The 144,179-nt window shown below is 41.8% G+C and overlaps 1 protein-coding gene across 1 annotated transcript; it reads left to right on the top strand.

Annotated features, from left to right (window-relative positions):
- Nucleotides 1-49,126: 49,126 nt before the first annotated feature.
- On the top strand, nt 49,127-143,160 carry MYOCD (myocardin). The gene is made up of 14 exons (XM_004433048.3): nt 49,127-49,784; nt 87,094-87,159; nt 96,882-96,937; nt 98,373-98,448; nt 101,399-101,560; nt 115,782-115,957; nt 118,781-118,906; nt 123,560-123,816; nt 125,436-125,589; nt 131,989-132,927; nt 135,103-135,246; nt 136,281-136,409; nt 138,559-138,616; nt 140,706-143,160. The coding sequence occupies exons 1-14, from the start codon at nt 49,730-49,732 to the stop codon at nt 141,275-141,277; spliced, it is 2,970 nt and encodes a 989-aa protein (XP_004433105.1). The 5' UTR covers nt 49,127-49,729; the 3' UTR covers nt 141,278-143,160.
- The last annotated feature ends 1,019 nt before the right edge of the window (nt 143,161-144,179 follow it).

The raw sequence follows: 144,179 nt of genomic DNA, 5'->3' as shown, positions 1-144,179 counted from the left end.
GTATCCACATAATACAATCTTTTCATATGCTTGTCTTACATTTCTATTCATAAATGAATTTGCTGGATGGTTTTTAAGCTGTAATTTGGATCTGTAAGAACGTAAATACCACATTATAATTGAGTTCTCAGCAGCTTTTAAGCTTATGGAGATTAGGCAAAGGCAGATGAAAGCAACTTCAGAAGCCCTAGAGACACACTTCACTTCCCCCCATGGGCCTCCCATTCTCATGGGCGGTATTTCAAAATTTATTTCTGCGATTCTCAGAGACTTCATGGTTGTCAAGGGCCTTCCTCACAAACACAAAGACTTATGCCCCCTGAGGATTACCGAAAAGTCAACTGGTAATTATAAAACAGTGCTTCAAGTACTGTAATTGGTGAAAATATAAATTTTCACAGGAAATCAAAAGAAAGGCACCTTGGGCTGGCCCCGTGGCTTAGCGGTTAGGTGTGCGCACTCCGCTACTGGCGGCCCGGGTTCGGATCCCGGGCACGCACAGACGCACCACTTCTTCGGCCATGCTGAGGCCGAGTCCCATATACAGCAACTAGAAGGATGTGCAGCTATGACGTACAACTATCTACTGGGGCTTTGCGGGGAAAAAATAAAAAAAAGAGTTAAAAAAAAAAAGAAAGGCACCTTGCAACATCAATATCTGGGCACTCAAAGGCTTGCCAAGGTAAGTGGAACATCTAATGTTAGGCTTGAAGGATGAGTAGTCAATTCTCAGGTGAACAGGAGATCAGAAAGAAGGAACCATGTTCCAGGCAGAGGCAATTGCATTTGAAAGGCCAGGCAGGAGATGGGACAGAGCCAGAAGGAACTGGACAGAGCAACAGATAGAGAGTGCCAGGGGGAGGGGTGAGAGCTGGGCCAAATGGGGAGGAGCAGCCCCATCATGAAGGGCCTTGACAGCCGTATTAAGGAGGTAGGATTTTATCCCAAGGGTATTATGAGCTGAACTCCTCCCAAAAGTCATAGATTGAAGCCTCGACCCCCAGTAGCTCAGAATGTGACTGTATTTGGAGAAAGCGTACTTAAAAAGGTAATTAAGTTAAAATGACATCATTAGACTAGGCCCTAATCCAATACGACTAATGTCCTTGTGAGAAGAGGAAGAGACACCAGGGCTGGGCACACAGGGGAAAGACCATGTGCAGATGCAAAGAAAAGACAGACGTCTACAAGCCCAGGACAGTGGCCTCAGGATGAAGCCAACCCAATCTTGATCTCAGATTTCCAGCCTCGGAACTGTGAGAAATAAACGTCTGTTGTTTAAGCCACCCAGTCTGTGGTACTGTTACAGCAGCCCAAGCAGACTCATACTAAGGGCAAACAAGTGTTTTAAGCAGGTGGGAGGAAACTAGTTAGATTTATTGTTCTGAAAAATCACTCTGGCTGAAGGACAGAAGGAATAAATGACAGTTGCACCTGCTACGGAGGTCGTGCAGGCTGCACTCGGCACACCCATGAGGGGCGCCTTCTAAATAGATGACAATACGAATTGTGTGCCCGCAGGTTGGATATAAGACACACTTTGCAAGTGCACACCTGTGTGAGGTAGCCCTGATGACAGTAGATAGGTAAAGAAATCAGGAAGAATGAATAGATTTGAGGAAGACTCAATGATGTCTGAAAATTGGTTGGATACTGCTAGTAAGGGAGAACAAGAAGTAAAGGATGAAGCTGTTTTCAGTCTTGGGCAACTGGGTGGGTGGGGACACCTGCCAAAGACGTAAGAAACTGAGGAGGAAGAGCTGGTTTGGATACGATGATTGGGTCCTTTTTGCTTTTGAGTTTAAGGAACCAAATGGAGGTTGTCCAAGTGGAGATTTTCAATAGGAAACTGGAGACATGAAGATACAGACTTTTATATGCATCACGATTTAAAGAGCCCACTATTTTAAACCACAGGGGTTGATAAGAACAGAAGGAATAATGTGTAAAATAAGAAAACAGCATAAAAGAAATAAAAATAGGCCCTGCTGGCATCCAAACTCTTAAGTCAGAGGCTCATTGTGGAAATGTGGTGACAAAATAAGAAATATGGTGTCACCCATTCCCTTTCCCTCTTTTACTCACCCACTGGATTCAGGAACAGTCAGCTCCTCGTATCTAAACACTTGAGCCTTGGCAGTGCCTTGAATACATAGATAGAGCATGCATGGGGTTATTCCCTCATTTGTCTAGCAAATACTAGGTGCCTACAGTGTGTCAGATACTGTGCTAAGCTTCTGTTGGTCAATAAAAACTGTCCTGTTGCTCCTATTCTCAGAACAACCCAGATGCTTGGTCTGTTGCAGGGCCCCTGGAATTGTCATTCTCAGAGACAGCATGGAGGAGTGAGGCTAGGTCTTTGCTGAATGTGTAGCTGAGATTGCTTCAAGAATATATACAGATTTGGAAAATGTAGAAACAAAGCCACTGTCCCTCCCTTTTCACTGACACACATAATCAAGTGTCGACCATAATGTAGCTGAAGGTGGTACTTTGCTGAAGTTCAGATAATGCTAGTTATCACCTGTTCCCCAAGTATCTTTTTTTATTCATTAATATACCTGAGTGCTTTTGTCTAATTATTGGGGAGGATGGATTTCGGAATGATGATTTGCAACAGGACAAGCTAGGACAGAAGAGGCTGCCTGGAAACCACAGCTGACTGCCTGGCTTGTGCATACCTGGGAGGAACCCCTTTGAGACCACCTGAAAGGAATTGATGGGCAAGAGGAGAGGAGGCTTTATTCTTGTTTGAGCTCAAAGTATTATAATTTGGGTACAGATATAAATGTAATCTCATTACCAGCCCAGAAACATTTGGGCAATATGAGATAAGTAAGTTTCTGGTGAGGCCCAGAAACATTTGGGCAATATGAGATAAGTAAATCTATATTCAAATCCTTCTGGGAACCTGGGATAAGATCATCTGGCTTTTTTTTTTTTTTTTTTAAGAATACTTACAACATGAAATAACCATTAACGTTGATATTTGACTTAAGATGGCAGTTTATTCAGCTTAGTAACTCCATCAAGAGAAGAAAATTCATATGCAGGAGATTATAGGAAAGCAGGAAGCTTTAGCCTTTTGGCAGAAGAAAAGGGAAACAGTCAGCCATGACCAAGAAGTCAACAATCCTTAAGCAAGTTGTAAAATCCAGTCTGGAAGCAACGAGGAAAACCATTATTAGCCATCCAACCATGTCCCTGTGAGAGGATGCTGACACCAACAGAGGAACTGGACTTAAATGAGAGAAAGGTTTAAATTTCTCCCAATTCTGGGTAAAATTTGATTCTACAGCATTCCAAGAGGCCATTCCAAGTGCTTTTATTGTTTCATTCTTGTTCAATACAGTTTCAGCCCAAATGAGAGATCAGCCGTGGCTAGGAAGTCTTTTGTTATAGAGATATGAGAAATGTAACAAAATTCTATCCAGTCTATAGGGAGATGAGAAATCTGCAAGTGGAAACTAATTCTAGGAAACATACTCTTCATAGATGGATGTGTCTCCACCCAATGTTCACTTAGTTTTGTTTTCTCTTCATGCTTTAACATAGGCAGGCTGCCTAAAAAACAGCCAGGTGACTTTGAGTGTACTGAGATTCTGCATGCAGTTCCTACAAATCAGTTATGGAGAGGGCAAAGCTGACTGTCAAAGCCCATTGACAGCAGACAAATTCTTCTGCAACCCTGTGAGCAGTGCTTCTCAACTGTAGTGGACATACAGACAGTCCAGGGGTGTTGTTAAAATGCAGATTCTGATTCAGAAGGTCTGAGGTGGAGCCTGAGATATTATATTTCCAGATGACACTGATGCTATTGGTCCAGGTCACACTTCAGCAAGTTGACTTTAGGTTCCTATAACATCTCATAGAGGGAGAAAAATCTCATTGCCCTTTCCATCTAGAACTGCTGGAGAAAACTAGCAGCTACACAGCAGTGATTTTCCTCGTGTCAGGCAAGGGTTTAATTCTAGGCTGCCTTCACGTGATGGATGAGCCTTACAGATAATTACCAATTTAAAGTAGAGAGAGATCAATGTCAACTTTCATAATCCCTGTTATCTGTCGCGGTTATAAAACAAAATGTTGTGCAATACTGAATTTACTCAACTCTGCAATTCCTGGCAAACTGTCCATGATAAATGTCTAATTTAAAATCTGCTTAGCTGAAAAGCATGGAAATTGTACTACATCACTTCATGGAGGAGAGAGCACTGCTCTGGGATTCAGAAGACTTCAAATCAAGTCCTAGCTCTGTCATTCACCTGCTGTGTGACTTTGACTAATGCCTTCCCCCCCTCTGAAGCTCACATGTGAAGCGAACAGGACTGACTAGACGCTCTCTAGGAACACTTTCAGCTCTAGGGTTCTGTATGCTACATGACATATTGGAACGTAATTTAAGTTCTCACCTATTATTAGGAAGGAGCCTGGAGGGCGGGGTTATTCATTAGTATTGATACCCATGGTTTCACATCAGTGAGAACAAAGAGGTGAGAGTGTAGTAGTTGGGGCACTGGCTTTGAAGTCAGACAGAGATGGGTTCAAATCCTGCCTCCCCATGTTACCAGGCTCATGGCATTACAAAAATGACTTAACTTTTCTGAATTTCAGTTAGATCATCTACAAAGTCTGATCTGTAAAATGAATAAGAAAGTAGACAGGTTCATTAGAATATTCTGGGTGGAGTGACCAACTGTTCTGGTTTGCCTGGAACTGTCATGTTTCCCAGGAGGTGGGAGTTTTAGTGCTAAAACAAGGACAGTCCCAGGCAAACCGGGATGGCTGGCCATTCTAAATTCCCAAGCGCCAACTGTGATAAGCCTGTCAAAAGCACATAGAAAATGTTCAATGGGTGTTAGCCATGGTTATTAATAGGACAGAGATAAAGGGAGTTCAGGGTGAATTTGTATTCAAACAGAAATGATCCAAAGTTGCCTTTTTGATTCCTGATATCAAGCTCTTAAAGGTTATATGGGCCTCTTTCCTGAAAAAGGGAGAGGATTTGAAATTACGTCCCTGCTCTGTCATTCACTTGCTTTGTGACTTTGCCTTTTTTTTTTTTAATTTTTTGTTTATTGCAGTAACATTGGTTTATAACATTGTATAAATTTCAGGTGTACATCATTATACTTCTATTTCTGCATAGATTACATCATGTTCACCACCCAAATAATAATTACAACCCATCACCACACACATGTGCTTTGAATAACGTTGCCCAGCCTCCTGAGGCTCAGATGTGGAATGAATAGTTGCTGTGTAACTGTGACGGATAAAGCAACCCAAAATGACTGCCTTTCTGCAAAGTTAAGCTTTGAATCAAAGGACAACATAGGCTCTCGATGAAGAGACCTTCACAAGCCTGGATTGGGGACTCTGACGTGGCTGCAGACAGACAAAGGCAGTGCTCAACAGTGCTGGACACAGCAGCAGCTAGGAACAGAGCAGCTGTCCTTTCTAACTCCCATGTCGCATACTGAGATGATGCCAACATCCTTCTCTTCCATCAAAACACTCCAGAGCTCATCCTTGTCAGGATGTAAACGAACATGTGTCCTAGGATTATTAGCAGAAGGCCTGTCTCTCGCCATTGGCTCAGGGATTTGAGACTTCTCCTGCTAGAAAGTCTGGTGTATACTGTTCTGCATAGACAATTGAAGCGAACGAGGTGATCAAATTCTCTTCTTACGGCCACTTCTACTCTCTAACTAGTGCTGCTTTTGGAGCTTTTCTCCTCTTCCTTCCTTTTCTACTCTCTGCCCACCAGGCCTACCCACTTCTATGGGTTCTTGGTTCCAATCAGCCAGTCTCAAAGCTCATTGTTCTGGTTGCAATCTGCCAGTCACACTGGTCCTCAAACTCCCTGTCTTTACTCTTGGTATTTGTACTTCAGACTTTCTCCTGTGGTTTCCGTGTTAAAGCACATTGCTCTGTCCAACTGAAACTTCTTCAACTTAGTTCCAGATCTAGGGTGACCTATACACCCTGGTTTGTGCAGGACAGTCCTGGATTACACCTGGTTAATAGTTAGTTGAACCCCCTTTTACTCTCAAAAATGTCCTGCTTTGGAAGATAAACTATATAATCATGGTACCTAGAGCGACTCTCCAAAGATGAGGAGGATTTTCATCCCCCCAGGGTGAAAAAGTCAATCACGCCAGAAAGCGTGAAACCTTCATAAAAATAGTCAATATTAGATATGGTTTGAGGAGGAAATTCACCAAAAGAAACACAGGCGGAAGTCTAGCATCATGCTGAGGAATATGTGCTCCTGCGCCAGACTTCATTGCTTAGGTGCAAGAAAACAAACGTGTCCTTTACGAGTGAAACTGGGAGTTGTACTTATGAAGAAAAAGAAAATACTATAAACAGGTTTATCACCAAGTAAATGGATCATCAACATGAACATTCACAATTCTACATTAGTAGAAGCTGTTGGAGATGAGGCTCTAATAGTGCAAGGCGGGCAGCATGCATGGCTCTTGGAAGGACCTGGGGCTTTGGAATAAATCAGACTGGAATTAGGGTTCTGACTTCTCTTCTAACAGTGTGACCTTAGGCAAATGGCTTAATGCGTCTGAACCTTAGTTTCATCACTTATGAAAGGAGAGAGAGTTCAATTAGGCATTGGTTTTCCAACTATGTTCTGCAGAGCCCAAGGGTGTTAGCAGGGTTGCCTTGTAGACACTTGAGGGGAAAGGGGAAGCTCAAGATTTCCAACCACTGCTCAAATGGAGTTCCACTTTTATCTGTTTTATATCAAGCAGTGAGCTCTTTTAAGATTTTTTAAATTTGATTTTAAGATTTTGATTTGTTTGAAGAAAAGATTTTGGTGCTAAAATAAAATGTGAACACTTATGGATTATATGGTCTCAAAGATCCCTTCCCAACTCTGGTATGCATGAATTGAAGGCCTTAGGAAATGTCAGTAGTTAGAGAACTTACAAATGGAGATGGACAAAAGATTCCTCTGATGCCTGCAAAGTAACGTGCTGTTAAGTGCAGACTACGTGGGCCTGAGGTTGTGTGCACTGGTTTATTACGGAGGCTGCTGAAGACCAGGTTGTGCATGAGGAATGTGTAGTTACAGACACATGGATGTGTGGCTGGGAGGTGTCTTAGCTGGAAAGGAACAAAGGCCTCTGAAAAGTGTTCCTAGAGGTGTCCCCCATTACTCATAAAGACCTAGAGATTCCAAACTGGTCCTAGGCTGCTGATTCTAGGTTTTTAGCGAAAAGCCTGGTATCTGAAAAGTATTACCAAGGTGTCCAAAATTCTTAATAATAATAATTAATAATAAAGTCTGGTGTGTTTTTGCACTTTGGGGCATTGGGAAGCATGTATAAATTTCCTTTCTTCTGGAATGAAAATCAGAAGTCTGAACATTTAGATAAGACGCCTTAATGAGGACAAAGGTGGATGAGGGAACAATGATCTTTTTCCTACATGCTACGTATTCTAGGAACTAAAAGAAAAAAAACGAAAAGATAATGGTGAGTGTCTGGCAGAAGTGCTCGCCTTCACTGACCTGAAAGAAAATTCAGATGTTGAATCAGAAGGAAAGTGTTAGCACCACTGAGGGGATTTGTGTCCTGGCTACTTGTGAAGTCAGACATACTCTTGGGAATCAAAATATGAACTTGGGAGACTTGTTTCCTTTGCTCTATAAAGAGCACCAGATAAGAAGTTAGGCTCAGGACTGAACTTGAATGAAAATCGTTTGTGCTATCATTTTTATCTTAATCAAAAAATGGGATTTCCTACATTTTATGTACTGTTAGTCTCATATCTGAAACACTTTTAAATTTTGGAATTTGTTTGTATCTGGTCTTTAGTCTTTTCTTGATTATTCAAGAATGATCCAGTTGGTTGCTGTTTCTTATTTCATTGAACTTCTAATCATGTTGCAATACCATTTTTAAGAATATCCATGGATTTCTACTGCCTAAGAGATAGAGCCCAAAGTCTTCACATCAAAGGCGTTCTTTCTCACACGTCAGCTTTCTTCTCAGTCTTGCATCTTTATGATCCAGAAGCACCAGACTACCCATTTGTTATCAAGCACGTCTTTTACCTTCTTCCACTGCCCGTTCATTTACCCTCAACACTACCTTCTCCATGAAGCTTTCCAAACACCAGAGCCCCAGGTACAATGAATCACCTTTCTCGGCTCCCAGAATCCTCTACTCTCACAATCTTCTACTCCCAGAATCCTCTGCTCCCACTGTTGCGTAGTATGAATCCTGCTATCCCTTGTAAGCCATGTGTGTTGACTCTCTCGCTATGTAGGCTGTGAGAAGCGTGAGGACAGGGACTGTGCCTATTCCTTTTTATGCTTCTGACATCCAACACAGAGCCTGGCACATGGTAGCTACTCAGCAAATCTTTGGAGAAAAACACTTTTTTAATTAGTGAATTCTCAATTGCATCTAGAAACTAGGGGACTGAGCAATCCTTTAAATGGTGAATGCTTCTTTTGTCTGTTTTAAATTTAGAAGCTCATTTAACTGGTTGTAAAATGAAGAGTACTGTAAGTCTTTTAAAACTAAATTTTTTCAGTTTAGGATGGCTTGCTAAGCACATGTTTTTAATCCCCCTCCTCTTCCGAATGTCCATTGAACTGCCGTTCCCCAACAAAGAAAAACTAGCAAAAAAGCTGCATCAGCTTTGCAAAATAAGGAAGGGCACTATGCACAGTAAAACAACTGCAGGAATTTCGGTTAAATATAGCGCAGATGCGAGAAGTTAGATGGAACCCACCCACAGTTTAGGACATGAAATGCAGCCCCAACCTGAGCAGTAAATGGAACCACACCCCTGAGATGAGCCCTCCGAAGCTCCCTGGCTCGAGGCGTTGGTGAACCAATCTATAAAGGATGCTAAAATATTGCTAGAATAAATGGGATAGTTGAGGCCTGTTGACAAAGTTGAGGCCAGTTAACAAAGTTGATAAAATCTTTAAAAGGCGATTCAAATAAACAAACTGTACATGAACAAAAAGTTCTGAGATGGGGAAATTTGAACACAGACTGGATATTTAATGATTTTAAGTAATTACTGTTAGATTTTTTTAGATGTAATAATGGGACATGGGACTTTGGTTGTGCTTTTTAGAAAGAGTTTTTATTTTTCATATACTGAAATACAGTTGATCCTCATTATTCATGGATGCAATCTTCATGAATTTGCCTCCTGACTAAAGTTCCTTTGTAATCTCAAAATCAGTACTTACACTGCTTTCACAGTCATTCAAGTACATGAGCAGAGTGACAAACAATTTTAGTCACACGTGTTCCTACCTGAGGTTGAACAAGGATTCTGCCTTCCTGTTTCAGCTCTCATATTGTAAGCAAGTGTTCTTTTCACAGTCTATTTAGTGCCACATTTTTTGCATTTTCAAGCCTTTTGCTGGTGACTTTAGTTTAAAATGGCCCCCAAGCATAGTGCTGAAGTGCTCTCTAGTGTTCCTGAGGACAGGAAGGCTGTGATGTGCCTAAGGGAAAAAATGCTTGTGTTAGATAAGCTTCATTCAGGCATGAGTTATAGTGCTGTTGGCCGTGAGTTCAATGTTAATGAATCAACAACATATGTATATTAAATAAGGAGTTTTTAAACAGAAGCACACATAAAACAAGGCTATGTGTTAACTGGTTGACCAAAATGTTATGACCAGAGGCTTGCAGGAACCTAACCCTGTATTTCCCCAAGAGCAATAATTCAGTATTTGCTATTTCAGTGTTTGCGAGACTTTAAAGAACATAACTATCACGAAAAACAAGAATCAGCTATAATCACGCATGAAATGATATATGTCTGACATTTGCTTCAAAATAATCTGGAGGGCTGGATATGGGAATATAACTGAAATACATTGGCCATGAGTAAATTGTTGAAGGTGTGTGATGGAGATATGAGTGTTCATTATACTATTCTCTCAACTTCTGTATATATTTGAAATTTCCCATAACAAAAAGATTTTATTTTTAAAAGAGAGAGAATAGCATAGCAGAAACATCAGTTTGACTTTTCTTCAGGCATTAGTGTATTATATAAAGAAATATAATTATTTAGAAGTACAGTGAATTAAATTTCACGTTAAGTATAAATGATCCAGTGCCAGGTAAAGTCAGTATATACAAATCCACAAAAGCGAAAGAGAGTGAGCGAGTGTTGGCTTTATAAATTGTAAGGTAATATAGAAACTTACATGTCATTTTTAGAAAGTGAAAAGAGAGAGGCAAGAGACATCTAAATAAAAGACTCCATTCTGCCATTTAACTACAATAAAGCTGAGTTTCTAACCTTCACTCTTGTTTATCCCATTAATAAACCTGCTTCAGGCCCCTGGGACAGTCGTGCCCCCTCTGCCCCAGCCCCCAGGTCCCCGGGAGTTCACAACGGGTCAAGTACAAGGGCTGATGCCCGACCTCTTCACTACCTGTTCCCCCACAATGCCTCCACCTGCTCTCAAGCTCTCTGACATTGATTCAACAGTTACTTTTGCCAAGCCAAAGCTTCTATATCATTCTATTCTCCCTCGTCTCCTACAACAGTGTTTTCCAAATATATTCTGAGGGGTGCTAGGGCTCCAGAGAGATTTCCCAGAAGTGCAAAGGGCAGGGTAATCGAAGGACCCAGAGCTGCCTCGGTGCCACTTTCATAGTTTGGGTTTGGCAAAAGATCTTGCAAGAGGAGAAGAAATACTTTGCTTCTTAGGGAAAAAATTGAAGAAGGCGAGCTTCTGGGACAGATTTTATGATGGGGGCACATGAGAGCTTGATGTGTACATATCACAGCTGTTCCTGCTGAACCCACCTCGCTTCAGGTGAAAGATACACTTGGCTCGTGTCTTTCTGTTCTCTTAGAGAAACCAGGCTCTTTTGCAGCCCATATCAACATAGCTTCCTCTGAAATGCTTAGCACTGGCCAGATTTTTTTTTTGCATAGAGCTGTGTGTTGCTTTAGGGTCTTTAGCTTGAGAAAAATCTAGAGAACCCTGATAGGGTTCTGATACATTTTTGAGTCATCATCCTCATCACCATTTTTCAAGAGCCTTTCGTACGCCAGTCTTTGCACTAGTTACTTTGCATTTATTTTGTTTACTCCTCTCAATAAACTTGCAGAATAGGTGGCAGCACCCTCATGTATTAGTCAGCACTCTTTTACAGGCAAGTGACAGACACTTAGATCGAATTAGCTTAAGCCACAGAAACCATTTTCGGGAAATGGCGGGTGGAGCCTATCTCCGGAGGCACTGAAACCCAGGGTTCCAACGTTGACAGGACGCCCATTGCCTTCTCTCCTCTTGGCTTCTATTTTCACCTTGGCTTGTACCCTGCAGAGGTGGTCACTTTACACGCTCCCCATGAAAGCAGGGACCTTGCTTTTTCCTTACAATATTCCCAGCAGACAGAACGATGCCATGCACATGGAAGGCACTCAAAATACATCTGTTGAATGAACAGATGGGATAAAAGTATGGTATGGATTTTTCTAAGTCCCATAATTCTCTGCTCATGCCAAAGACGTTGTGGCGTACAATGTATCATTGTGATCACCGAGCAAGTAGATCTCCACACCCTGGCCTCTATCCAGCTAGCTTTCAGAATAGCCTCCTTTAACAAATTATTACATCTTCTGTCTCACTTTTAACTAAGTCATCACTCCAAATAGTTTTTTTTTAACAGGGTATGTGTGAACACAGAGGTAAAACAAGATCAGAACGCTATCTTCCCATGAAATATATGAGCGGGTGTACACATAGAGCTGCCCTTGACTTTGGGTTACTACAGAGGCCATCACAATTTATTCAGGAGCAATCCCTCTTAGTTACAGTCTACCAGTTTCACAGTGCTTCTACAATTTCAATTTGAAAAAGAAGCAAGCTCCCATGGGTTGGGTCCTGAAGAAAGTCAAGTACTCAACCTCAGACCTCCACCATAAAGTGAAAGTTTAGACAAAAGGAAGTCAAGGAATCTTCTGGTTCATTCTAAAATTCCTGTGACCTATTGCTCACCCACGCTTATGCCTAGCTACTGTCAGTATTTGTTCACTACTTGGGACCAAATCCAGTGTATTTTCCTCCATTTGAGATTCTAAGAAGATGTTTCATTTTTTCTATATCAGTCTTAGGAAGGTGTTCCAGTATTGGTACTTAAGAAAATCTTAAGAAAATATAAGACCCTAGTAGGCCTTCTAGAAAAGGAAACAGAAAATAAGCAAGTAATACCTAATATCTGTATTATATAATACAGAATTTATAAAAATATATAATGTCAGGTAGTAAAAAGGTAAAGGCATAGAGCAATACTGTCCAGTAGTTTTTAATTTCTAGTAGTCACATTTAAAAAGCAAAAAGAAAGTGGTGAAATTAATTTTAATAATATGTTTTATGGATTATAAAACAAAATATATCCAAAATATGGTCAACACGTAATGAATATAAACATTGAGATATTTTACATTTTTTTTTATGCTAAGTCTTCAAAATCCGTTTAAAAAAATCTATGAAACCCAAGTGTATATTATACTTAGAGCATATTTCAGTTTGGATGCTAAATTTTCGATGGTTAAAGTGAGATGTAGTCCCATAAACAATAAGTTGTTTAACAGAAAAATCTTTTATACTCCTTCAGTTTTTAAAATTAAATTAAAGTTGGGCCAGCCCGGTGGCTTAGTGGTTAAGTGCACACGCTCCGCTGCTGGCGGCCCGGGTTCGGATCCCGGCATACTGCTTCTCCGGCCATGCTGGGGCCGCGTCCCACGTGCAGCAACTAGAAGGATGTGCAACTACGGCATACAGCTGTCTACTGGGGCTTTGGGGGAAAAAATAAATAAATAAATAAAATTATAAAATTAAATTAAAGTTAAAGACAATTTAAAAATTCAGTGGCACTAGTTACATATCAAGTGCTCAATAGCCACACAAAGCTGGTGGCAACCACACTGGATGGAAAAGCAGAGGGAATCAAGGGGCGGGGGGGAGGCTGTTTTAGACAGAGTCAGGAAGATCTTGTGTGAAGATGACACTCAAGCAGAGACATGAATGGAATGAGAGAGGGAGTCTGCCAAGACGTGAGGGAACAGCATTCCAGGAAAAGAGAAATAAAAACTGCAAAGGTCTGGAAATGGGATCATAAATATCCAAACACATGTATAACCTTCCAAGTTGTGACCTTGGGAGTCTATCTGCTTGTCCTAAGGATGCCATCACAGTACAATATCTTTTTGGTGTTTGGGGCACAAAGTTCCTGAAGTATGCATGGCTTTCCCTTTCTGTGGTTCATTAGAACAAACATGAGATTTATCTCTGTTATGAGAAATAAGTAAAAAGAGTTTAAGGCTCTGAGTGTGGTCTCAGGACTTAGCCAGTCGTCTCCCCATGGCTTTGTGGTGTGCACCACTAAAGAGAAATTAAAAGAAGAAAATTTCTGGGTAACACCTGGCTGTGAGGTGCTGCTTGCTCTCACCCACCTCTGCCCTTGAGGAGAGTTCACGGTGGCCATCTGCATTTAGCTAATCTCAGTGTTATTTTCTCCCGGCAGGTTTCTCGACAGCTGACACCTTTGACAGCGATATCAGAAGTAGGTTCCCAAACAGTGCTGTCCAGAATCCACTCAGAGAATCTGAGCAAATGGATTAAAGTCTTTCTTATCTTTGCTTTTTCTTAGGCAAGTTAGACAGAGGTGTGCAAGTTGCTGAATAATCTCAACCAGGGACAAAAAGTCTAGAGGAACCAAATGACCAAGAGCTGAGAGGCCTCTCAAGTGGGCCCTGAGCTCCCGGGCAGGGAGCACACAGAACATATGAGACAAGTCAGAGGACAAATTACCCCAACATCGTGCATATGGAAGGCCCTTCTGAACCCACAAAATATCTAACTAGGCACAGTATGTCTGAAATGAATAAAGATTGAAGGGTTTAAGATAACAAAAATAGATTTTGTTAGCATATTGATTGTAAGCTTTTTTCTTTTATCAAAATTGTCTTTAATAATTAGTATTAGTTATAGTTTCTAAAACAATGAAAACATGCTTTACATCACTAATCATCAGGGAAATGCAAATCAAAACCACAATGAGATATCACCTCACACCTGTTAGAATGGCTATTATCAAAATGAGAAGAGATAACAAGTGCTGGTGAGGATGTAGAGAAGATGGAACCCTCCTGCACCATTAGTAGGAATGTAAATTGGTGCAGCCACTATGGAAAACAGTATGGAGGTTCCTCAAAAAATTAAAAATAGAACTACTGTATGATCCAGCAATTACACTTCTGGGTATAAATCTGAAGGAGATGAAATCACTATCTTGAAGAGATATCAGCACCCCCATGTTCACTGCAGCATTATTTACAATAGCCAAGACGTGGAAACAACCTAAGTGTCCACTGATGAATGAATGGATAAAGGAAATATATATAATGAAATACTTATTCAGTTATTAAAAAAAAAAGGAAATCCTGCCATTTGTGACAACATGGATGGACCTTGAGGGCATTATGCTAAGTGAAATAAGTCAGACATAGAAAGATAAATACTGCATGATCTCACTTATATGTGGAATTGGAAAAAGCTGAACTCATAGAAAGAGAGAATAAAGTAGTTCCCAGGGGCTGGGTGTGGGAGAAATGAGGAGATATTGAACAAAATGTACAAACTTCCAGTTATAAGATGAATAAATTCTGAGGATCTAATGAACAGCATGGTGACTATAGTTAAGAATGCTGTATTGTATACTTGAAAGTTGCTAAGAGAGTAGATCTTAAGTGTTCTCACCACAAAAAAGAAATGGCAATTATGTGACGTGATGGGAGGTGTTAGCTAATGCTACAGTGGTAATCATTTCGCAATACATAAGCATAACAAATCAATACATTATACACCTTAAATTTACACAATGTTACATGTCAATTATATCTCAACAAAGTTGGGAAAAAAAGTTGTAAAACAAAAAAGCTTCCAATTTTTTGTTTAAGATTAGTTCTGCCCTGTCTTTCAGCTCTGTCAGCCTTGATGAAGATGGATTCAGAGATGGTTTGCCCAGGCTTGACCCCAACTCCTCCCCTGAATTAAAGCCCCATGAGGATGAAAGTGTGCCTGTCTTGTTCACCAGGTAGCCCCAAAACCTCACATAGTAGGGACCCTCAGAAAGATCTGTTGAGCAGTGAAGGGCCAATGTCATGTAGGAAGGCATTGCCCAAACCACAGGACAGGAGTAGAAATGCGGAGAACGGGAACTGTGTGCCTTAGGGGGGAGCAAGAGGTTGTGGAAAACGAGACTTGAAGGCATTTCTGGAGTCAGCTGAGGAAGGAGGTTCCAGGCAGTGTAGAAAACTGCCTTGAAGTTCCTCAAAGGACCCCGAATTTTTTTTTTTTGTGAGGAAGACTAGCCCTGAGCTAACATCTGTTGCCAATCCTCCTCTTTTTGCCGAGGAAGACTGGCCCTGGGCTAACATCTGTGCCCATCTTCCTCTCCTTTATATGTGAGACACCTGCGGCAGCATGGCTTGATAAGCGGTGCATAGGTGCCCGCCCGGGATCCAGGCCTGCGAACCCCGGGCTGCCCAAGCGGAGCGCCCGAACTTGACCACTACGCTACCAAGGGGGCCCTAGGACCCTGAATTTTTAAGTCCAGGGACGCAAGGGACTGGCGGTACAACAGCACCAGCCCTCAGAGGTTCAAGATGCTTTAACTAGCAGATGTGTTTGTCCTGAGGCTTGACGAATCAGGTGCTGGACTCAGCCCCGTGCCCTCGTTGACTATTTAATGCTAAAGGCAAGCACCGGACACCGTGCCCAGACAAGCAGCTGCTGGTGATGGAGGGACTCTGAGCCATGCAGCCTCTCTGCCCTCACAGGAGAACCAGGAAGTGAGAAGCAAATGATTTCTCCTGACCCTCCAGTCCAGGAGCATCTTTCCACCTTCTGACAGCTCATAATAATATCCAAAGTGTTGTCGGAAGGAGGGCAAGCAGACTTCCTGTGCCCCTCCAGGGGGATGGTTTTAGCTCAGTCTGAGGAAGGACATCCTCACCATCAGAGCTACGTGTAGAAGAGGCTGCCTCCCAAAGCGAGGTCCCTTGCCACGCCTGAGGGACTGCATCAGTGGCATCATAGAGGGAAATCTCCCTTTGGAGGCAGCTTGAACTCGAGGACCTACCTCTCTAATAAGAGCACACCTTTATGAGGGGGTCCAGCATCCACGGCTGATGCCGGCTGGCCTGGGCAGGTGCGTCATGCTCCACTCCAACCTCTGGGCTCAGTCAGGACCGCAAAGCCAGGTGGCCCTTTTATCCCCTGCAAGTAGGTTGTTCATATAGTTTATCATGCAAACCAGAACACTTTTACAATTGAAAGGGGACAATAACAATAATAATGTGGCACAACACGGCAGATAGGGAGCTATGGTCCCCTAACCAGACTTCACCCTTAGCAAAAATGCTCCGCCTTTTCGCGGGATCTATGACCCTAAACCACAACCTTTATTAGTGGGCTAAAAATCTGCCTGGTGCTGTTCAAGACTGAGCGTCTTCGATGAAGCTAGCAAGAAATATAGCAATGTGCTGTCATATAAAGATCCTTGGTCTGGGAACTCTAGTGGATATGGAATAATTTGGGGGGTTATGGTTTAAGGGGAGTCCTCAGGTTTGAAGAGCAGAGGTGAAGTACCGAGGACGTGAGGAGACATGTTTCAAAACTACGTTTCCCTGGGTACTTTTAAACAGCCTTAAATGAAACTAAGAAAGTCTCAACTGTCCACATCGAAGTCTATGATTTTCTTTTATTTGGAGTGTTTTGGGGGATGTCTGGAATAAATGTATTGCCCCGCCACCGCAGCACCATCACCAAGCCACACCTCCGTGCTGGCACTGCCTGGATTTACAAACAGCCGAACCCCAGGTCCTCATCTGTAAAGCTGAGCACAGAGGCCTTTGCTCCTGGGTTTCCATCCAGCTTGGCCTCTGTGACTTCACTCTCCTATTGACCTACAGCAAAACAGCTGACGTCATGCCCAGCCCTGCAGACCTACCAGGGTGATTCATTTAATAATATTTGTAATCTTTGAAATATGAGATTGCTCCATAAAAGAGTTAGAAAATAACCATGACTTTAGTAATGTGTTAGCATGCATACCTAGGAGTCTCTGCTGTCCAAACAAGTTTATAATCTTCTCTTTCTTACTTTATTCTACTGGCTTCCTATTTTTTCCCCCCTCTGAGGCTCCTAAAGTCAGACTCACACTGGAATAGTTTGCAAACTCCCATCTTTTCTGCTGGGTCCCTCTGAATGGAGCCGTCACCAGTGTCTTCACAAATGGTATTTCCATTAACATTTCTATTTCTGTCCTTTCGGGGCACCTAAAGATTTCCCACCAAGCTTTACATCGACTATTTTAAGAAAGTGCTTTTAAAAAGCCAACGCGTTGGCTAAGTTTAAATCTGACTTTCTCAAGGGATGCTTAAAAGAAATATACAAAGTTTTTTTAAAAGAACCTTTGTAAGTTCAAAATAACATTCCAAAAGGAGTCACTAGAAAAACATTCGGGATTAGAGAAAAAAAAAATTTTTTTTGCATTTGTGGCAGACCTGGCTTCATCGTTGTATGTTTGTTTTTTGACACAGAAAAGTCAAATAGCCATAAGAGTCAGATAATAACTGAAGGAAAAATGGGTTATGCTTCTCATATCTAGAATATTTACCACAGAGGGAGGAGTCAAGCTGTCTAGATTCATTATTCAATAGGTCAGGTAGAAACAGAAGATTTTGACAAATGGTGGATCAAAAGCAGAGCTTTGGAGATTCTCTTAGATCTTACAGGAGCAGCGTCAGAGACATTCCTAAGCTATGCCAACTGGAACTTTCCATCAGGGATGACCCTTGACCTTCTGATGCCATAGCCTGACTGGAATGCCTGATATGCTTGGACAGCTGCCAATCAGGAAGATAAGCCATGGATGATTACTTCGACAAAAACTTAGAGTCAAAGTGATGTTTCCTAGGCGTGGAGACAGACTTCTACTGGCAGAGCAAGAGGAATGGTGTATCAGTTAGTATTAGGTTTTGCTACTCAAACTAAAAAACTCTCATAATAGTGGCCTAATCATAAAAAGAGACCAGAGGGAGACTTAGGGCTGGTATGGTGGGACCACAATGTCATCAGGGACTCAGGCTCTTAACTGTTTCCTCTGCCACCTTGAGTGTGTGCTTCCATTCTCCAGGTTACCTCATGGTCCTAGGTAGCTGCCAGGCTAGTATCCATCATGACTGCATTCTAAGTAAAGGAAAGAGGAAAGAGGGGAAAGTGTGGTCCTTTCTCTTTTAGGAGATTTCCCAGGAGTCTGACACGTCATTTCCATTATATCTCATTGGCCAGAATTTGGCCATATGGCAATTACCAGCCACAAAGGAGGCTCAGAGTTGCTAGTTTAGAAGGGTCGGCAGCAGTATCTTTCACAAACAGAGACTGTAGTGAGCCTTTTCACATCTTCCCGAGGCATCAACTTGCCTAAACTTGGCGTTTTAGACTGCAAAAGAATTTGTGAATGTTTGCTCACCATTAGACATAAAAAAATAACCTGGAAGTTTGAAAAGAATGCCATTTTCCATGAACTATAACAAAGGGGTAAGTGTTTAATGCTTGAAATAGCAGGTAAGAGTATCTCCCATGCTTTCTTCAGATGAATAAGAAAGCCCATGTTTTAGTCTAATAATGATGTGGTGTCCTAAATTCATTTTTGAAGGAATATGTGAAAACCATTAGCCTCTGGAGAACCTATCCCCAGTGCTTGCAGCATTCAAACCCAGGGATCCCAAGGTCTCCATAATTCTATTCAGAATGGCTGAAGGGGTGCCAGACTGGCTGGAAGGGTAGAAGTCAAGGGGTAAGTGGAGGTGGCAAATTTGTCTCAAAGGTGCATTTCCATAGTAAGCGTGATACCCAAGATATGTTTAAAATCACTCAAAAGTTTAGTAATCCCCGATCCCATGATGAGGCAACTTTGCCACACGAGGCAGTCCTGTGTTGGAAGCGTTTTCAATGTTCCTATACAACAAATGTTTCCAGAACAGGTGTCCGCAACAGGATCAGGCTGTATTCAGACCCCATTCTACATGGGAGCTGCCTCCCTGGCTGCCTGCTCTAGGTTCTGAGATCTTGACTGAAAACATTGTTAGTTTTTCAGCTTTAAGTGTCTCTTTCCATTTTGATACATGATACTTAAAGGGGTTCTTTCACACTAAAATATATAATGATGAAAATAAAGGACTTATTTGAGAATGACTGTGTCCATTATTTATACACTATGGAAGGAAATACACGTGGGCCATGAAACCATAAACTGAAACCATTATCTACAACAAATTTCAATAATGCGGCACTGCGTTGCGGGGGAGGGTTCAAATTTTTTTCCATCTTTATTGAAGTATAATTGACAGATAAAATTGTAAGATATTTAAAATGCACAATGTGATAATTTGATATATGTATACGTTGTGAAGGGATTCCCCCATCCAGTTATTTAACACATCCATCATCTCATTTTCTCTTTTTTTTGATGAGAACATTTCAGTTCTATTCTCTTAGCAGATTTCATTATACAGCACAGTTATCAACTCTAGTCTCCATGTTATACATTAGATCTCAGACCTTATTCATCCTATGACTGAAAGTTTGTACTCTCTTTCCAACCTCTCCCTATTCCCCCGACCCCCCAGCCCCTGGCAACTACTTTTCTCCTCTCTGTTTCCGAATTCAACTTTTTTGTTTTTAGATTCCACATATTCCACGCTCTCTTCAATAGGCAGATGATTGATATAATTAACAGGAAATTGTCTCCATCTTGTTCTTTTCTGCCTCCTCCTCACCCCTAAGCCTAGAGGCACACAATCTGATGCACATGAATAGATTTAGAAACCTCCTGAAATTGTGTATCAAGTTGTGTGTATTTGTGGACTTGCACTGGGAGCAGGACACTCATCAGATTCTCAAAGAGGTCTGTGGTCCTTCAAACTGCTGCCCTGACATTTTATACTTCCCCAATGCAGATCCCCCAAGGCCAAGCACACAAGGTTGTCTCCTGCCTCCGTATCTGCTAGGGGACAAGAAGAGGAGGCCTTCCAGGTAAAGACAGCAGCGTTGTCTACCTGGTAAACTGCTTGGCCTTAATATTCCAGAACAAGACCTGTCTCCTCTGTAAAACTTTCTGACTCTTCTAAGCAGATATAGGCTTTCTTTGGCTAGGATGTGCTGCCTGCACTTTATTTCATCATATCGTGTTGTAATTATTTGCTTGTATGTTTTTCTTTCCACTTGTCTGTGAATTCTCTGAGGCTCGAACTGACTTTTCACGTACGTATCACCTAGTACCCCAACTAGCACATTCCAGTGAGTTCCCAGAGGATGTGTGGATAGGTGGACAGACGGACGGATGGAGCCTCTCCTTTCATTGCCAATTTTGCATTATCCACAGATCCACTTCTGTTCCCTGTGCAATTAGTCATTTCCTTAACTCAGGGCTAATATTGATTGCAATGCCTGAAATGGCTGAATGTTTAGGCTTTAAAATAAACAATCCTGATTCATTGAATTTTGATCCACCCATTTCAGTTTTCTCTGGACAAATTCTAAAGCTGCAACTATATTCTGTAAATGTGCCTCATTCGGCTCCTGAGTAACAAACAGTGTCCTCCGTTTGATGGAGGCTGTTTCATGCTTCGGCCGTCTCGTAGAAAGACAACAACTTCCAGTCTCAGGCTTACCTGAATCTCACACCACTTTTCACGCGTTGTTTTTGCTTCTGCTTCTTTACATGGCTCTCCACCGATCGCAGATCCCCACCCTCAACAGCAACCAGATTCTAAAAACTATCCGCTGAATTCCTTCCCGGGGTTTTACTCCGTCTTAATTTTGCAATGCTGACCGGCATGTTTTACATTTGCATATCTCTGAGCTTACTCTCAGGAACTGATAAAGTTTCTCCTCCATGTTGATAAGCCCCAAAAAGAGTGAAGAAGTGGGAGAGGAAAGAGTTACTGTCTCGCAGGCTGTGAGCTCGCCTGCATAGAGCGGCGTTTGGATGAGGCTCATTATTTGTGGAAATGGTGTGTTCCACAGGCAAAAATAACTTTTTAAAAAAAGAACATCTCTGTACCCTCCTGAAGTCATCTCAGAATGAATTCAAGATTTCTCATGAAATGGAGAAACCTTTATTATGGTCCGAGAGGGTCCTGGTGTACTTGGCCACGCCACATTAGGTCTAATCTAGGCAACTTTAGGGTCCAGAAAAAGCTAATAGAGGCTTAATGATGAGGTAATGAAAACGAGGTCAAGGGTGGGAAACAGGTTTTCTATTTGGAGCCATGGGCCCTGGGAAAATCTCACTTGGACCATAAACTACCAAAAAGAAACAATTGAAAGAGAAGAATATGGGCCTTTCCCTTACCTGACTTTAAATTAAGCACAAAGGACACCACATTTTAAATAATAAAATATGTCTGTCAGAATCACATGAGAATCAGCTAAGGGAAAGGGAAAGAGGAGAGAAAGAAAGAAAAGGAAGGGGGTAAAAGAGAAGAGGAGAGGAAAAGGGAGAGAGGGTCAGATGTCTGGAAAAATACCAGCACTTCCTTTGTGGCAAGAACTGTTCTAAGTTCTTCACACATATCAATTGTTTTAATCATTACAATGATCCATACGGCCCACATATTACCCTCTCTGAAGAAGTGAAGCCTAGAGTGTTAGGGAACTTGCCCAAAGTGAACACAGCTAGCTGGTAGAGAAACTGGGATTCAAACCCAGCAGCCAGGCTCCAGCGTCTGTACCTTAACAACAAGGTGATGACAGGTGCAGCTGAGGAATTGGGAAAGCTGACCTCTCCTGACCACATGCTCTATGTAGACTGACTGTATCCCCTCAAAATTCATGTGTTGAAACTTAAGCCCCAATGTGATGCTATTCGGAGGTAAGGCCTTTGGGAGGTGATTAGGTCATGATGGTGGAGCCCTTATCAATGGGATTAGCACCCTTATAAAAGAGACCCCACAGAGCTCCCTCACCCCATCCCTCATGTGAGGACACAGTGAGAAGACTCAGTCCATGAACCAGGGAGCGGGCTCTCACCAGGCACTGAATCTGCCGGTGCCTCCATCTCGGACTTCCAGCCTCCAGAAGAAATTCAAGTGAGAAATAAATTCCTGCTGTTTATAATCCATCCAGTCTATGATATTCTATTATAGCAGCCCAAACAGACTAAGACAGCATGAAACTCCTGTCCCAAATCCCATTCAGAGCCCACTGTTGGGGGAAAAGGGAGAATCCCCACCCCCCTTTGTTTCCCTTAAGGTTCTTATGGCTGGTCAAATAATTAAAAGGGCAGGTTAGCAGGAGAAAATCAAATAATAACTTGTACACATGGGAGAAACTCAGGAAAAACTGAGCAACTCGGCCATCTGATTAAGCTGCTAGAGTAAGTCTCTTCAGCTAAAGACAAGGAGGATGTTGCAAGTAGTGGTTTGGGATTTCAGAGGGGAGGAAGAGAATTTACATGGAGATGGAAACGCAAATGTTTGTTAGACGACTATTTACTGGGCCACGTATAGAGAATGTGGCCCAGCCCAAGAGACAGAATTTCCATAAGATGGGTTTGTGGGTGCCTTTCTTATCACACCTATTTTAACATTATACTACAGCTATCATATGGTACTGGTTCCTTCCTGGAACAGGCCTTCCAAATTCTTTTAGGCAGTTTAGGGGAAGGTCGAAAGTTCTTCCTGAGTCTTCTGAGCATTTATTGTCTTCAGCTCAAAATAATCTGCATACCAGAGTGGTACATCTTGGGGCAGCCTGCCCTGAACCCCATCACCAGCCACCCACATCCGTGCTCTGTACTTTCCACCCCTCTGCTCACACCATGGGCTCTTGATAAAGCATTTCTGAATGCCCAGCTCAGCCAGTCACCCCTCACCCAAGTATGACCCCTACCTAAATCTCCTGACCTATGTGACCTGGTATCCTGTCTCCATGGGATCCGACACTTCTGGAGAGGCAATCTCCAATGACCCAGCCAAGGACTTCTCCATTCCACTGGCCACACCTCCTGCTGAGAGCATACTTGGCCTGTTTCTGACCAGTTCAACTCCACGTTTTTGTTCTAAGCTGGTGGAGTCCCAGGCAGGACATAGCAAGATGAGCATGTCTGAACTTGGAAACCTACTCTGAGAGAACATGGAGAAAATCAAGTGAAATAGAGTGAGTTATCAGTGAGGATGTGCATGGTGGGGTTGGAGGTAGATGCTGAATGGATTCAGACACTTCTGATCTCATTGCCATCCAAAACTAGAAGTTTTAGCTAAGCCAATAAACTCTGTGGGGTAGATATTCTAGCATTAGTAGTGGTGATTTTTGCAGAGGGAAATAGCAGCATTCAATATCTTCTTGAATAGATGTAGAAATATTTCCAACTCTAAACAACTAACTTGACAAAATCATACTGTATTGGAAAATTTTGGGGACAATATACTCTAAATAACGTTCCTTCCCTAAGAGTTCTAATCTAATCACGAGCTTTGCCTCTAGTTCGGAGGACACAATAGGAAAAGCCCTGGATTTGAGGTCAGTTGCCTTGCAGAGTATAGTGGATACAGTAATGTGACACCCAGAGCCCCAGCTGCTGGGAGTGTTGGGGGCTGGTAGCTCTCAGCTGAATCCCACTCAGAGATTTGCTCTCAGCCAAAGAGTATTAGCCAGGATGATATCTTCTCCCCAGCGACACAGATACCTAATAACTGGTCCTCAGGGATAGGGGATAAAAAGGCCCAGCCTCATTGCCTCAAGGCAGGACAACTCTGAAGGACAATCCCAGCTCCAGATTCCCTGGGATTCAGGGCCAGGACTAGGGTGAGCAGAGAGAGGTGCTTGTCTGTCTCAGGTACAACATTTAAGGGGGCACCAAAGATCTCAGTCATCAAGATGGATAAAATTTTAATGCAATTTTTTTAACAATGCAAAAAAAAATCCATGATACAGCATCAAAATTTAAAGACTGTCTTCCACAGGGCCAGGATTAGGGTAAGGAGAGTGAGGTAAGTCATGCAGGATTGGATTTTGACTTTATTTAAAATTTTAATAATTTGTTCATCATAGATTTTTTTACATTATTTAAAAATTCTTTAAATATTGCATTAAACTATTATGTATCTTGAGTGCAGAGTTTTCTGGTGTCCCTTAAATTTTGCCCCAAGCAAGGCTTGCCTCACTCTCTGCCCGGTTTGGCTGGGATCTGCTGAGGCTTCTATCCAATCACATCACAGTTTAACTTCTCCCCTTGTTCAGTGGTGCCTGCTTTCCTCACTCTCTTGTAGGAATTATTCCCAGGCCGTTGCCAGTAACTCCTACACCCAAACCTAACAGTGTCAGAGTCTGCCTCCCGAGGAGCCCGAGCGAGGACAGGGAGACAATGGGTAGTACAGAAAGCTGATATGGTAGGTAAACCAGAGTTTGCAGCTCAGTCCCACAACTTACTCAAAGTGTGATCCTGGGCAAGGTATGCAGCTTTTGCAGCTCAGTTTTCCTCCAACGTAAAGTGAGAACAACAATGTCCATCATCCATTTAATCCAGGGTCGCTGTGGGGAGCAAATGAGCTAATCTGGGTAAAGAACTTAGTTTAGTGCCTAGCAAATGACAGGTGTTTGGGAAATGTTATTCTTCGTCCCTCTGTTTCATCTTCACCTTCACTTAAGCCCCTAAACAGGCTGAAGTGATTAGCATCGTGACTTGTCACGACAAGGCTGGAAGTCTCTGGAAAGGGATGAGACCCTGTTTCACTGGTTTGGCCAAATCAGCCTGGGTCCATCCTCCTACAGCTAAATTGACACTTTTTATCTTTCAGCTGCTGATAATCCAACCCACTGCTTCCTGGTAAGATCTGTAACGTGTGAGGTCTTCCTTCTTGGTTGTCTCTAAGCATCTGTGATTAGGGACAATTAGGGACTGGTATGCCTGCCATTTTTCTCCTTTCAGCTGAGGAGGAAGTCCTGACACGCCATTATCAGGAGCGAGACATCATCTGTCAGCCAGGGTCCCAGAAGCCCACAGGCTCATTCAGACCCAACACCAATCTCACTAACTTTATCTGTGTTCCCCAGACGCCTCAGACTGTTTGCTTCTCACTGACAGAGGAATCTGGCCTCTCATTTTCTCAATGACCAGAAAAAGATTCTTAAATAGCAAGAAACAAAGATAGGCATTATGGAATGTCAAGGAAACAGGAAAACCAGAGGATACAGTCTCCACCTCCAAGGAGCTTCAAGAGAGAATAAACACACATGAGAGACAAGCAGAGTCCGTGACCGAGGACTTATGGTGGGATGAACCCATCTCCCTGCGTGCCGCCTGTCAAAATCCCTTAGGGCTCTTATGACACCTCCACCGTTAAGCATTCCTGTCTCCTGCGCCAGCCCCCTCCCCATAATCCCAGTCAGAAGCCATTTCTTTACTCTATATCTCCATGGCTTGAAACGCTATTCTCATTTCTGGATGCTTTGCTTTAAATTTGGATGGCTGCATCCACTCTGGTATATTTTTTATTTCTGTCTCTCCCACAATGTTTTGTGCAAAACAGGTGCTCAGCAAGTGCTTGTGATGGATGGCTGTGCTAGAAAAGGCCAGGAGGCATGAGTAAAGAAAGGAAGAACAGCTTTCCAGGGGAGGGGGTTTGTCGTGAGGCAGCTTTTGAAGGAATGGAGCAACATGTTCCTCGGCAGTAGGATTTACAAACTGGAGCTCCAAGCCGCATTCAGCCTCCCCACATGGATGCTGGGCTGGCACGTCGCTGTGAAATTTTAAACTCTGAATGCCTGTGGCTCCCCCATGCATTCCCACTGAGCTGCATTTCCCATCACTTCCTGTCTGCTCGCTCCATCTATGGTATATGCCTGGCCCCAGGGCCATTTGAATTTGTCTCCTGCTTTAGAGCCTGTCCGTAGCTGCTTCCCTCTCTGGAGTTAGGTCTTTCTGGCCAAAACACACGGAGGATTAAGGTAAATGTGTGCATTTTCCCCTAATTTCTCAGTCATCTCCTTAAGCGTAGATTAAGACATCTTCTTTCACAGCCAAATACAGATCTGGGAAGAGAAGGGACAGGGCAGTCATTGAGCACCCAGCATACAACAAGGCATTATTCTGGTTAATCTCCACAACCACCTTGAAATTAGGTGTTACTTATCCCCACTTTACATATGAGCAAACTGAGGCTCAGAGAGGTTAAACAACTTGCTCAAAGCTACAGAGCTGGGAAGTAGTGGAGCCAGATTTCAGACCCAGATCTGCCTGCGTCCCACACCCTTAATCTTATCACAACTTGGAGCTGCCAGGGAGGAGCAGCCGAACAGAACCTCCGTTTCCAGGGGCGGAATGGTGGGAGGGGGAGCGTGCCGCGTGTTCTGAGCAGCACAGAGGTTTGCATGCAAGTCATTCCTGTTTATCTGCAGTAAGGCAGGCGAGTCATGTGCAGATAATCCAAAAATAGTTTCTAATTTTTCTTGGGATAAATATAAATTTTTGGCAACAGGCACCCCTTTCAAAGTGTGTTTTGATTAGAGTTACACGAAAAGGCGTTTTTATTCTCTGAGGAGTTGCCAACAAACGGGCGAAAGGGAACTACGAAGTGTGCCAGCCCGATCTCCCTCTTGCCCACCAGCAGACAGGCTGTGTACAATCCACACAGCTGTGAGTGAAAGCACGCTGGGTGGAAATAGGACACCTGGGCTCTGGCTGAGTCTCCGTCATTCTCGGACATGAAACCCAACTCAACCTTCCTCATTTCAGACACATGTCTTAGGAAACTAAGATCTGGTTGTGAAGTGTCCTAGCCAAGGTCACAAGGCCAATTAGTAGAGAAGTGGGATTCAGAATCTAGAGCCCTTAACTTCATCTCTTTTCAATATTAACCCTCCTCCCTGATCCTAGTGTTGGACTGCTCCAGATCAAGAATATCCAGGCATTGAGATAGAGATGTTTGCATATGATTCATAGTATGGACTCCAAATACAAGGGGCAGGAAATGGTGGGTGGGCAATGCTCTGTTCTAGGCCCAGAAACTGGGTTTCCATGAATACCCTACTTCTGAAAATTAGTGAGGAGCTTGGATTCAACAATAAGGCAATTTGGGTCGAGTGAACGGAGCTGAAGCTTGGAGTCAGGCAGACCCAAGTGATTTTGGACACATTATTTAACCTCTCTTGGCTTTTGCTCAACTGCAAAATTCAATTACTGTGAGAACTCACAGAAATACCCGGCATATAGAAAAGATTCGATGAATGCAAATGAGTGGTCTTGTTGAGAGTGAAGGGACCCTCCTCTTCCAGTCCTTGTGGGTGAAGCTGGCTTCTGTTGGGTGATTTATTGATTAAATTTATTGACTTAGTGATTTACCAATGGGTCTCTTTTCTTTATTCCAAACATCTGCGGTAGATGGAAGAGAAATCAATAAATTGTCATGCAAAGAAATACAAGATATACCCTCCCTGCCCCTCAGACTCAAAACCCATGCTCTTCTGTCCCACAATTAGATGCCAATGACAGAAGCTGTGACACAGCTGGGCAGGGAATGTGAGGAGAAGAGGAAGCAGGAAGTGAAGCAACCCTAGAACATCCTTCTCCGAGTGCACAGGCTGCACTCGGACCAAGGCTGACCAAAACTGTCCACTGCAAACAGGAGGATCATTCTGGCCGGAAGAGCCAAACCAACGAGCACTCATGTTTCTGTGTTTAAGATGAGATCTGAGAAGACTAGAGTTTAGCATTAACAAAGTCCTTAACTCTCACTTACTTGATCTTATTTGATAATAAGGAATAACTCAGGATAAGAAAATTGAGACTCAGGGAAGTTAAATGACTTCTCCAAGCTTGGAGTTACACAGCTTGGAGTTACTATTGATAGAGTTGCTATCAGAACCTGCTATGTTGTAAGAGATTGTTACTATTGGAGTTACTGTTGGAACCTGCTATATTGTAAGAGATTGTTTCTATGCCTTGTAACTGCTTGAGGACAGAGACTGTATCTCATTCATCTTTGTGTCCTCAGTGCCTAGCAGACAATAGGGCTTCTTTGGTAAGCATTTGTTAAAGGAATACATTTCCTATATATTATTCTACCATGCATGTATTTGAAGGAGTCCAGTATTATGAATCACCCTGCCTTCTCATCTCAGACAGCATGTGACTTCAGAAAATCTCCATGATTACGAACTAAACCAAGTATAAGTTGGTGAGACAAATATTTATTTAGTCATATTAAAGAGTCTTTTAGTACAAATGTTTTTATATAATCAAAATTCATCAGTCATTTAAAAATCAATTGTTTGCCCACTGTCTAAACATAATCAAGAGGCCTGAATTATAGTTCTTGATGAGAAAATGAAGTAGCATCACTCAACGGTCTTTTTTGCTTAGTGACATAAATGTGATGTAATTAGGAAGGAATAGGAGGAGAAGCTGAGTCAGTTGGGCATGTCTTTGGAATTAAAGATGGTTTTACACTATAAAAGAGGACTGACCTGACCCTTTACCCTAGAATCGTTAACACCACCTAGAATCTTTAAACATGTAAGCTGACAAGTAGGAAGCAGCTTCGTTTCATGATTCTATGCTATTCTATAAGGAATTAGAAAAGGCCTTGATTGACATTCTGGTAGAGAAAAGGAAAGATGGAATGTGAGACGGTACACGATCACCAGAGGAAGTATATTAGTTTCTCTGGCTGTCATAACACAATGCCATAGGCTGGGTGGCTTAAACAACAGAAATTTATTTTCTCACAGTTCTAGAGGCTAGAAATCCAAAGATCAAGGTGTCGACAGGGTTGGTTTCTTCTGAGGCCTCTCTCCTTGGCTTGTAGATGGCCATCCTCTCCTTGTGTCTTCACACGGTCTTCCCTTTGTGTGTGTGCATTCCTGGTGTCTCTCTGTGTGTCCTAGCCTCCTATTCTCATAAGGACTCCGGTCAGATTGGATTAGGGCCCACTATAACAACCCCATTTTAACTTAATCACCTCTTCGAAGACCCTCTCTCCAAAGACAATCACATTCTGAAGTACCGAGGGCTAAGGCTTCAACATATGAATTTTGAGAGGATACAATTCAGCCCATAACAGGGAGATGTGTAAAACCATCAAAATCAAGATTTATTTTCAGCACAAATTTTCTCAAGGCAGATTTAGACATTGGACTCAGAAAAATGAAAAACTAGTGTGTTTTCTAAGAGCAGTTATATGCTGGTAAATTTTTAACAACCATCTGTCAGGGAGGGGGAAGCCATGATTTATGGTGTTTGCCAATTTCTACGGTGTAAATATTCCCACCACCATCTATTTCAAGTTAGCACTGTGGTGTCACTGGACACGGAGTTTGGAAGAGATTCAAACAATCAAATCTCACTAGCTAGTGTGAGTTGGCTCCAGCACACCTGTAAATAATGGGAAGGCATAGTGATGCTGTGTGGTCCTGGCCAGATTCCTTCTTGTCATAGTTGCCTCTGGTTTGTAGTCCCTCCTTACTCCCTACAAGCTACTGAATCTCTAATCTAGCAAAATAAATATAGATATTTATAAATATCTATAAATCAAAAACTTTCCCTTTTCCCTTCATCTGGACCTGAAATATTTTAGTACCAATGCACAAAATCCTTGATAGAACCCATCTCAACTCTCAGTACTGGACAAATCATCTGTACAAATGATCATGAGGGGAGGGAAGTAGCTATATGAAAATGTCGGGGTTGGCCCTGTGGTGCAAGCAGTTAAGTGCGCGTGCTGCGGCGGCCCAGGGTTCGCAGGTTTGGATCCCTGGCGCGCACCAACGCATCGCTTGTCGAGCCATGCTGTGGCGGCGTCCCATATAAAGTAGAGGAATATGGCCACGGTTGTTAGCTCAGGGCCAATCTTCCTCAAGAAAAAAGGGGAGGATTGGCATCAGATGTTAGCTCAGGGTTAGTCCTCCTCACAAAAAAAAAAAAACTAGGCTATATGAAAATGTCCAACAATCTCCAAAAAAAACTAGGCTATATGAAAATGTCCAACAATCTCCAAAAAGGGAATTGATTTGATGAATCAAAGGAAACACCCATCCATTTCAATAACAATTATTGAAATCGTCAGAAGCAACCTAATCTCTAAGATGTATTTTCAATGCTTCTCAGGAGGATTTTACATTTATGAAGCTGGTCTTGAAAAGGAAGCAATCTGACATCAGAAAATATTTATTAGCAATTAAAAAATGACAGATACATTTAAAAATGCAATAAATGTAGTACATAGCACATTGATTCTATATAAAACCTAAGTAATTTAATTACAGTACAAGTTCAAAAGTTTCCCCATAACTTGGAGTATAAGAGATAAACATGATAAAGTATTAAAAAGATGAAAAACGTGGGAGGAATCATCCAGAATGTCTAGTATTTATATGGAACAAGAATTCCAGAAAGAGAAATCAGAGTATTCAAAGAATTAATACTCAAAGAATTAAACAAAAATCATTCCTGAACTAAAAAATTACATGAGTCTTTTCACCAAGTATCACAACTAATGAGTGAGCTGAGACTCACATTAAGACATATCTTGTCTGTGTTTTTTTTTAATTCAGATATTTGGGGGGGGGCGGGTAATCTCATATGCATCCAGGCACTTTTTAAAAATTACCCACAAAAGTAAAAAGTTAATTCTACATCAAACTTCCCCTTTGCAACATTAAAGCCAGAAGAAGTCAAGTCCATAGATTTTAGATGAGAAAATATTGTGACAAAGGGAAATGTTCTTCAGCAGGCAGACTTTAAAACTACACCAGTACACCCATTCTTGCAAGATAGATCAGAGAAAGTGATTTCACAAAAACAAATAAGTAAATAAAATCAAAAGACATAATGTAACATTGAAGAAGGCAAAGTAGAAATAAATGCTGGTGAGTAATGAGAACAGTAATAGTTAGACTAGAGTTAAATGCTGGTGAGTAATGAGAACAGTAATAGTTAGACTAGAGTTAAGTTTCATATTTTTTTGTTAAAATGATTTTGAAACTGAGCACAAATGTAAAAATAATTCTTGCCAAAGATACTATATGATGAAAAAATAAATTATTTGTCTGATTATTTTCTTCAGGATTTAATATTCTTGATCATTTCAACAAAAACTAGAAGGGGGAGAATGGCAGAAGGTAAATTATACTCTAGTTTGAAAGAATCAGAGAGGAGTTCCCAGAAGAAGTGCTGCTTAACTAAGTTCTGGAGAATGCCTAGGTGATGAGAAGGGGAAGATTGTTCCTAACAGAGGAAACATGTAAGTGAAAGCCAAGGGTATTAATAGAAAAATACATGTTCAGCTCTCTTTTAAAGAGATAAGGTAATGATAAAAGACTAAGATATAGAATTTGAAAATGACTATAGGAAAGAAAAGTAGAGAAAATTAAAAACTATGATGGAAGCATAGAAAAGTAGAAAGCAAAACAAGATGAGAGAAGTAATGCTAACAAATAATTTATCACAATAAATGTTAATGGATTAAACTTCCCCCATTAAAAGACAAAGACTCTGGAATTGAATCAGATTGAAAATCTAGATTGTGTTTTTTATTAGATAAATACCTAAAACAAAACAACATTAAAATTTTTTTAAAGTGATATACAAAAATGTAACTTGCAGAAGAAAACAAAAAAATACAGGGATAGTAATACTAACATACTGTTTCTTCAGCTATAAAATGGAGAAAATAATAAGAGATAATAAGAAAATAATGGAGAAAATAATAAGAGTCAGTCTTTTTTGAATACAAAGTGAGACGATGCTTAAAGTATTTAGTACAATGCTGTCTGGCACATAGAAAGAGTTAAATAAATGATGGTTATGTAAAACCTAAGAGACATCATTGACCAATTCCTTTGAAATCTCTCTCATATCTCACTTTTGCTCTCCATTATCATTTCTACAACCCCAGTACAGTCTCTCACTGCATTTCTGCTGGATTACAAAACTAATCCCCTAACTGCTCTCCCTGTCTCTAGTTTTACACACTTCGATCCACCCTGCACAGGTTAATCCTCTCAGAACTCTATTTTTAGTATCTCACTCTTTGGCTCAAAATTGATATACAAGATGAAATCCAAACTTTCCAGTTTGCTATTCAAAGCCCTCTGAAGTCTGCCATGATCTCACCTTTATTTACAGGTTTATGCTGTACCCTCTCAGTATGAACTCTCCGTTCCAGGAAGATCTACCTTTTCAATGGCACTGAAACATATTTTAATCACTTCTGTCTCTGTGTCTCCTTCCACCTATTTCCATGCCGGCCTTCCCTGTTTCCATCCCCAGCCCCAACGATACCTTACTTTCCTCTCTTCAAATGTAATCTAGTTTGGTCCACAAAAATCTTTCCTCTTCTGATGCCCAAGGAATTAGGTGCTGTGTTCTAATACTTAAATAAATCCTCTCGTGTATCATTATTTACCATATATCATCAAATTTAAGTGTTGATTATAAGATAAAGCATTATTTTACATACTTCTAAGAAAGAAAAAACCTGCCAGTTACAGTGTGGCATTCCATTGATTTTTTTTTTTTAATTTTTTGTTTATTGTTTATTGCAGTAACATGATTTTTAAGAGGCATTATTTTTTCGGTGATAGTAAAAGATGGAAAAATGTGCATCTTAGGATCAATAAAATACAGTAGGTGTTTCATACGTTCATTCATTCAATAAATATTTCCTATTACCTACGATATGCTCAGCACTGTACAGATTGTATCAACAAACAATACCAACAGGGTGCCTACATTCAAATTTATACTACGTTGCACACATGCCTTTCACCTCCCCCACCCCCAAAAAGGATGGTAAGGACTTTAAAGGTAGGAATTAATGTCTTGCACTTTACCTCCCACAGTAGGTAGCATGTCTCCTATTTTGCACATAGTAGGCACTCTGAATATTTACCGAGTGAGGTAGTGGAGGAAAAAAGGGTTAACAGAGCATGATAAACTCAGTTCTGAATTCAGACCAAGAGAATATATGAACTGTTAAAACTAGTTAGATACAGGCCTCTCAACATGAACGGCTTTATACTACTGCATAAAACAAGGGGAAAAAGTTCAAACAATGGGGGATGAAGGAACCCTGTCCTGAAGACGTAGCTGAGGGCTGTCTCCAGGATTCTCTGGGCCAAGCAAACGAACATGGTGGGTTATAATTAATGCATTACTAGCACCACTTTATGAAATTACTTTCTTCTCAATTATTTAAAATAACAAGTCGGCAGATCTTTGTCATTTGTTGATTTAAGGTATCTGATGGTTACTGTTTCTGAGCCACTCCAGAGCTTGTGATGTCTAGAAATTAGCCTTTTTCCTGGGAATTTGATCACCTGGGAAGTTGACATGGAGAAGAGAGTTGCCAGGCCAGGAGTGGGTGCAGAATGCCACCCGGCATTCCAGCCTCTCGGTACAGCTTTACTCTTCTTCTCTGCAACACTATTCAGGAATTTGAGGATTCTTGAGATTGCAGGATGTGTCCCTTGAAAACACCAAGGGCCTGTGCGGTCATGATCAGCTGGGGCTCCTCACTCTTGGAAGTTCATACTCTGACTGAGTGCACTTCTTGTAGAACAGAATGAGGAGAGGACCACTTAGGCTGCCAACAATGCTCATTCATTCAATCAACAAACTTGTAAGTAGATTTAAAATGTGTTCGGTTCAGTGTTAGATGGTGGAGCACACACAAAGAGAGGCACGCTCTGAAATGAATGCAATGCTCCCTTAAATTAGGACAGTCCTTTAGACGGCTTCTATACTTTTAATTGTTCTATCTCGTTTTTGGTTTTGATCCTCATAACCACCCAGTATAACAGCCAGGGAACCTCTTATTAGTCCCATTTTATAGATCATGAAAGTGAGGACCAGAGAGATCCAGAGAACTGCCCAAATTCAAGTGGCTAAAAAGGTCTCCCAAATTCAGGCCTCTTGACTGTAAATCCCACACTCTTTGCCAGATTATACATGTAGAGAGTCAGGGATATCAGTGGGGTGGATGGAATTTCAGAGTAATTCCACATTAGTCCTGATGGTATTCCAGAAACATCGCCCTCCTCCTCTACCACCAAACACAAAAAGCAAGGCATCATGCCAAAGAGTACTGACTGAATTGAACATTTGAATGTCCAAATATAAATAATATGTAGAAGCTTCTGTGCAAATCAAATTAGCAATGGAAAGTGACAGGTAAATCGTAAATGTCCCCGAGTGCTCCATTTAACCCTCTGCTCTTGTCTGTGGCTTGGTCCTGACCAAAGAGCTCCACACGGAATGGATAGGAACCCTGGGGCCAGCCTCAGGGTTGTGTTGTGACTGCAAGTTGGCATCTCTCCAGCTTGGGCCTTCACTCTTTCCTCCCCCATGACCCTGACCCACTTTGGCTGGCTGAATTATTTAAATATTGTACATTACTAGTTAATAGACACAACATATTGAAAGTTTTACAATCAAATATTTATGCTGCTAGAAAACATTTTACATTATCTTTAAACAGCCATGTCATCTATTTATTTTCATTCTCTGATCTTTCCGTTTTGTATCAGAATCGGAGAATTTAGCCTATTTACCCAGAAGTAAATATTATGATGAAAACATTGGGCGGCTCAAAAGTAGACTTAGTAAAGTGCAGAAGTATTTTTTGTTAGTGTCAATTGCATAACAGCCCCTGCATGGCAATAAATTAAGAAATTTCTTTGGGGTGCTTGAAGCATGGAAATTAATATTTCATGGCTAGATGCTACCTCTACCTGCCTTTGGCCCCCTTCATGGAGCAGCCTAACCATTCTTTCTGGCCTCATTCCTTTTCTGAAATGGAGAGAAACTCTTCTGGGGCAGAGAGTAGGCATTTACAGGTGACTCCCATCAAGGAAATACATTTAATATTGAACCTTGGGCTGCAAGTAAGAGTTTACACTTGATGGTCTAAAGTCTCCTGTTTGGCAATCAAAGGCCACCCAAGCCCTCAGCTTGGCCTTTTCCTTTTTTGCCAGATACTCCTAACTTCCGAATGCTTCTCCCTAACTCTGTCCTGTCTTGCTGCTTTATTAGGCCTCAAAAGCTAGTCATTATGTTTCAGGGGCAACTTATCTCTGCCTTAGAGAGGGTCCAGCCAGTATCTCCTCTTATCACTGAGTCAAAGAGAAGGAAGGGAGGGAGGGACAAAAGGAGGGAGGGAGGGAGGGAGGGAGAGAGAGAAAGAGAGAGAGAAAGAAAGAAAGAAAGAGAGAAAGAAAGAGAGAGAGAGAGAAAAGGAAGGAAGGAAGGAAGGAAGGAAGAAAGGAAGAAAGAAAGAAAGAAAGAAAGAGAAAGAAAAAGACCTTCCTTGAATATCAGGTGGTTTTTTTCCATGTCATTTCCAAAGAACACTCTTAAAGGCACAGGGAAGGTGCCAGAATGTCACAGGGCCAGAAAGTACCATCTTTATGATAAGCCTTGACCCTAGTCTCTGACTTTGGTGCCCAAGATCTAATTTCTGCCCCTTAGCCTTAAATTGGCTCTTTTGTGCTGTCTATTCCTTGAGCTTCATTCCTCCAGCCATATGTGATTTTTCCAGCTCTAGTTGAACCCCAATCAGGGTCTTACTTCCGTCCCACACTGGAGGCTGGGTGACCTACAGCTCCCTGCCCTGACTTACCAGGAGCCTCATTAGATTTGAAGAAGGTAGTGTGCTGGGTTTAGGGTGAGCGAGACCCGTGTCAGAATCTATGCCACCTTCCCAGTAGCCTTAGGCAGCCTCCTAACCTTCCTGAATTTCAGCTCTTTCCCCTAAAATAAGAGGAAGGTATATAGAGCGCAGGATTGCCATGAGGAATATGTAAGAATTCACGTGGATTATATGTAAAGTGCCCATACTATGTTTGGCCCAGAGTGAGCACTCATCAATTAAGTAGCAATAACTATTATTACTATTATTTGTGGTACCGATGCTCTGACTTCCTCAAAGATCTCCCAAGCCTGGATTTCCCCAATTGCTCTCCATGGATTTTTTCAAGCCATTATCTAAACATTAACTTTTTGTCATTGGTTCGTAGCTACAGAAAGGCATGGGAGGTAGGATGTATGAAAGAAAACAGAGTGAATAGAGAAAGATTGGGGAAATGCAGGTTAGAAAATCCATGCTTTAGAAGAAATTACTTATTGTATTAAAAATACATATCCAGTAAATAGAAAGTAAAGAAGAGAGGTCCCCTTCTACAAAAAAGATAGAATACAAACGAGATAGAAACTCAGAAACTGGGAAAGGCAGCCTGGGGTCACAGAAACCCTGGTTCAGGTCTCTGTGTGATGACCTGGACAAGGTCCATTTCCACAGATCTTAGCTTCCTCATCTGTAAAATGAGACAGTCCAACCAGATTTATTCAATAAACACTTAGCAGCCATTTATTGAGCACCTACTATGTGCAAGGTGCAGTTCTAGGCTCTTGGGTTACAGAGTGGCACAGAAGAGACAAGATTCCTGCTCACATTCCAGTAGTGGAGACAAAAAAAATCCAAGTAGACAACTAAATAAGATAATTTCAGTTAATTATAAGGGACTTGAAGAAAACAAAACAGAGAAATTAATAGAAAGCCTTTGGGAAGAGTGGGCTACTTAAGGTAAGAAGGTCAGAGAAGGCCTTTCTTTCTGCAAAACTGATATGTATGTGAATGGGGCTCATGCACGCTAAGACCTGGGGGAGGATATTCCAGGCAGAGGACAGAGAATGAGACTGGGGTACGAGCATCGAACGAGAAAGGAGACGGGGCCAGCGTGAGGGGAGGACAGTAAAGGAGAGGAGCCTGGACGGAGGTTGTGGGGTATGCAGGTGCCAGACTTGCGGAACTTTATGGCCAGCAAGGAGCAGATGGCACAGGAAAACTGGGCAAATTGAGATTTTAATAAAAGGAATATTTACAAAGATGTGGGTGGGGTAGGAAATCCACAAAGCGTAGTCAAATACTCCCAGGGCTAGGAATAGCGGGACTCCTTGACCACTCCCAGTGCTGAAGAGAGAGGAGGGAGTGGTCACCAGCACCCACTGGGAGGGAGCTGAATGGAGAAGATCTGGAAAGAGCTGTGGCCTTCAGTCCAAGAAACAATGCCCTGACCTCACCCTCACACCTCCCTCCAACCCATCCCAGAGCTTCCTGTGAGCCAAATACACTCAGAAGTCAGAGGACAAAGGAGCCTCTCAATGCAGGCCATATTGGTCAACCCCCTGCTCCGGCATCCCCCGAGAGTGAGGGGTAGAACAGAGGAAGAAGGAGAAAGATCAGAGGACAAAAGAGAAGCTACCAGAAGATATCCAGAATAGCCACCATAAGGTGTTTGGTTTAATTCCAAGGGCCTTGGGAATCCACTGGAGAGTTTTAAGCAAGGGAGTACTTTAAATTGATTTATGTTAAAAAGGTCCTTCTGGCTTCTACGTAGAGAATGGACTTTAGAGGGGCAAGAACAGAAGTTGGGAGAATATTTAGGTGGTTACTACATTGTCTAAGTAAGAAACACATGTTGGTGTGATTAGCATGGTGGCTAAAGATAAAAAATAAATGGATTTAGGATATACATTGATAAAAATTTTTAAAAACATGTTCTACCATTGCCATGAGCTAAAGGAGATGCTTCTCCAAACCTAATGAAAAATAAGAACGTATGTATACAGTCAATGCTGCAAACTCTGGAACCTCAGCACCAATGCCAACTAATGTTGCTTTTACATACAAAGTGCATTAAGATAAATTTATCAGCTCTATGCTCTTATGTTCTATGTTCTTATTTATAAGAAGGAGAGAGAAAGTAAAGAATTTTCCAAGCCTGGCATGTAGAAAAATGATTTGCCCGGTCAACCCGATAAATAACAAATAGTAAAGTCTCCTAGTTTTATTGTTGGCATTATCATAAAGAACATGCTGTGCCTATTATCTGGTTAAAGAGGTTTCATTCTGTGTGATGTTGAAGTGAGTTATAATCTTTAATAAACAAATAACGTCAGTAATTTCTAAATTCCACAGTCGTGAATGTTTGTAGGATTTTTTTCTCTCTCTCTCTTTGGTGATCCTTTTGTCACACATCAGAAATGCTTTTGCTGTATTCCCAGATGTGATATCATTTCCAACTAAAGAATTGTAAGGCTATTTCTAAAATCCATCAACGTCTCTTCAAGCATCAGGCTACACTAATGATGAGCAGCCCAAAGGCTGGTGGTGTAATACTAATCCCAAGCCATTAATTCACTTCTGGGAAGTTCAAATACCTCATAAATAAATCTGGGTAGACTATTAAAATTCATATTCATAGGTGAGGTAGGCCTAGCATGGATGGTGATCACAGACCAAAGAAAATTCTGGGAGGGTTGTTTGATCATTCTGCACATAAAAGACAACAAATATTGCTGAGAGAATTGATCATTTTCACAAAATTGACATATAAGGATCAAACTCCTAGTATCTTAAAGATAAAGAGCAAATATGTGAGTACTTCTGACACACCTGAGGTCAAATAATAGTCCTACCACCGACCAGCTGGATGATTTTGGTTAAATTGCTTCATCTCTCTAACAGGGCTGCCCCTAGTAGGTGCAGGGGCTTTGGGAAAATATTTTTTGCAGGGCTCCTGTCAACATAAACAATTTGAGTAACTCGAAATCAGCACATCAGCACCATCCTGGCAGCCTAAGAACACGTCAGTCAGGCGAAGTCCTCAGCTCAGCAGGCTGCCCTCCTGGAACCAGGGCTGGTCATGAGGCCCCAGGACAACCCATTAGGCTTTAGTGCTGGAGCTCATTTGGGCATCTGGTCAACCCCACCACAGACTAAAGGGTTAAACAACACCCCAATGGGAGAAATAGAGACCCGGGAGCGGGGCCCACCCTCTCTGACTTGGGCTCAGAGCACCTGTCAGCACAGATAGCACTGCTGGCCTCCACAGTTGCCAGGCACCACAAGAAGACTCAGAAAATTTCAAAAGAGGCACTCCAAAGTGCAGGAGGTCCCCGAGATGTGGCATCTACACTAGAGGCCCTGCTTGCCCTTGTCTAAGGATGGTACTCTCTCTGAACCTCAGTTTTCCTATCTGTAAAATGGGAATAAATTTGTACCTACTTCCCAAAGCAATTGTGAGGATTAAATGAGATAATAAAACCATTCGGATCCCTAGCACAGAGGAATCATTCACTCAGTGTCAGCTAATGTTCTTGCACACTTGTTGGCATATAGAAATACAGACACATAGATATGTCTGTCGCAGTCCAGATTCAGAAAACTTTTTGATGATAGATGCATCTATCAGCTTTTAACACTTGGCTCTATTCTCTGGCAGGTGTGGTGGTGTGTCTATCTTCAAAACTGCCAATCAGCAAACCCAAATACAGCGAAAAAAAGGACACAAAACCTTTAGAATTATTAATTCTAGCTTCACAAAGCTCTACCCAAGCAGGTATTAGTCTGCCAGGTTTTTTCCTTTTCAAGTGGCTCAAAAAACAGACTTCCAAAGTCCAAGCATGTCAAAATTGACTATCATGGTTTCCATTATTATAATTAACTTAAGCATGGATCATTCTACATTTCTATTTCCAGTGGAATCTTTAGAAAAAATTCAGAGGCCAGCCAATCCAAACCCGCAATGCAGGGGTCTGTCGGCAGCATCCGGGCAACTGCTCCCCCATCTGCAGTACCACATCCAGGCACTGATCGCAGGCAAGGATGGCTGGTCTGATGCAACTAGAAGTTGTTTAAAGGATGCTAACTTTCCCACTGCTTTGGAATTGCTCTGGCCATTTCCGCTACAGAAAATAGTTATCAAAGGATCACCATTCACAGACCCTAATATGTTGCATTTGTAGAGCACTTTAAAACTGATGAGGTGCTTCTCTGCCCTTTAGCTTTGCCTGTAAATGGGTTGGTTGATGCATATGTATGATCATCATCATTGTCATCACCACCACTGTCATAGTTATCATCACGATTCTCCTTTTTTGGGAACTTCCCTTGTGCCAATCTCTGTCCTGAGTGCTTTATATGTACTTATTTACCTGTTGAATCCTCTCCATAACTTTATGAGCTAGATATCCTAGTCTTACAGATGAGGAAAACAAGGCACACAGAACAGAGAGGTCAAGGTAACTTGCCCAAGGTCACACAGGTAATAAAAGTTAGAGCCAAGGACTTACACTCAGGCATGTGGCTCCAGAACCCATATCCTTTGCCATAACTATCCATTGTGCTGCTACTGCCCCTGTACACAAGACGAAGAATTACACCACCAACAGCTTCACGTTTCAATAACCCTTCTTTCTAAACTTAACCCATCTGCAAACATGTAAATTTTATTGGATCTTCTAGTATTCTCCTTTGGTCATTTTAAATAAATTTTCTGTCAAACACACTGGAAGATACTCCAGTTTCATGTCTCAAAAGCTTCAGGCACACAGTTACCATTCTTTAGCTTTAAATGATAATGTAATAAAATCCTGGTTTTTGTATTTTCTTTTTTTTATGGAATGGGTAAGGACCAAGGTCAGTTCATAATAAAGAATTTTCCAGAAGAAAAATAGAAATTGGCAATGTACAGTAAGAAAATCTTGCCTGAGCCAGGAAGCAACGTAGAGATGTTTAAATTTTCCCTGACATGAATACTGACCACCCAGGGGAATAAAAAAATCACCTGTCGAAGGCAGGGCATGTCTACCCCCAGAGAGGGAAACCCGAGCAGGCTTCTGAGTCACCTGCCAAATTAGAGGCTGCATGAGCTCATGAAAAGAGTGGTCACACAGGAGCCTTGAGTCCCAAGACTCTTAGCTGTGGTCTTAGCTGTGCCTCTGCCTAGAGGGACAACTTCCAACAAATCAGGATCCTCTCCTATGTCAAATACTTCAGCTGTCAAAGTGTCTCAAATACCTCACACAATTGCTGTGAGGATCACAGAGAAAAAACACACAAAAGGGCTTTAAAAAGTTAAAAGTACGTATGACATTGGGGAAAAGAAGCGTGAAAACAGGAAAATCTTAAGTGGGGAGGGACAGGCAGGCCGAGCACAGAGGAGTTTTAGGGCAGTGAAACTAATCTGTATGACACTATAATGGTGGATCCATCTCATTATACATTTGTCCAACCCATAGAATGCACAACACCAAGACTGAACCCTAATGTAAACTATGGACTTTGGGTGATAATGATGTGTCAACGTAGGTTCATCTTGGTAACAAATGTACCCCATGGTAGGAGGTTGATATGGGGTAGGCAACGCACGTGTAGGGGTAGGGGGTATATGGGAAATCAGTACCTTCACCTCAATTTTGCTGTGAACCTAAAACTGCTCTAAAAAAATAAAGTCAATCAAAAAAAATCTTATCAGAAGAGGCATACTAAGGCTTGCAACCACTATCTGAGCATCATATAAGTTTAAGTCTGAGAGATGCTCGAGTAATTTCTGTAAAACTGGCATATCTGTTCAAACCATACTTGCAAAAAAGGAATTTTCCTGTAGGGGCATTCAGTGGATCTGAACATCCCTTGGTCATTTGCTAAACTGAAAGATTTTTTTTAGAAAAAGTCTCCTTTTACTGAACACTAGGTTCCTGAGACAGCTGAGGGTATTGTTGGTTAACAAGGCTCCCACCATGAATTTTCTTTACTGTTATCATAGCTGGTTTTAATAGCATTTGGAATTTTCCCTTTTCCAACATTCTAACTTGGAATGTGCCAATTTCAATAGTCAGATGTCAGTTTTAACCTGTTCTAACTCCTTGAGTGGGCCACGTTGTTTTCAGAGGGAGAGAAATAACCTTCCTAGACCTTATCCCCTAGAACTGAAAGTTCTCCTCCCTGACTCACGGCCCTGGGAACACGGGGTGAGGTAAAGACAAAGTCTGGAAAGCTCCTGAGTGATTGTGGTCCACTAAGTAGTGCCGCTGGCCCTGCCCCATCCCTCCCCATTCCTGCTGCCCACTGGGGTAGTGCCTCACCATTCCTTAGCCATAATAGGCGTCTCGGGTTAATGAGACTAGGCACGCATGATTTGTAAGGTCACCTGCAGCAGGTCAGGGATTTATAGGCTTCCATTCTGTTTTCTGGGGAGCGGGGGAGATGGCAGGCATGCTGAGCAAAGGGAGGAGTTAGGAGACAGAATGTGACTAGTTGCGAAAAAAAAAAAAAAGGTTTGGAAGAGAAAGCAAACTCCCAGATCAGATCACACTTTATGAACCAGAAGTGGTTTCATCATCTCTGGAGAGTGTGCATAATGTTGTACTGGGTCCTGAATGGAGTGAATCAGAACAAAACAGTCCCTACTACCTGGCATCATCCAACCAACCGTGTTGCAACTGCTCTTTGGAAGCCGCCATGTAAGATGCCTTGGTAGCTATAAAGACTATAAGATGTAGCCAAAGCCCTCAAAAAGTGTCCAATCTATTTGCAGAGGAAAAGATCACAAACAAGAAACACTATTCTATACATAATAATTCAAACACAAAGTATGCCAAAGGTCAGTTTATTATGAGTAATACAGATAATTAGCAAAACAGAATTAACAGGAAAAATAGATAATGGGTTATAGATAAATGAAAATAATATTTCTGTCCCTCAGTAGCCTATAAACTGGTAGAAGGATGTTCATGTTAAAAAGTAATTGATAGTACTCCTTGATAAATGCAATAACAGAAGGACATACAAGATATGAAAGTAGCAAAACAATAGGGTGTGATGAGCTCGGCCGCGGGCTGTCCAGGAAGGTTTTCTGAATAAGGTGAAGTCTGACTTGGGTTTCGAGGTAAAAGTAGGATGTCTCTAGACAGAGAAAGCAAGAAGGCATTCTAAGTAAAAGAAACATCTTAGGAGAAAAAGAAAGAGAGAGAAAAGCCTCACTGTTTTTTAAACTATTTGTTATTGCTAGTATGTAGAGAATGAAGTGGGAAGAAGGAGCAGGAAATAAAGTAGGAGTTGACGGGCCAAACGACATGGGGCTGTCTGTGTCATACTTAGGGCTGTGGACTTTATCCTTCAGCACTAGGGAGCCAAAGAAGGATTTAGGCAGCAAGAAATGTGATTCTGCTTATGATTTAGAAATATCACTTTGATGACAACATGGAAGACGGATTGGAGCAGGGAAAGACTAGGAGGAGACACTTGTAATAAACCAGGGAAAAACCGAGGAGGGCTTGAAGTAAGGAAGAGGCATTAGGAGTAAATTAAAGGGGTAGATTCAAGAGGTATTTAGGAGGCCAATGGACACAAATTGATGATGGAAAGAATGCGGGAGTGTGGACTGTGGGCCATCTCCCAAGGCAGAAACTAGGTGGGTACTTCTCCCATTCCTTCAACAAGAAGAGCAGGAAAAGGAGTAGGTTTGTAGGGAAACTTGGTGAGAGCAAGTGGTAAGTTAGGTTTTCTAACTACTGTTTTCAAAGAGCTTTCGGGAAACTCCAGAGGAGAAGGCATTTGGATATATGGGTTTAGAGCACAAGAGAAAAATTTCATAGAGACATACAGATTTGGAAGGAATTTTGAGAGAAAGGAAAGGATCAACAGTGTGTAATCCTCGAGAGAATCTAGGAATACAAAGACTAATAAGTATATATTGGGCGATTAGGTAATTATTCATCATCCTGGTTCCCTCGAAGTGTAGAAAAAACAGAGGGGAGTTGAAGAATTTGCTCGGTGCAAATTGCACCTATCCAATATCGAATGACAACTGTGAGTCCAGCTCTGTCAACGCCCACCTCTATCTGCCATATTCTCTACGGGCGAGCAAGTCACAGCAGTGTGAGAAGCCTCTTGGATATACCCCAGACTCCGAGGATACTATCACTGCATAAATTCAATGCAAACTAGCTTAAGCAATACTTATGTGTCATGTAACCTAAAGTCAAGAACAGAGCTGGGACAACTGGTCTGATTGACTCCAACACTGTCGGGAGGCACATTCTTTGTTTCTGATCTACGCCCCTCCCCACCCTCTTAAAGTAACAGCAGCAAGGAAGAAGTTGAAGAAGAGGCAACACACAGACACATGACTTTTTAACACAGTGATCCTGCCCTCTAGTAAATGTTGCCCAACCCAATGGCTTTAAATCAGAATTATCAAATGGTATTCCCTTTTCTTGGGCAGGAGCTAGGATACAGGAGCACAAAGAGAGAGGGAAAGGGTGAGAAGCATTGCTGGCAGGCAGGGAAAGAGGGAGCTGTGGCAGACACTCTCAATTGAAACTACTTTCTTTACGTTTGTTTAACTTAAAGTCTCTGTTTATAAATTAGGCAAAAGGCCTTTTATATTCACTTTCATGAAAGGAAACAGGTTATATTAATAGGGTGGCTCACATGAGTTCCATCTGAGACATCATTACATTACCAGTGTAATAATGACATGGGATTTCTGGTTTGTTGGGAGTTTGGATGCCCTGCCACTCTATTCTTAGCACCTAGAGGTCCAGGATCATATCTGCTGTATCTTTATAATCTCTACAGTGCTAGAACACAGTTCGTGCTTAATAAATATCTCTGGAATTGAAACAAATTGATAGGCTGAGTCTGTATTCCTAAATAGGTAATTCCTTAAGTAGGTAACTTGGTAGTACATATTTCACCCTCCCTCCTGGAGTCTGGATGGAACCCCTTGGAGATCAGAGTACAGATTTCGTAGCAGAGGTCGCGAAGCAGTGCCGAATGAGTCTCACAAAGCTTGCAGACGTTTTATTGGCTCCAGATCTGGATTTACCATTAAGTTAATGAAGCTTAAGCTTCAGGGCTCCCTACTTATACCAGCCTTGTGGGTGCTGGGAGTAGCTGAAAGTTCCAGGGAGTTCCAGGTGGGAAGACCAAGCCAGGATGCAATATTTCAGAAGCATTTTTGCATTACCGTTTCTGGTCAGTTGACTGAAGGATCTTAACGATAAAGAAACTGAATCTTCCACACTCCAGTCAGTTGTGATTTCATTTCTCATTCTAATTCAATAGTCACCCTTGCACTAACCATCATATTTCTAATTTTGCATTTGTTTTTTACAGGATCCACAAATTGCATAAGGCTCAGGTCCCACAACCTGGATCTGCCTTTCATTGACTCACACTGTGTTTTAAAACTTTTTTAAAAATTACTAATAGTTGCTCACATCTTTAAACATCCAATAGTTGAAAATTACAATCTGGATTTGCAGTTTGTTTGAACAACGTGTCTGTATTCCCTCCCAAATGGCTAAGTCAACTAGGTCTAGGTCGTGGCTGCCCCATTTGGACAAGCCGTGTGCTGTCCGGTTTGCTACATACAACCCCCTCCCCACCACATTCTCTCTTATCCTGGTGCTAACATTTGAGTTTGCAAACCTGTCTCTATACTGTATGTCTACTACGGGACTTCCACAGATTCCAAAATGCATTTTCAATGAATGGATGCAAGGGGAACAAATGCTTCCCTGAAGTTGCTTATCAGATATGTGAAAGAAAAAAGATAAAACAGACAAGAGGTGGTACCAGGAACAGGCACTGAGGAGAAGAAGACGCTGAGACCCAAGAAGACAGTGATGACCTTGGGTGGGGCGAGGGGATTGTGCTAAGAAGAGGAGAACTGGCGGTCCTGAGGTCAACACAGGTGAGCTCTTCCTTTGCTCACCACCTCGTGCCCTGTGACCCAGCAGCTGACTTCATGCTGCCCATCAGGAGGTCCATAAAGGGTCAGAGTTCAAGGTGACTGCCCTGAGCTGAGCCCTGGATTCATGCGACAGACACAATCACTCCCACCCTGGCTGAAGGCCGAGGACCACAGTTATGGATGGCAGAATTCTAAAGCGACCCTCACTGAGTTATACCCTTGTATAATCCTCTCCCTTTCAGCATGGGAGGGGCCAGTGAATGTGACAGATGACACTGCCATGATGAGGTTATGTTATATGGCAAAAGTAAAGGGGTTTTGCAGATATAATTAAGTTTCCTAATTAGTACGACTTTGTGTTAATCAAAAGAGAGATTATTCTGGGTGGGTCTGACCTAGTCAGGTGAGCCCTTTAAAAGAGTCTTCCCTGAAAGAGATTCTCCTGCTGGCCTTGAAGAAGCAAGCCATAATGAGTTTTAGAGCTGCCAGGAACTTAATTCTACCAACGACCAGTGAGCTTGGAGGAGGACGCCGAGCCTCTGAAGAGACCGCAGTCCCAGCCAACAACTTGATTGCAGCCTTGTGAGATCTGGAGCAAAGGACCTGCCAAACCATGCCCAGAATCCTGACCCATGGAAACTGTGAGATAATAAATGTGTGTGTTGTTGTCAGCTGCTAAATTTGTGGTAACTTGTTACACAGCCATAGATAATTCATGGCAATGTAAGGGAAAGCCATAACAAAGGAGAAGGATCCAAGATTGCTCAAGAATAGTTGGTGGTGGGGGGAGGGTAAAGAGAGGGACCTACAACACACCAGGAAGAATTGTTCTGGGAACTCCAAATGTATTATTTCATCTAAACTTCCCAAGCCTTCTGGGAAGTAAGTATTTCTAACTCCGTGTTACATGAAGATGATGAATGTCTCAGAGGACTTGAATAACTCACTCCAGGTCACAGGGGTAGCTTAGACTCAAATGAAGAACTTTCTGATGCTGGAAGCTCATGTCTCTCCTCTACATCATATCACAGGCTCACTCTAGGGCTCAGGAGAGAAGGTCCTGGGGTAGAAGGCATGGGAGAAGTGCTGCCGAGGTGGGCAAATCATAGGACAGAGCTTGGTGGATGCCACTGCTACATTAGCCTGATGTTCCCAAAACATAGCAGCCCGGGAGACCTGTTCCCCTTGGGAACATCCTCTCCAAATCCCACCAACACTTCTTTTCACACAAAAAGCCTTGCATAGAGGGAAGAAGGATGAGCTTCTATATGAGCATATTTATATCCATAGATATTCCACTCCTTAGGGGGTATAAATCCCAGAGGGCACATGTCAGCAGCTCCACACTATGATGGGAAAATTGAGGAGGGCTGTGGTTACCAGCATTTCCCAAACTCACTCAAAAAAGAAACTACGCTCCCCTACACACACACACACACACACACACACACACACTCTCAGGCCTGCAGAGGAAAAACAATTTACTCCTGTCCGACTCATCTAGGTCATGCAGACCCTTACATTCAATGTTGGCTCCAGCTGTTTTCATCACAACTTTCACCGAAAAAACAATTCTCTGCCAAGTTGCCATGTATCTCTTCTCAGCTCCACAGCCCTCAGGATAAAAATCTGTTTGGTTCTTTTTTTATTTTTTAATGTTACTCAAAATAGTTTTTTCTCTACTCAGATAATTTAGCAACATTCCTTATCCCACCAATCTCTTCACTCAGAGTACCTCCCTGCTACAGGCATCTCAAAGCTTGTCAGGGTTCCTCCAGGCTCCTGTGTTTCCCCATTCCCAAATCTTCCTCCACTTGACATGTTTTCATTGACGATGAGGAGCCTGGGGCTCAACTGGGGGCAAGAACATGCTGGTAGAAAGGGGGGTCGCTCTTCGTCGCAGGCAGAATAATGCTCCCTCTTCCCACGTTCGCATCTTCATCCCAGAAATCTGTGAATATGTTACATTACACGGCAAAGGGACTGTGGTTGATAATCAGCTGACCATACACTAGGGTTTATCCAGGTGGGCCCAACATAATCACTAGGGTCCTTTAACGTGGAAGAGGAAGGCAGAAGGGGAGAGAGCAGAGCCATATCACACGATAAGAACTTGACCTGTCATTGCTGGCTTGGAAGATGGAGGAAGGGGCCACGAAACAAAAATCATGGGCGCCCTCTAGAAGCCGGAAAGGGCAAGGAAACAACTCTCCCCTAGATCTTCCAGAAAGGAAGGTAGCCCTGATAACACCTTGATGTCAGCCCAGGGAGACCCATTTTGGATTTCTGACCTCCATAACTGCAAGATATTACATTTATGTTGTTTTAAGCTGCTAACCGTGTGGTAATTTGTTACATCAGGGCTAGGAAAGTAATACACTCTGTATGGGAATGTTACATAATCACTGAGACGCTGGTGCACATCTCATCAGCCTGAAAACAGGCCTCTGAGGCCGGGACACTATTCCCTAGAGGACCGGGGGTGGGATTGCTCTGCCTCCTTTCTGACACACGAGGAATTAAACAGTCTATCCCAGAAGACCTTATTTATACAAACAACTGGTCAGATCCAAAGAGTGAACTCAAGGATCAGAGAATTCATGCAGAGGTCAAACTCAGGGTATTAGTAGTTGTCCCATGAGCTATTGTCACATCAGGTCTTCGCCTGTCACCGACTGACCTTTTAAAGGTTCAGAGGTCTCCTGAGACATAAGCAGGCCTGCATATAAGAGATCATACCTGGGGGCCCATGTGTGTACAAGGTCGCAAATAAATTCAACCCAAAGTTATGTACATCTATAGTTTGGTTTCTATTTTCTGTGCGGCTAACTATTAAGCAAGCTTCTTGAGAGCAGGATCTTTGTTTTATTCATCAATGAGCCTAGAACACCTGGCACATTCTAGACGCAGGGTAACTCCGTGTTGGGTTCCAAATGGATTTTCCCGTAAGGAGGGACTCACTAGTAGGAAAAGCCTTTTAGCCTTTCCAAGCTAAGCCCAACCCCAGTTCTGACATCCCCCTGCTCCAGAGACCCTCCCTCCTCGAATCCCACCCTATTCAGAGCCCCAAAGGGCGTTCAACTCATGTATCTTCCCCCGGAGGGACAGCACTGTGTCTCGGCTGAATCTGCAGACGCACTGTCAGGTTTGTCCCATAAAAAGCACACCCTAGAAAAATGAAAGGCGTTTCATTTTCTCCGCGGACGGGTATCCAAGTCTGATACCGGAGCTGCGAGATGTATACTCGTCTCTGCCGGTGCCCGGAGCCCCTCAAGCGGAGAGAATGCGGGGACTCCGGTCCGTGGGAAGCCTGGTGTATGTCCGAGGGGTCCGGCTTATCTGCAAAGCACCGTGCGCAGCGGTCCCGCAGGCGCGCCCGGCCCTGCCCGGGGGTAGGAGATCCCCGCCGCGTCCCGCCTCCCAGGCAGCAGCCCGGCGGCCGGGGAAGCCCCGGCGGCTCCCACCCGCCCGGGCCCGGGCCCGCCGCCCGCAGCGCCGCGCGCCACCTGCGAGCCCCGGCGCTCCGCAGCCGCCCTGTCCTTCCTCCCGGCTCCGTCACTGCCCCTCGCCGGGGCCCGACCCGGCCCTGCCTCCCGCCCCCTGCGCTCCGCGTCCGCTCAGCCCGCTGCAAAGAGTTAAGACCCCGCTCCCCAGACTCCCCTGGCCGCTCCAAGTCCCCGGTCCCCGCTCGCCGCTCCTGATTGGCTGGGCTCCTGTCAGTAGTAAAAAAGTATCAGATAGCAAACTTGGGACCTTCATAAAGGCGTGGTGGTGATACTCCGCAATCGCTGGCAGCCGATGACATCAGCCAAGAACGCCTGGGATGCCGCTGCTCCTGGCCAAACTCAGAGGAGGAGGAGGAGGGTCCTGCTGGCTAAGAGTTAATTAGCCCCGCACAGCGAGGGGGGAGCCGCCAGTTTTCTGGGGACACTGGTTTCGGTCACTGGCTGCCACTGTACTCCTGCCCAGGGGAGCTCCCGGAGAGTTGGATGAATTCTGGGTTGTTAGCTGCGGTCAGCTGGGCTCCCGGGAGCCTGTTCCTGGTGGAAAACAGGGGGCGTCTGGCAAAGGGACCAGCGGCTCGTGAGGCTCAACATGACACTCCTGGGGTCTGAGCACTCTTTGCTGATTAGGAGCAAGTTCAGATCAGGTAGGGCTAAGGCATTTAGCATTCCTTCTTAAACTTTCCTCTTCTGCACTTCTCAACTCTAGACTGGCTTTCCAATAAATGTTTCAAAGCCTGCCGTGGCTACTCTAGCGTTGTTCCCCAAAAGCACATTTTGGAAGTGAAAAATTATTTGACTTGGGGGGGCCTTTAATGTCTTCCGTTTGAAATACTTTGAGTTGCTGAGTGTGGTTTTTGTTTGTGAAAAGGCCAATCTTTTTATTTTAGTTTTTTTCTCTGTAGCTGTGAATAGACATTTTAGAGGGGTACATCCAAAAGGAACAAGTTTGAAAATGAACAAATAAGGGATTTCAAGTTTGAGAACTGCCTGATATCAGTTATAATTGCTGAGAAGATGAACCTGAGGCTGTGTATTAGATACTGGGGTCATTTAAAATGTAGCTAATCCAAACAAATGTATTTCCCAAAAAAGTCACTTGGGGGAAGTAAAAATAGCAAATTTGGAGCACACCAAGTATTTAAAATGACATCACTGTAGGAGAAAAAAAAAAGTCCAGTGCCACAAATATTTTTTCCCAAACCATCTGATATTTATAAATGGAGAATTTTCCCCCAAATATCTGTTTTAGTAGCGCATAGAGAAACTTCTCAAAGGACGCTGAGTGAAGGTGAGTGGAAGGGAGAGATGGGAATTCTCACTGCTCCTTGCCAAGGGTTGGTGTAGGCGCCCAAGGAAGGTAGCAATGTGTGAGTCTCCACATGCAGACAGGGAGACACTTGCCTTCTTAAGTTCTTCCTCAATAGCTCTGTGTACAATATTCGTTTTATAAAAGCAGTAACAAACTGCTCAATAAATGACAGAACTCCTACTTAGCAGATGGATTAGCATTCCACGTGACAGGTGTTAGAAGGATGCTGGCATTGTTTGCTTGGTTTTCCTCAGCCCTTCTAAATGGGACCACTCAGTGTTTCATTTGGGATGGATGTTTCAAAAATGAGACGAGTGGATGCTGGAAAGTAAGGATGGTCTGTGACTCCCTTCGATGCTCCTGGCTTTGAGATGTCTGCGGGATCAATTGGAGATGTTCTTAGGCTCTGTACTGTTGAAACAAGATGAAAACTCGAGAGCTTAGGCGGCCACAAGACTCAGTGCCCTGAAGCTCTGAGGGGGCGAGTCTGCCAGGCACCAGTTTGGCAGTGGATTAAGTCCTTCTTCTCCTTTCCATGGTGAGGTGAGGTGGTTGGTCTGTGAATCTGCTGGAGACATTGCCACTGCTTTGTAATTTGGTCAAAACCGCAAGGCAACACTGCCACCTTTCTGAAGAAGAGAGGATGCGGATCTGTTTTGCAAGAAGCCACGTTCATTTCAAATGCACCCTTGTCAGTTTTGTGTGCGGGGCAGAGGAGGGGCTGGTTTGTCTCTAAAAGGATTTGGTGAGGTACTTGATAGTAGAATTGCAAAACACACTTATCAAATGAATCCTTCCTTCAACTGAAGTGCAGAGGAGAGGGAAGACGATGTTTGCACTGCTCTTAATTCCTGTCTTAGTGAACTGGCAGAGTCCTGGGGTCTCCCAGGTAGACTCTAGAGCTTCTGAGAATTCCAGTCGCCACGTCGTTTTTTGTTTTTTTTTTAAGTTTGGACAAGCTTTTGTGTCACTGGAAGGGTGGCCTCAGGAAAACGATCTCAAAGCAGACACAGGATTGCTTAATCCTCCAGGTCTGATAAACAGGGAAGCTGGGGTCTGGAAATGGACAAAGTGGTTTGGTCACCTGAGATGCAAAGGATTGGTAATCTCCTGAAAGAGAAGAAAAACAAGCAGAATGTAAAACTACGTAAATGTCATGTTAAGTACAGTGATTATTCTTCCTAGATATAATTATAGTATAGCTGCAACAGCACAGAAGTCTGGCTGGCAGCATGCTAACGAGAGGCCGGCCTCTTCCTAAGAGAACTTGGTTTATTTTGTGGCTAACAATGGATAAGGAAGGCTTCTTCTCTGTTTTGATTTCTCTCTCTTACTCCGTTTTTTTTTTCTTCTTTTCTTTCACGAGCTACTAAAACGTAAACTCATACAACTCTTTCCATCTCACTGCTAATGTTTGCTTCGATAGTAGACTTGGTGCTACGTATTTCTTTAAAAATATTTCAAAAAATAAATGAAACTGAATTACTCTCTGATCACAGTGAGACTCCCGGTGTTGTAGGGCTTGTTTAGAGTTGGGCAGATAACTGCCCCGACTCTGAAATTGACATGTATGGCAGCATTCTCCGGCAGGCTTTCTATAAGCTATATTCGAGTCACCTTGTTATTAAGTACAAAATCATGCTACAGGAGCAGTAAACTATGAAAGTTTACATGTATGAACATGTTTAGTGATATAAATTCATCTTATTTGGGAGGCTGCAGGGTTTCATGGCTGAGTGTGTGGGTCCATCGCCAAACTCACTGGGTTGTTAGCAGGGGCCTCTGCTTACTAGCTGTATAACCTTGAACCTTGGATAAACTACACAATTCTGTCTGCCTCCTTTTGCCTCATTTGAATAATGAGGGTGATCATAGGGTTGTTGTGAGGATTAAATGTGATTGTGTAAATAGAGCACTTAGAAAATTGCCTGGCACTTAGTAAGCCCTCAAAAAATGTTGTTCTATTATTAATATTATTAGGCAGCGGGAGCCTGCGTGGGTCACTTGCTTTCTGAGTCCTGGTTACTTAATCTGTAAATGTCAAGGTTGGCCTAGGTGATTTCTCAGACTCTAGTAACATTTTATGGATCTCTGGAAACACGGAAAGATTGGGAACAAGCAAAATTGTGATTGGGCTGTGTGGCAGTTGGGCATAAATGGCAGGCAGTTTACGTAAATGCAGTAATTAGCGTTACTTTTAAACTAACCACATTTTTACCGTTTTTAATCTTCTCACTGTCGTTTGTCAATATCTGTAATCAGTATCACTGTCAACAATTTTCCTCAATATCATGATCCTTCTGTCAACAAAACACGAGGGTTCATATGTATGTGTACACACACGCGTGTGCACGCACATGCACCATGCACAAAGGATCAAAAGGGGAAAGAGAGGTCCATTAATGGATTTTGCTTCTAAAGAACTGTTGTGTTTCTTTTATTTCTTTCTCTTTTTCTCCTCTTCACATTCAAACAGCCCACAAAGGCAGACTCTGGTACCTACCAGGACCTTGCCTCCATCCCTTACAAATTTAGGGTTGTCAAATTTAACAAATAAAAATACAGGATGCCCAGTTATGAACAATGATTAATTTCTTAGCGTACTGCAATATTGGGGACATACTTTTATCTGGAATCCAAATTGAACTAGGCATTCTGTATTCTATCTGGCAACCCTACTTACAATCTGAGCAGTCTTTGATCAACACTCTCTGCTGCCTGTCCGATATCCCATCAAGCTCTCAAGATCTGGGTGCCCAAAGACTCCTCAAAATGCAAATTTTGCACGTTAGTCATGAAAGCAGAAGACTCAGAGTGAGGAGGGGGTGCTGTGAGCATGAACTGTGGGTCCTCTGTGGTAGAGCCGGCATATGGATTTAGGAAGAACATGGGACTTCCCTTCTGGCTTTCTGGGGGGAGAAGGATGGGCTCAGGAGGTGGACTGGTGCTCAGGTGCAGGGGCTCTAGGACTTGAGGCCACAGCTGAAAGAAGCCAAGGAACATGCAAAGCAGGCGTGAGAGAAGCAGTGGCTGAACTCAGCTAAACGTTTGGTAGTGGAACACACCAACACCACATTCTTCTACCCCAAGAACATCCAGGCACAGGCCTCCAGAGTCTGCGATTGCTGTTTGTCCTTCCAGAGAAAGCAAAGGACATCTCAGGACTCTGAAGGTCATCCTCTCTGTGCTTTCTCTGTCCTCCATCCTTCAGATAACCTAAAAGGACTACTGATTTCCACTTTAAGCTAGATCTTTAACATCTCTGGGACTGAATTTTCTCTCCTGTGAATCGGACGAAGAGATTGGTCCTGAAGATTTTTACCATAATGGACACTGTTGAAGAAATTTCCACCATGATCTCAAGAGAAGCCCAGGCTCTGGGCCTACTGTCACCATTAGTTACTTTTATAACCTAGGACAAATCATCTAAACTAGAAGAGCACCTTATTACACATTATGGGAAAGGTATTCTTCTAGGTTAAATTATTTGTCCTAGGCTATAAAAACAAATTTTATATATATGTATATACGAGGTCAATTTAATTGACCTCTTCAGATCTCATTTTTGTCACCTATGAAATAGAGGATTTTGGCTGATTCATCTCTGAAGTTGCTTCCAGCCCTAAGATTTGATATTTTTCCAAGTTAATGGCCCTGAGTATTTTTGTAAAGTTTTGAAGACTGTACGTTTCCTAAAAGCATTACTATGACATTTTGAACTGTTGTATTCTCGGGGGACTGGACGTATAGTAGATGCTTAATAAATACTTTTTGATTGGATGAATCAATAATTCACACTTGCCTTGATAATTAACATAGTATTCTAAGAAAATTATTTCAATTGCTTCATATGCTTAGTCTTCTTTTCAAAATTTCATTGACAACCTTTGGGTGTGAAGCCTACTGGAGCACAAATATCTTAACCATTCCCCAATTCCATCTTGCAATTGAAATGATCAGTAGAATATTTTAAGTTTGAGAAAACTCGTTTCATCAAAATCTTTCAGGAAGTTCTACTAGATGTAGTCAGAATAGGAGGAAGTGGAGGGCTAAGCATCACTCTGGGCTTCTGTACAAACCATTCATCACTGAACTTCTTCCTTCCTTTGCTGACAACCACTAATTCCTTTCTCAGCAATGGCATAAGCTTCCTATTGCTACTGTAGCAAATTACCACAAACTTAGTGGCTTAAAACAGCACAAATTTATTATCTAATAGTTATGGAGATCAGAAGTCTTAAAAGGGCCTCAGTGGGCTAAAATCAAGGTGTTGGCAGGGCTGCGTTCCTTTCGGAGACTTTACAGGAGAATCTGTTTCCTTGTCCTTTCTAGATTCTAGAGGTACCTGCGTCCCTTGGCTTGTGGCCCCTTCCACCGTCAGCAGAGGCAGCAGTGTAGCATCTTCAAATCTCTCTCTGACTTCCACTTGTCTGCTTCTGTCTTCCATATTTAAAGAATCTTGTGATTCCTTTGGTCTCATCCAGGATAATCTCCCTATTTAAGGTCAGCTGATCAGCAACTGAATTCCTTCTACAGCCTTACTTCCCCTATGCGTTGTGTCTTAGTCAGCATGGGCTGCTATAACAACATATCATAAACTGGGTTGCAAAACAACAGAAATTTATTTTCTCACAGTTCTGGAGGCTGGAAGGCCAAGATCAGGGTGCCAGCATGGTTAGGTTCTCTTGAGAGCTCTCCTCCTGGCTTGGCAATGGCTGCCTTCTTGCTGTGTCCTCACATGGTGTAGAGAGAGGGAGAGAGGGAGAGAGAGAGAAGAGAAAGAAAAAGAGAGGAGAGACAGAGAGCTCTCTCCAGCATTTCTTCTCATAAGGACACTAATCTCATCATGAGGGCCCCACCCACATGACCTCATCTAAACCTAATTGTTTCCCAAAGGCCTAATCGCCAAATACCATCACACTGGGGGTTAATCCTTCAATATATGAATTTAGTGGGGAGCATAATTCAGTCCATAGGACCATGAAGGTAACATATTCACAGGTCCCAGGGATTGGGACGTGGACATCTTCGGGGGGCCATTATTCTTCCTGTGACGGCAACTTCCATTATGGCATTCCCAACTTTCACAACTCCACAAGGCCTCTGTCCTGCAGACTTTGTTCTGCAGAATTTTTCCCTTAATATGGGTATCTAGCCATAATCCCAATGATTTCCCCATGATGGTCCACAGAAGACTAATTCCACAGGATGTTAACAATTGTTCAACAGGAAATTGAAAAAAGAGGGAGGCAGAGGATACTAAAAAATTAAATTGGATTTTTTAACTGCAGAATATCTCAAAGACCTTAGTATTTCTAATGTATATTATGAACTTCTAAAAGGCAGTGATTCCCAAACGTGTTTCACATTTATTCACATAGCATCCCATAGGGTAGGTTTAATGGGACAAACTCATTGTGGAAAATTTTGCTGTGAACAGAGAAGCTCATAGTTTCAACAGTGGTTTATTTAATGGGGTTAATCTCTGTATGCAGGTTGCTGGCAAGCCCTCTGCACCCACCCAGGTAAGAACTCGGATGGTTTTCCTTCCTGGCTGCTTACTTCCATGCTGGCTAACCTTTCACTCCTCAAACCTCTGTTATTTATTGGTGTCAGGCACCAGCGCCCCACCCCAGGATACCCATCGTAGGGCTATAATCCCTGTCCTCAAGGAGCTCACAGGCAACCTGAAAAACACTGGAAAATGCTGTATGAGAGTTACCTATTTATTAATTGATTCTTTCAGCAATTATCTCTTCCATGTTTCCGTTATAATGGAGACTGCCAGGAGCTGGGGACACAATTAGGGAGCAGAAAAGACACATTCAGTGTCCTCACATGGAATATTAGAGCTGACCTTCTGACACTGTGTGCATGGTTCCAGCAAACTGTGCCTTCAGAAGTCCACATGAGAACCCAGTTAGCTGGACCTTAAAAGATGAGTGTATTTTACTTCCTAAATGGGGATTAAAAATCTTTTTTAAAAGCCAAAGGAACATTGAGGGTCTGGCTCAGGCCAGCTGCTTGAGACCACTGCTCTGGCCTCAGGTCCAACTGGCCTTCCAGTCAGAAGGCCTTCCTGCACCTCTTAATAACTATACAAGAGCCCCATCCTCCCCCCGCAACCCCGCACCCTCTCGCCTTATTTTTATTCATAGCTCTTATTACTACCAGGCATATAAACATGTTACTTGGTTTTTCGTTTATTTTGTCCGTGAGGGCAGGAATTTTTGTTTGTTTGTTTTCCCTGCTTTATTCTCCAGCACCTAGAACAGTGAGTGGCATAGAGAAGCCACCATTAAATATGTGTTGTAAATGCATTTTATTCTTCCCTCAAAGAATACTCAAAAACAATAAAAGTAAATAATATAAGTTTTTACATATTTTTAGGCATATGAATGTGTGCATTAAAACTAGAACAAAAAGGGGATGAGTGAATAGAAGTGCAAAATTCAGAAATGTAGTTACCTCTGGAATGGGAGAGGCAAGATGAGGAGATAGGGGCGTAGCCCAAGGTCAGAAAAAGGTTATTGGTGGTGTTCTTAAGTTAGGCAGTGGTTAGGCAGTGGTTGCATGCATGTTAAGTATTAAGCAAATTAATTAAACAGTGTTCACTCATGGGTCAATGATGATAGTGTGACAGTGCGACATGGACCAAGGATTAGGTTAATCCAATTTTGTGTACCTGAGGCCCTTTAAAAAAAAAAATTTTTAAGACCAGAAAGAGTAGCATTCATCTTTTATCTGCTCCAGTATATGACAGTCAGTAAGATTTTGTCAAATTGGATTGAACCAAATTGAATGGATCCTAATCTAATTGGATTAAGTTGGAGAATAACAGACATGCATGGCAGAAGCAGAAGTGCTCAACCCCAGGGTTAGAATTTTGCATACTTCAAAAAAGCCAAACCTGAGTAGGAGATGCTAGAGCACCAAGTAGCCTTTCATCTCCTTTATCTCCATCTCATTAGCAAGAAATCACTGGTCATCTAGCAGATGGTGACCAGCTGTCTTGAAGCTCTGCCCAGATCGGGAAGGAGGAGCGAGCAGGTGCATTTCACAGGTAGCGCCTTCTCAGGCTCACTCCTGCTCTCTTGTGAGCAGAGTGAAGGTGGGAGCCCATCACACCTGTTCTCTGATTCCATGACCTTAAATAGCCTTAGGGAATATCCCCATTTCACAGATAAGGTGAAAGTCAACTTAGAAAGTCAACTCAGCTCCCTGGGCCTTTGTTTCCATGCTGATAAAATGATTCCTGCCATTTGTGAGGGAAAGACCTTCGTGGAATTATTGAGGGTTTTACAGAAAGAAGCCTCTATTCCTCATGTGGGAAGGGATTACTTGAACTGGTGGCATGTCAATTGCACGAGAGAAGCGTGGACTAGTTAAAAGGTTTGTTTATTTTGTGTGTGTGAGGAAGACCAGCCCTGAGCTAACGTTCAATGCCAATCCTCCTCTTTTTTGCTGAGGAAGACTGGCCCTGGGCTAACATCTGTGCCCATCTTCCTCTACTTTATATGGGACGCTGCTGCAGTATGGCTTAACAAGCGGTGCATCAGTGCACACCCCGGATCTGAGCTGGCGAACCCCAGGCCGCCACAGCAGAGTGTGCGCACCTAACCACTTGCGCCACCCGGCTGGCCCCCCTAGTTAAAAGGTTTTGATGAACATAAGTAAGATTTAAAAAAAAAAAAAAAACAACCATTAGCCAAATAATAGTTTTGCAGTCTTATGATTTTAGTACTTGGATTTTCAATGTTATTAAGCAGATAGTGTGTGTTTTTTTGTCAGTAATTTGCACTAACTTCTATTCTGATATCATCCAGATCAGCTAGTAAATCAAGCTTTACTTAACTAGATTTGGATCATCATTCTTAGATAAAATACAAAAGTCTCCAAATTTTGTTTTAATAAAATGTATCGTTTATTCCCAGAAATTTAGAGTAAATAAGACTGATTCCTGACTTTTATTTTTATGGAGCACAGCAAAGTGCCCTCCGGAGCCACTGCAGGAAGAACAATTTCTTTCTTTTCTCCTATTAGTTGAGGGAAGATGAATTCTCCCATGTCCCTATAGACACTCTTGGAGTACTTCTCTCACATTTCAATCACTCCAGTTGACACTTGCTGTATTCAGCCACCTTAGATCATTAGAGAAGCAGTAGGAACAGTGCATTAAGCCACTGTAGTGTTGTCAAATGTATTTGTTGGGTTCCCTCATGTATAGGCACTTAGCCATCACTTGGTATGTGTAGCAACGATGAGCGACTATACAACCTCTCAAATACTCCGTATGTCTTGCCTAGCACCTCTTATCTGGCACCCAGGTTTGAACTACCACCCCTCAATCTGCATCTCTTTTTCCTCAGCCTCTTAAGTCATACAAAGTCATCAGTTCTTTCTCATAAAATATAGTTAAATAGCCTTAGGGAATATCCCCATTTCACAGATAAGGTGAAATGAGAGGAAAATACCCTGTGAACTGTTCTGCCTTTCCTGTTTCCAGAAACACTCTCCCTTCAGGAAGTCATTCAACTTTGTTCTCCTCACGACTGGTTGGGCTGGTTTCTCAGTCTGAGGTAAAGTTTTTGATACTTTTGATACCCGGAACTTTTTGATACTCAAGCTCTGGGTAGGGCAATAAGGCTCCAAAACAGGCTAAATCCAGAAAATACTTTTCAACATTAATTGAACAGTAATCTCCTCCATACTTGAAGTGTCTTTGCTATTTTGTGTTCCCTTCCTGTCCTTGTTCAGATGTGTAAAGAATTTTACAAAGTTATAGTCAGAACATATGTGTAAGTTATATTTGGACTTTTTATCAGTCAGCATAATATCATAAGTAGTTTTTCAAGCTGCTACATAGCAGCATAATTCTAGCTTTAACGACTGTCTCATATTCCACCAAGTGAGTATATAATAATTTACTAAACCTTCCCTACTTTTATTGGAAAATTAAGCCAGTTATAATTTTTATATTATTTAACACTACTATGAAAATCTTTATGCACATAACCTTTTTCTTCCTCTGGGTTGTTTTATAGGATACTCGTTGTTTAGAGTAAATATCCAAGTGTGGGAATAATGAATATGAATCTTTGTGATCCACTATCTTAGCTGGTATTTTTGAAGCACTTAACAATGTACTAGGCTTAACCCTAGTCCTATTTTCACATGGCAATGAACGCTTGGCCCTATAATAGAACTAACTCAGAGTCATCTTGGGTACTTATCGATTGGTGACTGATATTCACTGAGCTTTTCACACCTTTTCAGTCAAGAATAAAAAGGAAAAGGAGCCACAATTACCTGATACCTTTGGAAACTTCTATGTGACCTGCTATTTGAGAACCATCTGTTACCATATATGACTGGTGCTTCATGAAAGGAGAAGAGAAGAGGACTGGGAGTTACTGGGAACCTATTATCTGTGACACTTTTATTATCTCATTTAATTCTTACCAAAATGCTATGAGACAGATGTGATTATCCTCATTTTATAGATGAAGAAGTTGAGGCTTAAAGATGTTAAACGACTTGGTCAGAGTAACATAACCAATAAATGGCAGACGCCAGATCTGATCCCATTTGTTCCACTGTGCCATGATGACCATCTCTATTACAACCTAAACCTCCCTACCCCCAGCCCCTACCCCCACCACACAGACACACACCTGGACCAACGGATGTAATATACCTCATTCCGGACTAGAAATCCAGGCATATACCCAATTGCCATTATTGTCCTTGATTTCCTAAATAGTGATTTATTCAGCTACTTGTTTCTAGTACTAATTAGCCTATAAATTATATATGCCATCTCCCTCAAATCCCAGGACTTTTACTGAAACTTGGCTATTTAAATCTCAGTTTATTTGAGGAAAAAAATTCAAGATATTTTTGAAAACTAATAACAATAAGAATAGATTTGTCCTAAGACACTAAGCATAGCTAAAAAAGAAGTATCTAGTAACAGAGTAGAACTGTGGTTACAGAGGCGGGAGGATGGGGAAAATAGGGAGAGGTTGGTAAAGTGTGCAAACTTTCAGTTATAAGATGATCTGAGGATCTAATGTATAATGTGGAGACTATAGGTGATAACACTGTGTTGTGTAATCGAAACTTGTTAAGAGAGTAGAACTTAAATGTTCCCACAAAAAAAAAAAAACGATAAATACGTGAGGTGATGGGTGTGTTAATTAACTCAACGGGGGAATCCTTTCACAATGTATACACGTATCAAATCATCACGTTGTACACTTTAAATATATTATAAGTTTATTTGTCAATTATACCTCAATAAAGCTGAAAAAAATAAAAGAAATATCTAGTAATTAGTATTAAGAGTAAAACAGACAAATATTATCAGTGGATCAGAATTGTGTATGTGTGTGTATACATGCACATATACATTTATGTGCATATGTATGACTTTAATCTCTAGTTAATTATTAGTTATTAATCTCTATTAATAATGGTGGCTGTTCAAATCAGCAATAAAATATGTGATTAAAGTTTGTTGGGAAAATCAATTATCCATTTGGAAATAAATGATTTCAGCTATTTCATAGTATATTTTAAAATAAATTTCATATGGATTAAAGAGCTAAGGAAATCTTTAAAATATTAGAAGAAAACAGAGGAGAGCAATTTTATAATCTTGGAGTGGGACGAACCTTTCCAAGCATGTCGCCAAGGTCCGAGTAGAAAAAAATTGACATATTTGGCCACTTAAAAAGTTTAAAATGCTACGTGGAAAAAAAAGTGACCAAAAGAAATTTAAAAGTCAACCAGTAGATTGAAAGAAAATACTTGAAATGTGTATGCCAGACAAAGTTATTAAAAGGACTTCTAGAAATAAGACTAAAAGCACATAAACTAATAGAAAGATAATTCAAGGGGGAAAAATAGTCAATAAGTACATGCAATAAACTCACTAACATTCAAGAAAATGAAAATTGAATGAGCAAGATACCATTTTTTTCAAACATCAGATTAGCAAAAATTTAAAATATTGATAGCATTAAGTATTGGACAAGTATGCAGAAATAGGCATGTATATCCTGTTGATGAGCATATCTGTAAAGCCTTAAGGGATGCAATTTGACAGTCTCTATTGAATTTTAAATGAGCCTCACCATCAACCAAGAAACTTCAGGGCATCTAATCTAAAGAAGTACTTGTATGTACAAGGATTTTCATTGCATCATACTTTATAATGCAAAAAAGAGATGGAAACAACATAGACATCCATCAATGGGGCATAGTTAATTAAATTATGGTACACTCATACTATGAAATACAATAAAATACAATGCAAAGCAAAATAGAAATGATAAATTTCTATATAAACTGACATGGAAAGATCTCCAAGACATATAATTAATTTTTTAAAAAAGCAGATTATGAAACAATCAGGAAATATATTTGCATTTATGTTTTAAAAAAATTACTTAGACGTAAATACACAGAAAAAAACCTTCAAGAATATAAGTCAAACTGTTCACAGTAACACCCAAGGGTGGGAGGAGGGCGTGACCTTGTCTTCTCTTTACCATTTGAATCTTTTAAAGTCGGAATGTTTTGGTATCTATGTAATTTTAAAATACGTCTAAAGTAAAAGGAGAAGTTGACAACATCATATTGGTAGGAGAAAATAACACGTTTCTATAAATCTAATCAAGCAGACAAAAATTCCAACGAGGATTTATAGGATATGAATACTAAAGATCAATTATCTATTTTAAACATATTACATGACATAAAATATTAGAAGACAATTTTCAATTTAGCGCCCTCCCCAAACACACACACACAGAGAAATGTCAATAAATTCTAAATATCAGGCTCATTTCTTGACCATAAGACAGTAAAAAAAGGAAAATACTTTTAAAGTGAAATATTTTAAATTCAAAGTTAAGGATCAAAACACACCACAAACATACCAAAAGTGTAATGCACAGAAAAAAGCATGGAAAGACCCATACCCAAAGGGATTATCTCTGGGTGTGAGACTATGAGTAATTTTTAATTTTTCTTATATTCCTGTATTCTTTATTTTGATTATCTATTCAGTGTCTCTTATATCTTCTATAATAAACAAGAAAAACTTTGGTAATAAATTAGTTAGCAGTGAACGTTGTTTGCTAATTTATTTTTAAGTCATGGTGCAATGGGGGATAAAGATACCTTATCTGAGGGACAACTAAATCGGGAGTTGGCTGAACACCTGGGAGGTGTTATTTAAGTTGTTATTAAATTTCTGCCGATCCTAGAGCATGCTCACATTCAAACTACAACCGAGTGAACTTGCTTCTCAGCTGAGACTGAAAACCTGCAACCCCTAATATTAATTTATGTGGGAAAATTTGACCGTGTACGTTGTGGCATAGGCCCTGCAGTCTCGCTGACCTGGCTTCAAATCCTGGCTCCAGCCTTCCTGGCTGTATGAACTCCAGTGTGTCCTTCAAGCTCTCGAACCTCCACTTCTCCATTTGTAAATGTGGGAACAAAAATGCCTCCCCCATGGAAATCCTGTGGGGCTTTAGTGCATATAAAAAGTGTTTGACATAGTACAGGAATGTGCGTATGAACTCTATAAATGGTAGCAATTTTATTCAGAGATTAATATTAATTATTATATTAATATGCTCTAGTATGTTGATTTACAATATTTTAAATAATTTAAATGATATTATAAAATATCATATTGTTTCTAAATTAACGACAACCAGCCTCTCGTGATTCTCTCTTAAGATTTGCTGTTAGCTATTCTCATTTCTTTTTACCCTAGGTTGTGTTTAAGAGTGATACAGATGATTATTATCATTATAGAATTTACACTGTATTCTATAAAGTGATTTATACACATATTATCGCTTTTTCTCTCCTTTGCAAAAAATTTTGCCAGGAAGGCATTATTACCATTTTCATTCTCCAGAGAGGGGTGGTGGTCGTCCAGCTCAGGTCTTTATGTGTTTCCAAAGAAAACCTAGGCCTTGTCTGGGACCCTTGTGAGGTTTCCAGAGGCTGTAAGGATCAGCAAAGGCTCATGGCTGCTTTGCAGGCTCCTCTGAGAGCGCAGATCCCACACCCTTATAATTGAAAATGTTACCCAACCAAGTGGGCTCACGTCCTGATGAGTTAAATAAGACTCCACACCAGTGGAAGTTGTCTAACAAAGTAAAGTGTATTTGCAGCAGATAGGAGGCCATGAGGAATCATTTCCAAAGTCATGGCGTCCCAAGCAAAGGGAAGCAGGAACTTGTATTTTGGTTGCAGAATGAATATTCAAAAGGTAGAGGCAGCTGTTCACTTGTGCAGGCTCAGTTGGATAACACACTTCCACATACTGAAGCCTAAGCTCCTCCTGGAGAGATCTTTGCACTAAAAATGAGGCAAAGGTCATGGGCGTAGCTCTGGTGGTGAGGCTTGGTCAGTTTCAGGATGGCTGGTGGTTACATCTCCTTAACACACAAAAGGAAAAGAAACAACTTGGAAAAACAGTTAATTGCTTCCAAACCCACCTTTGAGTTTCTTGAGGCACTTAGTCCCTGACAAAAATAATGTTCTGTCTAAAGCTGAAACCCAGGGGAAGAGCTCTCTCCAGAGGGAACAAAGTTTGGGGCTCAGACAGCCCGTGGAGCAGTCTGCTAGATTGTGACACCTTATGTTTTTATAGCGCATTAAACTCTCCCCAGGTCACATCAGTTAATATGCTTTTATTTTTAAATTTTAAAATTTTATTTATTTATTTTTTCCCCCAAAGCCCCAGTAGATAGTTGTATGTCATAGTTGCACATCCTTCTAGTTGCTGTATGTGGGACGCGGCCTCAGCATGGCCGGAGAAGCGGTGAGTCGGTGCGCGCCCGGGATCTGAACCCGGGCCACCAGCAGTGGAACGCGCGCATTTAACCGCTAAGCCACGAGGCCAGCCCGGCCCAATATGCTTTTATTTTTATACCAACTCTGTGAGATTGCAAAGCTGGCCATACAGATGAGGAGACTGAGGGTCAGGGACATTAAGAAATTTGCCCAAGGTCATCCAGTAGATTTAGAACCGGAATTCTGGTTTCTGGGCTCCCAGAACCAGGTTCACTATGTGACCCCCCCCAGGAATGTGCAGCCAGAGAAACACAAATGGTGCTGAGATAGGCAGATGCCTGGCTCTGAAACCAGTGGCTCCCGCAACAAAATGGTGCCTCTGCTTAAAGCTTTCTTAGCACATGGCAGCCATCTACACTGGCTTCAAGATTGAAAGAACTAGATTAGAAGGAGAGGTAAAAATCCAGCAAGTCGAGCACAGTTTCGGCTGGGAGAGGAGAACAGGATGAGACATAGAGATTGCAAAGGAACCTTTGGCTTAGTAGAATGCCAGCCTTTGAAGAGGTTCTGGTCTTAACATACAGATTAGAACCCAATGCCATGGAATATCCCAGAGACAGAGAATGTTCTAAATGTTATGTCTGGTTGCTTCACAACCTGTGTCTAACAGTGGGGACAAGACTGTTTTCTATCATTTAAAAAAATTTAATACACCTACATTTACTATTTTCCCAAACTGTCAAGGTAGGGTACAAGTATACTAACGAAAGACAAGTATACATGTATACTTATACATGTATATATGTGTGTGTGTGTATATATATATATATATATATATATATATATATATGTAGTCATGTGCCACATAGCTACATTCCAGTCAACAATGGATAGCATGCACAACAGTAGTCTCATGAGTTTAGTACCATACAGCTTAGGTGTGTAGTAGGCTATCTCATCTAGGTTTGTGTAAGTGCACCCTATGATGTTCACACAAGGACCAAATCAGCTAATGATGCATTTCTCAGAACATGTCCCTGTTGTTAAGCTATGCATGATTGTATATATATACTCACACTATTATATATATACATATATGTCTTTATTAGTACTCACAATAATATATATACTATATACTAATAGATATACTGATATATATAGAGACATATATATTGTATATACTCACCCTAATATATATATCACTATAATAGTGAGTGTATAATGTATAATATATGCACATAAATGTTGATTGTGTATGTATGTATATACTATATATCATATGAGAGGCAAAGATTTATGTTCCTTGTAGTGTTATATATGCTACAGAAAAACTGAAGGAAAAACTTGAAATGTTCAACAAAGAATGTTTGGATACATTGAAGTGGGATATGACATACATGTTACATCTGGTATTTTCAAAGAATATTTAATGAGATAGAAAGAAGGAGGTTTCAATATTGCTTATATAATACTATCCCAGTTGTTGAGAAATTGTAGAGGAGATATTTTTCATATCCATGTACGTATATGTGAGTTGGAAGAAAGAAGGCAAAGTATTAGCAGGCATTGCTTATTACAGACTTGAATTACCATTAATTTCACTTTCCATCTTGAAACTTTTGTACATTTTCCAAATTTTCTATAATGAACATGCATTTGTTTTACCATCAGAAAAGGCAATATATGCTTTAAATGCTGGCATTTAGAGCACACCACAGTCTTCAAAAGAACTTACGGCTATGTTCAAGAACTACAGTAACATGGAATGAACATTTTCCTCTTCATTTAGAGGGAATTCCTTTTCCCTCCCCTCATAAAACACACCCTCTTTCCAAGTCCTAACTCCCCTTTATTACCAATTCTCATCCAGTTATTCACTGGGTGCCTACGTAAACCTCATTAATGTTTATGCAGTAATTTATCACTGCTAACAGAGTCTTAGTTTGATCACCTCAGTTACTCTATTAAGTGGGTATAATATCTTCCTTATAGGGATGGGAAGCCGAGGTTCAGAGCTGGTTAATGACCTCCTCAAATTCACACACACACAAAAATGGCAGAGCAGAACTGGAATCTGGATGTCCTGGCACCAGATCTCGTGACCTCCCTCAGTGAGCGAGTGGACACAAGGAAGCATAAATTAGAGTCCCTTTTCTCAGGGACCTCCCCCAGCAATAGCTTTCAAGGAAAGCAGGTCAAACGGCAGGTTCTTTTCCCCCACAGGCCCCTCCTGCCGTCCTGGGGCGTGTGCACGCTGTCTGCTTAATTCACTCATGGCCCTACGCCATGGAATACATAAACAAGTGGGGAAAGCCTCTGAGAGGAATCTTGATGCCCAAATGAAGCAATTTGTCTTCTGGAATTATTGTTTGAAATTGTTTATGTCAGTTGCTGAGTTTCTGTACTTCAGGGACCTGTTTGTGATGGAAGAAAAAATTCCCTGCAGCTGAACAGCTATCCTGGCTGGGCCGTTCTGCTGCTTGCCTGCCCTCCTGACACAGGGAGGCGTGTGGGGAGATTCACTACCCAATGGAGCACCCTAAGAATTATCTGATGCTTGTTATTTGCTGGGCACGGCTCTAAGCATGTAACGTGCTAACTAATTGAATCCCCACAACAATCCTATAGGGAGGTGCTGTTGTCCCTCGCCCTCCCCCCAAATTTGTAGATGAAGGAACTGAAGCCACCAGCCCTTAAGGAAATTTCATAAGATTCCACAACTAGTAAATGGAAAAGATGGAACTTGAATTCACGCGTCTCCGGCTCCAGAGCCCATGTTTTCAGCTACGACCCTGTACTGCTTCTCACAGGCACCTAAATTAGTCAGAGCTGGTTGAGCCATCTGACTGTATCATCCTGTCCTCCCAGAGAGCATGCAAATTGTGAATTCTGCCCCCTTAGTGACATCGTAAGCCCCAAGGCATTTCCACTTGAGGCTCACGTTCTTCATCTCTCCAGTATCTTGAGATGTTATAACATGAAAGCCTTCAGCTCACAAACCTGGCAGCTCTGTGAGTGAGAGAGAATTCCTTTTGAGGCATGAATTAGTCTTCTTCAAATGTTTTGACAAACTGAGAGTGTGGTGCTTAGGGAAAGAATATCTTCGCAGTGTTTGTGTGAACAGACATCTTTCTAAAACAACTTTGGACCATGCATGAGGCTTGACCATTGAAATAACTGCGTGGTAATTCTGAGTTCAGGCTCTTTGGATTTGAATATTCTCCTGGTTTTTACCCTCCAAATGCCCAATGCTAGAAGCTGGCCTGAATGAATGTCTCTCAATCTCCTTAAAGGAAGCAGAGTCAGATATCTCTTAGGATTAAAAAAGAACAATGTGTGCCTGGTCCCAGTTCCTTCTGTGCATGCCTGCTCATTTGTGGGGGCAACTAAGGCCGGTCCAGCACACCCCAGGCTCACCATCTCCCGTCAGACCACAAAGGACAACATCAGTGATCTGATCATCGTTTTCACCTCCTCTTCTCTGGCTGCTCCCAGCAATAGATGGGTAGACAGTTAGGCCTGTCTTTCTTGGTCACTGGTACCACTTGACCATGCATCAGCATGCAGGCCAGTGTTTGGCCAGGGAACAGTTATTATTGGTACCTGGACTCAGAAGGCGAGGAGCAGAGTGTGCTCAGGCAACAGGACTACAAGCAAAAATAATTCCTGGCTCTCAGCCTTGTTTAGGAAACATGGCCAGGACTGGGGCAGGAACAGCATAGACAACCTGACCTATCAGGCCATGTGCTTCCAGCTTTACATCAGTGGCAGCCCTGTTTCCTCTTTACCAGGGGGTTTGATGCCTGCATATCCCAAGAAAAAACATGTCAGACCCACAGGTGACTCAGGCTGCTTATGTGAAGAGTGGCTTTGTCCCAGAGTCAGATAATGGTAGAGGGAAGAATTTTGTGGGTGGGCCACCAGTTGGGCAGGAAGAGGAGAGTTATATCTATAATATGTGTCCCACCATATCAGCTTTCAGCTCTGTAAGGGCCCTGCAACCTCCAACGGTGGTCCTGCTTGTTACTTTCCGGGAAATCATCCACTGGTCAACAGCTTTCCAATGGCCTGTCCCTGACAGTGTCCTTGAAGGTAATAATGTCAAAGTGAGGGGTCGTACGTGAAAGTCAATCCAGCTAAACCTGGGGTAGGATTCAACAAAAAGGGGAAGGCCAAGGACTAAATTATGGACAGGGACTACTGCTCTTTCTGAGGGAAGAGCCTTCAGCTGGCTGATGCTCTGTTGTGTCCAGGGCTTGTGGTCTTTACCTGGCACTGTGTAGAGAGGACACAACATAAACAGCCATCCAAGATGCTTTCTGTGACATACTTAACTTGGGGTGCTGGGTCTGCCAATGTCATGCACTGACATTGTATGTACGTTTTGGTCTCCTTTACAAACTCTAGGTCCACACACCTAAGAGTTTTGACTGGTAGAACAGGATTTAAAAATAGATCTCAAAGCTTTGCTTGGTTGTGCTGATAGCTTTCTACCACTGCTGGATGCCCCTCTTCAACACTAATCAGTAGAGAGCCTCTTTCTTTGCAAACAATAGAGAATCAAATAATAGAAATCTTGAACAGGCTTAAGCAAAAAAGGGCACTTATCAACAGACTGAGGTGTCCCTTGGAAGTCAGAGAGAAGAATGTGGTTAGGACCTGGAGGGAAATAAGCTGGAATTGGGGATTTGAACACCTTCAAGCCTTCTGCCTGGCTCTCATCCATGCTCCATTCTTCTCCTCTCCATCAAGCAGATTTACTGTTTTCCTAGTTCACGTGGTTGGAAATGACCACTCCCAACAACTACTGACTTTGTTCTCTCCCAATCCCATTTCCAAAATTCTTAGGGAAAAGCCCGGTCTGGATGGGTGTATGCCCATCCATGGGGAAAAACTGCAACCGGGGAGAGAGGCCATCCAGTGGGAACATCTTAGCTACACAGAAACAATGTCCATGGCAGATAAAAAAGACATTTCCTCGTAAGCCCAGTGGAAAACCCTTCAGAAGAGAACAGAAGGCAGGTATCATTTGCTTCTCATTTTTTCTTTTATTCCTCACTCTGTTCTATCTTTATTGTCAGTATCTCCCTCTCATCAGGGCTGCCAAGTCTTTCTGAAATGAAAATTAGTCCTACACGTGAGTGTGCGCACAAGCACACACACACACGCATGAGCTGTTGTTGAGTGGAACTGGAAGGAAGCAAATTCAGTGTTGTGGACTTTACAACTCCATTTTTTTTATTTGTTTAAGTTTCCTGGGAGAAAAGACTAGAAAAACCTTCTCTAATTCCCAAACTACATGCAGCTCCCCTTTCATGACATTCCCACAATTGTAATTGTTTGTTTAACGTCTTTCGCCCTCCCTGGACTGTAAAATTTACATAGGCAGAGCCCGTGACAGCTTTATTTGCTGCTGGATCTTTAGTGTCTGAAACAGTGTCTGGACATATAATAGGAAATCAATAAATACTGAATGAATGAAATGAATGGATGAATGATATGAGTGTGTTCACCTCACTGCCAAGTTCCCACATGAAAGCATTGTCTCAGAGGCTCCAGGCAGCCCTACGGATAATCATAGTAACAATGCTTTAGTTTTTTGGTGGGTTTTTTTCTTTTTTGCAAAAGTCTGATGAAAGAAATTGTCATGTAAATTTGATTCACCTGTCTCTGACTCTCTCTCTCTCTCCCTCTCTCTCTCTTTCCATCTTTCCTTAATTTAATATCAAGACATAGTAATTCTTCTTTTCCACTTGTTTCTCAAATCTTCCCTCTCCCCTCCATTCCCACTATGTCCAAGTGGCCTTTCTTGCCTTACCCATGGATCATGATAAGAGTCTTCAAACCAGCCGTCTCCCCAATTCATGTTAGCATGTGATTAGTCATCCTAAAATCTCAATGTTACCATTTAACTCGGCTGCTCAAAAAATGCAGTAGTACCCTCTTTCTACAGAATGAAGTCTGAACACCTCAGCTTAGCATTCAAGGCCCTCTGTTCATGAATCCCTACCTCCTTTTCCATATTATCTCTTTACCACTCCACGATAGGATCCCTTTCCTTGAACAAGGCAATATTCTGGGGGATACTACATATTTTGTGGGGCCCAGTGCAAAATGACAACGTGGGGCCCTTTGTTTAAAAAAGATTAAAATTTCACATCGTGACAGCACAACATTAAACTAAGCACATTGCCCTCCGACCATGGGACTCTTGACAGCGCGGGTCATATGCTCATGAGGCCGGCCCTGGCTGGGACATGCCATGTTTATTCCACATTCAAGTTTTTATGCATGTTCTTCCCTTGGTCAAGAATGCCTTTTACCAACCATCTCACCCATATGATTCCAGTAGGAAATGTAAAGGTCTAGTTCTTCTATCCTGGGTAGCCTTCTATGAATATGTATTCTTTAATCACATGTTGCTTAACACTTTATCTAACTCAAGTGTATGTGTCTTCTCTTCCCCACTGGATTGTTCATGCCTTAAATTACTTTGTATCATCCTCAGTGTGTAGAGATGCCTCAGCAAATAGCAAGAAATTTTTAAATACTTTTTGAGAGGCTCACTTGGTAAATAAATGCATGATCACCAGATTGACCTGGTGATCCTAAAGATTTCTGTGGCATTCATAAAAGTAATAGCTCTTCTAGTTCATATTTCCCTCTAGAGGGTCACTTTAGGACCCCGCATTTGACATCTGACTTCTTAAAACCCTTGGTGGGGTCCTGCTTTGCAATCTTGCAGCCCTTTCCCGCACTTTGAACATAATACTAAGAACAGTAAATATTGTAATCTCATGGGGAAAACTCCAGAGATTAAGAAAAATCTTAGAGGCTTGAATTTGGAGACACACAAAGACAGACCCCGGTCAAAAATGAAGCCAAGTGTCATGAAATGTTAGGACTCCAAGGAGCCTCCAGGATCATCAGCTCATCTTTCTTGGTTTATGAAGGAGGAAACTGAAGCCTGGAAAGGTGAAGCGTCTTGACCAAGGTCACATAGCTATTTAGTGAGAGGAGCAGGGCCTGGTCTTCTGAACTCTTGTGTGACTTGCAGGGGACATCCTGCTGATATATTGTGGCAGACAGAACTCTGGAAGACCTTTTAAGCACTACTCATAGTGTTTTGCCTATGTGCCAAGCATAAATTGAATCCAGATGCCCAGGTTATTTTTTTTAAAAATACAATTCACTTTGGTTTTCTACAAAATTCTGGACTTTGGCATCTAACCATCCAACATGCAAATTATATAAAGGATTTACATATCGACCTATGGCTTATTACATATGCAGAACATGGACAAAGTGTACAACAGTGAGAATATAAGCAGCATTGTGGGTCTGATGGAATGACTGCTCTTGTGGTTACCAAGGGGTGCCGGTTGCTAGGCAGGGTATAAAAGATTCTAATAGTAGCCGAGAGTCCATTGTAAGAAGATGCTGCAGGAGTAGTGCAAGCCTGCCACCATCTGCTGATGTAAAAGGAGGCTTCCGTCTGCTGCTGTTGCTGAGGGACCTGGGCTTGGTCCTCTGCTGGAATCGGGAACTTTCCTGTGCTTTCCAGGCTTTACTCTTACACAAGGAATGTTCAAGGGCCAAGATGGGTTGGGGGAATAGGATTATGTTGGTGCAGTGGCACCATAATTCACCCCACCCCTGGTTCTTGGATAAAATCACTCCCATCTGTTCTTAAGCAATATCTCTTAGAAGGTTTGAGATTTTTTAGATTGAAATGATAAAAATAACATATTTAAGTTGGAAGAGATTTAGGGATCATCCAATCCAATGATTGTTAAACTCTGCTCCACGGGGCTCTGACATTTCTTGAGAGATCCTGCTTTTATTGCTCACCCCTGTGCTGTTTTTTTTTCCTTTCATGTAATATTTCAGTTAAGAAATGTTTCCAGTGCTTAAAAAAAAAGTTTGAAAGCATATAATTCTAACTTACTTCTTCCTCTCATGGGTAAGGAGGCTGGAGCCCAGAGACATGAATTCCTTGTATTATTATTTTGAATATTGGAAGAAGAATGTGTTGTTATTTTGAATGTCTTGTTGGAAGAAGACATTTAGGTTCACTTAGTAAAATTTGGGGAGTTATGTTTACCTTCCCCATCATTAATTCATGAAACATTAGAAGAAAGAGAAGAAGAGACCTGCCCAGTGGCATAGTGGTTAAGATCATGCATTCTGCTTTGGCTGGCCCAGGCTTCACCGGTTTGGATCCTGGGCACGGACCTACTCACCGCTCATCAAGCCATGCTGAGGCAGCATCCCACATAGAAGAAATAGAAGGACCTACAACTAGGATATACAACTATGTACTGGGGCTTTGGGGAGAAAAAAGTAAAAGAGGAATATTGGCAACAGATGTTAGCTCAGGGCCAATCTTCCTCAAAAAAAAAAAGAAGAAGAAAGAGAAGAAGATGACTCTGTGGATGATGAATATATGGTCGGTACAGTGAATACACATCTCTTATTTTCTTTATCAGTCACTATTTTTTTTTGTAACTTTACATATATTTCTCCCCCAAAAGATTATTTACTAAATATATAATAAACATAAATTATTTTATGACTTTGGTAAAGTTTAAATACACATTAATTTATAATTCAGAAAAAATAGTTTAAATACACATTAATTTATAATTCAGAAAAAATTGTTAGACAATGCATTCTGGTATTCCTCTAGAAATATGACCGTTCTTAGAGGCTGTAGAGGTTGTGGCAAGTAGGCTGCACAGAGGCTATAGGCCAAGTGAGGCTAAGAGGAATTTGCTTAAGAAAAATGTAGGATTTGGTAGGGGAAAAAAAAAAACAAACAGTTGAGTGGAGGGAGAGTAGAACAGAAAATCAATCAATTATGATGCTCTTAAGAAGGCAATATGGGAGTGTAATGGGTAAGGATGATGCTCTTAGCAATGATGATTTATTTGGATGGACCAAACATAAGCTTAACACACAGATCCCAGTAACTTCTTTGAGAATTTTTGGATGATAAAACTTCATGGGCCCATGTAGTATTCTAGATGGAAAATAACCAACAAGAGCTAAAATTGCCCAGGAGTTGGGAAACACTAAGATACCTAGTATTATTGTTTGGGTACAATAATATTGCTGGAAACAGTGGAAAGTCTCCAGCACCCGGTGGAGGCAAGGCAGCTGTTCTTCACCTTGAGTGGCAGTAGGAGAGATTTCCAGGTTTCAGTGGGACCTGCCAGCTCTGTCGGTACAGCCCAAACTGAAGTACGGATGGGTAATAACCCAGCTTATTAGAGCAGGATCGATAGCTCATGTGAATAATTCTGGCCCCCAGTTTGCTGCTTCCAAATTATCTAAACAGTTGAACAAATAGCCAGATTCATTCTGAAATTCTTACAGCAAGTCTGTTGTGTAAAAGTATGGTTCTTTTCTTTTTTCTTTTTATCCTTTTCTTCTGTTCTTTCTTTCTCCTCCCTCCTTTCTTCTTTCTGTCCTTCCTTCCATCTTTCCTTCTTTTTCCTCCTCCCTTCCTCCCTCCTTCCCTCCCTCCCTCCCCCCCTTCCTTCCTTCTTTCCTTCCTTCCTTCCTTCCTGCCTTCCTTCCTTCCTTCCTCTTTCTCTCTTTCATTTCCTTTTTTAGAATTAGAATCACCTCCATTTTGGGCCCAGGAAGACAGTTCATGATGTGGCCAAAAGCTTAGCCTTATAAATCCAGAGTTCTGCTAGGACACTTGGCCTATCTCTTGTTTCCCTCCTGGGGCAGGACCTGGTGTGCCCTTGGTTTAACACATCTTTTATTTTCTATTAAATACACATGAATTAATAGCCATCATTGGAATAGATATTCATACACACACACAAATACTCTTCTCACAATAAAAAAATTAAACCTTTTTTGTACTCTCGTTATCTTTTTTATCCTTCTCCCATCTTTCTACCTTTCCCTCATCGTCGCTTTCTCTCCTTTCATCTGCTTGATTTTTCTCTAAAATTCTCAGTACATTCAGAACTGATTCATACTCAGATTTCATCAGATTAAACTTTCCCTACCTGCTGTGTGTAAATATTCATATGAACACATGGCACTACTATCTTAATTTGATATATTGCCTCTGTTGCTGGTGTGGATAGAAGCTACTTTCTACTTTTTTGGGCACTTGAAATCTTGTAATTACTTGGAAATCATTCTGAAGGCTGGGTTTGGGGAGTCTAAACTAGGATTGTGTAACTGGGGAGTTCGAAAATCCCAAATTTGTCTCCCACACCCTACAAAGTGTATATTTAAGTCAAAGATAAACCCAGCCTGCCACCAAACAAAACAAAATATTGAGGTCAGACTATAAAAAAAGAGTAGAAACAGATTCAAGGTTAGATAAGTATGACAAACATGATACCTAAAATCTATAATATAGAAATTAACTGTTAGAATAATTAGTTAACAATTTGAAAAAGTAATTAGATCCTTTTCTAATACTTTATACTAAAATTAATTCCAGATGCATTGCAAAGTCAAATGCAAAAACCAAAGCCGTAAAAATATAAGGACATTTAAGTGAATGTATGATCTGGACATGGAGAAGAGCTTTCTAAGTATACACCAAAGATAGAAATCATAAAAAAGTTCTTAAAAGAATGCATATAGAAATGTTAAATGCCAAAATCATCACAAACACAATTGAATGGCAAACTAAAATCCAGGGGAAATTTACAGCCTAGATGACTATGTTTAATGTGCTTCAAATATAAATAGCTCTCCCAAATCTGTAAGAAAAAAAATCCCAATGGAAAAATTTACAAAGAATGTTATCAGGCAATTCGCAAAAGAAAAGATACTGAGAGTCAACAAATCTCTGAAAACCGTTTGACGCATTAGAAAGTATAATGAGATACCATTATTACTTATCAAATTAACAAAGCTTTTTTCTTCTTTAATAGCATCATCCATTCTTTTTTTTTTTTTTTTTTTTTTTTAAAGATTTTATTTATTTTATTTTTTCCCCCCAAAGCCCCAGTAGATAGCTGTATGTCATAGCTGCACATCCCTCCAGTTGCTGTATGTGGGACTCGGCCTCAGGATGGACGGAGAAGTGGTGCCTCGATGCACACCCGGGATCCGAACCCGGGCCACCAGCATCGCAGCGCGCGCACTCAACCACCAAGCCACAGGGCCGGCCCTACATCATCCATTCTTAACAAGGGCATAGTGAAATGGGGATTCTCCAATAGACCTAGTAGGAAGACAAAATAATACATCATTTCTGGAGGAAAAAAATTAAATGTACAATAAAAGGGGATTCATTAAACACATAGTGGAACATGATGAAATACTATGTAGCCATTAAAAATGAAGTCTATATATACACCCACACAGAAAGTAGCAAGATATTGCCAGTGAAAAATCGAAGCACAAAACAGTATTAAAATGTGGTCTCATTTTTGCACATATTTGCTTATTTCTATTTCTCAAAGCTACTTTTTCCTCAGAATTTCCTGCAGTATTTGTTAAAATATATTTCTCATATACCCCAGACCTACTGGACTATAGTCTCTGGGAAAGGGACCCCAAAAAATAGGTGTTTTTAATCAGGCCCCAGGTGACTCAATATCAGGCAAATTGGGGAAATCCTGATCTAGTGTAATCTAATCTAATCTCTTCTTTTGGTTTATATCGAAACTGAGATTCAGAGAGATTCTGGGACCTGTCTAAAGTCACAACTATGTAACAGCAGAGTGGGGTCTAGAATTACGTGTGCTGTATTCCAGATGAATGATCCCCTTCTAGAACACCAAGCTTATTCAAACCAATATTCTTAAGTTAAACTCTCATCAATCTCCTATTACGTCAGTCAGACAGGTAACAGAACATCTCTTCAACTCCATTGTTTCACACTCAGTAACGATCTTTCTTTGTTGATGGCAAATGCAAAGTTTTCCATTTCCACCGTTCCCTAGCAATGTGACATTTTCAAACAGTAGCACAAAACTCTTTAAATAGAAAAGATCCATTTCCACTCTATCGTGACTCAGTAACAGCCACAGGATTCTTCTCAAACTTTCCTTAAAATGTCATCTTTGGGCTGGACTCAAGAGGAACATTTCAGCCAAGGAGACACATTTTCCACTCTGTCAGGAATGAGCGAGCATGGGGTTGGAACATAAAGTGTTTTGCAATCCTCAGAAAAGCAATACTTCTCACCAAAACCATGGCAACAACTCTGTGTGATGCCGTCAGAGTCTGGGATCATCCAGGAGCCTCATCCTAATTGGAGGCTGGGCTGGGCCCATCACCTGTATCGATGAACAGTCACCCAGCTGCAGGTTGGCTCCAGAAAGAGAATGGTACGCTACGTGACTGTTGCTATGGAGACACTGTGGGCAGTGATGCTGAGCTGAGGGCCCCTTATGTTGAGTTATCTAGGAGGCAGGGAGCATGAAACATGCCTTGTGTTCTAGTGGCTCCTGATTCTTCGTTTGAACAAATCCCCCCAAATAGGGGAAATTCATTAAAATATAAGGTATAACGTGGCAAAAGTTACTGTTTTATCATCCAAATTGTTCCATTTGGAATTTGTACCCAAATTTTAGGAGGCAAAACTTTAAAGTCCAAAGTCATGGCTTTCAAATTCACTTCCCTGACTTCATAACTCTATGGCCTTGGATGAGCTATTTATGCCCTCTGGGCTTATGAGCTGTAACGTGGGGATAATAATTCGTACTCCTACAGAATTAGTGGCAGGTTTCAATGAGATGATTTATATAAAAACTTCTATACCACAGACTGGCACTTTTCAATTCTATCGATGCCAGAAAGACAGGGAGAAGATATAAGTGAACAGGGAGATGAAAGACCTGACCTGTGATGAGTTAATGACTCAGCTTCTTCTGTTCACTCCTTTGTCTGTCTTCTGCCTCTCCCACCTCACCCTCTGCACTGCTTAACCCCTGCATCTTCAGTCCCCTCTTCCTACAAGATTCCTACAAATTCCTCTTTATTTTTTTGTGAGGAAGATTGGCCCTGAGCTAACATCTGATGCCAATCCTCCTCTTTTTTTTTGCTGAGGAAGACTGGCCCTGGGCTAACATCCGTGCCCATCTTCATCTACTTTATATGGGACGCCGCCACAGCATGGCTTGACGAGCGGTGCGTCAGTCCACACCCCGGATCCGAACCTGCACACCCCGGGCTGCCTAAGTGGAGTGTGTGCACCCAACCACTTGCGCCACTGAGCTGGCCCACAAATTCCTCATTTCCAGTTTGCACCACCTCCCCTCAGAGACTGGCAGCCATGGGCATGGCCAATCTTTAAGGAAGCAATGACTTTTTTAAGGTTACACATTAGTGCTCCCGCTACAATATGAGGCTCCCTTTTCTTCTTCAGATTTTATAACCAAACAGGTAGGCTTTTTCCTGAAGCAACCATTATCAATATAAAATAGAAAGGTATTTGATAGCCTTGTTTAGTTTAGGAAGTGAACTCATTAACTCCATCCCAATAATCCTGTGAAATTCGTTATTATGATTTATTATTAATATTAATATAATTACTATATACAGATGAGAAGGCTAGGACTCATAGACATGGTGACTTGCCTAAGGTTACACAACTTGGTGGAGTCAAAGCTGAGTCTATGTTTTTCATTCCCAACACCCTTGCTGCCTCCAGCATGCTGCCTCCCTTCTGTATCAAGATAGGTCTGCCCACCAGCTCTGAGCATGTGGCAGAGCTAGTTGTCTGTGTGATAAGCGAAATGTCAAATGTCCATCAATTCTGATATTTCCCGCCCCTTCAACCTGAAACGCTCAAGAGACCTGCACACTTGCACCTGGTCTTGCCCTTCTGGGTGGCTCTGCTTCCTCTCCTGGGCACAGGCAAGTGACATGTCTGGTTACAACCCAGTGGAGTATAGAGATGCTCTAGCTCCCACTCTTGACTTCGGTACGCAGTCCCACCCCCAGCTGCATGTAGGGAACCTACTCCTGGTCTTGCACTATACTTGATCCAGAAGTTTCTATATATTCTTTAATAATCATTAAACAGGGACTACTTCTGTGACTGGATAGCGTTTATGCTTATGGTTATAGAATACTAAAGAAACATATTCCTTCTTCTTTTAGGGAGGTAGGTGCTTGGGGTGGTGGTGGAACTTGCTACTCTGGTCCTGAAGTTCATTTTGGGGGAAAAAAATAGACTAGAGTAGTCAAGAAACATTTATTTAAAAAAATAGTAATATAAGATTCTTCCTATCAGACATGAAAATCTATTATAAGTCTAGAATCAGTTAAATAGTGCGGTACTGGGACAAGAATAGCCAGACAGATGAGGAAATCAGAATCGAGAGCCCAGGACTTCTGAGTCAAGAAGCAACTTGGGTGCAAACATATGACCCCCAATTCTGATGACGACGGCCACAGAGAGCAAAAATAGTGGAAAAAAATTGCTTTGGTTCTGGAAACTAAGACTGACACCCAAATGCCAGAACCATAAGAGAACATAATGGGATGACATGGAAAAGACATCAAGAACTCACCTCCCTTCACCTCCCAAAGATAACCACATGGCCTCGAAGGAGTGAAGAGAGGCTCCATGAACACCTGTAATTTGTATCAATATAAAATAGAACCAGGAGTGCAGGGAAGGCATGAGCCAAAAAGCCACCCTCTGCTCAGAGTATTTTTAGCTACGGTGGAGGTTTGCCAAGAACTCTGGGGACACAGAGGGCCACAGCAAGCTGAGAGCAGGGAGGGAGATGCCGCTCAGCAAAGCACAAACAGACAGGGAAGGAGGCCAGGCAATAGCTGAGGACAGCTGTGCCCAGAGGGAAAGCCTGCTTCACCAAACACAAGGTTTCTGCCCAAAGCATCAGAGCTCTCCCACGTGCTGGGGAAGCAGCCACAGAAAGGGATGTGGTCATTCAAGCTCCACCTCTAGCATCAGAGCATTGCCAAACCTAGAGAAGAAGCCACCCAGGGACACATTCCACTGCCAAGATCATCCTGGCTTGGGCCCTTTGGCCACTCTCTCTTGGCTTGGAGCACTGAACTGGCAGCCAAGCCCCCAGCTTCAGTGAAGAGAAAGATTACAGCAGTGTCCAAGTGATAAGTGCAGCAAGGCCAAGGGCAGTGGACAACCCAGCGACGCTTCACCAGCCAGAAGTAAATCAGAACAACCTTTCAGGAGAGCTATTTGCCTTATGTACCAAAAGCCTTCAAATGTGACACTTCCTGTAACCAAACAATTCCACTTCTAGGAGTGTATCCTGGAGTAATATTGAGGATGTGACCCAAAATTAACTACAAAGAATGTCCACTGCTGTTTTTCATAGTAAAATATTGGAAACAAACTAAATATCCAATAATGGGCATTTGGTTCAATAACTTATAGAATAACAAAAAAATACTATGCAGATAATAAAATAGTATGTTTTGAAGAATATTAAATGATATAGGAATATACCTGTGATACATTACTAATAAAAAGCAGCTAGTGAAGGAAAACTTATATGATCACACATAAATATATAGGAAAAAGGATCTCAGGTACATGAATCAAGTATTAATAATAATTATCTCCAGGTCAGGGATAAGTATTTTTTTTTCCTGACAGCTTCTCTTTGTTTTGCAATGTTTCTACACTGAGAACATACTGATTTTGCTTTCCACTTCTCTATCCCTTTGTGTTCCATACTCAGAGAACAGTTGAACTCAATCCTCTGGCTTACTAATTCGTTTTTAGCTATATTCATTCTGATATTCAGCCACACATTTGAGTTTGTTTACCTTAATGAACTAAGTTTTACTTTGGTCTTTAGTTCTTTTTTTATTATTTTTTTAATTGTAGTAAAACACACATAATATAAAACATACCTTCTTAACCATTTTTAAGTGTACAGCTCCGTGGAATTCAATACATTCACATTGTTGTGCAACTATCGCCACCATCCATCTCCAGATCTTTTTCATTTTGCAAAACTGAAACTCAATGCTCATTAGAACAGTAACTCTCCATTACCCCTTCCCCTCGTCCCCTGGTGACCACCATCCTATTCTCTGTCTCTATGAATTTGACCCTCTAGATACCTCACATAAGTGGAATCATACAATATGTGTCCTTTTGTGGCTAGTTTATTTCACTTAGCATAATGTCCTCAAGGTTCGTCCAGGTTGTAGCATGTCAGAATTTCCTTCCTTCTTTAAAGCTGGTTAATAGTCTATTGTGTGTATATTCCACATTTTGTTTATCCATTCATCCATCGATGGACGCTTGGATTACTCCCACCTTTTGGTTATTGTGAATAATGAACATGGGTGTACAATTATCTCTTCAAGTCTTTGCTTTTACCTCTTTTGTATATGTACTCAGAAATGGGATTGCTGAATCATATGAGTGCTATATTTTTAATTTTTTGAGGAACCACCGTACTGTTTTCCATGGCAGCCACACCATTCTACATTCCCACCGACAGTGCACAAGGGTTCCAATTTCTCCACATCCTCTTGCCAAAACTTGTTATTTTCTGTTTTGTTTTGTTTTTAATAATAGCCATCCTAATGGATGAGAGGTGGTTATTTTATTTTATTTTTAATTAATGAAAATTCTCTTGCCTGTCTCTGAGAAAGACCTGTTCCATTGGTTCACACTGTTACCTTGAGTATACGTCCTTTCATTGTAAGTTTGGAGTCTTTCTTTCGTAGTGCTGACGTTTCTCTCGGAGTACAAGTCTCTTGATCGTACCCTCACAATGTCCCATTGTGGATACCTGTTACACTGTCTGATGTACAGAGGAGCACAGTCTGTCGAGAAAAGACATGTTGTTGACACTTGTGCTTTGATCTGATTTCAGGGATTGACAGAAAGGCACAGGATGACCAGTAGCTAGTTTCAGGCAATGAAGGATACCCCTTGGGTATTGCCAACAATCTCGAGCCCACCTCCGTGTCTCCCAAAATGCCATATTTGCTGCTCCCACCTGGAGACAGACAGTCCCATCCCCATAACCAATTCCTGGTCCAATATGGGGAGCAGTGCAGGACATGGTAGAGATTGACCTCTCACTTTGGTACCCCAACTAACAACCCTGTTACATTGAGCCTTAGACCCCCTTCTGCTCCAGAGCAAGGAAGATTCTTGGCATGGCTTTCAACCACTCATTTGCATATGTCTTGGGATGTAGTTTTCCAATCCAATCAATCCCGTATTCTTTTCATGTCTTATAGATTACTTATAGCTCCGATCCACTGAAGAATCCCCTTCTTTTTTTCCTACGTAGATATAAATTTTTTTTAAACTGTCACTTCTGTTATTTATAGGAATATGGTGTGTTCTCAGTTTGCCGTTTTGAAACAGAAAACATTTACTACTTTTGCTGCTAAGAAGAGAGAAAATGATAGTACCTGTTTCTAAGTAGCTAGAAACAGATCATGGCTTATATTAGAACTTTAATAAATGATGAAGGTGACATTAGAAATCAGTGAGCAAAGGAAAATTATTTAATAAATGGCAGATATATATAGTTTGCCGACTATTTGGAATAAATTAAAGTTATAGGCTAGCCTCAAACCATACACCAAATTCCACAAGTGGGGATATATATTTTCTTCCAATTCTTCCAATTCTTTTGTTCTAATTTTTTTTTCATATTTTTCACTTCTATTGCTTAATCAAACTCAATCTAAGTTAAAATAGCTTATGTCTGGAGAACTGTAACAGGTTTCAAAATGGTTGATTCTAGCAGTGGGATAGCTCTTTTTTCCTTTGCTGGATTAAGATCTGTGACATTGAAATACAAAATAATTGAGGATTCTTATCTATTACTGGTGTAATATGTAGAATATGGAAGTTATTTGATGGAGAACTTGGAAAATAACTTATTCCAATGACAATATTTTGATAGAATTCTCCAGTGAAACCATCTGGGCTTGGAGGTTCTTTTTTGGTGGGAGAAGAAAGTTTCTGGTAATCAATGCAACTATTTATTAAATATAGCACTATTCAGATTTATGTTTCTTTTTATATCAATTTTGATAAGTTGTATTTTTCAAGAAGTTTGCCCGTTTTATCTAAGTTGTCAAATTTATTGGCACAAATTTGTTAATGATATTCTCTTATTATCCTTTTTAATGTGTAGGGTCTGTAGTAATAACCCAGTTTTTTATTCCTGATATTAGGTCATAGATTTTAAATTTCTCCTTATCTATCATAAGCACTTAAAACTCTGTTTCCCTCTAAGCACTGCTTTAGCTGTTTTTCGTAAACTGTAATATATTGTAAACACGTTATCATTCAGTTGACCCATGAATTATTTAGAAGTGTATTGCCAAGTATTTTCCTAAGTAGCATATTGCTTTCAATTTCTAATGAATTCCAATGTGATCAGAGAACATACTCTCTATGAGTTCAATCCTTTTTAAAAAGTTTATTGAAATTTGTTTTATGGCCTAGTATATCTTGGTGAATGTACCATATGCACTTGAAAAGAATGTTATTCCCTGCAGTTATTGGGTGAAATCTGTCCACCATGGGTGACCCTGCTGGTATTAGAAGTACTGGTGACATAGCTTTCAGCATCACAGCAACACACAGCTGCCACAGTATGACAACTGACAGATGGGTGGTGTGGTTCTTTAACTGGGAAATGAACTCAAGCTGTGGTGGTGAGAGTGCCAAATCTTAACCACTAGACCACCAGGGCTGGCTGTAGAGCTCCATAAAAATCAATTAAATCAAGATGATTGACATTGTTGTTCAAAACCCCTATGTCATTAGTGATTTTTTTATCAAGCTGTATCAAATGTTGAGAGAGGGATCTTAAAATCTCCTGGTATGATTTTGAAATTGCTTATCACTTTAATTCTGTCAGTTTTTGTTTCGTGTATTTTGAGGCTCTTATTAGATGCCTGTCCATTTATAATTGCTAGGTCTGCCTGATGAATTTTCCCTTTTATAATTAAGAAATGTCCCTTCTTTATCACTGGTAATATTCTTTGCCTGTAAGTCAACTTCATCTAATATTGATATAGCCATTCCAGCTTTCTTATGCTTACTGTTTGTATGGTATATCTTTATTCCATCTGTTTACTTTTAACCAATCTGAGTCTTTATATATAAAGTGTGTCTCTTGTAGACAGCATGTAACCGAATATTGCTTTTTTATTCCTTCTGATAATGTCTGCCTTTTAATTTGATTGTTTAGACCATTTATAGTGAATGCAATTATTGATGCTTTTGGATTTAGATCTACCATTTTATTATTTGTTTTCTGTTTGTCCCTCTACTTTTTGGTTCTATATTCTCCATTTCTTGCCCTTTTTTTGGATTGTTTGAAAATTTTTTAATATTCCATTTTAATTTATTGGTTTTTTTAGCTGTACCTCATTGTTAGTTGCTCTAGGGATTACAGTATACATCATTAATATTTTCAAAATCTACATATAGTTAATATTATGCCACTGAATGTAAAGTGTAAAAGCTTTGCAGGCATCAAGGGCCCTTTATGTTATAGTTGTTATCTGTATTATGTGTACATGCCTTAGGAACATCACAAGACAAGGTTACAATTTTTCTCTAAACAGCTATATGTATTTTTTAAAACTTAAGAAGAAAAAGAAAAATCTTTAATATTTACCCAGATATTTATCATTTCTGATACTCTTAGTCATTCCTAAATATTCAGGTTTATATCTGATATCATACCCCTTCAACCTGAAGAATTTCCTTAAGCATTTCTTGTAGTGAAGTCTGCTGGCAACAAATTATCTTATTTTTCCTTTACCTGAACATATCTTTATTTCACTTTTATTCTTTTATTTTTTATTATGGGTTGACAGGTTTTTTGTTTTGTGTTGTGTTGTATTTTTATTTTTGTTTTGTTTTGTGAGGAAGATCAGCCCTGAGGTAACATCTGTTGCCAATCCTCCTCTTTTTACTGAGGAAAATTGGCCCTGAGCCAACATCTGTGCCCATCTTCCTCTGCTTTATGTGTGGGACGCAGCCACAGCATGGTTTGACAGGCGGTCCGTTGGTGCGCACCCAGGATCCGAACCTGCAAACCCCAGGCTGCTGAAGCAGAGCACATGCACCTAACTGCTACACCACCGGGCTGGCCCCTATTTTTGTTTTTGTTTTATCTTCTGGCTTCCATGGTTTCTGATGGGAAGTCTACGGTTATTCAAATCAATGTTTCCCTTCTTTATAATGTGTTGTTTTTCCTTAGCTACCTCCAAGATTTTCTCTTTATCTTTTGTTTTCAGCCTTTGGATTATGATGTATCTAAGTGTGGTTTTCTGTGAATATGTCTGGTTTGGGGTTTGTTGAACTTTTTGAATCTGTGAATTTATGTCTCAGCAAGTTTGGGAATTTGGAGTCCATTATTTATTTCTCTGCTTTCTTTCTGGGATTCTAATTATCTGATGTTAGACTTTTTGATATTGTGGCACAGGTCCCTGAGGCTCTGTCAGTTTTTTCCATCGTTTTTCTCTCTCCTCTTCAGTTTGGTCTATCTTCAAGTTTATCAATTCATTCCTCCGATATTCATTTTTCTATTAACTTCATTCAGTGAACTTTTATTTTCAGATATTCTACTGTTACATTTTAACATTTTCATTTGGTTTCTTTCCGTGTTCTATTTTGCTGCTGAGATTTCCTATCTTTTCACTGATTTCAAGTATGTTTTCTTTTACTTCATTGCACATAGCTGAAAATAACTAAAGTTCTTGTCTGATAATTCCAAAATCTGGGCCATCTTAAGGGTAGCATCAGTAAATTGTCTTTTCCATTTAGAATGAGTCACATTTTTCTAGTTCTTTGTGTACGAAGCAATTTTGGATTGTATCATGAACATTATGAGTCTTATATTACATAGAATCTGAGTTCTACAATTCTCTGAAGAAGGCTCATGTTTTTTGTGTTAGTACACAGTTAACCCAGGTGGATTCAAACTTTAAGCTCTCTCTTACCTATGTGCACAGATATTCAAATTTCAGTTTTATTTTAAAACTTTGCTATGCTGCTTTGAGTCTGTCCCATAGAAACATCATTAAGGGATCAACTTGAAACTTGTGGAGGTTCATATACAGAGTTAGGGGATCCCTTCCTTCTCCAGCTCTCCCCCCTGCATGCTTTCCCCCTCAGTCTCTGGTGGTCAGCCATGGTGTCTGAGTACTGTTCCCTGATTTCTTTGGCCAGAAAGATGAGTAGGTTTTCTATTGGAGTTTTAGTTCCCTGTGACCCACCACTTCGTGACTACAGGTCACTCTCAGTTTTCCCCTAAGTGGGAAACTAACTCCCATGCAAGTCGCTTCTCTGAGTTTCAACTCCCCTCTACACTCTGCCTGATTTTGTTTACCATTCAGAGTCCTCAGGTAGTTATTTTTATATTTTTTTCAGAGTTTACAGTTTTTATTAGTGGGAAGTTTGTCTGAAGGAGGGCTTAAATAACAAACTCTCATATCGTTTTCATTTATTCACAAAGTAAAATAATTTAGTCCTCTTTGTTGTCCAGTCCTAACAAGGATTCGTATGAGGTTATTCAGTGAAGCACAGTCTAGCAACCAAAAGTAATTAAAAGCATTTCAACAACATTAGTCTCTCCCAAAGAAGGTTGGTGAGAATCCAATTCAAAACCCATAGCAACACTTTTTAAAATGTCTTTCTCCATTACTCTGTCAGTTTATCTTATGACTGCATTTGCTCTGAACCCTCACTCTGAAATACTAAATAAACTTGAAAGTCAGCCCACATGGTCTTTTCATTTTTGTACCTCTTCTCTCTGCTCTAATTTTCTTTTCATAAAAGCACTTCTTGTTCTCTCTTTTCATTTTAAGCTGATTAAACTAATCCGTCTCTTTGCAAACTTCTGCTCTTTTTATCCTTATTCTGAGCAACTTAAACTCAGGAACCAAGATGGCAAACTCAGAATCTCCCTGAGCAAATGGAATATCCATGAGGAAGAGACTAAATGTCCAAAGATAGAATTTTTTAGGGGGCGAGGGTGAGGAGAAGGAGAAAATCACAAATGCTACACTCATAATTTAAATATATATGTATATTTCAGTACTTATATGTCTTTAAGTATATGTTATATATATATAATAAGTTTATATCACATATAAAGTATATGTGATAAGGGTAATAACATACATTTTTATAATATATAGTTTTGACAATTTACAATGTTTTAATTTTTCTAAGCAAAAAATGACTCTGATAGCCCTTCTTTGAATTTCCAGATGGATTCCAGATTCTCATAATACTACCATTTATTGATGACTTATTATGTGCCAGGAACTCTGCTAAGCCACCTGCATACATTGTTTTATCAAACTTTATAGCAGTCCTCCAAGGTAGACATAGTTTCCACTTACAATCGAGGAAACTGAGGGTCAGAGAGGTTAAGCAACTTGCTCAGATTTACCCACCTATGGAGGGCGTAGAGAAAGGATTTGAACCCAGGTGAGACTCCAAAGTCTATGCTTTCTTCACTCTCTCTCCCCTTTTGAGATCATGGGCAAATTTCCAGCAGAATTTGATGGTCTTCATCTCCCAAGTGGTATAGTAGGGAGAGAGAGAGAACATGGTGCTGAAAAAATAACGTTCACTTCAAAGAAGAGACAAGAGTTCTAATCCCAGTTTGTTACCTACTTGCTGCAAAACCCTGCAACTCCCTCAGCTTCTCTCATCCTTCTTTCTCTATGTCTACAACGGAAATAAAAACGTACTTCACACAAACTTTCCAGACTGTTCTAGAAATAAAATAGGAAGAGCTATGTAAAAATAGTATGATGCAAGTATAAGCTATTGTAGCTATATTTAGCCCAACTCGTGAACTAACACTTCTTTTTCTAAGTTTTGCAGTTACGACTTCAACAGAGAAGGACCCAGGAACAACTGGCTAACCAAGGCATAATACCACGTGAGTAGCCGCATTCTCTTATTTATTGGTATATCACCATGGGACCATGAGATTTGGGAGCTGGAAAGCACCTAAGAGGTCATTTAGTCTAAGCCCATATAATGTCTCCCAAGATTCTCATGGAATCTGTGTCAACAGAAATCCCAGACCTTGAATGCTTTGCCCCAAACGCTACTCACCTGCAAGGGCTTCCCTTTAATGATATAGATTGTACCTAAAATTTGAACGTGGTGGGTTTGTTTTTAGAGTAAACACAATTAACTATGGGCATCCCTCACCCTCTCCTACTTTCAGAATTGGATATTATCACTATTCATTCCAGAAACATCAGTCACATCATCTTTTTCTCACCTCCTCAGTTTCAGTCCTTGCGTCCACAATTAATTGAATATCGTCACGTGCTTCCTTTCTGGAATACTGAATAGCAACACCATTCTGGCATAAATGGTATAATATTGAATTACTGGCCACATTTTGAATCAAAGAAGAATAATTATCTTATCTTTTAGAAGATAGGTTTGAAATTTCCTACCGATTTAGCAATTAAAGCTAACTCTTGATTATCTATAGAAATAGGGAAAAGGGTGCCCTGGATGAATGCACTTACATTGAAGCTCCTTTAAGTTACACTTTCTAACTTCCTCCTCTGACAAAATTTAAAAATCAAGATTCATAATGACTCTTGCAGAAATCCAGGTCCCTGTCGTGACTGTTACTTGAGAGTTTAGTATGCAACAAGCATAAGTTTGCCCTTGATAAATTGTCCTGTGGTTAGTAAGATTGGAGCCCTATGACCCAATTTCTAAAAATGTTGAGTATGGTCTGTGCTTCAGAGCCAGAACAAAACTAAGAATTTTTCAGGCCTTATCTTTTGTCATTTGAAAATAGCTCTTTGTTAATGGCTAAGCCGTACAAACAGTAAATAGCAGGTGACCTTAGAGTGGAACAACGTTTTTAGAGATTTACTAAGCACAAAAGAAAGAGCTCACCTGCAATTTAAAGGCTGCTTAAACAATATGTACAACTATTACACCTTAGTCAGCCCACCAGTGGAGGTGCTAGAAACATGGGAGAGACCCAAGATCTGCAGATAAATGCCTTCCACTCACAGCTGACCTGAATCCTGAATCCTTTTTCCTGAATCCTCTTGCAAATGTGTAGAATCTAACTTGTTTACCATTATCTAGAACAATTATTCACTAAGAGTGGACGGTAGACAAGTGTAGATCTGCCAGGATTCTCTCAGTGGACCACAGTCTATACCATGTGCCCTCAGATATATGATGAGCACATCGATTTGAGTAGTACTAAAATAATCTTTCCTCTCACTGGTGTTTCTTTCCCTTAATTCTGGAAAGGCAAATGGAGTAAGTAGACCCAGTACCTTTCAGTCAGCTCTGGCTGTTCATAACTGATTTAAGCTTCCAGCCGTGTGCTTAGATACTCTAAACCTGGGTCTTGCACCTGACATTTGGATAATAAAATTTTTTTTTGAGGTTTATGGGATTAAATCTCCGGGAGTCAGTAAAAACACCCAATAAAGATAAGAATGAACCTTGTAATACATTTTTATTTTTATTTTTATTTTATTTATTTATTTTTTTTGTGAGGAAGATCAGCCCTGAGCTAACGTCCATGCCAATCCTCCTCTTTTTGCTGAGGAAGACCGGCCCTGAGCTAACATCTATTGCCAATCCTCCTCCTTTTTTCCCCCAAAGCCCCAGTAGATAGTTGTATGTTGTAGTTGCACATCCTTCTAGTTGCTGTATGTGGGACGTGGCCTCAGCATGGCCGGAGAAGCAGTGCGTCGGTGCGCGCCCGGGATCCGAACCCAGGCCGCCAGCAGCGGAGCGCGCACACTCAACCGCCAAGCCACGGGGCCGGCCCCATGATACATTTTTAAATAAGACCTCTATGTAAGTTGGGTAAATTAAATGTCCATTTGTGGAGTAGGGCCCAATAGGAAAATAATATTTTTTTCTCCAGGCTTTCCAGAAACAAATAGTGTACTCGTTAATGAAATACTGCTTGACAGAAAATTTGCATCCATAGTCCATTGTATCATTAAGAAAATTACTGGAAAAAAGTCCTATGAGTAATGAAATGATTTTTTCTTCCCAAATGAGCAAAAAGATAAAGGTTAATTAAGCGTCATCAGTTTTCTCCAGTCTTCAGCCACCTCCTCTCAACCAAGCTCTCCAAGAGTGTGGATTCTGCTGTGGAAAAATGTCAAAGCCACAGCAGGCATACACTGCAGGCCCAGAGAGACTCTGACTACTTAGCTCTTCTCAGAAAGCTAGACCCAGGACGAATCTCTTCACTTGCTGAGAGCCTGGGGGGAGAGATGGTTGGCCTCTTCAAGCCCATCAGAGATGAAACATGCAATCTAAATGCAGCGCAAAGCGCCATGTGCTTACTCAGGCACCTAAGGGAACATGTATAAATGCAGCCGATTGGGAGAAGGAAAGAGGAGCCAATAGTCTCTGGGTCCTTTCTGTTCAACCGAATTCAACAAATTTTATTATGAACCAGACTGTAGGCACAGTAGTATGCCGGCACTGTAGGGATGACAATGAGCAAGACAGTCCTTTGGGGAGACTCAAGATTTTAGGGGGAAAGGTGATAAGAAATACATATAATTCAAGGTGGAATTTGTTATGTTCCATAAGAAGGCTTTTTATTTCTTCATTCCATTATTTGCATTTTTTGAAGCAGAAGGAAAGAAGAAAGGAGAAAGGAAGGGGGTAGAGTGGAGGGAAGAAAAGTCAATAGTCATTAGAGATCATCTAATTCCATGATTTTCAATTATTTTTTAATTGTTAAAGACATAATGTGTATATATGTACTGGCTGAAACAGGGTCGGGGGTCTCATTCACTCAGCCCCCCTCATCCTGCCTAGACGCCCTCTGATTATCCACCCAGAGAGCTGGTTCTTTTCAAAATAGAGTTTGAAAACCCCTGACCTCATCCAAGCTCCATTGTCTTTAATTTTTGTGAAACTGAGGTTAAAGAGGCATAAGAGATTGTCCAGATGTCCCAAAGCCAGGTGCCAATGTGGTCCTATTTTCTGCAAACTTGAACTGTCAGATTTTAAATGTATGCACCATAAAATTATTAATACAATTTCACATTATCCATAAAATTTGAAATAATTGCAATCCTCCCCCCAAATTTTAAAACTTGTCATAAATTGCCTAAATTGAAAGCTCATGTCCAAATGAGTTGTTAATTTTCCTTATGTTATTATTGTATAGCACTACTGCTTTTAGCTGGTCAACAGAAACACTCATCCTTCGGCAGAGTTAGTCTTGAGTTTTATATTAGGTTAAATTTCAAGGGTACTGTCCATTGCAAAAAAATGCAATCCCCTCCTATTGTGGCAGACCTGAGGCCCGAACCTGTGTCTACTGATGGCTCTTTTCTCAAATATTTCTCAAAGGAAATCACTTGAAATTTAAAAGCACTTACTTAAGTTTCTATCATCAAGCATTTGTGGCCAAAAAATTCAGTTGGAATTTGGGAAAATAAAAAATATATATGTGTGAAAAAACCAAGGAAAACCAATGGTTTTAATGAAATGGCTTCAGGTTCTACATCATAAGGTATGCCTCACTGTGACCAAGAGTGAATGAAAAATTCCACAGAGTTGGCTGTATGGCAGATCTCACTTCAGTTGCACACCAAATTGATGATTAAATTACATGGTTTCTCCCCACACTGACTCCAATGAACTGAACCATGTGTAATTTTCAGTCAACTAGTGAAACTAGTTCCAAATGGATTGAATTTAATTCCTTCCTTCTTCTTGGCCATGCATCCCACAGGTTTTGAAGTTGCTGATGAGTAACACGCTGTCCACAGCAACCAGGGACAAATTCTCTTTTATAACCCCCTTAATCATTTCTCTTAAGCATTTATTTGTTTCTTACTTGTATATATTAGGGGTTTAGGAGTTTTCCCCTTCAGGTGCTTTGAATGAATTTAAAGGCATTGTTCCTTGAATGTAGTCAAGAAGAGCAGGGTTGAGGCCAGCCCAGAACCCCTAGAACAACTTTAAACAGTGGGAAACTGTCCTCGGGCCAAGAGCATGTGCCCAGGCCAGATTCCAAGATTGCTTTCACATTTTTAATATCAATTGTGGAATTTACATTTTCAAAATAGTCATAAAATATCCTTTCTAAGTTAACTTAGAAATATTAGCTTAAGAATTTATTGTTTGGACTTCTTTCCAAAATCTCACATTTGAATCTCAAAATGGAAATTTCAAATTGCCTACTTTGCCATCATTAACTAGAATTCAAAAGGAGTGGCTTCACTGCCCCTCCCTTTCAGGCTCAATGCTGCAAGAGGACTTCAAGGTTCTCTGTTTTCTCGTGACTTCAGGACAGAGCCCAACCTCCTCCCCTTGTAGACCTACGGGGCTTGGATCTGTTCATCATTTCTCAGGCAAATTTTCTCCACTACAATTCTTTTCCTTGGGCATCACTCTCCTGGGTAGAATCTTAAACAACACCATTTTATTCCAACCACTTCAGAAGCCTTAGTGCAGAAGGATGGTCAGCTGTGTGGATGAGATGCAATCAGTGGTCATAGGGCAATTCAGTAAATATTTTGACCTTCTGCTGTGAGGAAGGCCATATGGAACACAGAGGAGTCAGAAATGAATTCTGTTTCACAGCCTAGAAGGGGCTCCAAATCGCCCCTGCTTAATTGTCCCCATTAACAATATTGAACAACGTCACACCACTACGTGGGAGTATCTGGGAGGATTGAAGGAAAGAAATTACTTTCCCTTTTCCTCTCCCTCTGCTAATCTAGACGAGCCCAGGGGAAAGAGGAGGAACAGTTAATTTATTCTCTTGGAACATAGAGAACGAGATTAGAGAACTGGCATGGATTGTGGAGGACCCCGGGCCCAGAGAGGCTGTGACTTCTGCACAGAGACTTAGAGAAAGCTGCCTCTGGCCGGAATGCAAGTCTGGGCAGCTTGGTTCCATGATCTGATCGATGTGAACGGATTTAAAGATACGATGAGCTGTCTATGAATGGTGCTGCCTTTATTTGTTTTGCAGACTAATCCAAGCCACAGCAGCCACATACTTACCGCAAAGCCTTGGTAAATCCCCGAATTCTGTGATCCTTCTCCTGAATAGCAAGAAGAATGACTGGGGCACTTCCTGCACCCACACCACAGGCAGCTTCATGATAGTTTTGAGAAGTTGACTGGGCAAAGTCTTCCTGCCTTTCCTCAGTGCATTCATCTGACTTGGCTTCTCCCTGTAGCACCCTCCACACACTGTTGGCTGTTTGAGCAGAACACGGCACAAGGGTTTTCATCTGTCCACCTCTTCCCTTCTTTCTAACATCTCCGATTCAGAGATAGGAAAAGGCACCCTGGTTTTTTCTCGGCAAGCCCATTTGGGTCAACAATCCTAAATTCCTTCTCCCCCCCCCCTTTCCTTCAATTTTCTGGTTCCTTGTTCCGTAGAAACTAGTAAACCAGTAAGTACAGGCATACTTTTTGCATTTGTCTTTGTATTCTTCTTCTGAGAAATTCCAAAATATTCATGTATGTTCCCTCAAACTCTCCAAGTGTGCAAGCCAGGTGTTAAGTATTACAAAGCTACACTGGGAAAATGCACTATTTGCACACCCCTAAGACTATCATTTGGGTACTGATGTATCGCCACCTAAAGAGAGAATATAATTTCCAGGGCATTATCACTTACGCATCCCATTTGCTTGGAAGAAAAATATTCATGATCCAATTTGTCTTTAAAAGCGAGGCCAAGAGAGGACAAGCCCATTTTGTACTTGGGAAACTGAGAGCCTGGGAAGACTATCTGACTTGGTTAAGGTTATACCAAAAATAGACAGCAAAGCAAGGACAGAGCCCAAATGGATGGTTCCCAAATTTTAGTCACCCAAGACTTCTTTGATTATACTCCTCACTGCCATAGATCCTATGTTTGAAATAGTTTTGTCTTCCCTCCAAAGAACTCTATATTTATGAATTATTAGTCCATACATCTGTTTTTGATTAAATAATGGCATTTAAACTTACCAGCTAGTGCTTTTTGATGAGAACAACCAATTACTAAACCAAGTTGTTATGATCCTAGGCAACAACAACGAAAGGTGACAGTTCCATTAGCTAAGCAGCATTTCCCTGGGCAAACATACTCTTTTTCTTCAGCTTTTTGAAATGCTAAATATCAGTCCTAGAAATCCGTTACTCACTTTTTGGGAGTAAGGACCCACTGGCCTTGTAAACTCCAGAGCAGTGGTTCTCAAACTTTTGCATCAGAATCACTGGGAGGGCTTGTTAAAACACAGATCCCTGGGTCCCACCCCCAGCGTGTGGAATCCTGTAGGTCTGGGGTGGAGCCTGGGAATTGGCATTTCTGACAAGTTTCCAAGTGATGCTGAAGATGCTGGTCTGGGGGCCACACTTTGAGAACCACTGATCTAGTTGCCGCCCCGGGACACTGGCTCTTTGATTCTGCCTCTTGGTGCTTATCCATAGTACAGAAGGAGCTGGATTCTCTCCCTCCCAGCCTAGGAGTGAGCCACCCCATGAAAGACGTCAGGCACAGCCCTGCCTCTGTTGCCAGAACTGCACCAATACTAGGCCCTCTACCCTGTGCTAGAGGCAGGTGCCTCCCCTTAACTGATTTCTCAGTGGCCCCACAGCCTATTTTCTCCTTTTTCTGGGCTCCTGTTGGCGGCATGAGGTTAGAGGCAAGAACAGGGGACTGTAGGCGGCCTGTTCTTACCTTGGGATCTTTTTCTGAGCTCTAAGTAAGCAAATGTTTATACACACAGCTGACCCAAAGTAGCTGGAGCTGTGGGCCAGAAATAGGAACAGCCCGTAACTAAATTCTGAGGCGAGAACGTGAATTCCCTTGTGAGAAGTGATTAATCTTCCTCCAGGGGGAATGAGTTAGATGTGTGGCTGACTGAATTTACAAGCATATTTTAATTTGAAATCACATGGACTTTTTTTTTTTAATTTAGAAATTCAAATTCCTTTTCAATCTTAAATGTCAATGTCCCTTACATATAAAATTTTGCCATGTGATATTCCCAGGGCTGGCAGCAAAGGAGAGCCTTTATGTATTTTCTAAAAAGTCACCCTGCGGGGTGGGGTGCATTATGGCTTTTGCTGGCCCTTAGGGAAGGTGGCTTAAACCCAGATTCTCAGGAGTCACAGAAAAGGCTAATGTCAATCCCAGGGCCATGGCAGGGTAGTTTTCCAGCGTGACCTCAAGCTGATACCCATATAACATCCCTTAAGCCCTGAGGAGAACAGCGTGTGGTAAAATGCAGTGTGCGGACCTCTTTGGCTTTCTCCCCAAGTTCTTGCTAAACAGACATAGCTTCTCCCACCTTGTGGTAGAAGGTTCCAGAAGACCTTTGTGTTCCTGGCATTGGAGAACTAGGCTATGCGAATCGTTTCACAGGGGAGTTGTTAACACCAAGAAGTAAGGAATTATAGCTCTAAAAAACTAAGATACAGGAAACACAATATTTCTTAGAACGATTAATAATCTCCGCTAATAAGCATTACAGAGCCTCAGGGACAAGAGAACCGAATAAATTCCTCCTAAGTCCTAAGTCCAATTAAAACCAATCGAGATGGAATGTAAGTGATATCTCAATAGATTCGTACCATTCCCTTAGGGTTGCTTCTTAAGGAAAAGGATGTGTTATTCTTTTTAACCGCTTAATAAGGCCACACTACAATCAATTCCTTTTCCAGATTATGTAAGTGGTTAAGCCACGTCAATATATAATACCTAATTAGATGTTCACCAGCCTGTAGGACAGAGGTGAAGACCTATCTGTTCTGATTGTACGGCTTCACCAGTGCCCAGTGGACTTCAAGCAGACTTGTAGGATCTGGTTGCCTGGAGAAATGGGAGTTGCTTTCAGAACTCCATCAATATAAATTGCAACTGTGATTAAATGGTGGAAAACGTAAGCCTCCTTACTAAGGATGGCGACCAGACTCAAATCAGAGAGAATGCTTGAGCAACGCAGTAGAACTGCACATGTCTGCAGATGATTTCTCAGAGCCACTAAGTAAGGACAAATGTGTGGGGGGCGGAGGGGAAGGACCATTTGAAATGGCCAGTTTTACAAAGAAGCTCATTTTAAGAGTGAAAGCAGCAAACAGAAACTGGTGTTAGATCAATGGGAAATGTGATATTCAAGCAACATGTTCAATTTCTTTTTCCTATAGAAAGGAAGCCTTTTAATCTCTGCTCAAAGTGAGGAGAAGTGTGCTTGTCCAGTATACTGGGCACAAGGCAGCCAGCTGGGGCTATTCTGCACATTCCTTTGGTCAACATTGCTAATGCTGGGGTGAGGCAAGGAGGTTTAGAGAGAGCGTGCCTTAGAGGCTTCCCAAGAGTGTCCTCAGTAGAGGATAACATGGCCGACCAGCCTCCAGGGCTACAGCAGAGCTTGCTGGAGATCCAGCAAGTCCTTTTAAAAACTGTGCTCATATTTAGCATGATCTGAAGGACTGAATGAGGCACACATACCGACACACACCACACACACATAGCCCCAAGAGCCAGTCTGGCCAGAAACCCAATTTTTTGTGCTGGCCAAAGTTTAGGAGGATATTTCATTGCCTATAGCCTAAGAGTGGACATCTGTTGGAGTAATATTAGAATTCTGGATCATGTGATTCCACTTGTCCAGACTTACAATTCAGAAAAATATTCAGTGCAATTCTGTAACCTCTGATCAACCTCATTACTTATAATGAAAAGCGACTCTTTGTGGCTCCTGATTGACATTGTTCCAGGGGAGCAGGAAAAGTAATAAAAAATGTAGAATTTTGCTGAATGATGTTCTACTTCTTTGCTAAGTCAACAGAGTTTGCTAAATCATCATGAAGAGGTGCTGCGTCATAGTGAGGGGGAGGAGCAGTGAACAGTGGAAAGAATGGAGGCTGCATTTGGTCCAGGTTGTTTATGGCTGCTGTGTGCTATGATGGACCAGTGCCTGTGGCTACTGGTTGTTAATATTTTGAACATCACACTTTGAAAGAAGTTAGGTTGTCAGGAGACCCAGGCTCCCAGCCCTAACTGTGTGACCCTGGGCAAGTCAACCAGTTTCTGTCGACCTCAGTTTCCCCATTCGGTTCAGGGTTGGAGTTGTATTTCACTATCTCCAAGGTCCCTTCCAGCCCTCAAAGTCTCAAAATTCTGTCCTTCTCACTCAACACCCTTAGTTACATGTTCCTGACCAACCATCCACATACCTTATCCAAAGTGCAAGCCCCTTCCCACAATATGAGACCCCTCCCTCACAGACCACAGCCTCCACCCAGACTTTTGCGCTCAAGCGCAAAAGTCCCAGCCTACCCCTCTCCCTCAAACTAGAGCATTCCTTCTGTCCCCAGTTCTCCACAGGCCCCTGTATTTCTTCAGGAACCTGGAATGCCCTGTCTCTGCCACTTCTCTTCCTGTCGCATATTCTGCCTCTGCTGTTCCTCCTGTTTTAGGCCTAAATTCCGCCTTCCTCTGTATCCTATGGCTTCAGGGAAGCTGGTGTCCTCCAGGCCTTTCCTCTTCAATTGCTTGTGGCCTAATAAAGGCGATCACATTCATACTGTGCACAGCTCGGCAAGCGCACCAGCAAATACTGGGATGCTGCTCGGTGCCCTTAAGCCCATCTCTGCTCACGTCTTGTCTTTCTGTTTCAGCACTGAAAAGTCCAACTGAGTTCCATGAGCAAAGGAAACATTTGGATAGTGACAAGGTAATTTTTTGCAAACTGCCGTCTTCCTGAACTTAGGTTCCAGGGTGCGGATCTCTGCATGCTAAGCTTTGGCTGAAGCAGGTAGAATTTCTACAATAAACTCAACCAATTTGCTGGTCCCTGCCCCCACCCCATATGGAATCTTGCTCCCGTGAACTGAAAACTGTGGAAATGGGATCAACTACGTCAGCTTTCAAAAAAATATCCCCAATCTTTCTGATGTTGGGGGGATCACTGCAAGGACTTGGTAGAAATCAGAGAGACTTTAAAAAGGGAAAGAAAGTTGATTTACAAGCTGCCTTGCCTGTCATTACAGTCCTTTCTTAGCAACAATCAGATTTTTTAAAATCCATTTCAGCGGCTTACCTTAGTAGACCCTATGGATACCAAGTTTATTTGCAGTTACTTAAAGGCAAAAGGCATTGAGTTTATTTCTCTTTCTGTTTCTAGGGTTTTTTTTTAACATTTCAGGGGGGATATTGGCATATATTCTGCACCTTCATAGCGTATCTCTGCAACCTGAACTTATCAATCATGTAAATACTATCTAGCAAGCATCAGCACTCTAAATGAGAAGGAAATGCAAAGGAGGTATCTTTCTCCTGGGATTTCTCTGTCTAAGAGGTCTAGCCTCATAACTGGTTTGTGGGTGGAGAAAGGAACAGAGCTCTGTAACTCTTAGAGTTACTCATGAGAGGCTGTGGTGCCTACTACCTGGAGAATAACTGTCTTTTAACAGAACTGGAGTGATCTCCAGAGCCCTCTCTGGGGCTAAATAGGAGATCCCGTTGAGTGGGATAAAAACCCACAACCAGAAATCAGGGATCCGAGGTCCCGTTGTGGCTCTGCCCCAGCTCGTGTCATCCCTACAGACAGTTCCGTCACCAGGAAGAGGATGAGACTCTGGAAATAATGTCTCTCTAGGTGTCCTTCCAACTCACAGTGGGTCTGAATTTGCAGGCTTTGCATTTTCACAGGTGCTCAGAGAGAACTCAGGCAAATGATGGGAGGAGGGCGTGTGTTGTCGTGTTATATTAGATGGGCTCAGATTACATTTCATCTCTGACCCTACGTAATTTTGTGGCTGTTTTAAGAGGCAATGGAATAGAATTGATTATAATACAAGCAGCTTAGTATCATCACAGTTTTATGAATATTTTATTAATATGTACCTACTTGGCCTTTAAATCTGCAGCCTTGATGTGGACCCAGCTTTTCACCGTTTATCTTATTTTTCCATCCTAAAATTAGTGGAGAGTCTTGTGTAAGTGTTCCTGCATCAAACATAGGAGACCAGAGATATTTGCATGTTCCATTTGTCATAAAAAGAATATTTTTCCCCTTTGAGAGAAATTGGGTTTCTTTTAAAGTTAAAACTAGGTGATTCAACTGTCTGAGGTTAACAGCAGGATTTATTCTGTGATTGTGCTTACAGACTGAAGACACCCTGAAGCGCAAGGTCAGAAACAGGTCCCACCGTGGTGACTTGGTTAATATGCACATACTCCAAGGTAAGGCTGCACAAAATCATCAATCAGGATGTCGAATGGTGGGCTATTTTACCAGAGTTCTTTGTCTCTGTACAGTTGCTAAGTCCTCTTAAAAAGTCCTCTGCCATTACAAAGTGGTAGTTTTGAGCAGCCGTCTACTCCTTCTAGGCCATGCAGACAATCAAATTGGGAAACCATGTAATGGCTAAGAAGGTCTCAGACCTGGGTTCCTATCTTAGCTGTGCTACTTTCTGACTCTCTTTGAGCACATAGGGAATGTCCAACATATATCAGATTCCTTTAAAATGTGTCCACCTTTTAGCCTAGTAATAAATTTCTGGTATTTTTTCCAAAGAAAAGAATCAGACATACAAAGATTTATGTACAATGCTGTTTATTATAGAATTAGTTTAGATGGTGAAACATTGAAAACAGTGAAATACCCAACAATAGAGGATTGGATGAATAAATTGTGCATCATCCATATGATTGAATACCTTGAAACCACTACAAATAAAGTTTTAAAGAATAATGATTTAATGAGAAAAGGCTTACAAGACAATGTTCAGTGAAAAGAACAGATATCAAAACTATATTTACAGTCAAATTCAGGGAAGAAAAAACATAACGTAAACTATATTTACAGTCAGATTCTGTGATAAAAAATAGAGCCCCAACGATAAATACAAATAATTAAGACAGACACCCACCTATTAAAAACAGTTGACTCTAAGTGGGGAGTTTTCCGATGCTTTTTCTTTTGTATACTTTTTTAGCATTTTCCACACTTATGGCAATGAGTATGTGGCAATACTATAATCAAAAAAACATAGGAAATGTTATGTGTTACATCATTATAGTCTTCAATTAAAATATCAGGCTGTGAATCTCAGTGGCCCCCAGTTCAGTTGCGTGTCTCTGGTGATTCCCATGGAATCTTCTCTTCTCCCCAATAGAAATTGGGAATTAGTGCCCTGGAACACCAAGAATCTGCTAGATACAAAATGACCCCTGCACTCCAAGAGGTCATCATCTAATTTTGGAAGCCGCAGTATAAGAGTAATGGCTGATGCCTGTAACTGCTAGAGGCAAACACGGCAAATGGGAGCCTGCTCTTGACCGGTAGGAGCAGGAGGAGTCAAGAGCCTTTATGGGGAGACCTGATAGAAGAGTAGGATGTTGGTGGTGGGGAGAAGGTAGGAAGCACTCCAGGGCAGAGAGGCTAAGTAAACAAAGGTGAAAAGGTGAGCTCAGTAAGACGTGAAGGACAGACGGGAGAAGACAAGGCTTGCTGGAGTGATAGTTTTTGGGGGAGAATCTCAGGTCGTGAGGGAAAGTGGATTCAGTTTGTGGCGAGCTTGCAAAACGGGACTGAGACACTTGGATGAAGAGCACCATCTTTCAGGAGGATGCAAGAAAGGAGTGTTTTCTGAAGATTAATCCTGTGTTCCGTCACAGGATGGATCAGAAAGATCCCTGAGACAGGGGGTTTAGCAAAAAGGCCTTGCACTGACCTGAGGGGTGGTGTGGAGAGGATTCAGGCTTAGGCACTCCCATTCTTTGGTTTGGAGCATTGATGTTTTCTCCATCTCAGGTCAAGTGCTTTGCAGATGCAGCTTCTAGATAAATCTGACCTGTTGCAACAATTAGACATCGCTAGACCTCCCCTGTATGGAGATTTCTAGATCAGCCACCAGACACTAGGCCTGGGTTAGTAGACTGATAATGATAGAACAATGGGGCTGGGAAACTTGTCTGTAAATATCTCACCTTCTAAATTTGCAAAGTTGACAGTAAACCTACAAACTCTCATGGAATCTTAACTTACAGTTCTGCATTAGAGCACCAACTGGGTGACTAGATTCTCCTCCCAGTTCTTCCAGGGAAATAAGTCAGGGCCTCACCGAAAGAGGAATATAGGGCTCTGTTAATGACCTGTCTCACCCTCCAAATGAGGAAAAACTGCCTGTTGGACAAACTCAATTTAAAAAATCTCTCTGTTTAGGGGCCGGCCCGGTGGCGCAAGCGGTTAAGTGCACACGCTCCGCTGCCGCAGCCTGGGGTTCGCTGGTTTGGATCCCAGGTCGCGCACCGACGCACTGCTCGGCAAGCCATGCCGTGGTGGCGTCCCATATAAAAAGTGGAGGAAGGGCCGGCCCCGTGGCTTGAAGGTTAAGTGCGTGCACTCCGCTGCTGGCGGCCCGGGTTCGGATCCTGGGCGCGCACTGACGCACTGCTTCTCCGGCCATGCTGAGGCCGCATCCCACATGCAGCAACTAGAAGGATGTGCAACTGTGACATACAACTATCTACTGGGGCTTTGGGGGGAAAAATAAATAAAATAAAATCTTAAAAAAAAAAAAAAAGAAATCTTTAAAAAAAAAAAAAAAACTAGAGGAAGATGGGCATGGATGTTAGCCCAGGGCCAGTCTTCCTCAGCCAAAAAAAAAAAAAAAAATCTCTCTGTTTAATTAAATCACTGTTTCAAAGGAATTTTTTTTTCTTTTACAACTGACCCGGACATTTGAATCGGTCAGTATCACAGCATCAGCAAGTATGAAACCCTGGAGAAGTCATGCTACTACAACTGATTATCGTAATAGATAATATTCACTGCAGCTCAGCCTGTGCCAGGGACCATATATACGAGATGTGCATCCAAATGCTGTAGCTTAGGGTCGGCAAGCAACGTGGGCCCTGTGGACTGCTTGCTTATAGAACCGACAAATTACACATTTTTTCAAAAATCCTCGCAAAGCAAGTTTCTCTAACTTTTCCATGCATCTGACTGTCTATTTGCCTTTATTTGGAAGTGTCTAGTCTTTGCTGCTAATCCATGTGAAATGATGATGATTGCATTGAAAAATTGTTAGGACGATAGAGCACAATGTGACGCAATGTTTTGGTTACAAATGCAAAAAAAAAAAAAAATCGAATTCTAGAACTGATCCTTTTCATTTTAACCCCTTAGCCTCCACTGCAGAGAGGTCTATTCCAACTGCTCAGATGAAGCTGAAAAGAGCCCGACTCGCAGATGATCTCAATGAAAAAATTGCTCTCCGGCCAGGGCCACTGGAGCTGGTGGAGAAGAACATACTCCCTGTTGATTCTGCTGTGAAAGAGGCCATAAAAGGTAATGAGAACAAACGGCATGCTTCCTTCTGTGCTCTGAGATCTGAGGCCATGGCTCTGACATGTTGCCGCCCTGCGGGTGAAGGTCTCTCACTGGACAAGAGACATGTTATGCGTTGCTGTCCCAGAACTTTCCCAATAACCAGAGGTCCTGGGATTGAGGAAGATACTCCATCTACTCACCCTCCAAGGTCAGGTTAACACAGACCACTTTGTTTTAGTCAAGCAGGTTGAGAATCCCACTTGACGTAATCCTCAAAACGTCTCCTCTACAAGGTTCCATCACTTAGGAGTCATGGCCCTCTTTAGCCTTCCTCTTTTAAAGGGAAGTGGACCGGTAGAATGGAAAGAACACTGAACCTGAATGAGAAGACCTGAACTCTAAGCCCAGTTTGGCTGCTGTGTGTTGGGGCTTCCCCAAGTCACTTCACCTCTCTGAGTTGGAGATAACAATACCCACTCGGCCCAACTAGTAGGATCTTGGGTGTGAGGTTCGGGTTATACAAGCACATGAAAACTCTTTGACAACCCTCATGTGTGCTAAAAGGTTGAACTACAAATACTTAAGGAGGACACACAAAGGTTAATTCTATCGTAAACTGTATAAAATCATTTTGTAGACTTTTGGAGTAATTGAGACCAAATAAACTCAAACAGCCTGAGCGTACTGAATTCATTCATAGAGGTGTTGGGGTGGAACCTGGGAAAACTATGATAGAAGGAAGAAAGGGGAGCTTAACATTCCCATAGGCAAATATTTTCTTCCAATTATGCCCACAAAGAGCTCTGAGGACTATTGATATGTAATAAGCAATACACATTTAAATGTTTCCACACATTGTCAAAAAGTATGTATAAAGGCATTTTGTTGAACACTAAGTTCATTTTTAAATTTATCATCAAGTGTGTTATCCAATTCTAAGATCTTGCTCTCACCCAACCATTCAAAGGCCACATGAATTTGTAGTTGGACTGTGTAAATATAAAAATATGAACTCTAGGAGAGACAATGTGCTCACCCATCAGTGTCCGTCAAATATCGCATTGTGATTTTCCCTCTCTTTCACTCTCTCCCTCCACACTAATTATCCTGTGCCTTTGATCTTGGACTAGCCTACTCAACCGTGCACTATCTCCATCTTTACTCTGAAAAGGTCTAGGACAGGAAAAGATCTCCATTGGCATCTCTTATCATTTCTTAGAACACTCTATTCCATGCATGTAAATTTATGATTGATTTTTATACAATAGGCAAAAGATCTCATTTGAATTTGCATTCTTTGGTTTATGGTGAGATTATGCTTTTCCGTGCAATTTTGTGTCATTGGAAATTCATGGCTATTCCTCTTCTACTGGCATTTTCTCCCCTTACTGCTTTGAAAAGCTATTTATATACAAGAAAAAAATGCTAATCTTCCTTCTGTCACAGGTATTGCACATCCTTCTACCAGCTCCTCCTTTGCCTTATGTGTGCAGTGTTATTTCACCTATAGCAGTTTTTAATTTCTATATAGTTAAATCTATTAATCTTTTTCTTTGTGGTTTCTCAATTTATCATTTATTAAAAACATTTTTTAGCTCACGAATATAGAATTATTCATCTATACTGTCTTCTAACATTTATATACTTCATGTTTATATTTCAATCCTTAGTGTGTATGAAATTATTTAAGTGCATGGTTTAAGAGAGAGGTCTAATTTTATTTTTTCCACAATTTTGTCGATATATTTTACAATTTGTTTTAGTATCTGTCTTCACGAGTTTCTTTACATTGGTCTGATCTTTCTAACGTTTCTTGGCTACTCTCACATGTATATGCTGGGTGAAATTCAAAATCAGAAAATTTAAAATATGCCAATTTCAATCTTGTTAGAATTTTGTTTGGGATTGGAGTGAATTTATACATTAACTTATGGTGAATTCAGATTTTAAAATATGTTAATTATTCTGAGGTAGAACTACAGTCTCTCTCTCCACCTATTCAAGTCTTCTTTTATTTCCCTTAGTAAGTTTTTTTTTTTTTAAGTAAAGTCACATCAATTATTGCTAACATATGGGAAGCCTATTAATTTTGCACATTTATTTTGTAACTTTGAAGATTTTCTTAAGAGTTCCAAGTTTCTCAGTTTAACTTAGATTGCCTAGGTGCACAGTCATTTTGTCTACAAATAATGAAAATTTGCCTCCTGCTTCATTTTTTTTCTGCCTTATGCACTGGCTGATACTTGAAAAGCAACATCATGGTTTTATTAATATATTGTATAATTAATATCATTTAAAAATTATATATAGTATATTCATAACACAAATTCTAATTTTCATGTTTTATTTATAAATTATATATTTATATTTGTAAATTATATGAGTTTATATAAATTATAGAGTACAATATACTATATCATACAAATCTTATATATTTTATCATATATAAAATATTTATATCATATGTAGATTTATATCACAGAAAATTATGTGTATGAATTATATAAAACACATAATTTATATTACTTTATATTATGCAATAAATAATATTTTATTATATAATTTAATAATTATTAATATATTACATAGGAGAATATTATTATTGGTACATTGCTGGTGCTTCAAAAGCAGTATTATATTCTTATATATAAATGCTGTGCCCTAGAGCCTCATCATCCTCTGAATCTAGCCAGTGAAGAGGAAAGAGTGAATGAAAAGGTGCTCCCACATATTTAAAAGGCCTCAACCAGGAAATGAACACATTCTTCCACTCTCATTCCATTGTGAAAATAGTACATATGGCTGGGAAAGGTGTTTTCTGGTTGAACAAAGATTTGCCGGCAATATCTCCACACTACGGAAGGGGAACATAAATTTTGATGAATAGCTATTCCTCTCTGCTACAATGTTCATAAATAATATTGGTCTATGTTGTTGTTGTTTTATATTTCTCAGGTTTAAATATCAAGGCTATACATGCTTCACAAAATAAGTTATAATTGTCTTTCCATATTTTTCCATGTTTGGGAAATGTTTAAATGCAGTCACAATGATCGGTTGCTTGAAACCATTGCCTATTGAAATCACAGGGGCTCGGTACTTTTCTTAAGAGTAGTTCTTTGATAACTTTTCTTTAGTTTTGTTCATAATTGTGTATTCAGATTTTCTCCTTAAGGTAATTTTTACGATTTACACTTTTCCAAAAATTCTTATTATCCTCCTGAATTTCAAAGTTATTACCCTAAAATTGTATAAAATATTGGCTTACAGTTGTTCTCAGCTTCTCTGAACTAAGGGTTATACTCCATTTTTCATTACAAACGTTGTCATTCACGTATTCACCCCCTTCCTCCCTCTCTTTTTCATTACACTTGCTAGAAGTCTTTCTTTTTAATTGGTTATTATTACAAAGAAGCAGTTCATGAATTTGTTCATAAATTTTGTTGGTTTCTTGTCTTTTCTTGAACCTGTTAATTTTGCTTTTAGGCAACGTTGTTGAGCAGGAAAATATCCATGAGGAGAGCCAAGGGTCAGGAATATTAATCGGCTTCAGGTGCAGGGGGAGAGATGGAGGCAGCTGGATGACCAAAACATATGCACCCATTCGGGTGAGGAGTCAGGGGGTGAGCAGGAGCACAGTCAGTGGAAATGGATAGAAAGCAATAAATATGTGGGCTATTATAAAACTAATGGACAGGATGTGAAGCTGCCTGAAGGAGCAGGAGCTTTGAGATCCATCACCCTGGTTTTCAAAGCTGGACTCTGTGACTTTGGCCACATAGCCATGGAGTTATATAATCTCACTGTGCCTCAATTGCTCTTCTCTGAAATCCCAACAATAACAGTGCCTATCTCATGGGGCTTTTTTTCAAGGTGAATTCAATTTAAAACATTTTTGTAAAGAATTAACTAGACACTGGTGACATGTTAGTGAATTTGTCTCATTTCTGACCTCAAGGACTTTATACTTCAGCAAGAAAAGAGGCATGGAAGAAGAAAACTATCATTCCTTGTGATAATTCCTATGAAGGGAATAGATAAAAGTCATAACGGGTATGTATATGCCTGTACCTAACCAGGGCATCCTGCTTAGCTGAGCCCTGAAAGGAGATGGGTAGAGATGAGTAATAAGGATCGAGAGGTAGCACTGGTCGGGTTGTAAAGGCATTTTGAACTGTGTCTTAAAAGCAGCAGAGAGTTTCAAACTTCTCTCATCACTTAAGGGAACAAATATTAGCACTTTTCTAGTTCCCCAATGAGGGAGAACATAATTTAAAATAGTAATAATAATAAATCAGTGGAGATCTAATCAAAGAGTTTCTACTGGGAGCCAGAGCTATGTGTGTGTGTGAACAAGGTGGGGATAGAAAAATCCCTCTGGGAGCAGTATGAAGTGGACTCAAGAGAAGTGGAATAGTCAGAGAGCTCTGTTAGGAAGCTGTGAGACTCTGATGAGAATCAGCAAAAGCCTGAACAAGAGGAATGGCAGTGGGTGTGGAAAAAAGAGGAGCCGAGAGATGATTCATTTGGCATGATTAGATGATCAGTAGACTATATTAATTTAAACAAAGGGAAGAGTCCAAGATAACACCTGGGTTTCTCTCCTGGGCAACTGGGTAAATGGCAGCCATTTATCAAGATCAGAACTATGAGAAGAAGAACAGATTTGGGAAGAGGTGATGAATTCTTGTTTCAACTGTTGGATTTGAGAGGCCCACAGGAAATCCAAGGGCAGGGATTAAGTAAGCAGTAGGTTCTCTTGAACTAGAATTTAGAAGAGAGTATTGGTCTAGAGCTATAGTTTTGAGAGACTCTAGTGTAGATGATAATTTAAACTGATGAACTAGGTAAAATGGCCCTTTCATTCAGTTATTTCTTCATTTAATATTCATGGAGTATCTTCTATGTCAGACACTATTCTAAGTGCTGGGGCTATATCAGTGAGCAAAACATACAGAGATTTCTGCTTCCACAGAGCTTATATTCTAGCTGGGAGGCATAGACAACAAACAAAGACATAATAAATAATTATATATCATAATAAAGGGTGATGAGGGCTGTAAAAATAGAAGTAGTGCAGGATACAAGGAATCCAGAGTGCCCAGGAGAGGGTGGTTGGGAGGAATGGAGGATGTTTACAAGGAGAAGAGGGCTAGGAGGCTCTCGCACAGTAATATTTAAGATAGAGGCAGGGAATCTGTGAAGAATAAAGAGAAGGAATGGCTACAGAGAGAGGTGGAGGAGACAGGTTGACCTAATCTGAGGAAAGTCCAGAAATGGGCACTAGTAATGGGGAATTGAGCACCCGTTAGCATCCCATGCATCGGCCTCTTTAGCAGTAACCTTTCAGTGTGCATAAGAGTTGTTACAGGCAAGGTGATGACATCATATGAAAGGTCATAAAGACAGAAGGAGGTGCTCAGAGGCCAGCTGTAGAGATAGCACTGTGAGTCGCCCTTCCAGTGGTGACGATGATCCAGCCCCCTCTTCTATCTGTCACTTCTTGGGATCATATCATCTCCCTGGGGAAGTGGTGACTCAGGGTTGTGGTTTACTGTGTAGCATTCTCCTGGCGTCTGTGTATTTTCCCCCCTCTATCCACGTGCCTTTCCAGATGTGTTTACATTTTCCAGCTCTCTCTGCAGCTGTGTGTCTGTTTCTGCCAAGCTCTGAGTGGAATACTCAGTCATAGTCTTCCTCTCTCCAGATTTTATTAAAGACCAACTATTCTTCAACCCTAAAATAAAATAATCTAGAACCTCTCCCAACACAGGGAAGGACATTTTTGGCAGAGAACCAGCCCCTACTCTGGGATTTTTCTTCTCATTCCCAGATGTCACCATCTTGCAGTCAGCTGAACGGCCACAACAAGTCTTTTCCCCCAAATTTCCTCTCATTTAGTGTGCCAGCCATCAATCTCACATCCAGCCTGCAAGTTTATTTCTGGGTCAGGTAGCATTTTACAGATTCCAGCTGGAGGAAACATAGGCACATCATACTAGAATGACATAATGTGGAGGAATAGGGGACTTTCTGATTTGACTTCCACAGCAGAAGGCTTGGGCCTCCTTGTGGCTACATCTCAGAGGAGCATGTACCTGATTCTCTGTTTCCTCTTCACAGAAAACCACTAAAGGGGTCTGAGCACCCAATCTCAACGTGTATGTATGGGGTGGGGGGTGGTCCTCACACCACCAAACAATTCTCAGGACGCTGGCTGAGTGTCCTACAATTCAACTCAATTCTGACACTATCTACCCAGAAATAGCATCAGATCCCACAGGTAGAGGGCTCAGTTCCACAGAACCACCCTCTATTTCAGAAGCCAGTCACAAGTCCAGGTTGTCGCCTGTACTTCTGACCAACTGGCTATAAATCAGAGGTTCCCATGACCGCCTCTGTAGGTTCGATTTATTTGCTAGAGCAGCTCACAGAACTCAGGAAACTTGTTTACTTACTAGATTAGCGGCTTATTATGAAAGGACATAACTCAGGAATGGCTAGATGGAAGAGATGCATAGGGCAAGGTACGGGGGAAGGGACGTGGAGCTTCTATGCTCTCTCCAGAGCACAACACTCTCCCCAAATCTCCTCCTGTTCACCAACCCAGAAGCTCTCTGAACCCAGACCTTTGGGGCTTCATTACATAGGCAAGATTGATTAAACCATCGGCCATTGGTGATTGGACTTAATCTTCAGCCCCTCTCCCCTCCCCAGAGGTCAGGGGTGGGACTGAAAGGTCCAACCCTCTAATCACATAGCTGATTTTCCTGGTAACCAGCCTCCCGTTAGGTGGGGTCCAAAAGTCACCTTGTTAACATAACAAAAGATATCTTTGTGGTTCTCCTCACTTAGGAAATCTCAGAAGGTTTTAGGAGCTCGGTGCAAGACATGGAATGAAGACCAAATATATATTTCTTATTATAAATCACAGTGTCACAACCACTAACAGCTACACTCTCTCTGGATAGAATACTGAATACCACAAACATGATGTTACAGGGAGTGAGGATTTATGAAAACAGAAATTATACCCTGGAGTTTAGCATGGCCTTGTTGAGCTTATGAGTGGGTCATTAATACTTAGTGATCCCTCAGTTTTGAGACCCCTGGAAGCCTCCTCCTAGCTTGTTAATTCCTTCTCTGGTCATCTGAGTAGTTTCTTCACTTGACAGGAGCATCCCTTAGCTACCAAGGAAGCTGTTTATTGTCCCGAGGCCTGGCTTCTGTTTGAGTAAAACAGAATCCCAGCTGGCTTTCCCAGCTCTTCAAACAGTGGAAGGATCCTGGTATTCAGCTCCAATAGACAAGCCTCTCCTGCTAAAGTGTCCTCATCTTTTCCTTGGACTGGGCCTTGGTCTGGGCCAGGAGGCCACCTGAATGCCCAAGTCAGCTTTTCAGCTACTTTTAAAAAAAAATTGAACCCGTGATTCAGAATAGACAGCCCCATCTTCAAAGATAAATTAGTTCTTTTTATCATCATAACCTTTTAACATAGAAAGCAACATTTCTAGTCCACTGGGACTGGTCCAGAAGTTATCCATTTACAACTGTCACTTACATTTCTAAAAGATTCTACATTAGTCTTTGCTCGCCTACATCCCCAAGGCTTAGACTTCATAACAAGACAAAACAAAAATTCTTATTTACTAAGAGGCCAGTTATTCTTCAGAGACTCTGGAAGTCTTGACACTCTCTGATCATTCATTTTTAAGACAAATAGACAATAACCATGGCTCTAAGCCAGACAGTAGGGCTGTTTGCTTTGGCATAAAAAGAAAAGGTTTGCTTTGGCATAACTTTCTCATGGACAAAATTTATCGCTCCATAATGAGAAATAATTTCCAAAGTGCAAATGATCCTTGGGGGAAAGACACACTAAGGCATACATGAAAAATACTTTTCTGGGTTCTGGGAAAAGAGTGGGAAGAGAGAGTCAAGGAGCTGGTAGCTTTGGGGGGCGTGGGAGTGGTAAGGAGGAGAGTTAGCTCTGAGAGGAGCAGGGTTGTCCTGGAGTTGGCCTTGGCTGCCCATTGAAGTGATCACAGGCCTCATGGAGAGGTGGAGCCTGCAGCTGGGGAGAGGTGCCTAGAGACCTGAGAGGGAGCTGTGAAAGGGTGGGGTCCAGTAGAGGGAAGCAGGAGACAGTGCTACCCTCTCTTTGCACACCTGATGATCTTTGTCCCCAGGGAATTAGGCTCAAGAGCTGGTGCAGGACCAGTATGTATGCAGGTTAACTGTTTTTCCCAGGATCATGTGGTCCTAGGATCAGGGTATGTCTAGACACTGAAGGCAAATTTCTAAAGTGCCAGGAATCTGAGGAAAAGGAATCCTTGTTCCTCCAAACATCCACTTACATAATAAAGCCATCTGATTCCCCTCAAGAGCAGTGGGTTCTGGGGCCGGCCCCGTGGCTTAGCGGTTAAGTGCGCAAGCTCCGCTCCTGGCGGCCCGGGTTCGGATCCCGGGCACGCACCGACGCACCACTTCTGCGGCCATGCTGAGGCCGCGTCCCACATACAGCAACTAGAAGGATGTGCAACTATGACGTACAACTATCTACTGGGACTTTGGGGAAAAAAAGGAGGAGGATTGGCAATAGATGTTATCTCAGAGCCGGTCTTCCTCAGCAAAAAGAGGAGGATTAGCATGGATGTTAGCTCAGGGCTGATCTTCCTCACAAAAAAAAAAGAGCAGTGGGTTCTGTCTTGGTTGGACGATACAATCTGTCTTCTACAGACTATGGTATCTTTGGAGTATTGAAATATCTCTAGGCAAGAGCCACGTTTAAACTATAGCTACTTTCACATGGATCATCTTTCCCCTTAGGAAATGGATTTTGCTTCAGTCTCTTCCAGGAGGATGTCAGGAGATGGTCTGTCCGTGAATTAAAATAGCTCTCATGCAGTGCACTGCTCAAGCTTGCAAGTAGATAAGCAGGCGAGGTCCGTTTTCACATTCCACCTCATGGTTTCCAGCCCTTGGTGTGGGTCCTAGCAGAAAGGTACCTAAGACTTCAATTATCTCACTTTAATCTTGGAATTTTAAATGTTTATGCAGAGGAAAGTACAACTGACTCATTCACCTAATCACTTCCAAGAGGGAGAGGGAAAGCTCAGAGTCGCCAGGCCAAGATCCCGAAGGGGCCAGTGCCCAGAGCCAGCCCTGTGGGCATAGCTGGAGGATGATGTCAGGGCTTCCCAAAGCAGGTCCTTGTCATCACACCGCCTGACGTGTCTACAGGGACAATAGCCAGCGCCCTGCACTCCAACAGCTCCCAGGGAGCCTCGCGCGGTGGGAGATTGGAGCAGAGGCCCAGGGTCACAACACAAAGCCGATAGACTTGGTTGTTCCAGAGGCAGCCAGATAAGGTGACCTTTGTCCCTCTCCACATGAGCCCCGCTTGAACCAGGAAGGAGACGGAGTAACATGCAGCCTTTCCAGTGACACCCCAGTTCTGGGGAAGGTCTGTCTCCGCTTCCCCAGAATGAACTGCTCACGACAAACCAGTTTTTCTGGCTCTGGAGTTGTGCTGACTTTTGCAAAGCTGACCACAGGATAAACCGCCTCCCGGGTGGTCTTTTTTTTATTTTTGATAATGGTAAACTTGAGACAAGCAGATCCTCCTAACAAAAACAGTAACAATAACAGCAGCTAGAAATTATTGAACTCGTGCACATCAGAGACTGGGCTCAATGCTTTACATATGTTGTGTTATTTTAATCCTTAAAACCCTGAGAGGTAGCTGGTATTATTACTCCCATTTTATAGATGGGGAAACTGAGGCTCCGAGAGGTTAAATAACTTGCCAACAGTCACACTACTTCTGAAGTGGTAGAACAGAACCAAAGTTCTTATTGAGCGCAGAACACCACATACATCGTGTCAAAAGGAAGCCACTGCCATTTGCTCTCAGGGCCTCTCCACTGTTGTGGTTCTCTTCATTTTCAGGAGCTGAGCCCAGTGTGCCGCTGTGTAGGAGCTCTCTGTCCTTTCACTCGTCTTCTGCCCTGGCAGTCACAAATCCAAACCACCTGTAGCACCTAGAAAGTGGTGATTGGCAGGGGCCTCAAGGCAGGATCATTTGGCCTGGACAGCCCCAAGTGGTCTTCAGTGTGTCCGTCGGCATATTCTGACCTGGCATGTCATGCTTTTTAGATACCAGACAGGAGTCGTACTTGGGGCCTTGGCCCTCTCCCTGTTTGTTCATTCAGGGGTAAACAACTATCCTGTACGTGGTTACATGTACTCATGGCTTCTTCATATAGATGGTTGCATGTAGTCATGGCTTCTTCATTGACTTAAGCAGAGGAACTTCTTTAAGTGACTATGTCACTTGATAAAATAGACTCCTACAAGCTGCATCTTTCCAGAGATTGGCTCCCAGAATAATCCTCTCCCTTGGCTGGGAGAGTTTCTTCCTCGCCCTTCCCGCCTCAATTCTGCTAATCACCACTCTGTAACTTCCCTTCCACTTCTACCCATTATCGTCAAATGCACCCGCCCTGCTTCCTGTAGTCCTGTCCACAGCTGATGGTCGTTCCAGGCTCAATTCAACCCTGCCTCCTCCAGGAGTCTTCTTGGACTGTTCCTCGGTGCTGTCTCCTTCCGTCTAACCACCAACAGCACTCACCAGGCAGTCTAGTCCTTGACAGATTCTCCAGTTGTGTCCCATGAAGATGCATGGATAATCTCCTTCTCTTGACTTTCCACCTCTTCAGCATATAGAATCCGGTTATGCTTCTGCGGGTCTCTGCTTCTCTCAACGTGTGAAGGCTGGAAATGAATGAAATAACTGAGGAATGCTCCACGCATTACTGCGGGAAATGGGACTGATTACTGGCTCCTTTATTCGAGATACTCTGCTTCTAGACTTGGCACATTATTCTAGTGCCTCAAGCTGAGGTTGCCGAACGCCTGGTGTCAAAGTGGAAAGGCATGCTGGTTTACTGGTGGCAACAACAGGGCTTCCATAATCCTTCTGATCCTTTTCTGAGACAAGTCCCAATGAAATCATCATGATCGCCCTTCCCAGAATCTCTTGCCTCCTTTGTTCTCACTATCAGGATGTCACATTTGGTCTCTCAAATCTCAAACACTCAAGTAAAAGATGTTGTGGCATATGGAGATGTCCTTAGTACCTGATGAGTGCAGAAAAAGGAGAGATGTTGGCCATTTGCTGTGTTACCTCCCCACCTCAACGAACCCAGCCGGTCTTATGATATTCCCTAAGCAACCTGTCAGCTGATGGCTTCCAGAGAAGGTAACCGATTTTGCTGCCCCCTCTGCTGGTGGCTCTGAGAGTCCAAAGGCTGGGCCTGCACTCTTAGGTCAGTCTCTAAATCACTGGGTGGACTGGACCTTGCAATGTCCTCATCTACAACACAGATGAGAAAATGTGCCCCCTACTCTGACTTACTGGACCATCATGAAGCCTAACAAAATTTGATTATTTTTGTTATTGCTGCCACTATTAAGTGAACTACTGATACAAACTACCATTTTTATCATTTGCTATCTCTCCACTTGAAACAATTACAGTGGTGTTGTTGGGAGATAAGCAGAGAAACCATTCTCTCTCTTTCTCCCCTCCCCTTCTTGTAACATTTCTACCCACAGGTTAGAATATTTGGACAACTCTGCAATTTGATGAATTCCCTCTACTTTGTACATATTTGGGATATGAAACTCTGTGTGGGTGTGGGTGGAGACAGAAAGGGGCAGGGGTGGGGGAGACTTTGTCACATGAAGTATCAGACCACACAGAGACGATCCATACCGTTTAGACTGAAGGAAGGGGGAGGGAACATACGATAATAAAGCTCTCAGATGGAGGGTCCTGCTGGGCAGAGAAGACTGGCTGCCCCAAGGGACTGGCACAGTCACGTGCAGGGTTCTCTGAGAATGGGAATGGTATTGGCTCAGGATAGGTGCCAAGTAGGTCCCAACAAAATGCTGTGATTTCTGGGGTGGGGAAGGCTTGATACCCACCCACCCCTACTCCCATGCCTACCCGGCCCTGAGTAATACAAGTCATCCTTTTAACAGGGACAAAGTCTTTAATTCCACAAATAGAAGTAGGACTTGAAATTTCAATGAAAACATGATTTCTAAAGTAAAGAAACATTTGTTTGAGTTTACAATGGGAGCATACTCATGGAATCACCTGGAAGGAGCTTCCTGGGAAGATCTCAGGCAAATGATCTCCTTGAGAAAGGAAAAATGCTATATAAATTCTTTCACATTGCATGAAAATGACAAATAGGGGCTTATTTGCAGAGCCCGGGGTTTGCTGCGAGAGAAGAAGGGAAGGGTGTAAGCTAACTCTGGACTCTTGAAATAGAAAGGGGGGTGTTTGAGACCAGAGTACTGAATGGGGAGGAGAGTGACCCCTGACCTCAAAGAAAAAGTTGGCATTTGTCGAATACCCAATGAAACCCCTCTCTTAGAAAATGAATAGATTTCTGACACAAATATCCAAAAATGATGGCATTTATTTATTTCAGGGGATATGTAAACAGATGTTTTATATTATTCTCTGTACTTTTCTATGATTTCAAAATCTTTTTAAATGAAAAAGTACACCTCTGAAAATAAAAGTTCCCATTAATACAATGAAATACTGTGTAGCTGTTACAAAAAAAACTTTAATTGAGAAAAATCTCTATGGGCTCACATGGAAAGATCTGCAAGAAACAGTGTAGAGTGAAAAACAAGTTTCAGAAAAGTTTATTTCACCCAGTCCTATCTGTGTGACATACTTTTTATAAATGTGTGTCTATGTCTTGCTATATGTATAGAATTAAATCTAGAAGAGGGAACAAATTATTAACAGGAAGTGGGATTATGTACATTATTGTGTACCTTCTGTATGGCATGAATTTTTATGATAAGTATCTATTACTTTTATAATCATAGAAAAGCAATCATAGAGGATCCCTGAAGCGGTGGGACAGCAGTGCTGGTCCCCAGGCCTTTCCAGGTTAGCATTATGCCCAACGGGCCGGCAACCAGAGTTTCCACCTGCCCTGTCCTTGTCTGGCCTCTTTCCTGATTTGACACTGGGATGTCTGAGTGAGGGTTTATGACAGATGCCAGCAGTGGCGGCGATGACAAGCCCCAAACCACATTTGTTCCATTACTTCCAGCTCCTCATTGCCTCTCCAGTCACCACGGTGAAAGCTCCCCCCTCTTATCTGCACAAAGCAGGAGTCAAAAGTTCTTGTCGGTGTGATTGCAGAAGGCTGGGCTGGAAAGCTTCCTGATAATACCTAAATTCCTTTGGAAGGCTGTGCCTGGAATCGGGTCAGAAGTGCTGTGTGGCCTCAGCACATTTTGTACTGTGCAGTTGGATAATAAACCAGATGAAATTTGGCAATTAAAAAACATAAGGGACATATAAGGATGTCGTTATAGTCCCATCTGGTCTGATAATCCCTTTCCCCAAGCCGATGTATCTGTTCCCCTCCAAAGACCACGCAGACCTCTGAGGAAGAGTCTCTGCATGTGTGAGCCATTGAGGATTTCCAAAATAGACACAAAGATATGAGAAATGAAAAGAAAATCCAAATAATAAAAAAGTAAAGGTCACGCTGAAGCTTCTGAGACACATTTATGGCTTTTATAAACAGATATGCGTTAGCCGACTGGGGCTTTGGGACACTCTGGTGACATAGCGAATTCTGACAGAATTGAAACTTAGTAGCTGTCCGAGCTTATCCTTATTAGCAAAGTTTGCTAAACATTGTGTGCTGTGTGCCCTGTTTTATATTTGAACATGATGCAAACAGCACACTGTCACCTCAAGTCTCTCTCTTGTCGTAAACCTGAGGGAGACGGGGCATTCTCCTGCTGCGGTCCTCTTGGGCCCCCTTCTGCGTTCAGTGGCCCCTTTTCTTTCCTTCATCTTCCCTGATTTTGTTTCAAAAAGATATGGGTCCACATAGAAAATGTGAAGGAATGGATAAACTTGAAAATAAAGTTGAACAAATGATGATAGACGTTTAATATATCGCTCCTTCTTCCTTGCCCAATATATCATTTTTATGAACACAAGTTCTCGTATAGAGTAAATATATGAGAAACAATTTAAAATGTCTCTTCACTCTTACCTTGCACTGGAAACAGATCTAAGGAGACAGATACGTGCTCCTAAGAGGAATGACACCTTGAAGCATTTCCCAAAAGCCCGTCGATGTGCCTAAGCCACTGACCCAGTTCTTGGATTTCACTCCCTCAGGTAACCAGGTGAGTTTCTCCAAGTCAGCAGATGCATTTGCCTTTGAAGAGGACAGCAGCAGTGATGGGCTTTCTCCAGATCAGACTCGAAGCGAAGACCCCCAGGGCTCAGCGGGATCCCCCCCAGACACGAAAGCTGCAGAGACCCCTTTGGCAGGTCCTCTGGGAACAATCCAGGTAAACAAACCACATCTCAGCCTGTCATCTCTTCAGTCTTAAAATCAACACTGCCACAGTTGGTTTGCTTAGAGACCCCAGAGATGTCTCTTGATGGCACATCATCTTGGTACCTCTTCTCATCCTATGGGGTCTAGGGTTCTGGGTTTAGGGGCAAGAGCCTCCAGAAAACACTGAAAGAGAATCCCAAGGACTAGACCCTGTGACTTACTTTTTAGGCATCTACTCTGCCAAGTAGATACCTTTATCTCCATTTTTACCGACAAGGTAAGATGAGGCTCTCTGACACTGGATGACCCACCAACAATCTCCCGGATAGAATGTGCCAGAGCAGGACTGGTTTCAAAGCCCACAGTCTTTCCATACACCCAGGAATCACTATTCGGTCCTGGGGGAGTGGGGAGCAGGATATGCTGACTGGCTACAAAGCAGGGAGGCCCAAGTTGATGCTACTGTTAGCAGGTTTCCACTTGCCAAACCACGACAAGGTCCACTTCCAGCCCCAGCCCAAGCACAGCACTCAACCCTTTCTGGACAAATCCACAAACTCTCGAGACGTGAGGAATGTATATGGCAAATACTGTTAAAAGCACATTTATAAAGAACAATAAAGCTTATTAACAACAACTACTGCCATGTATTAATTGCTCACTCTGTGCAGGGACAGGGCCAGGCACTCTACTAGCATGTTGTATTGGATATCACAGTCCCCCCAGGCAGGGGTCATTGACGTTGATTCTGACAGAGGAAAAGCCAAGGCTCCATGAGGCTGAGCAGCTGTGTGGTCTCCAGGACACTGCAGATTACCCCCAACCCCTGGAGATCCCACCTCTAGAAGCCACACACAGCCCTGATGGGACTTGTCCTCAGCCTAGCATGACGGTATTCACGGAGCCCCTAAGGGGAGACGTGTGTGGGCGTCCACACATGCAGGGGAAGGAGACGCACTAGTGTGGCAGCGAGATGTGTCTTCCATATACTGGCTCTGAGAGAACCCTCCAGACCTTCAGCCCCTTCCCTTTGGGAAGAGTTGATTTCTCTTGGCCTCACAGGAATTGTTCCATGGATTGAAATTAGACAGTTTATATTTTTTATTAATATATATTACATATTAATATATATTATATATATTTTATTATATATAAACATTTTATATCTATATGTATAATTATTTTTATTTTTTTAATTGAGGTATAATTGACATATAACATTATATTTGTTTTAGGTGTACAACATAATGATTCGATATTTGTGTATATTGTGAAATGATCACCACACCAAGTCTAGTTAACATCTGTCACCATCCATAGTTACAACTGCTTTGTCTTATGATGAGAACTTTTAAGATCTACTCTCCTAGCAACTTTCAAATATACAATACAGTGTTATTAACTATAGTCACCATGCTGTACATCACATCCCTATGACTTATTTATTTTATAGTTGGAAGTTTGTACTTTTTAACCCTCATTCGATGTTATAGTTGAAGACATGTTTTACACTGTAAAGCACCACACAGCTCTTGGGGAGTTTCAGGATTCACCACGGCCCTGCTTCCTGAAACCGTGCTAGTTACCGGTCGTTGTCACGACCTTCACTCCATCGGAGCAAACCTAAGGCTGCCAAGGAGAAAACGTGGAATGTGAGGGAAAAGGGAGACATAAAGAGCAGAGTCGAACTATTCATACGTTTGTTGTGCAAGAGTTTATAATGAAAGCATCTTTCCTTCCCTGCGTGCCGCAGCTGGTCTTTGTATCCGAACTTCTCTGATAACATCCAACGGTATATCAGGCCATTTGTGTCTATTATTCTGACAGTAAATTCCTGAGCTGCTGATTTTAGGATGGTTTGAGGAGAAGACAAGTTCTTTTCTACTTAACCCTAGGAGAGGAGACGAAGGGAGCAAGTATTGAGCAATGCCAGGCAAAATGCAAAAATCATTCTATGTCGTTTCACCCAGCAACCCCATTTGAGAGATGAGGACACTGAGGCTCTGAGAGAAAAGGATCCTACAGACCTGGACAGGTGCCAGGGCTCCGGGAAGGACTGAGAGGCTCCGGGAGAGACCACGAGCGGCCCCTGCCCCTTCTTTTCAAAGTCACAGCACAGGAGTGTAGGAGGGGGAGAGAAGATAATCAGTCCTTTTCCAGAGTCCTCTGCGTACAGAAATGTGACACTCAAAAAGGTTTTTCATGACTACCTACACACACACATATACACACACATACATCTACACACATGCACATACATAGACATACAGACACACATATGTATACACACATGCAGACCGAGATACACATATACTTTACACACGCATACACACAGACATATACACAGACATATATACATATGCACACATATATACACAGAGACACACATACATACACACACGTACACACTTTCCCTCCATCTGCTAACACCCTTTTCACCTAGCTTTTTTGTTGTCCTACTTTCCCCCAACGTTCCTACACCCCCTCCTCCCTCTTCCCTTCTTTTTCAATCCAGTTATCAAGTCCAACAGGTGGAGCTTGTTGCAGACAGGTGGAACCCTCCCCTAGGGTGACCAGATGGCCTGGTTTGCCTAGAACAGGCCAGTTCTATACGTGTCTTCTTGAATAATTATTAATAAAGCCTCCTTTCTCTCCAAAAGCTGCCTTCAATTGGTTGACAAGTTACACTCCCCTGGGGAAAGTAGTCTGCTATTGCTTGGATAAGAAGCTGGGATTCAAACAGCAGAGCTATGTGTGGGGGCTCTTCTTGAACATTTCTATGTCACACAGTTTTTACTCCTGCATCCTAATAGTGCTAAAATTTGGATTTTAGGATCTTACTTCTGGCTCAGAAAATGAGAGGAATGACTCAGCCTCACAGCCCGGCAACCAGTCAGACACGGGGAAGCAGGGCCTTGGCCCCCTCAGCGCCCCCATCCCTGTGCACGCTGCTGTAAAGGTACGGATGGGGCCAGCCTCCACGCCCCTGTGGGCACTCAGCTCACAGAGCCAGCTCGGCGCAGAGCTTTCTGAGTTAGGTCTGGCAATATGAAGAGAGTCACATAGACCCATGTATAGGGTCAATCCACTAGGAACATCGCAAGACGGGTTGAGAAATGGGCCCTCAGTGTATATGGACCAGGATTCTATTGCCCGTGCACCACGGCATGGACCTTCCCCGCAGAGGAGAAGCACAGATGTTTGCATTTCTTTGGGATCACAGCTCAGCCAGCACGTTCCTCACTTAAAAGACCTCATAAGCTCAGCCTAGAAATAGATACAGCTGATTGTAATACACACAGGATTTGTAAGTGCCATAAAACAGGTATAGGGCAGTTGAATTTTATGCAAGGGAAGCAGACCTGAAGGCCTTGCATAATGTAAAATCTATATCATTTGAGCCAGTCTTCCTATGGAAACAAAGATAAAAGGAGGGGTTACATTCACAGTAGATGAATAACTGTAAGCATTACAGCATATTTTGGTCTGATTTTCCCAGGATTATATCTAATAGTTCACAGAGTGCTCTCTCCTGAATTGACTGCCTGGTAGTTGTTTGGCCTTCTTCATAATATTTTATCCCAAATAACATCTAATTAGTTTGGGAGCATGTTTTCTCAGCTCTAGGGCTACCACTTAATGAATGCTGAGATGGCTCTTATGAAATATTTAAAAAAAAAAAAGATTGTAAATTGAGTAAGAATCAATGTTAAAGTAACAGCCCATAGTCCCCTCCACTGTGTCTGCACAAAAGCAATTTTCCTGTTCTAGATGGATGGTAGGTACTTCAGTTTCCCAGTAAAGCTCCCCTCTAAACTGCAAGAGCTTCAAACTTGCCTACAACTCATTCAGCTCAACAGCTTTGAAATTATGTGACTATTGATGAATTTTGTTCATTGCAGATGGAGGGAGGAGGAGATGATTCATAGTATCGCTAATGTTGTATGCAAAGAGAAATTGTATTAATATTTCTAGCAAAGTATTTAAATTTTGCATAATGCAAATGAGCCAAGCCTTCAGCCTCACTGTACTAAGGGAGTGTGATAGTCACCCAGAGGAAGGACAGATCGATTTCAATGAAGAGCAGGATTGATACCGAGCTGATCCAGCAGGACCGAAGTTTATGTAAGAGCCAATATCCCTTCTGACTAGTCAATGCTTGTGAATTCTCGGTTGTTAAGTATTTATCATCTCTAAATTAAGAGGATACTAGAGGATTCTCAAAGAAAGAGGCAAGTGAGCTAGGGAAAAACATCTCTGCCCTATTGACTTTATAAGGTTAATATAAGGCCAATAAGAGAATGCACAAGAATATTCTTTGAAAACTATGAAATCTTGGTAAGAGAAAAGTGCTCTTATGCAGGGCCCAAGGGGGTGCATATCAAAGTTGAATAGAACATGATTCCTGCCTTCAAGGAGCCTACAGTCTAGTTGGGTATCGCAGCCACCACTAGCCCATATAGTGTTTTGAGCAAGTAAGAAAAATGTGCCCCAAAGGACTCGAATAGACATTTCTCTAAAGATAAATAAACTGCCAACAAGCACATCGAAAGGCATTCAGCGTCATTAATGATCAGGAAAATGCAACTCAAAACCACAACAAACCACCACTTCACACCCACTGGAATGGCTATAATTAAAAAAATGGAAAATAATGAGTGTTGATGAGGATGTGGAAAAATTAGACCCTCATACATTGCTGGTGGATATGTAAAGTGGTGCATCTGTGTGGAACACAGTTTGGTAGGTCCTCAATAAATTAAACAGAGAATTATTATATAACCCAGCAATTCTGCTCCTAAATATAAATACCGAAAAGCATTGAAAAAAGATGATAAACAGAAACTTGTACAGGAATATTCATAGCAGCACTATTGCCAATAGTCAAAAGTCAGAACTAACCCAAATGTGCATCAACTGAAGAATGGATAAACATGGCATATCCATACAATGGAATATTATTCAGCCATAAAAAGGAATGAAGTACTAACACATGCTACAACATGAATGAACGTTGAAAACATTATGCTGAGTGAAAGAAGTCAGACACAAAAGGCCACATATTGTATGATTCCATTTATACAAAATGTCCAGAATAGGCAAATCTATAGACACAGAAAGCAGATTAGTGGTTTCCAGGGGGTGAGGGAAGGGGAATGGGGAGTGACTGGGGAGACTGGAGTGATTGGAGAATGGGGATGGAGTTTCCTTCTGGGGTGATGAAAATGTTGTGGAACTAGATAGTGGTGACGCACAACATCGTGAATGTTCTAAATGCCACTGAATTATATACTTTAAAATGGTTACTATGGTGATTTTTATGTTACTTGTATTTTACCACAATACAAAAAGAGAGTCCCCTTTCCCAGGCAGCCACAGCACCCCATCAGGGCCAGTAGCCTAGGAAGCAGAACGGGGGCTGGATTTGTCTCCCTCCGCCCTTCAGCAGGCTATGTGGTGTCGTGACCATTATCAGGCAGCCTCAAATGCCGCATGAGACATGCAGATAGAGACATCACTGTGAGCTAGGAGAGGCTTCCCAGGTGAGCCGGGGTTTGAGCTGGCCTCGAAGGATGAGTGGAGGAGGGAGTTGCAGACAGCAGAAAATTGCAAGGGAAAGAGGCAGGAGGGGTAAACTGCTGCAGAGGGGAGGTTTAGGCAGTTGGGTGAACTGTCTTCTTTGGCAGACTAGAGTTTGGACTTCATCTTGCAGAGCAGGATAGGCAAACTGTCTGCAGGCAGCTGGGGTGGTGTATTGCGTGGCAGGCCCAGTGTGTGTGTGCGGGTTTGAATCAGAATGCCTTGAGGAAGTCATGCACCCTCTAGCCACAGGCCACACCACCCCGTCTTGCGTTACACTAACCTGCTTTACACATTTATGCCTGGGTCTTAAACCACTGGATTTTGGATCCATGTCTGCTTTAGCAAGATGACTGTGCTCCCTTCTATTGGCCATGCAGTTCTAGATAGAAAACAAAAAAACAAACCCACAACTGTGATATCCTCTGGTCTCAAAAAGAGTGTGAAACCACACAGTCCCTGGATTCAGAGTTCCATGGGTTCAGTGGTCTTTGCCTCTCACTATCCAGAGAAAATGGTCTGATTTTAGTACCTTCTGGAATGCTCAGAGTCTCTGTGCTAAGGCAACATGGAGAGAAAATTCCTTAGCTCCTGACTTAACTGCTAGAGCCAGGGCTGCAGCTCCCTAGACAAGGCAAGTCCTAGGAGGAGGTGGGAGCGGAAGCCAAACTGCAGCAAAGCAGGGCAGCGCTGATCACAGGAGCCCTGCAGAAATTCTCCCCAGTGCAGAAGACTGATTAAGTAACTAGAATGCCTACCCATTAAGGAGCAGAGAGAAATAGAGCCACCAAGCGCACGGGAACACCTGTGCTCATTATTCCTTGGTCTCCAAAGAAGCAGCTTCCTTGAGAAAACACAAAAGAGGCTGCGGTGGTGGGATGTGCTCGCTGAGTCGCAGAAAAGCATGTTGTAGGCTGCTCTGGATAGGTCACGTTCGGATGTGTGTGTTGCGGTTAAAATGGGGAAGCTGCCCGGTCACAATCCGTCTGCCAGCTATTCAGGAGCCCCCTCTCCTGGACACTGCTGGTACCACACTTTCCCTCCAACTTCCCCCAAATCCTCAAGAATCTTCTGACGCGACATCCATGTTCTTCACTTTCACCTTCTGTAATCAAGTCAGGGTTTGAAAATTTATATTTTTAAACTGATTACAGTATGGATCTATTGCTTCCCAATATATGGAGGCTTTTTGGTTTCAGGAGCAGGTGATAGATATAATCACATTGTCCTTTGAGACCTGTTATTATTTCAATATTATCTTTTATCATCCTTCTATTGATCACTGTGATAGAAAGTAGAGAATATTTTCCCCAACTTGCAGGTAAGGCGGCTGACATATAGTAAAGTTAAGTCATTGTACCACGTTCAAAAATTTGTCTTAACTTCCGAGCCTGTAAACCTTAACTTTTTTCAGTGTGTTCGAATCATGCTGTACGTGGGTAACTTCTGGAAGGGTTCTGGTGGGTAGCTAACCCTTCCCATAGTAAGTGAAGTATCGTTAGTTCAGAGGGTGTCACCTCCTGATCTTGTATGAGTATTTGGGGTGGTGGTGGGAGTGGGAGTCTATCTTACTTTTGAGCCTGAAACAACAAAAATCCACATTCTGGATTTTCAAAGACAAGCTTAATGCCATCTAAGTTTATGTCATTAATAAGTCATCTTACTAAGTGCTTAACTAAGGTGATTACATGTATACATATGAAAGAACTGTCTTATGACTCCATCCCAAGATCAGAATGTATCCTTTATTAGGCCATCGGTGGGTTTTAGGTTAGGAAAGTGCCCTCACTGAAACACAGGCTTACATCTCACTCTCCTCCGGGAAGGAATACTCCTGCAGTGCGTTTGCAGTACGTTAGTTCATCAGATACCTTAATGTCCCAGAATCTCTCTCTGCATCGGGCCTTCGCTGTATTGTATTCCGGGACTCAAGAATGTCCATCAGACAAAACCTCCTTGCGATATACCCATGACGCCAAGTCACTCCCGTCCATCACCTAAGCCGTGTGCCGTTTCTTCATCCTCTTTGCAGTCCAAGTCCTTGAGCGACAGTAAGAACCGCCACAAAAAGCCCAAGGACCCCAAGCCCAAAGTGAAGAAGCTCAAATATCACCAGTACATTCCCCCAGACCAGAAGGCGGAGAAGTCGCCCCCGCCCATGGACTCAGCCTACGCCCGGCTGCTACAGCAGCAGCAGCTGTTCCTACAGCTCCAGATCCTCAGCCAGCAGCAGCAGCAGCAGCAGCAGCACCGGTTCAGCTACCCCGGGATTCACCAAGCCCAGCTCAAGTAAGTCAGGGAGCCCGGGGCGGGGGCTGCGGGCAGAGGCTGGGAATCGCTTCTCTCTGTCTGAGGCCCACTGGACCCAGCAAGTCCTGTATTGCACCACTTCCTTATCCGGTCTGCTTAGAATCTGACTCTGTTTAGAAATCGTGCACATCTTTTCGGAAACATAAGGCTGAGAAGAAGCAAGTAAATCAATGCTCCTGATGATAATGGGCATAATGGGAGTTATGGGAAAAGGAAAGGTTGTAGCACTTCCGGATTGAATTGTGGAACAGAGAGGAGAAACCTTCTGAGAAGGTCCTATTGGAATTGGGAGCAATTCCAACACAGGTTACATTTCTTGAGTTGATTCAGCACTTGTGCTTTAGGAAGCGACAGAGCTGAGTGAATGAGTGACACCCTCAAAGATTGACTCCTGAGCCCCGAGGTGTGACCTCATTGCCAGGTCACCTTTTAAATGGTCAGTCTCTTCAACTATAAAGTTGGGATGTGGGTTCCCTCACCAGTCTCTGTTCAGCTTTGGGTGGTGCTGGCAATTATGCTGAGTGCTGAACACATTCAAGCCTCACGCGGCATGCTCCTGCCTCCCCAGGACAGTGCCTCTGCTAAATCATAGAAAGACATGCATCTCCCATATGCCAAAGTCTCCACCACTCCCTCCTGTCTCCCCAAAACTCATCCTGACGGTTACTTGCCACTTTGCACCTGGCCTACACTATTGTTCTTCCTCACCCTGTCTCTTCTGCGGGTTTGTTACATGCCTGATCCTTGTAGGCAATTATCTTGTGATCTGATCTAAGTGCAAGTTACCCCCAAGAGCTCTGGTCCCCCAATTCCAATGTGTATGTTTTTCCTCCACACCACCAAGCAATTCCCCGACATCAGCTGGGTATCCTATGGTTCAACTCAATTCTGACACTACCTACCTGCAGATAGCATGAGGTTAAGGGCTCAGTGCTACAGACTGCCCACTCCCCCACTTCAGATGCAAGTTGTCACCATAACCCCCTCCTTGGGTTCGATTAATTTGCTAAAATGGCTCACAGAAACATTTTACTTGCTTGATTACTGGTTCACTATAAAAGGGTATAACTTAGGAACAGCCTGATGGAAGAGACGTATAGGGCAAAGTATGTAGGAAGGGGCGCTCGGAGCTTCCATACCCTCTCCTAGAGGGCCAGTCTCCCCAAATCTCCACGTGTTCGCCAACCTGGAAGCTCTCCGAACCCTGACCTTTTGGGTTTTTGTGGAGGCTTCATTACGTAGGCACAATTGATTGAATCATTGGCCATTGGTGATTGAACTCCATCTCCAGCCCACCTGCTTTCCCCAGAGATCAGGGGATCCAGGGTGGGACTGAAAATTCCAACCCTCTAACCACAAGGCTGGTTCTCCTGGCAACCAGCCCTCCTCCTTAGGTACTTTCTACAAGTCACCTCATTAACATAATAAAAGACACCTTTATCGCTCTGATGACTTAGGAAATTCCACGGGTTTTAAGAGCTCTGTGCCAGAAACCTGGACAAGACCCAATATATATTTCTTATTATAAATCACAATAACACACCCTCATATAAATATTTGACTGTATTTTAAGTGCCTCTTTCTTGTTTGTTTTTCAGGGAACCAAACGAACAGATGGTCAGAAATCCAAACTCTTCTTCAACACCGCTGAGCAATACCCCTTTGTCTCCCGTCAAAAACAGTTTTTCTGGACAAACTAATGTCTCTTCTCTCAAACCAGGCCCACTCCCATCAAACCTAGATGATCTGAAGGTATAGGATTTGCCGTGATTTTCTTTCTTTCTTTTTTTACAAATACATCAGTACATTTTTAACAACATCTTTATCAATTGATTTCTTGATTAAAATAGTGGGAGGGAGAAGAGTATGGCAGAGTGTCAAGTAGGTGACAGAATTTTAACTGCTGTGGTTGAACACCCAATAGAGCAGAAGACGGTAGGCTCCCAACTCGTCTCTTTCACTGGCTGGGCAACCTTGGGCTCGTTTCTTAATTTTTCCGCATCTCAGATTCCTCATTTGCGTATATCAGTTATTGTGAGAATCAAATGGAATCGTATATGTGAGAGAGCTGAGCACAGAGAGCAGCTGTGAAATTAATACGAGCTTCCCAAGTGTTCTGAGCCAATGGTCAATTCCATGATGAACTTTTACCAATCTCTGGTGAAATGAGAAAAATAAGAACCATGTAAAGAGCTTTTCATATATCTAAGTGTGTTCAACATATCTGACTAATCTTTATTCAAAGTATTCATTTCCTCCCAATGTTTTGAATGTTAAAATACCTTTTCCATTTGAAAATGATGATGGTAGTGGATGGAAGTTGAATGTTTCTTAGAGTTTTGTTTGCTTCTTATTGTTAAATAAGGATATTAGTCCTTATTTAACAAGATGAAATGTTGGTAACCCTATGTCAATTACATAATTTAAAGCAATGTACTGCTCTATGAAATCCCCAAATATGAGAACTCGTGCCCTGAAGTGTAGCACCAACTTGTTACATGGTATGTGTTTGCTCATGACTTACTCCAGATCACAGACCACATGGATCTCAGTTCACTGAAATGACAATGACCTTTGAGTTGAACCTGGTGTGTTTCAAAGCAATCCTCAGGACTGGCACATTCATTCATCCAGTGTTTATAAGAGAACTGAAGGAGTTGAATGCAGTGCCTTCGACGTCTCTGTGCGTGCACACCTGCTCCCTTCAATGCCTCACTCCATTTTCAGTGATTACACCTGTTGACATGGTTTCCACCCCACCTGTTACTCCCCTCAAAAAAGATCTTATCATTTTTCTCCAAAAAACTAATTCCTAAACGTCCCCCTAGTCTTCACTGTGCCAATCTTATGGCTGTTCCTCAGTCCTCATTTATCACCCCCATTCCCATTCTCAGTCCTCAGTCATTATTTTCTTTGGGGGAAAGGTAGAATTGGGATTATTTCAAATTACTGAAAATTCTATGGTTCCCAAGTGTCAACACCAGTAAATAAAATGTATCTTGGGTTCTGATATCAAAGGTTCCTCTAGTCCTTCCACTTGGAATAAAAATGCTTAGGTTTCATGGAGCTTGTTTCAATTTGACATCCCTAAACCTAGAAGAGGATGCCAAACTTATGATAATGCTCTCCAGAGCAGCAGGTCACCCACCCTCCTCTCCCCAGATCACAAATCCATAGAGATAAAAGTGGGCTCTCTCACCTTGAAAACATTATGTTAAGTGAAATAAGCCAACACAAAGGGACAAATACTGTATGATTCCACTTATATGAGGTACCTAGAGTGGTCAAATTCATAGAGACAGAAAGTAGAACGGTAGTTGCCAGGGGCTGGCAGGAGGGGGGAACGGGGAGTTAGTGTTTAATGGGTACAGAGTTTCAGTTTGAGATGATGAAAAATTCCTCGAGTTGGATAGTGGTGATATTTGCACAACACTGTGAATGTATTTAATGCCACTGAACTGTACACTTAAAAATGATTAAATAGTATATTTTGTGTTATATGTCTTTTACTGCAATAAAAAAGATTTTTTTAAAAAGTAGTCTACCTCTGGATGGGAGTCTGGGTCAGGCAGGTCTGGAGATGCCTTGGCCCCAGGGAAGACATAGTCCAGATATGATGTGCCATCTGTCAGAGCCCCCAAAGGTGGTTTCCTCAATGGGCAGATGCTCGGAATCATTGGCTGGTTATAGTTATATACCTATATTAGCGTAGGTATAGGGAGATGACGGTGATGATAGTGGCAACTACCATGTTTTGAGTATAAACTATCAGTCGGCTATCCTATATAGATTTGCTTTAATTTTCACCCTGCAAGGTAAGTTTTATTTTCCCAATTTTAAACGTGAACATAGAAACCAGAATCTTAAAGAGATTAAATGAGATGCAAGGTAACTAGCTTATAAATGACAAAACGGGCTTGAACTCAAGTGACTGATTTCAAAGGCTTTGCTATTGTCATTTGAGATGAGAGTGGAAAGGGAGGGACAGACAGGAGAAAGCTTGACTGGACTTGACCACTGGGTGTATGGGGAGAGGTATCACCTGGTAGAGTCACACCAGGGGCGGAAATTGGGAGGATAGAACGAGGAGCTGATCTGAAGGGACGTTGGGAAGTTCATTCAGTTTGGGAAAGTTGAGTGGCAGGTACCAGCAGCACAGCCAAGAGAAAAAGTCCAGCCAGTTTCCATCATTTAGAAATATACCCACCTAGTTCAGCTCAACTGTGTTGTCAGGAATAGCAACAGAAATTTCAAAATCGTTTGCATAGTGGGGAGGGTTCAAACTACAAGAGTGAATGAAATAGAGAGAGGGCAAAATGGAAAGAGTGGGAGGGAAGGATGGAGTGGGGAGGAAAAGAAGGAGAGAGGAGGAATAAAGGAAGCAAACGATGTAACCACGTTTGGGGAAAGGAAGACATAGAGGAATTAATGAAGGTGATCCTCAAAAAAAGAAATCAGAAAGGTAAGGTAATGAAGGTGATGTTTTCCAGAAGTGGTCACGTTTGGCTACATAGGAGTAAAAGGGAAAAAAGCACTGAGACAAGAGTTTGATTTCTCATTAAAAAGTTATAAATGGTAATATCACAGTATAGGGAATTTTTTGCATCCTGTTTCTAACTGGGGAACAAGAGACAGAGACAAAGAGAATGTGAAAATGAATGGGAAGTTTAAAAACTGGGAGAATATTTGCTGAATATTAAGAAATAATTTTTAGGTGTGATAATGGTCTTGTATCTATGTCTTTTAAAAAAGTAGTTTTCTTGTGGAGAAAGATACCAAAATACTTAATTAAATTATATTATTTGCTTCAACGTAATTCAGGAGATGTAGGGGAAGACGTAGTTTGGGTATAAGTGAAACAAGATTGGGCGTGAGCTGATCATTGTTGAAACTGGTTGATGAGTATATGGAGCTCATTATACTTTTCTATCTACTCTTGTGTATGTTTGAAGTTTTTCATAATAAATAGTTTAAAAAGTTATCAAAGATTAAAACACCAGGGAATGTAGGAAAGACATGTATACAAACCTTTGTGCAAGCCCACACAACATAAATATTCTGAAATTTAAGGTAAATGGAACTCAACAAGTATTCCTTTTATTTTAGAATATGAGCTGCATTATTTAATAATGTAGTTTAAATTATTCAGTGCTAGAACAGATTCTAAAAATAAATGTAGAACTCATTAATTTTAAGTAATTCAAAATTAAAACAATAATGAGTTGCCATTTTGCACTTTTTCAAGCCAGGAAATCCAAAAGAAAATGATAAAATGATGCCAGCAAGATGAGAGGAGAGAGAGTGTATTTATTGCTTTGGTAGTATAAGTTGTTACAATCCTTTTTAAATGACTTTTAGCAGGTTGTAAAGTAGTATACATTCACTAGTGAAACATGGTAGTGTACAGAAAAGTCAAGAGTATTTTAAAAGACAATTGATTCACAGATAGCATTGCAGATTATATTTCCTTCTAGACTTAAAATGCATATGGACATGTTCTGTTTTAAAATAATTACGTGAGCATAAATATCTGGCATGCTTTCTTGTTTAACAGATCATGAACATTTTTTATAACTTCTAATATTCAATAAAATTTTTATTATTATTATTATTATTTTTTTTTTTTTGAGGAAGATCAGCCCTGAGCTAACACCCATGCCAATCCTCTTTTTGCTGAGGAAGACCGGCCCTGAGCTAACATCTATTGCCAATCCTCCTCCTTTTTTTTCCCCTTTCTCTCCCCAAAGCCCCAGTAGATAGTTGTATGTCATAGTTGCACATCGTTCTAGTTGCTGTATGTGGGACGCGGCCTCGGCATGGCCGGAGAAGTGGTGCGTCGGTGCGCGCCCGGATCCGAATCCCGGCCGCCAGTAGCCCACGCACTTAACCGCTAAGCCACGGGCCGTCCCCCCAAATTTTTATTTTTAATAGCAACATATCATCCCACCACCTAGTTAACATTCGTCTATTGGACATTTAATTTATTTTGCTAATAAAAATATAATTTGTACATACATTTATTAATATCTCTGAATATCCCCCAACGCTAAATACATGGAAGTGGAATTCCTGAAGCAAAACATATTAATATTTTTTAAAGTTCTTGATATATATTGCCAAATTTCCGTCCTGATCTTTTGTGCCAATCTATTCCCAGAAGCAGTGTGTTAAAGCCACATTTCTCAGACATGAATGTGCAGACTGATTCACCTGGGGCCCTGGGTAAATGCAGATTCTGATCCAATAGGTGTGGGGAGAGGCCTGAGAGTCTGCATTTCCAACATGCTCCCAGATGCTGTCGGAGCTGCTGGTCCAAGGACCACTCTTGGAACAACTAGACATTGAAGAGCTTTTTTTTTTTTTTAACATTTTCATGTATTGATTTTTGCTGCCACTTCACTAACACAAAATGTTATTATTAGTTTCTTTGTCAATTTGATGAATACAAAAGTGTGTGCGTATTTATTTTATTTGCATTTCTTGGGTTACTAATGATGGTACCCATATGTTATTGGGCATTTTAAAAAACTTTTATCTTTTGTTCATGAAGAGTTGGATCACGTCCATCACCCATTTTTGTATTGAGAGGCAATCATTTTCTTTTGGGTTGTTAAGCACATTTGATACATTGAGCTTACTAACACTTTATTATTTGTCCTGCAATTATTTTTTTCTAAGATTGCTATTTGCATTTTCTTTTTAGTGTTTTTGACTTACAGGAGTTTTCAATTTTTGTTGTAAATATTTTTATGATTATTTTCTTTGCTTTTATGCTCATAAGATCTTTCCCTACGGGATATCAGAAGACTATTTCCTTATATATTCTTCTAGCTGTTTTATGGAATTATTGACATTTAAGCATTTAATAGTTTCCTGTTTTAATTATAAAAGTAATATGTTTACATGGAATATTGAGGAAATACAGATAAGGAGAACGATTATTAACATTTTAGCATATCTTTATCCAGATATTTTCATCTGCAAGCATAGTTTTAAATATATATACACATATATATTTATATAATTCTTAGAAAAAATAGAATCAGCAATTTAAACTTTTTTTACTTAATAATATACCATAAACAATTATTCATTATTCTATATCAATAAATATTTATAGCATCAGTTTTAATGGATCTCAAATATTCCATCATTCGTATGCCCATCATTTATTTAGTTTCCATATTTTTAGATATCTGTAGTTTATAATTTATGAACCTTATAAAAATGCAGGGATGAAATAATTACATGTGAATCAACATAATAATAGCAAACCCTTACACTGCACTAACCATTTACAAGGCACTATTCTGAGAGCTTTACAAATTTTAAGCCATTTTAATCCTCACAAAAATGTATAAGGTTGGTATGATCGTTTCCATTTTACAGAAGGGAAACTGAGGCACAGAGTGATCACTGAGCTCGTGAAGAGGTGAGGCCAGGATTTGAATTGATGGTCTTATCTCTGCACATACTATCTCTCAATATGACTATTATCCAGCCAGTGATTAAAATTAGGACATAAAATTAGGAGATGTAAAATTGTGGTTCTTCCAAAGCTGGTCTGGGACCAGCAGCATCAGCATCCCCTGGGGCCTTGTTGGAAATGCACATTCTCAGTCCCCACCCCAGACCCAGTGAATCAGAAACTCAGGGCTGGGCCCAGCGGTCTGTGCTGCGACCCTACAGCCAGTGGTTCTGGTGCCTGCTCAGGTTTGAGAACCACCGACAAAGAGAGTGTGGTAGGGAGAGAGCGCCTCCCTAGGAAGCGGAAGACCTGGGTTCTCAGCTTGCTTTGGGATGATTGGTTCCAGGCTGATGTCCAAACCCAGACAAATATCAGTTTTTCATCTATCAAATGGGGACTAGGACCAGGATGGGGCTTGGAGGGCAGTTGATCAGGTCCATTTGAGCTCTACGTTTCTGTGATTCTGGGATCATGAAAACATGGTATAAGACAAATTAAAAGAATCATTAAAAGTGTGCAAAACTTATTTATATCCGGGCAGGGGAGGAAATTGTAAAGAAGTAATAAAAAGAGAAGCAGATGTAAAATTCCATTTGTGATATTTTAAAGTTAACATAATAATAAATACATTTTTTAAAAAACTGTCATGAAACAGCACACTGACAATACCTTGGTTTCTTTAGGTCTCTGAATTAAGACAACAGCTTCGCATCCGGGGTTTGCCGGTGTCAGGCACCAAGACAGCCCTCATGGACCGGCTGCGGCCCTTCCAGGACTGTTCTGGGAACCCTGTGCCCAACTTCGGGGATATCACAACTGTCACTTTTCCCGTGACGCCCACCAACGCGCTGCCCAATTACCAGTCCTCCCCTTCCACCAGCGCCCTATCCAACGGCTTCTACCACTTCGGCAGCACCAGCTCCAGCCCCCCAATCTCTCCCGCTTCGTCCGACCTGTCGGTGGCGGGGTCCCTGCCAGACACCTTCAACGACGCATCCCCGTCCTTCGGCCTGCACCCGTCCCCAGTTCACGTGTGCGCCGAGGACAGCCTCATGAGCAGTCTAAATGGGGGCTCCATGCCGTCCGAGCTGGACGGGCTGGACTCCGAGAAGGACAAGATGCTGGTGGAGAAGCAGAAGGTGATAAACGAGCTCACCTGGAAGCTCCAGCAGGAGCAGAGGCAAGTGGAGGAGCTGAGGATGCAGCTGCAGAAGCAGAAGAGGAGCAACTGTTCCGAGAAGAAGCCGCTGCCCTTCCTGGCTGCTGCCATCAAGCAGGAAGAGGCGGCCTCCAGCTGTCCTTTTGCATCCCAACAAGCATCTGTGAAGAGACAAAGCAACGGCTCAGAGGGCCAGCCGCAGGCTTGCGAAGCCGCTCAGCTCCTGCCCCTTGGGAACACTCCTTGTGCGGAGCCCTCAGGTCAAAACGCCGTGCTTTCTTCCACTTTCCTCAGCCCACAGTGCTCCCCGCAGCATTCGCCGCTCGGGGCCGTGAAAAGCCCACAGCATATCAGTTTGCCCCCATCGCCCAACAACCATTACTTCCTCCCCTCATCTTCAGGCCCTCAAGGAGAAGCGCACAGGGTCTCCTCACCTGTCGGCAGCCAGGTGTGTACTGCACAGGTAAGAACGCCTTGCCCCATGCCCAGGGCACCTCTCTTTCTGGATGTGGGATATGGATTGGCCACTGCTAATATGGATTGGCCACTGCTAAAGAGCCAACATTGGAACTTTTAATGGGAAGGGTTTACCAGAAGCCCAAAGGCGATCTCCAGACCCCATGATCTGCAGGCCTTCACAGTAGCCCAGACTCACTTCTCTGAGCCTGAGGTTGGCAAACTTGTTCTGTGAAGAGCTAGATAATAAATGTTTTTGGCTTTATGGGCCATATGATCTCTGTCACAACTACTCAACTTTACCTTTGTATTATGAAAGCAGCCGTAGACAACTTGTAAACAAATGCACATAGCTGTGTCCCAGTAAAACTTTATTTATAAAAACAAGCAGTGGGCCAGATTGCCAACCCTTGTTTTCAGGACTCCTTGCCAACCCTTGTTTTCAGGACTCCTTGGCATAAAGCCTTACCAAAGGCCAAACTAATTCATCAAGAGAGCCAACAGAGATGTTGCCAGACCCTACTGTTCTCTCCGTCTAATGGTCTGCATAGTGCAAACAGGCCCTGTTCTAGTTTCTTAGGATTACTGCTGAACTAGCCAAATAAAAATCGTATTCTCGTGGGAAGAAAGACAGTAAATAAAATAAATAAATAAAATATGTAATGTATTAGAAGCTGATACATCTTATGGAGAAAAAGCAGAGAAGAGGGTTGAGGAGGTTGGAAGTTTGCAACTTTAAACAGAAGGTCCAGGGACATTTGAGCAAAATTTTGAAGGAGGTTAAGGAGAAAGCCTTGTGAATATTTGGGGTGAAGGCATTCAGGCAAAGGAGGAACAGCAAGTGCAAGGGCCCTGAGGTAGGAGCATGTGTGGAATGTTCAATGATCAGAAAGAAGGCCACTGTGGCTGGAGCACAATGAGAGGAGAGTTGTAGGAGATGGCTTAGAAGAGTAACTAGTTCAAAGACTAGACCAAGGTGATCATCAAAGACTTTCCTTTGTCTACAAAGCTGAAGAATTATTAGGAAAGTCTATTTAAGTCTATCTGAGAAAGAAAATTACATTATCAAAAGGTTCTGAAATCTATTTTATTATAAAGGGAATAGGAAGAAAACTCACACTGATTGGATAGCTGCCATGTGCCAAGTATTAAGAGGCATGTATATGAGTAATCTCATTAATTGTCACAACAACCTTCTGAGTTCCAATTTATTATTCTTTATTTGAGGAAAATCAGGCTCAGGGAGGTTAAACCAGTTGCCCAGGATCACATAAACCCCAAGTTATCTGATTCTAAAGTACATGCCTTTTTCACAGTGAGTATTCTCTACCCTGGGAGTCTGAGGTATGGGCCATAGGTAATGAGAATCCATTTTTACAAACCTACCAGAACAACTCATTCAAATGAATGATGCCACTCCTGAGTGGGCACTCTGGGAGGAGTTGGGGCTTAAGTGGATTATCATCATCGTTGACAACATGTATTGAGTGCATAGTGTCCTAGGCAACAAAGGTAAAAATAGCTGTTGAACATAGCTCTGGACCTTAAGATGCTCAATTCTAATGCTATCTCTACCAAGAAGAACTAACACTTGTACAGTAATTTGTGGTTCACAAAGCACTCTTTGAAGACATGAACGATTCATGATAAAAAGATAAAGAGCAATAATATAGGCTAACATTACTGATCTGTACTTATGACATTAAATGCTGCACAAAACATTGGTGGAGGGAGGCAGGTTGATGAAGGGCTAGAAAAGTCCAGGAAGGCTTGGCAAAGGGGTTGGACTTAATGAGAAGTGTAGAGTTAAAAAGGAGAGTCAGGAAAAGGGCATTCCATATGGAAAAAGATAGGGAGGTAGAATGTACAGGGCATGCTGAGGGAACCTAATGGAGGGATTAGTAGAATTTAAGCTTGCAGAAGGAAATAGTATTTGACTGCTGAGAGTCTTGAACACGTATCCTGATGAGAAATGGAGACCCTATGCTGTGGATATGTGGGAGCCATGGAAAGTTTTTGAGCAGTAGATGATATGTACAAAGCCAGATCTGAGACTTTGGTAATGGAATTTAGGCAGATCTGAGAAGATAAAACACCGGGCAGGGACCAGTAGTCTCAGCAAAAGCTACTCTCAAGTATGCCACTAGTGGCCATTTAATTTATTGCTTCTTCCTTTCTACAGAACTCAGGGGCACATGAGGGCCATCCTCCAAGCTTCTCTCCCCAGCCTTCCAGCCTCCATTCCTCTTTCTCTGGAGCCCAGGCAGACAGCAGTCATGGTGCTGGGGGCAACCCCTGTCCCAAAAGCCCGGGTGTACAGCAAAAGGTAAGCACCTGAAAACGTTTAAACTTGTCATTGACTTTGCCTCTTGTCTCTTCTGTGGCCCCTGTCCTCCAAATGATGAGGTTCAACAGCAGAAATAAATGACATTTTAGACAGAATCAAGTCAACTGGAAAAGGACTGAAATGGATACGTAGATATAAGTTTGACTATTCCGAGGAGTCATTTCCTGGGGTCATCCCAGAAGTCGTGATGACTAAAATGGCCATGGTATGTTTGTGAAACAAGATGGCAAACAAACCAGTTTCAGTGACGTTGAAGATTGGAATAAGGGCGCATGAGAAGATAACGTTGGAGAAAGAGGAAAGTACTGGATTTGTGGGCAGGACTGGAGAAGTGCAGACAGTTGGCGTCACAGTGCAGTCTCTCTGCAAAAAAGAAGAGGTGATACGTATCAGCAGGTGGAAGAATCAGGGATGTGAAGGACCCAGGATATGGGGAGTTCCAAGGAGCAGTGAAGAGGTAATAAGAAGGAGGCAGACATCAGAGGGCCATGATACAAAAGTGCTACATGCCACAAGTCAGGGCAGGGCGTCCTTTGGGGACAGAGAGACCCTGAAATGGCCGAGGCACTCCACAGAACACACTCAGAGTACACAAGACTGGTTCACAAAGAGATACCCCAGCAGTGCCGCCAACTTTCTGCAAATACACCCGGCTAGGAATGAAATGACCTAGGGGATGAATTACTCTGGAAATTCCTGGGTTGATGGACTTCTTTGTATTGGACTGGACTCTGTTACTTTATTTCCTTTTCTCATCTCCCTCTCTCCTAACAGACAGGGTGACTTTAGAAGGGGAAATGAATCTGTGAGGTTCCCATCCTAAGATGCCTCCAGCAATAAATCCATAGTGATACGCAGTATTGTTAATAAATTGGAGTTGTTTTCTAAGCTCTAGCTCTTTTTTTCCCCTTAAATCAATTTTTCGAAAATTTGGCCTCAGAGTTTCTAAAACAGAAGCAGTACCATTTCTGACCCATGAATTGATTGTCCTTCTCTGCATTTTACCCACGCAGATGGCTGGCCTACACTCTTCTGATAAAGCAGGGCCAAAGTTTTCGATTCCATCCCCAACTTTTTCTAAGTCGACTTCAGCAGTTTCAGAGATAACACAGCCTCCATCCTATGAAGATGCAGTAAAGCAGGTAACCACATGATTTATTCTTCAGAGAAGAATACACTGACTAAATGGACATTGTCTTACGTGATTCAGCTTCATGCATGTAGATTCTGATATTGAGTGTGTCTGGTGCCTCCCCACCAGAATGAGCAAAGTGTCTAGATGCTAATCGTAGAAAGGTGTTGCATGTGTGTAAAAGCTATGTGAGGCAGAGATAGGACATTGGGCTGGGCACCCAGATGCCTGGACTTAGTCCCAGCTCGCCACCAGCCAGCTGCCACTACAGTTGGGCAAGTGCTCAACTTCTCTTATATAAAATAGGGCCGATATCTACTTTGTAGGGATTCTAGATAATATAGCACTTACCACATTGTCCAGGCACAAGATAGGTACTCAAGTATATGAATAGAGCAATTGTCAGGGTGATACTTTCTAACGTTCTTCCTAGCTTCAAAATTCAATGATCCTGGCAAAATATTGCTGGTTGTTGAACCCGGGTAATAATGGAGGTTCATTGTCTCCTTTGCTTTCATTTATGTTTGGAAATTTTCAAAATAAAAAGTAAAAAAATGAGAAAAGAAAAGAAAAACAATTGATGAGCTTATATTTCAAATGGTCTGAGCTTGGATAAAGTATCAGATGGACGTTCGTTTGTGCTCAACCCAGAAAAGAACACCTACATCCCTTGCTGCATACTGGTATCCTGCAGATCAGAATCAGCCTGCTGTTAGGTTTCATTTGGCTGAGAGAATGTTTTAAATATCAGGAGATTTCATGCAGAAAGTAGGCTTTCTCATTTCTGAGAAGTTAGAGGATCTGGCAAGACTGGAGCCTCATTTCTGCCAGACAACAGTTGCCTGAAACAAAGTATCCACTGCCTCCTTGAACCACAGCATAAGGTCTACACTCTATTCCTCTCTCTTGTTCTGTATTTGGCTCATTTACATTACCTGCCAGAGCCTGTAGGCATCTAATGCCTTCTGGACTGGCAAATGACTCATTCTTTGAGCAGTGCTCCCATCTGTATTGATTATTGATGCCTGTGTTTATTGGGACTGGGCTCTTAGAGGAGCGAGATGGATACATGCCTCTGTTCTCCCCATTTCCTTCCCTTGGTATCTGTAAACATCAACTGATCCTTCACACTTTAAAAAGAAAAGAAAAAGGCCAAGCAAAGCAGATTTCCATAAATAAGACTCTACTTAACAACTCAGATGAGCCAGAAGGGAGGGGTGTATACCCTAAAAGTGTCAACAAATTCCACAAGCTATTGTGATGAGGAACCAGGGAAATATGAGCCACGTTCTGGGGCCAACACCCAAATAGGAGGCAGATCCAGGTCACCTCAAAGTGAGAAAAAAGGCCATACTACCTCTGTATTAAGATGCCCTGCTTCTGAGATGGAAACCTCTCCAACAACTGAACTCGCTCTGAAGGCCTCTGTGCTGGGGAGCATTCTGCCTTCTTCTCCCCTTCTCTTGTTGTGGTAGATTGTTTCATTCAGTAGTTTTCCTGTTTAAAATCAATACTGTTTTAATAACACAAGGTCCAAAAATCTTTAGCCAGGTACACCCATGTTCATAGCAGCATTATTCGTAAAAGCCGAAAGGTGGAAGCAACCCAAGGGTCCATCGATGGAAGAATGGATAAACCAAGTGTGATCCATACATACAATGAATATTAGTCAGCCTTAACAAAGAAGGAGATTCTGACACATGCTACCACATGGATGAACCTGGAGAACATTATGCTAAGTGAAATAAGCCAGTCACAGAAGGAAAAACACTGTATGAATCCACTTATCTGAGGTATTTAGAAGTAGTCAGATTCACAGGACAGAAAGCAGAAAGGTAGTCGTCAGGGGCTGGGGGAAGGGAATGGGGAGTTAGTGTTTAATAGATACAGAGTTTCAGTTTTTCAAAATGAAAAATGTTCTGGAGCTGGATGGTGGTGATGGTTGCACAACAGTGTGAATGTACTTAATGCCACTGCATTGTACACTTAAAAGTAGTTGAGATGGTAAATTTTATGTTGTGTGTATTTTACCACAATTAGAAAAAATAAACCCTAACCAAACCTAGTTTAAAAACCTGTAGTGCTGCTTCTAAAGATTTCCTACAGAGGAGGTAGCCGCCTTCTGACTTCTCTGTTCTTCTTTGGTTAATGTGCAATAGCAAATGACGCGGAGTCAGCAGATGGACGAGCTCCTGGATGTCCTCATTGAAAGTGGAGGTAAGGCTGTCCTACTTCTTGTCCATCAGGATACTCTGGCCCTGCGTGCACTCTAGGGAGTTAACCCTTAGGACCAAGGTCAGATGCTCATCTAAGTCAGATCAAAAAGCCACCTGTGGGTAGAGTCACTTCATCTGAGCTTCCTGGCCAAATTTGGAGCAGATAGAAGAAGGCCTGCTGGGTGATTCCTCACTGCCTTTGTTCCTTCATCCTAGGAACATTTTTCACCAGTCATTTTAACAGTTTTCGTCTTGCCCCTCAGTCCTTGTTTCCCTAAATATTTTCTCTTGCTACACCATTTCTCTCTGCTGTTCTAATCCCAATGTCCCTATCTTCTTAATTAGAAGAAGAAGAAGAAGAAAGCAGATAAAGCAAGTTTTGTGCTACCTACTCAAAATGAAGTTCCATTAGTAATCTCCCACTGGACGATCCATTCATGATTAAACATCATTCAAGCTAGCAATAGAAAATGACCAACATGTCCTTTTTGCCTACTTTTAAGTAATTCATTTATTTATTTAAAAAAATTACAGAGTATGTGCATAGAGTTTGAAACCACATACATGAGTAAGATCATGTAAGGAGAACATATGGATAGAAAGGAAAGACCTCAGGTCTGAGCCCTTAAGCAACGACATTTAAAGTTTCCAAGAAGGAGTAGCCAGGCACTAGGCTCAATGCTATACCAGACCAAGACTCTGCTTTTATGGAGTTTACAGTCTGGTTAGAGGGATGGACAACAAGCAAGTGAACAGGCATTTCTTCCATTTTAACAAGAGGAAAAAGTAAAAGACGGGTACAGGTGTATGTATCTTTATAAGTTTTGTGATGGAAAGATGAGAGGGTTCATATCAGACACCCTTATATTTTTAATGAAGTGTGTGGCAAGGCCAGCAAAGGGTGAGAGTGCAGGAGGGGAGCACAGGAGATTCGAGGAAAGAAGAGCGGTTAAGAATCAACCATGAATGAATGGAGTTTTCTGGAGAAACACCGTAGGATTGCTGGGCAGTATTAAGTGCCAGTTGTAGGCCTGACATCATGAATTTAAAGTGAAACCAGTCACCTTCGTTGTGTAATTTTTCTCTTGTAATGTCCACCTTATCCGAGCCAGGCTCAGAGAAAACAGATGATAAGATTCATCCAGGTGTGGGGTTTTGCCAAGGGAATATGGTGAAGGGAAAAAAGCCAGGGGATTGAGAATATTTATAAGAGGGTAATTATAATGGTAGATCAGAGAATATAGACTGGACAAGGAAAGAAGTGAAAACCAGAAGAGGCTGATGGATGGTGATAAAATAGTAGAGTCAGTCGATTGGAGTGACTCTAAGTGGCTGAGAAATTGTTGTTGTGGGGTACTTAATAAGTGAGCTAGAGGAATGGGAGGGGACGGACAAAGAGTAGGAAATTTTGCTTGAAATTGAGTTTTCAGAGAGATGCAGTATTTGGGAATGACAAGGTCCAGGGTGTGTCTAACAGAGTGGGAATGGAGGAATCAATGGAGTTGAGGGGGATGGGGTGTCAAGGAACTGAGATGCCAGCTGGACAATGGGTCAATTCTGAGGATTCTGAAGTCACAGAGAATGACAAGAGTGGAAGTGGAAAAAAGGCAATGAACCAGGGAATAGAGTTTTCAATGGATGAGGAGGAGTGACCAGGAGACTGGTGGTGGGGAGAGAAGCATGACCCTCAGAACCACTGAGGAGTTATAAGAAGGAGGGGGAGTAATGGTCAGAAAGTGGGAACAGATGGCACCTGATGACTCATCTTCTGACTCTGAAGTAAATGAGCCCACAGAGGGTGGAACAGGGGATGTAGTGTCCTCAGGGGACAGCCAGGTGTCAGGAAGGAGCAGGTAAAGGAAACTGGTTTGGGAGTTTGATAATCACAGAGTGGAATTTCCAGAAAGAAAGAGTTTGGGGAGAGACCTGAGGGAAGAAGAATTGGGGATATATAGAGCAGTTGATGGATAAGACTGGATGATGAGCAGTGACCAGAGAAGCATGGCCATCTCCTGTGTCTCAGTGTAACTCATTCGTTCCGAAGATTCACATTGTGCGATTGAGCAATTCCCGTTGTGTTCCACCAACAGAAATGCCAGCTGACGCCAGAGAGGATCATTCATGTCTTCAAAAAGTCCCAAAGATACTCGGGTCTTCCCGAAGCCCTGCTGCTGCCCTCCCCAAGCCCTCGGCTTCCTTTGAACAAGCGTCTTCAGGAGGCCAGCTCCCCTTCGATCACTATGGCACCGACAGCGATGAGCACCTTGAAGTCTTATTAAATTCCCAGAGCCCCTTAGGAAAGGTGAGCGATGTCGCCCTTCTAAAAATTGGGAGCGAGGAGCCTCCTTTCGATGGGATAATGGATGGATTCTCTGGGAAGGCTGCAGAAGACCTCTTCAATGCACATGAGATCTTGCCAGGCCCCCTTTCCCCAATGCAGACTCAGTTTTCACCCTCTTCTGTGGACAGCAATGGGCTGCAGTTAAGCTTCACTGAATCTCCTTGGGAAACCATGGAGTGGCTGGACCTCACTCCACCCAGTTCCACACCAAGCTTTAGTTCCCTCACCACCAGCGGTCCCAGCATCTTTAACATTGACTTTCTGGATGTCACGGATCTCAATTTGAATTCCCCCATGGACCTTCACTTACAGCAGTGGTAGAATGCCTGATGCAAAAGTGCTAAGGAAGACCAATAGGAATTCCATGGGGGAAAGCACACAACCGTAAATTTTTATATTACCCTAAGAAGGAGGAGGAGGAGGAGGTGAAGGAGGAGGAGAGGAGGAAGAGGAGGGAATTAAAAAGAAACAATGGAGACTTCTGTGACAATCAACAAGAACAAATAGGAGTCTTTTTCTATATATAGTGTAATATTTACCAACATTCAGTAACTGTTGATGATTTCAGCAATGCATTCAAAAATATACTTTCTTAGATCAAGAATGCCAAAACCAAAATTCTTTCAGTGCCTTTTCAAACACCAGTATTTTTTCTAGCCCATAATTTTTCTCAGGCGTTGTTGAGGCATAATCTCACATTGTAAGCTTTTCTCATGAATTCGTTAGACATACTGTGGAAAAAAAAATGTAAACTCTTTGGGGAGTACAGGGAAGCCAGTCCATCAAAGGTTAGGAAAGACATACCCATGATGGAGGCTCCTTCTCATCTCTCCATTACCTTTCTTTCAAAATAGAAGTCTGGTCCAGCTTCAGTTAGGGAGTTCTTGAGGCAGAATAGAGGGACAGAACCAATACATTCCCAGGGAGGTGAAATCAACTCAGTGTCCCTCAGCCACAAGGCTGCCCCATTGGAGTGGTTTCTAATCCTGTACCCAGGACTCTTTGTGGTCACGATAACAAATGACCTGCATTTGGTCCGGAGAACCCTACCCAGAACTTCCCTCTTTCTTAACCAGTAGCTGAATCACTCCCACTGTCTCTGTGGTGAAACGGGGGAACCCTAAAGCAAAAAAAAGCCCTCCTGCCGTGGAAGGTTCTCCAACACAACCCCATTAGTTCCAAAGACCAGAGATGACCACGTAAGCAGATAGGAAGGATCTCTCTAGCTTCAGAAAGCCAAATCAGGGATAATTTAGGCAGGACTAGGGAACATCGTTTTACATATCATGGGAATAAAAACCACAGGTTACTATAATAGGACTATTTATGGAGGTCCAACTTCTTTTTTTGGGTGGGTGGGGGTTCCACCTCAGTTTTTCTTTCTCCCATTCTACTTTTCTTTCAAGATACCAATCCTTTCTCACTCCTCTTTTGAAGATCTTTCTTTTTCTGCCACAACATTGAGAGAAGACGACTTCTCAGATCTAATAAGCTGCCATACTCCTAGTAGAGCCATAATTTAAAAAGCTAAAAATCCAGGTTCTCCTGGAGAACTCATTCTCCTTATACACAATCTGCTGAAACAGGAAGTTGAAAGAATGTCCTTAGGAAGAAACTGGTGACTCGGCCCATCAGTCACAAAGCTCATTCTACCCTCATTTGATTTACAGCAATCATTGATTTGGGTTGCTCTGGGGAAATAGGATATCATTATATTGTAAAGATAAATATGAATTATATTTACAAGGAGAGAGTATTTTAGGTCTGGGTTTCTGAAAGAAAACACAATTGCACATTGAAAACAATGGAAGAAGAAAAGACGGTGGTCTCGTGTGCATTCCTCATTACCTCTCATGCTTTCGCTGGGAGTTGAAAAACTCAAATTACATGACAGTCTCTCTGCGGCTCCAACCTGCCGTTTTATATACAGTGTTGCATGCTGTAGAAAGTAGCTATTGCTGTTTTTTTTTTTTTATTTAAATCACTAAGGCACTGTTTTCTTCTTTTGTAAAAAATGTTGTTCACTGTGCACTTATGGAGAAAATAACCAAAAATGTTGTGATTTTAGAAGTTCTCTTTTTGATAAACCAAAGATTTAGAAGTCATTCCATTGTTAACTTGTAAATGTGTGTGAACACAGAGTGTTTTTGGTGACTGCTACTCTGAAAGCTGCCAGATCTTATTGGGGCGGTGGGGGGGAGGGTGTGTGTGCATATGTGTACAGATATATACATATGTATATATATGTATGTGTGTGTATACATGTACACATATATACATACACATATATATGTATATAAACATACACAAATATGTATGTGTGTGTATTTTGAAAAGCAGTGTTACAGAGTTGTAAACCAAAAACCTTTAAGCCTCAATCTGCTGTGAAACGATACTTGGCCTTTCTCACTACGAGTTCCTGATTAATCAACCAGACTACACGTTGCCTCTCTGAGTATGACTAACGGCTCCAGCCCGATGACTCACAGCCACTTGCTTATCATGAACAAGCTCATCTTGACAATGAATATGGATGTGAAAAGACAGAACAGCTTCACCATTAGTAGCTGGAAATGGTAATACAGTCTCTTATAGAAGAGCATAAAAGGAACATGAAAATCGTTTTTACATTCCTTGATCTGCATTGTGCTTTAAAAGACCCACATGGTAAATTTTTCATTTTGCTTTTATGTCAGTGATCAGAACCAAAAATCTAGAGGGAAATATTTTCTTTGAAGATGAAGCTATGGGGAAGAAAACCTTATTGACACATTCCTCACATTTGTTTATTCCTCAGAAGTTGAAGTTTTATTTGGATTTTGACAAAGCTTGCTGGTCAGGACGTTTTTCATGTGCCACGTTGTGCAATTGTATGTTATTTTTTCCCCCCTTATTTTCTCTGGAAAACAAACTCACAGTGTCCCTACTCTGAGACTCTGGTCTGATTGTTAATTATTATTTCTTCTGGGTATTTCGGTCTGAAGGACGGACTTGGTTAGGAGGCCTCTGTACTTTGTAAGACTGTGCGTTTTCATTACGATCTTTTTAGGATGCAGTCTGGGACTGACACTCACGCCTCACGGTAGACAAACAATAAGATGGTTCCCGTTTGCTACTACAAACCAACACACAACACAGAGCAGACCCCGGGATTATTGATCTCACCCTCCTCCCACAGTCTCCACACACCATATTCACTCTATCTCTTCATAGATCAGACGTG

Source organism: Ceratotherium simum, chromosome 16 (assembly GCF_057802395.1).
Source record: "Ceratotherium simum simum isolate JZ-2026a chromosome 16, ASM5780239v1, whole genome shotgun sequence".
NCBI classification, from domain to species: domain Eukaryota; kingdom Metazoa; phylum Chordata; class Mammalia; order Perissodactyla; family Rhinocerotidae; genus Ceratotherium; species Ceratotherium simum.
This window is presented reverse-complemented; position numbering and strand designations above follow the sequence as displayed.

What these genes read in the sequence shown, in the direction of transcription:
- MYOCD (XM_004433048.3), top strand. Translation starts at nt 49,730, where the DNA reads ATGACACTCCTGGGGTCTGAGCACTCTTTGCTGATTAGGAGCAAGTTC. An exon ending in TAACCAAGGCATAATACCAC is followed by an intron (nt 87,160 to 96,881) that starts GTGAGTAGCCGC and finishes TTTCTGTTTCAG; the next exon opens with CACTGAAAAGTCCAACTGAG. An exon ending in TAATATGCACATACTCCAAG is followed by an intron (nt 98,449 to 101,398) that starts GTAAGGCTGCAC and finishes TTAACCCCTTAG; the next exon opens with CCTCCACTGCAGAGAGGTCT.